At 39.6% G+C, this 129428-nt stretch overlaps 1 protein-coding gene across 1 annotated transcript; it reads left to right on the forward strand.

Moving 5' to 3' along the window:
- The first annotated feature begins 20454 nt into the window (after positions 1 to 20454).
- MICU2 (mitochondrial calcium uptake 2) lies at positions 20455 to 112674 on the forward strand. The gene is made up of 12 exons (XM_020802043.3): positions 20455 to 20709; positions 71688 to 71835; positions 74757 to 74788; positions 74900 to 74975; positions 76814 to 76861; positions 81103 to 81185; positions 84018 to 84080; positions 87811 to 87908; positions 104743 to 104914; positions 105157 to 105265; positions 107051 to 107208; positions 109855 to 112674. Exons 1-12 carry the CDS (start codon positions 20488 to 20490, stop codon positions 109957 to 109959), a joined length of 1314 nt encoding a protein of 437 aa, XP_020657702.3. The 5' UTR covers positions 20455 to 20487; the 3' UTR covers positions 109960 to 112674.
- The last annotated feature ends 16754 nt before the right edge of the window (positions 112675 to 129428 follow it).

Genomic DNA, 129428 nt, shown 5'->3' on the forward strand with positions numbered 1-129428 from the left:
TGTTGAAAATTAAGAAACTGAAATAGTTGGAGATTTGGTATATCTTTGTTCCATCATCAATCCAAATGGAGACTGTAGCAAGAAATCAGAAGAACATTGAGACTAGGAAGGGCAGCAATGAAGGAATTAGAAAAGATAATCAAGTGGAAGGATGTGCCACTGGAGACCAAAACCATCCACACTCTTGTATTTCTGATCGCTTTGCATGGGTGTGAAAGCTGGGTAGTTAAGAAAGCTGACAGGGGGAAAACAATTTGTTTGAAATGTGCTGGAGGAGAGCTTTGCTGATACCTTTGTTGTTTTGTCGTTAAGTCGTGTCCGACTCTTTGTTACCCCCATGGACCAGAGCACGCCAGGTTCTCCTGTCTTCCATTGCTTCCCGGAGTTGGGTTAAATTCATGTTGGTCACTTCGATGACACTGTCCAACCATCTCATCCTCTGCCATCCCCTTCTCCTCCTGCTGATACCTTGGACTTCCACAAATATGAGCAAGTGGGTCTTAGATCAAATCAAACCTTTTTTAACAGGAGTTTAAAAAAAACCCGGTGAAACTGAGGTTGTTCTACGTTAGGTGCATCATGAGAAGGCAGGATTCTCTGAAAAAGATGATAATACTAGGAAAAGTGGAAGATAGCAGGAAAAGAGGAAGACAAGATGGACTGACTCCCTAGAAAAAGCCACAGACTTAAATCTACAAGTGCTGAGCAGGACAGTTGACGACAAGATGTTTTGGAAATTGCTCATTCATGGAGTTGCCATCAGTCAGAGATGGCTTGCCATCACATAAGAACAACAGCAAGCATGGTAGCTTGGGGATTCTGGGAGTTGTAGTCTAAAATGGTAACTTTTCCAAATTCTGGTTCTGGGCCACAAGCATTCTCCCCTTGTGTAGATTCTGCCACATTTACCAATCCTGTAGTTTCATTAATTTACCCCATTAACTATCAGTAGACAGTACAGGAGCTGGCACAGCTTTTAGGGACTGGTCTGCTGAATTGTCACAGCAAAGGCATTCCACACTCACGTCACCCTAATGGGATACTGTGTGGTTACTCACATTGCAATGAATGTTGTGTGTGCTTAGAACTTTATGTAACAAAATTGCTATGAAGCACAGAATGCAGCAATTTGCACTCCTGTGTTTAAAAGTATAAAAGTTACTAGCCCTTCATGACTTTGAAGATATTAGTAAAATAGGTTGGGTACTTAATAGTATCAGATCAGATGTTAAGGCTCATTAAATATGCATATTTCAGAATTTGGGTGCCCCCCTATAGCTTTTTCCCTTTCCCAGATGACAAAAAATTATGAAGAATAAATGGCAGCTGTGGCGATGAAAATTTTGGTTTTCCTAATTCCATCCTGTGGAGATTTTGGTGGAACCTATCAGATCTTACTAAATGATACCTGTACAAAAACACTGAGCAGCACACCAAAACTCTTTGGGGAGTTTATAAATAACACTTTGTAATGTGCAAATGTGTAATGAAGAATAAATAAACCTGTACTCAATTTTTTCATTTGCATAATTGGTGCCCAGAATTTGGAAGTTTTTATTTCTGGATGACAGTGCCCAGCATCCCTCAGGAAGTACGGCTGGTGTTATTAATGCTCAGAGGGTCTCATTTATCTTGACATGCAATTTGCTCTAAATTGGTAGGGGCGTTATAAAATTTGGAATCTTGCCCTATTTTGTAACTTTATTCTTGTGTTTTATGATTTTGGAAGAAGATTTGAGTATACGCTCATATTTTCCAAGGCCAATTGGAATGTCATCCGCGCATGTGTGTGACTGCGCCACACTCACCCGTGCATGCAAGCCAACATGCCATGCCCACCCATGAGCGGGGTGTGCCCCACCCCCCCATGCACAGATCACACGCACCACCAACCAGTCCGCAGTTTGGAAATAATTGGGGTCCACTGCACTACACCACACCAGGCATTCCAGTTGATTTACAAAGTGCCCAATTTTATAAAGGAAACCTCATCTTACTTAAAGTTGTTCAACAAAGACATACTCCCCCTCCCCAATATTAATGTCTGTGTTCCTGCATATCTAACAACAGGGATATTTCAAAAAGATTAGAAACCTTCAGTTTAAATTTAGCAGAATTTATGGTTGAAGTGATTCCTTCTCAGACAAGGAATTCAGACCACAAAAGAACCTCCAAGCCATGCACCTTTTAAAAAAATCTACCCCAAGTAAATAGAACACATAATCACATTAGTTACCTTTCCAACTCCTGATGCAGAACATCTGAAATGAAACACAGGTTCTGTTAGTGCCAGCAGCAGATTTTCAGTACAGTGCTGTCCACAGTCACATACATAATCTTTATTAGTCCACTCCAGCTGATCCATGTTTAGGGGAAGAAAATCTTCTTGTGTTATTCGTTTTAGTGGCGTTTTTTCCTGTTTAGGAAATGGAGTTGTGCTTACTTGGTGTGGAAGTTAAGGTGCAAGAATGTCAGTGTGCCCTTGTTTTCAGTGAAGATGGAGGGGTTGGTCATAGTCTGGATTTCCTTGCTTTACAGGGTACAGCTTAAGCCATAACTTTTTGCTTTGAACTGAAGTTTTTAACTTTTAGGAAATATGCTTAATATGCACAGGGATTGCTGAAGTTGCTATGAATTAAAAGGGGAGGAATCTAAATTGAAACAGGGTACCTATTGTATCCAAATTTCCCAAGGTAGTCTCCCAGATAGATAGAAGGGATGGATAGGGAGAATTTTGTTGGGCAAAACTGTGATCCTACCGAATTTGCACTTTCTGAACCTGCACACATCTTGATTTTGCAATGCCGTTCCAAAATCACAAAATTCATATACTCATGCTTATGTTAACAGAAAGTGTACACAAAAATAAAGTGAGAGAGGGGGACAGTGAAAGAGATGATAGTACAGAAAATAGAAATTGTTTGCCTGCTTATAGCAGGCAAAACTGCTGTTAAAATGTTTGTATTAGAATAAGTGTGTAAAAAAGCTACTTATTTTTTTCCTGTTTGTTTTTATACCACAAATTGATGCAGAGGTGGTATAAAATTAAGAATGGAAAAATGAGAGGCCAAAATTGACCAACTCACCATTCTTTAGTTAGGATCAAGAAGAGTAATTTTTCCCAGGGCAACTGAACATGGAGGTTTATTGTTGAGAAAGGATTTGAAGGTAGGTCTCCCATCTTCAAAGCCAATATACTGTCCTCCAGTGCATTGTGTGATTGTGACTCGTGTGTTTCAGAAAGCTACACAAAACAGGAGGCACACTGTGGTGCAAGCAGAATGCCTGTATTTGGCATAAGAGTGTGAGAAGTTATTTAATTAATGGTTGTTGTTAATTCAGTAGTAAATAAGAACATTTGAAACAGAAACTTCTATTCCTCTCCTTCCTCAAAGGAAGAATTTTGACACCATTAACTTAGGACTTTGATGTTTTTATTACTCATGAGTTGCAAACTCAGAAAGGGATTGCAGGCAATCATCCACCATTAATCATCAATGAGTAGGTGGTGTTCCACTTAAATCTACTGCGAAATGTACGTTGCTGTCTTATATCAAATGTCCCTGCCCCCTCCTTTCTGGATTGTGCCATTTTTAATTATTCACAGAATAATTAAAAAATGAATTTTACCATAAAACCACAATCCCGTAGAGTTTTCTCTTCTTTCAGGGGCTCCCTTTGATCATGCCGTTCCTGCCTTTGCCTCCTATCTGAATAATTGTAATGTTTAAAAGCTGCATTTCTCACTATGGGTCATCAACACATAATTATCCTTCGCAGTCTATCTCAGACCAAGAGTGAGTCATCAGTTCAGTCTCCCAGCTGGGTCTAGTAGTTCTTTATAGCTGCACTGCACCATCCCATAAAGTTATTGAACTGATGATGATGCCTGTAACTCACGATTATGTAAATGAAATTTGCATAGCTGTAACGCAAATAGGATAAATGCAGTTGCACTGTAAAATACTACTGTACCTCTTGCTGATAGATAAAAATCCAATAAGAGGCCAGTGGGAAACAAAGGGAAGACATCCATGGCCACAGGTTTGCATAACGATTGAAAAGGTCACTGGCCATGCTGACTGGGGTATTATGGGAATTGTAGTCCTAAAAGGTAATTACTTCTATTTTTCCCAAAAGATGACATCCCTTTCCCACCTGCCCAGTTTAGACTCGGCATACCAGAACCATCAAATGTTGGGTGTGAGTTGGAAAAAAAGAGAAAGAAAAACCAAGGCAGATTGATGGGGAAAGTGAATAGATTTTCTAGCTGCAGTCCTATACAGGATCAACAATATTTTGTCACCAGTTGTCTGCTTCACAGAAATATATCTTTGCTTTGCAGATTCTGTACCATAGACTGTATTGTATTATATTCTGTGCACATAGTAGTCATTCCAATTGTTTGCATGTTTTTCTTATTTATACTCTGTAGCACAATCTAGTGAAAATCCAGCTTTTTCAAATTCTTTTAATTTCACAGGGAGAGGGTTAACTATGTGCTTCAGTCCACCCCCAGCCTCTGAAATGTACCCTGTGATTTCTTTTACTTCCCCCAAGTGTTGATTGCAAGTGTACAGTACAAATAATAATAATATCCGGGGAGCTGATGTTTCACCAGAAGATCTTAAAACACATGCTGTAAAGTTGTACTTGTAAGAGGAAGACAGCAAAACTAATTTTACCAGCTATGCCAAAATAGCTAGGGTTGGCCTGACAATAATAGCTGGTGTGTAAACATCGTAGTTCTATATTAAGATACTTGGGTCTCTCTGCCTGGCTGAAGGGGTATCAGAATTCTTGAGGTTCTTCCACAACACATAAAAAGATCCAAGCTGATACACAGTTCGCCAGCAGGCCTTATTTACTAGAAAAAAATAAACATTTGGTTTATTTTTTCTCTTCCTGTAGATATAGATAATCATTTTAGTCTCATATCAATAGTCAGCATGCTAGCAAGAACAAGCCAGAGCACTCATGATGGATAGGCAGAGTACAAGTATCTTCAGACTCTTGAAATAACCTCTGATTGAGAAAGAGGGGATTCACAGTGGTGACTAGGAATGCATAGATAAAAATGGAATAACACGCATCTGGAGGACTTAATTTTCATTTACTTTGAACACTCCTCAAGTTGGCAGAAGACAGATCTGTAAACACTGGTGGAGTTTAAAATTGAAATAACTCTGTTGGAGGTTATTTAGCCCAACCTTTACCAGATATACCATGTTGGGTGCAAACACAGCATTTCCTCAGAGATGGCAGTCCAGCCTCGGCTTAAATGTCTCATGAAGAAGATCCCACCATCTGCCTAGTCTGTCTTCAGAAAGCTGTTACCCTCACAAGGCTTCTCCTAAAGTTCAGCTAAGATGTGCTCCTCTGCACTTTGTGTCCATCAGTTTTATTCCTGCCTTTTAAGTGACAGAGAAGCTGGCTGTATAGCTTCTCTGGCTGTGGAACTAAGGGTTGCGATTTCAATTCCTAGCCTGTGTGGACATGGACAAGCAGCACAGCCCCAAGATGCCACCAGAAGAAAGGAATGCTAAACCACTTCTGAGTACTTTCTGCCTGGAAAACCCTGAAAATGATTTACTTGATGCCACATAGTTATTTTAGTATTATTATTATTAAGTGACAGAGAATTACCCTGAATGACATCCCTTCCAATATTTAAGGATACCTGCATTTCTTTTTTTGTTATTATTATTCTCTTCTTTAGGCTAAACCAGATCTTGGAAACATTATTTTTCTGGGCAACAAATGCCAGAATCCCCCAGCCAGCAATGCTAGCTGAGAGATTCTGGGAGTTGTAGTCCAAAAAGTAATAAGACTTCCAGTCCTGGAGCTCTAGCCTTGCCTTCTGCCTGTGCTGCTTTCGTATGAAAGAGGACAGTCTGAAGAGGAGACAGTTGGATATAAATTAAGTTTCTCATTGGGATGAGAAGCCCTCTCTGTAGCAGTCCAGCAAATGGAATTAGAATGGTCTTCCTCCTCATGCAAATTAGATTAACCCTTTTCTGAATACAGGACTAGGGGCTGGAGTCATGGTGATGCCTATCTGTGATTCCAACACTAAGTGGTAATTTAGACCTGGGTTTCTCTGTCTGACTTTTTTTTAGCATATTTCTAGATCATGACATAGATACATCTTAAGTGAGGAGAGGGCACTGACAGCTAAATACTCAGTTTCTTGATAAGGCATTTAATAGCTAGAGTTAAGGACATTTTCAGTTTTTCAGTCACTCACTATAAGTCTTTGCCTAGACTTTCCTGTTTCTTTCCTGACTTCCATTTTCCCATTAGTTCCCGTTTTCCTTCCCTATTGTGCTATTTTGCAATGAGGAAAATTAGTCAAGTAGCTGGTTGCGCAACATTTGTATTGTGTATGTAATTTGCATAATTTATTCCAGTTCACAAAAAATTGTTAAACTGAAGAATTGAACTTTGTTAATTAAAAACCATTGGGGAATTTGACTTTTACATAATTTTCCCTCCCAGACCTCATATCACATGTGATATAGGCATAAGGCTGTAATGAATACATGTGATTTGCATAATGTCCCCCAGATTTTTAAAGGTAGACTCAACATATTTGGCTTCTCTGCATTCAGAAATATAAATTGTGTGCTTTGTATTGAGCACCACACCATGATACATTACATAAAATACACAGTAGAAGGGCTTAGGTGTATAGTACATCCTAGAATCACACTGGATTGTATGTGGAAAACCTAAATCGCTCAGCTGATGTTCTTTGACCTGTTGATTGTTTGAGCAAATAAAATTTTGAACCCTGACAAGAATACAACATGTTGATGCCTTATAACAGTAGTTCCTCACTCCCAAACTCCCTGAAGCCTTCACCCTTAGCTGTGCTGGCCAGGATTTCTGGGAGTCGTAGTCCAAGAACATTTGGGGACCCAAGGTCTTATAGCATAAAAGCATCCACTGCACTTACTAGGAGATTAAATCTGGAGCCTGTTTGGGTGTAAAGTTCTATGCTCAATGGGACAAGAGATTGTGGAAATGCCAAATGCAAAAAGCAAACTTAGGTGCTAAGGCATTAGTTTCTAAATACAAAGTTCTTATCAGGGCCATATTGAAGAGAAACCATTTAAGAAGAGGAGGAGCTTGATGGAACGGCTGCTGTTGGGTGGCAACTAATGGAGGGAGGGATCCGATGGACTTGGCTTCTCTGAAACGTTGCTGTTGATAGTATTTCCATCCATTCTCTCTGCAGCATTAGGCTAAGATGCTCTCAACTCTGGAGATACTGCCTGACGGCAGACATTTTGAGGGCCCTTTCTGAGAGCAGCACATGATAAAAGTTGACAGTATATTGAAGCTGAAGAATTGTAATTCCTATTGATTTTCAGGTTTAGGAAATCAGCCTTAAAGAAAACTGGGGCAGCAACTATACATTTCAACCTGCAGAAAGTTTTTTTTTAAAAAAATGTGGATTATCTGAAAACAGGCATGAAATCACCTGTTTCACCTACTCTTAATGCAAATCCTCTCAAAGCAGGATATGACACAGTCTCCAGCCTGCAGGCTGACCAGTGGCAGGGCAGCCTCTCCCACTAGCTGTGGGGGGGGGGAGCTATGAGAGAAGCTGCCCCCAACTCAGCAAAAGCAACATTGCCAGCTGGCCAGCACCAAGAGGGGCCAGGAAACCTCCATGGCACTGGCTGGCCAGTGACATTGTTCTTGCCTGAGGGGCAGCTCCAGTGCTGAGCCTTGACTTGGTGTCAGTAGCTAGGCTGGAACGGAAGCCTTCGTGCAGTTCAAAAATGGCACCAGCATGTACTTCTAAAAACCATGGCAGGTCTTTCGTCACATAAAACAACTGAAGTCACTTTAAAGCAACTTCTTTCTGTGACTACAGTTGCAGCCTGGTACTTATATCCTGAAGACAGCACACAAGAGGAGGAAACATCCTGCTTACAACAGCTAAAGATTTCCCTCTGCTAGTCCTATACAGTGGTGCCTTGCTTGATGAGGATAATCCATTCCAGCAAAATTGCTGTAGGACGAAATCGTCGTCAAGCGAAAGTAAAAATCCCATTGAAATGCATTGAAAACTGGTTCAATGCGATCCAATGGGTGAAATACCTCAGCGTCCAGCAAAGATCCTCCATAGGGCGGCCATTTTCCGGTGCTTATAAAGCGAGGAATCCATCCTAAAACACAGCGGGGAGCCATTTTACACAGCGGGTGGCCATTTTGAAAGCCCAACGATCAGCTGTTTTGATCATCGTTAATCGAAAAGTCGGTTCCCGAAGCAGGGAACAGATAACCGTGAAGTGATTTTTCCCTATTGAAACATCGTTTTGTGATCGCAAAAGCAATCGTAAAAACTTCATCGTTAAGCGATTTCCTTGTCTAACGAGATAATCGTCAAGCTGGGCACCACTGTATTACCCGTAATGTATATTTTTGCCCTGAAGCCCACTTAGAATGGGATGGCTTCATAAACAGGGTAAACTCTACCATTAGCAAGAGTGAGGCAGTAGTGATCGTGGGAGGCACAGTTTTTCCTCAAAATAGTTTTCATTGCATTGTCTGAGGCCCATCACCAACACCGTTTAAGGTTTTCTTGTTTGTTCCTGAAATTTTTTGTACTTCTGCAAACCTCAGGGTGTCTCCATGCTTGTTAATACATCTCTCTGGGGCATAGATCAGGCTGTTTTGGCTATGTAAGGGCCCGAATTCTGAGAAACTGAGTTCATTGTTAGAATTTAAAACTCCCAAGTCAAACTTACCAGTTCTACTCTTATGTGACTGTGCAAAAGTTCCATGCTCTGCATGAATATCCTGTAACAGAATCATGTTTTATCACTTCCAGAAGCTCACATAAGCCTGTAGAAAAAGCTTTCTCATCCTTATGGTGAGAACAAGAGTTCTTTTAGTCTTTGGGAATGAAATGATTACATGATTTCAAGTGTCATGGCTTAAGTACAGGAGCAGTAATCCCATTATCAATCAGCTGGAGCTCCCTGCCTTGTTGTTAAATTCTGATGTGGTTTCACATAATTTATATCTGCAGGGTATATTCTAAGATATCAGATAAGAAGGAGCATATGTTGAACATGCCAAAAATGCCTGAGGTTGCTCCCACACATTTCTTGTCTATGATCAGGGCCCCTGCGTTAATTGGTAGTTCATATCTTGCATTAACCAGGGACAATTAATTATACTCTTGACGTGGTGTAGGTACTGAAAAATACACACTAAAACACATTATAATGGAAGTCTTGTACTCTTTATGACATGTGTTTTGTATATATGTATACCACCTTTATATTTACACTAAGAATCACTTAATATCCATTTGCTGTGACACCACATAGAATCCTGTTTTCCACATGCTGTGCTCTCTATTCATTTATTCTCCCATTGCTTCTGAAGGAAGGAGTTAATAAACCAACCGTGACGCTTTTCTTTTTAAGGCTTAGAAACGACTGATTGGATCTTCCGACTCTGCACTGATCTGTATATAGCAAGTGTGAATTTATAATACGTGTCCCTCAGATATGCTAATAGTCTCCACTATAGGAGAACATTTAGTGCTGTCATTGAAATTACTCCCTAGAGAGCCAGATTCCGTCTCTCTCCCTCCCTCTGTGTTCTCCTAAGGCCTCCAAAGAGAACAACCATGAATTTCCAGAAATTGTAAAATTAAGAAGAATGAATACTATAATCTGCTAAAATAACGTCCTGTGTTTGGAATATGACTTCCTTGGACAGATACTTCTTTAGAGGTTGGCGGTGGGGGGAGGAAAACCTAAAATCTGTAGACAAATTGGGGTTAAGGGAGGAATCCATAGACCCAAGGTTGTGTCACAGTGTGCAAATATTACAGTTTTGAGCTCCCAGATTCTGGGAGTTGTAATAAAAAATAAGTAATGTTTCCAGGGTCAGAGCTGTCGAACTGTAATTCTAGGAATTGGGAAAGCACCGTTTCTGATCAGTTACCCCCGTGTGTTCCACCCACGAAAACAACTATCAGTTGATGATTACATTTCTGACCAACATCACCAACAGCCAATTGAAGAGCATCAGATTAATTAATCAGAGGGTTGGAACATTTGTTAGTTACAGGCAATTAGAGGTAAGATTTTTCATGCTCGGGAGAGCTGAGCTGGATAGACGTACAGTACCAGAATTTCACATAGTGATATTGTGAATATATTTTATATTTTCACTGATTTGCAATAGAACACGAGTAACAGTTTCTGCAACAGAACAGTGTGTCCATCCCGCATCACTAAATTAGCCCCCCAACAAAAAAAAATATGAAAGGCTGCTGAAAGCAAGAACTCTTGGAAGAAAACCAGGAGGGGATTTTTACATAAAAGGTGTGGTCTCATTTCTAGTCTGAATAACACATTCCTTGGCTAACCATATGCTTAAAAGTACCCTGTTCCTTGATACGAAGAGAATTATTGCCATCCCCATCAGAGGTTGAGAAAGTTACTTTTTTGAATTAGTACTCCCAGAATACTGCGGAGAATATTGCCAATGGTCATGGAGACTGGGGACTCTGGGAGTTGTATTCCTAAAAAGTAACTTTTCCGAGTTTTAACCCCCACAGTCCCTTAACTTGGGCTAGACTTCAGTTGACTCAGCATTGGTTTCCAGTAAAAGAAAAAATAAATGTTGCAAGTGTGAAATCTGCCTCTTCCTCTCAGATGCCCTTGTATGACCATGCAGAATTGCACAGAGCACCACTTATTTTGGTACAAACTGTCAGCAGCTCCAGAACAATTTGTAATGTTGCCACTGAGTCTGAGACAACAGCGAGTCTGAAAGGATATACTGGGTGACTGAAAAGTTGATGGATTTTTAATTATTCTCTACAAAAAATTTTTGTGAATACCAAAATTATGTTGTTATTACTGATGCAGATGTTTATTTATTTAACTTGTATACGACACTGATTAGTGATAAATGCTGCTCTGGGAAGTTTACATCCAAAATGAAACATATAACATAACATAAAATAAAATAAATACTTTACTAAATACTAGCACCACATAAATAAGAACCTACAACTAATATAGCCTGCCTTCAAACTTGAAATGGGACAAGTTACCTGTGTGGCTAAAATCCCAGCATTCTTGAGCTAGCATGGCCATTAACATTTCTTATTTCTCTCTTGAACCTGAAGAAGCATTTATAGCAAGTAGGCATCCTTCAGTCTCGAAAGACTGTGGTAACATGCTCTGTGTGGAGGACTTGGAGCAGCGTCTAGTGTGGCTGAGAAGGCCAATTAGAGAGAATCCCTTCCACACTGAAGACAAATACAGACATTTTTAGCCCACAGTCTGTACCAGCCTTAAACCACATAGCCACCAGTGACAGTGTCAGTGAAGACCTCGACTCTGGAAAAGTATGCATTGAGCCTGCAGATGCCAGTGGGGTTCTACAGAATGCATACAACTTCAAGGTGAACCCCTAAGTAGGGCTACTATTGGAAACATTCGGTGGCAAAGTGGAAACCACACGCATGCACAGCTATTTGAAGATTTGGGTGATATGTGTTGTCTACAGTGTTACAACACTTTGCAAACTTCAGCAGCCCCAGCTTTTTGCAGGAGGGCACACTGGTTCCCTCCCTCTCCATCTGTTTTGGCTTTCTTAGAGATTGAAAAGTATATATTTTGGGGCCCAAACACCCCGAATTCATGAGTTCAGGAGACCTGTGTCCCCAAAAATTAATTTCAAACTCTGGCCATCTAGTATGTCTGCACACAAGCCACCTGCTTTATTAAAAGGGGGTTGTGCTGTTTCTGAGAATTAATGCTTTCCTCCGTCTAAATTGCATCTCCCAGATTCATCACATTATAATTACATATATTATGCACATTGTATTTTAAGGTTTCTGAGTCCCCAATAAATACTTTAGTTGTTTTTTAAGACATAAAATTAGCTTTACTAATCTTAACTTGTTTTATTCGTACCCTTAAGTAAAATTTATATCTCCTTTGTGTGTGGCATATGGAGAAAGACTTTTGCAAATAAAGATAGGGTCCATCCTCATAATGCTGTTCATTATCTGTTCCTTTAAGAAGGGCACTCGCAGTAGCCATTTAATCGATAGCATCAATAGGAACCATCTTGACAGAACTTGCGTATTAAATGGATAATTCTATATTAACTAATTTAGAACAGCATTATTAGCACAAATGTAAAATTCAATAACCTTGGCATATTCCAAGTCATTAAGTAACTACTGTACTGTATTTTTATCTGTTTTAAAATTTGTGAACCTGATTCCTCAGTTTAAGGAGGGATAAATATATAAAGAAATACAGGCTTGCAATCAAGCAACTATGAATAGATAGAAGTGTGTTACTGCCATTTCATAAACCATTGTAGACATCACATGATATGGATTGTCTTAGTAAAAGAAGACACAGCCTTAAGTTTGCAAGACTTCAGTGGGGCAGTTAATGAGAAAATATTCTGGAGCTCATTGCTTCATAGGGTTGTTGTGAGTCAGAAACTACTTGATGGCACATCACAACAACCAGCAAAAGATTTCTTACATTGCACTGTCACAATACTCCTTTTCAGGCTCTACATTGTAACACTGCAACAAAATAGGAAATAATCTTATGACACTTTAAAGACTAACAGCCGGAATCCTGTTGTGTATTTACACTGGCATAACTCCACTGATGTGATGTTTAGCAGCAAGCTGTCATAAGTTAAGAAGTCAGTGTAGGCACTTCCCATTGCACACCATCACACAACTGATATGCAATAAAGAAATGCCTGCACCAACTTCTTAACTTGCAGCAATTCACTGCTGAAAGCTACACCAGCAAAATTATGCCAGTGGGTTTAACTAACAGGATTCTGGCCAACTAATTTTATTTGATATAAACTTTCTTGCATTGCAGACTACTTCTTCAGATGCAGGGAGTATCAACATAGTAGGGACTGTGTGTATGAGAAGTGTAATAGAAATACAACAATTCTAGCATGGTGATGGCTATCAAACGTCATTTAAAAACTCTTGAAAATACAGTACAGATATAAATGGTGATAACCTTTGAACGGCAGAGCTGGAAAGGGACCCTATGGATCATGGAGTCCAGCCCTTCTCAAGGATGCACAGTGAGGAATTGAACTCCCAACCTCTGCTCTGCAGCCAGAGACCTAAACCACTGAGCTATCCAGCTGCTCATTAAGAGTCATCTGAATGTCATTGACTGGTGACAGCTACATCCAAACATAAATAGGGAAAGTTACATATTATTGTGGAGAAAAGTCTTTGTCTAGGTCCAGTACAATGGAAGACTTTGGCTCACTGATATACAGTGTTGGTGCAGAATTGCAGTCAGTGGGGACTTAGGCAGAGGAATCGAAAAAATTACAGCAAAGAAATTTGTCTGATCAGATGTCTTTAAAAATTATAGATAGGTGGTAGTAATAAAGATAAACTTGCATAGATGCACTGATTAATGTATGTAATGAGGTAACAAGCTCCTTACATACATTACAAACAGCTCGGAAAACCCACAACAATCATTGGATACCGGCCGTGAAAGCCTTTGAGAATACATTAACAAGCTTTTGTCCCTCTTCAAGCCAGGAGGGACAGATGACATCTTGATTTATGCTTGTTTCATACTGAAATTTGACTTTGGAATTGGCATTTCTCTTGTAAACAGGATTGTCAAATGACTTTCCAGGATCATTTTTACATCATCACCATGCTGGACCTTTTGCACACCTATATTACACATCCTTTGTTGTCTTCCTTACATGTGTGCAGATTTCTCTTTACTGAGGCTACAATTCACATGTCTGAAGAAATGGACTGCTGTTTACTACAGTTTGTGCTGAATAAAACTTGCTAGTCCTTACAACGTCGCAGGAGTTGGCAGAATGACATGAACTGCCTTCGGGACTCCAGCCCCGGATTTTGCAGTTGTATTGGCTCTTGCCTTTCCATTGGACCATTTCAACAACGTGGAGAGGGGGGATCTGCTGCTTGGGTAACAGCCTATCCTCCATATTACTTTGCCCAGGCTTCATGCTCTGGAAAGGACATTCCTCGATTCAGAGCATGTTACCATGTTCTCTTGAGACTGAAGGATGCCTATGCCAGTCCTTACAGCACAAGACTTCCTTGGTTTTGTTTCAACAAACGACAGCTATACCTATGGAGATCAGAGTGGAAGAACCTGCCTGATTTGAGAAGGGAAATAACTTCTCTTTTAAAACCCTCCTTCTCTTTCGCCTTGATCTGAAAAATGAGTGGGCAACTTTGTTGGGGGCCAAGGCTGGCAGTTGTTTTCCACATTTGGCCAGCAACTTGCGTGTTGTTCTTCCAAAAGGTATGATTAATTAAACATTTATTATCTCTTACTCACTATTAAAAAGAAACTACTAAATAATGAAATGTTTATTCATTGAATAGTGAAATAACGTATTTCTTTAAATAAAATTACAATCAAGAACTTTCCCCTCCAACCATAGGTAGAGTTCCTGGATTAGAACAAGATAAATACATTTTAATTTTCAAAATAGTGCTTCTTAACTCATAGAAGATTATTAATGCTCTGAAAATCAGTTTTACTCTTTCAACCAAATAGTGATTTAAAACAGGTTGATTAATTTTTAAATTTATTTCTGTATGTAGAAATCCTATTCAGAACAGTGGTAGTTAAACAAAGCAGCACCGAGCAGCAGCATGCTTCTCGGATGCCAAAACAGCCCCTAATTGTTGAGGCATGTAGTTAAAAAGAACAGTCTCTAATGAATAAGGAAACAAATCAGATTTCTAGAAGCACCATTAAAGTGAGTGAAGACTTCAAAGGATGATTGATACAATCAAGGAACAGGTTAAAAGCTGGAAAAGAGGCCCCTTATGCCTTTTAAGGGGCTGCCTGTGTTTTGAGGATCACACTTGGGGCTCCTGTGAGCTGCATATGGCCGTTTGGCTACATTATGCCCATCTGTGGTCTAGAGCAAGGGTGGACAACTTGTGATCCTCCTGAGGTTGTACTGTAAATCCTGTCAGCTCAAGCCAACATAGGCAGTTCTCTGGGATTATGAGAACTGCAGCCCAACAACATCAAAATGGTGACAGGTTTTCCTCCCGGGAGTGCTAGAATTGCAAAAGCAAGCAGGCTGAATTGTGATGTATTTCATTATTTTTTCAGATATACCTGCAATAATAGGTCTACCTGTAATCATAGGATAGTGAAGTTGGAAGGGGCCTATAAGGCCATCAAGTCCAACCCCCTGCTCAATGCAGGAATACAAAGGCTATCTGCTAGGTGGTTGACTTCAGCTTCTCTTGAATGCCTCCAATGCTGGACAACTCCCCACCTCGCAAGGTAGTTGGTTCCACTGTCTTGCTACTCTAACAGTTAGGAAATTTTTTGTGATATTAATCCGAAATCTAGCTTCCTGTAACTTGAGCCCTGTAATAATAGGAAATATTCCAATTTACACTCTTTATCCTAACTTCCTGGGTTGCTTGAAGGTGGTAATGGCACATTTCCACAATTCTTCTATCTGCACTAAGAGAACTAATACTGTAAAACCTATTTATTATTTATCTCCCAAGCTCTCTCTTTGAATTACAGGGATAAACTAGGGGCCATTCCAACCTCCTTGGATATTTCTTTACCATCTTGGAAGTTGCAGATACCATACGGCTGGACATAAATTTGGAAACTCTTCTTAGAACTGCATAGCAAAGTTTAAACTGGATGTGATTTAGCTACTAGCAACTTCGTCCTACTTGTATGATTGCATATGCATCTCAAAGAGCTATCCCTTACATGCTAGATCATTCATTAATGCTACATGTTTTAAAACATGCATTAAATCTCTAGGAGGATGGCAGTCCATAAAAAGCATATGTACTGTATATGTATGTGTGTGTGAAGTATCCAATTTGGCAAGTCAACTCTTCTGTAAGTTCCATTGATTCAAATAGGCCTATTCTAGTTGTGACTTACTATGCTAAAGCCATCTTACCACAGTTCTATTGTTAAAGAAAGATTGGCTTACCTTGAGTGACGGACACTTGACACACCATTCTTCAACTGCCCCTTCCCCTGTTCTGACCTCAGACATATTACTTTTTGGACTACAGCTACCAGATTCCACCATGATGGCTAGTGATTCCAGGTGTTGTCCAAAGCATAACTTTTCCAAGGTCTGTTCCTACCATGCATGTGTTGTGGGAGAGGTCTAAAGTTGAAATCTTGTTCTAAACATGGTGTGTTGAGGAACCTGATTACAGAAGCTCTGTAAACCACGGAGGGATGCCTGTTCATGGGCGTGGGGCCACAAGGGATGCAACTGCAAGGGTGCAGCCAACAGGCACATGCTCCCCCCTCCTTACATAATAAGGGACATCTGCTCCTAGAATCCCACAGTTGGCATGGCCATTGTTCATGGAATTCTGGGAGTCATATTAAAGAATAAACATTTCCCATCTCTCATCATTCCTTTGTCTCACTCAAATCACATGAGAACCTTTTTACTCTCAGTCCTGAGACATTACCATAAATAAGTTTTGTTCTGTGTTAAGAATTAAAAGAATATGAATTTAACACAGATTGAACTGGTTTTATTGCATTTATTTATTCCTTCTTTTCCTTCTTGTAGATCTCAGGCCAAAACCTCACCTTCCACATTTATATCATGTATCAAAGAGCTAATCATTCACATTATGGAACTAGATGACGTCTTTCCACATTTCAAAACTTAAATAGCCCTCATGTTGGTTTGCATGATGCCAAATGTTAATTTTAACCTTCTTTGATTATTTACAAGGTGATAATAACCCAAATCTGCTGTTGGTATTTATAGCTGGTGGCATAAAATGGTGGGGAGGTAGTTTTACTAGTACAGACCTGCACAATTTGTAACCCACCAACACACGAGAAGCCATCAGGGGCTGGATAAACCTTCTGTTTTTCTCTCTTCAGGACTGAAAGAATGAAAAATGGAATGAGGCCTTCTTGAGCACTTGGGAGACCATGTGACTGGTTGCTGCATTTAGCTTGGTGTGTCAGAAGATAAGCAGGCCAGTAATTAGCACAGTCCTTAAGGAGTGATGAAACTATTTCACATACATCATTTCAGCATGTAGTCAATACCACTGGGTCTCAATAGAACTATCACTGCAATCCTATGGAAAAGAGTGTCAAATCTTTTAGGTTCTAATTTAAGGATTTTGCTTGATCGTTTAGAGAAGCAGATTGCTTGGAGAAGGATGTGCTGTTGCGTGAGAAGAGGCCTGCTGACACAACGATAGATGGAACTCTACATTTTAAAATATATAATCATTCCTATTTATTTTTAATGGTTTCCCATTAAAAACCTCTGTGTTCTTTCATTATGTGCAATTTCATATTTTGTTATTTTAAATACATAATAGCTACATTTTGTATTTTTGATTTATGAATTCGTATTCTGAAAGTATGGTAAGATGGTACTCTGGGACTTAAAGTGCCATCACGTCATAGGAAAGTTGTGGAGTGAGTGGGAATCAGAGAATGCTGTTTTTTCCTCACTTCTAACTTTCCCTTCCATCCTGCTGGCATTTGAAAATGGTGGGCATTCTACCCTTGGAGTGCCCCAATGACAGCTGGATTGCTGCCTACATACAAGAGCAGAAACTGCAGCTGAAGCTAACTTTTACATAAAAGAGCAACTACTTACCAGCCTGATATAGTAAAAAATTATATTGATTGATTGATTTAATTTGATTTGTATCCCACCCATCTGGTCTGGTCAACCATACAGACAACATGTAGCACAACACACTGAGCTGTATATAGTGTGCTGCAATGTGTTCACTCAGTATTCTGGATTTCAGGAGTGGCTCATGGACTGAACAAGGGGACACTTCCCAAAATTTGGAGAAGTTGTCCTTCTCCTTCAGTTATGAGCCACCTATGTGGAACTCATTCACAAATTTTCTCTTTTGGTTCTTATTCCCAGTGAGAGTTTGAATCTCCACTGTATCCCCCCTCAGGAGAGCAGTCAGCCAAAACCAGGTGTATGAGGGTTACATACCCTGCCACTTGTGTAGGATTGGTAAATGCATAGTCCCAGAGTGCCACCAGAAGGAGAGGCTGGTAGACCATTTGAGTTCTTTATACTTAGAAAATCTTGGGAGAGCTGTCACAAATCAGAATTCACTTGACAACTTCATTTCAAAAAGATTGGATACTAAGAACAGGGCAGGATTGCCAATTTGTGTCTTTAAATATACTTGGTTAGGGAGAGAACAGTGGATTATCAGGCGAAAACAAAATAAAAATAAAAAAGGTAAGCATGTGGCATCTTAAAAACTAAGATGGGTAATAAATTTATTCAGTCAATAAAATCTCTCATATACAGAGGCTAGCTTTTGATTTTGCACAGGTTTTCAGCAGGCTGGGCATTACAGAGTAAAGGGTGGTACAGAAAGAACATGCAAGTTTCCAAATCCATGGCTAAATGTGTGGGCCAGATCCCTTGTTCAAAGCAAGTTCCAATGGAGGCTGCAGAATTCACTCAGAGAAGGTAGGTTTCAGATATCACCTCTGGCAATGTGGACTAGAATACAGCTGCCTTATTAATTAGCAGCAATTTAGTGCTGCTAATTATGTTATTTCTTATATATATATATATATATAATTCACCAATGGGATGCTGGCCATAATATGTTTAATTGCATTTCAACATTTTAATTTATGTACCCGTGTTTTGTTGTTTTTGTAGCTGCTGCCTCCCCCCATTTTGTAAGTCACATTGGATCTTTGAATTAGGAGAAAGGTGTAAATTACATTAATTAAATCAAATCCTGTGTAGTTAGTTACATGGAGGAAGGACAATGGCATAACATGTCATCATAGGCATCCTTCAGTCTCGAGAGACTATGGTAACATGCTCTGAATCGAGGAGTGTCCTCTCCAGAGCATGAAGCCCGGGTAAGGTAATATGGAGGATAGGCTGTTACCCAAGCAGCAGATCCCCCCTCTCCACATTGCTGAAATGGTCCAATGGAAAGGCAAGAGCCAATACGACTGGTTCCAGCAACGTCGCAGGAGTTGGCAGAACGACACGAGCTGCCTTCGGGACTCCAGCTCCGGATTTTGCCTCGAGGTTAACTCCTGAAGCCTTTTCCATTGGTGGATATAGCCACAAGGCAGTGGAGGTTTGAAATCGGAGTTTTCCTTCTCCTAGATGGGCTGCCTTCCATGGCTGACGAGCCCCACCTACCCGGCTCGTCACATAACATGTAGTAGCAAATTAATATCCACTGCTTGGATTCATGGGTGCGCACTACACACACAATGTAAGCAGTGACTATTTAGTTAGCAGCCAGTGTCACTTTGAGTGGCCACTGCCCTTTTTGGCAGCATCAACTCTGCAAGAGGATTTTGATCAATAAATAATTTGCATTTGTGGTCCCTAGGCTAGCCTAGATGTTCTCAGGTTACAGTGGAGTGCCACTTCACTTTGTCAATGTTTAAGAAAGATTCAGCTTCACCTACCACTCTAGACAGTTCCTGTATGTAGATTAACGTTCCCTGGTCTACCTAAAAATGCTTCACCTACCTGATTCCAAACCTGAAACAAATAACCGACAAGTGGTTTTTAAAGTTAATTTACAATCTCTTGATCAAAACTTAAAACCATGAAGATAAATTATGCACTTTAAACCAACAACTGGCAACCCTAATTTAGTTCATCATAATTCCAGTTTGGAAATACAAATTTAAATCAAAACTGACAGACTTTTGAAAAAAAAAGAAAGTTGAGTAGCCTCTGGGTCAAATTTAAAGGCCAAACATCAGGTGCTCTGAACAATAATTAATTTAATCCTAATTTATGTCGTCAGTGTGACTATCAGTGTCCCTCATACACCATTAAATCCCACCACCTACAGTTCCCCCACTGCCCAACCCACGGGTGAACTACTCTTTTTCCCTTCTCGCCCCTCCTGACAACGCCCATGAAGATTGCGCGTGCGGAGCAGGTGAGTGTGCAAATTGTGTTTTTCATGGAGGCATGAAAAGTGTAGAACGCCATGTAAATGCCCAGAGGTGGCGATTCCAGGTTCCTTTTGACGACCCCCCCCCCTCCTTCCAAGAGGGAGCTACCCTAAGGGGGGAAATGGATCTGAGGAGGAAGGGCCAATAGTCTGCCTTGTGTGTTTTGGAGGAAGGCCAGGGTGAACTTCAAAGAGACGTGCTACAAAAAGCATGAACCCTGCCGAGCAAGAGAAAAGTAGTTACTGTCCAGTCACAGCTGCTTCAAAATCTTCCCTTTCTCTCTTGGCTGTAGCCAACGTCTCACTATCGTCGGGGGATGGGGTTGGTTTGCCACGGAGGAGAAGAAGCGAGACAAATTTCGGCATCCCGAATGAACGTGGAAGCTAGTGCTGTGCGTAACTCTTCAGTTTAATAGTCTATCGTTCCTAGTCGTTGTTTCAGCTCTTCTCAGGCTTCCGGGAAAATGGCGGCGTCCTGGAGAGCGGTTTGGGGGTATCTTGCCTGCGGTTTTGGGAGGAGGTGGGCGTCTGGGCTGAGCCCGTTCAAGAACTCCAGGCGCGGGGAGGGCCGTTGGTTCGTAGCCGCTGCTCTGGTCGGAAGTGGGGCATTGGTGGCCTCCTCCAGAAGATGGAGCGGGCAGGAGGGAAGAAGCGGCGGCGGCGGCTTCATGACAGTCCTGGCTCAGGTAAGAAGCGACCCCGCTGCCTCCAGGCTTGACGTGGTTTGTCCTTTTCCTCTGTGATAAAGAGTTACGGTGGAGGCTTTGGGGCTGGGAAAAGTTCATGCCCTCCCTTGTTTCCCTCTCTTGGCGCCTTGGCTTCAGGGATTTGTTAGGTTCAGACAGGAAGGTTGTCGTATCGGGCAGCGTCCGGTTGTGACAGCTCATTTTTGTGGTGGTTGTGTATGTGTGAGCGTGTGTGCTCTGTGAGTTTCGAGAAAGCGTGTTCTTCCCTCAGCTACCCTTATTTTCCCGTTTAATTCCTTATGGAACACCTTCTGTGGGGTGGAGGTGAGGCTTTGCAAGAGCCTGTCAGTGTTTTCTGCTGTAGGTCGGACAGACTGACACATACAGGCTGCTTGTTGAACACAATTCAGGTTGTACTGATGAGAGCTAACCTAGATTTCGAATGGAAAACAGAGGGACACAGATGGCTGGCTCTCATGGTGTATTGTCTGACTAAATACTTTAGTAATACTTTTTGGTGTTTCAGCAGTGTCAGCTGCAGCTTGTTTGTCCAATATATGGAACTGATTTACGAATCCTTAGTGGGGGAATACATGGTTTTGTGTCAGTTAGAGGTTAGTGATCACTGAAGATGACTTGACAGAAATTTAAGAGGCTATAACCGGATATTATTTGGGAAGAATGCATAGAGAACAGGGTTGTATTTTGGCTGCTATGGTACAACTGGTCAAAAATTAGTAGGAGTGACAGTAATTCAGATCAGCAATATTGTGAAACTGCAGTTCAACTAAGGCTTCAGTCCTTTATGTACATCATCATAATAGCTGTATGCTGTCAAGTCAGTTCTGACTTATAGTGACCCTTTTCAGGCTTTTCTTGGTAGAGAATACACAGAAGTGGTTGACTATTAATGGAATTAAGCCTACTGAGCTCAGCAAGCTTACTTCTATGTAGATATGTATCACATTGTATTCAAGGACTCTTTATTGTTTGGCTAAATAAATAATATTTCATCAGTAGGTTTTAAGCAAACCACCAGATGTATATTTAAGGTTTACATGTATTTTACACAAATTCAGTTCAGCTTCTGCTTTTCTTTGTAATGTGTACTCTGTTGAATACTGTGTGTTTTCATTAGTGTTACATCAGGATGCAGATGAATGTAAACATTGCAAGCTTGTCTTATCTTTGTAATCTTGTCTGATCTGTAAATGTTGTATACACAATTTTTTATTGAATTGGCTGCTCTAAGAACAACTGTTTGTAGCAAGAAATGTAATCATTAATTTAGGAATAAAATATTTTAAAAGGGAGTTGCTTCTCTTTTTCTCTCAGCTGTTATTGCACATAAAGGTACTGTGGCTATTTTATAAACAAATAAGAATATTGCAATTTTTAAAAAAGTGATTGAAAAACAACCCTGCCAGCCCATTACTGTGGTTTAAAAGCCAGGTTGTTTTCGGATATGTACAATATTCCCCTTCCAAATGCCAATACCTTCTTTCCTTTAGGAAAAGTAAAATAAAAGAAGCCTTGCCTGTCTTGGTGAGAACAGAAAGTCCCTGGATCCAAACAGACTGTGTCTGTGATTTGCATTGTGATGATAGTGGTACAAGTAGGCAGCATAACAGTTAAGGCCAGACTAATGAGAAGTTTGAACTCTAAGCACCAAGTGGCCATAGGAATGAAACTATTTCTCAAAACTGTTGCCTACCTCTATTTAATGTAAAATGTGGGGAATATTTATTTAAGATTCTTGCAAATGGTCACGGAAATGATGCATGATAAGTTTTCTAAACATTTTAAATTAGATGATTTTTATAAATATTATTCCATTGTCAGCTGATGCTGCTCATTTCCTAAACCAAATTCCTAATGCAGTGCAGTAATTTTAATAAATTTCTGCCCTGAATTTGGAAAGACTTAATTTTTAGTTTCTCAAATGATGAGCAATTTCACCCACCCTCCACTTGTTTCCTGTACTCTTGATCACTCTTGCTTTAGAATTCAGGTTTGCGAGAGTTTAACAGACTTCTACAGTGCTTGAAACAGACACTTGTATTCTGTGTGGACACTATGTAACAATTAGCACAGTCATTTTCCCTATGTTGTTGAATACCAGATATAGTGATACTTCATACTTGTTTATCTTTAGCACTGTATTTCTAATATCAGATTCAGAGTTATATACTGCAGAAGACTTTGAGATGGGACACTTCTATCAAACAGCTGTTGCTAGCTTTGACATAATGTTTATTTTCAGACGGCTTGAAATCCTCTGCATTAACATGCCACTGTGTAACATGCTTCTCTCATTAACCAAGCTGGAATTGGAATGTCTTGATTTTATGGGTTTACTTTTATGATCCAGTGCCTTGAGCTCAGCTAGTTCTTCAGGAGTGTAATTTGTTTTTGTATTTAGTGGTGATTTTAAATGTTGTGTATGATCTCCAGCTTATTTTTTAATTTTTAATTATAATAACAAACAAAATCAGGAGGCGGAGCTTGACTGCAGTGAAGCCAGCAGCTCCTGGCTAACAGCTCCCGGGAAAAACTGGAACCGCCCAGCCCATCGTCCCTCTAGAAACAGGGGGACGGAAGGGGAGGCCAGGAGAGGTCACCCCCAAGCAGATGGTGAGCCCAGAAGGTAGAAGACTTAGCAGTAATCGGGTCTTTCTTCCCTCTGAAAATTCACCCAAGCACGGACTGGAGACGGGAGGCCATCTTATGGCAGAAATCTGTGGGAAAACTCCACCCCCAATCCCTGAAGAAGGGGAACAAAATACGGCTAAAAATATACAATAACAAAGCAAGTCTTTGATTTATGAATAACCTCATTAAGATATTAAGGAAACTAAAGTGAAAATACCTGACCAAAAGGAGAGAGGAAGCGGCGAGCCGGCACACCAGCCTGTGTTTTTTTTTTTCCTCAAAGCGAACTTTTAAACAACAAGTTTACAACTAGCAGACTGGCTCAAGGTCAATGAGATAAGACAGCGAGATGGAAAAAGTGTGTTTCTGGGGAAAAAATCCCAGTGGAAATATTACTCAACAATCTTTAAGGAATTGAAATCTTGTTAATGCTGTGCAGTTTGGACTCTTCTTACTAGTTTGAGTGGGACTTTGAAAATAAAAGCAGGAGGCGTAAGCTTGTGGGAAGGAAAAACAGGCGACGAATTATCAGCATGGCGATATAGATTGAAGAACTGGAAAAGCCCTCTAGGAGCAAGCAACAGTGAATCATCAGCTCGTGAGTGAGAGGAGTTTAACAAAATAGACTGAGGACTTAAAAAAAAAAATCAGGGCCGGAGTTACTGAAGGACTGTAACGATATATTTTTTTGAGAGAGACTGGTTCCCTGTGTCTGCTGTGTTTGGACTACAGTGGACCCTCTACTTAAGGAATTAATCCGTATTGGAATGGTGGCTGCAAGTCGAAAAGTCTGTAAGTCGAATCTCCATTGACCTACAATGCACTGAAAACCGATTAATCCCATAACCAGTGGTTTTTATTCTATTTTTATTCCATTTTGGTTTTTTTCTGGTCTGTAAGTCGATTCTCTGGCTGCAAGTCGAATCTAAATTTTGCAGCCAGAGAAGTCTGTAACTCGAAAAGTCTGTAAGTCGAGCCGTCTGTAAGTCGAGGGTCCACTGTATATACAGTAGTAGAACTGCAGAGCTGGAAGGGACTGTAGATCATCACATTCAGACCTTGTCAGGGATGCACAGTGAGGAATGAAACTCCCAACACCTGACTCCACAGCTGGATATCTAAGCTACTGAGCTATCCAGCAGTTCTTTTGTTTTCTAGTTCCTAGGTATAATCAATCTTGCCAATGTTAATAAGTTGGAAACCAATTATTTAGTTGTCAGATTAAATTCCTCCTTCTCAAATTTTGGTAAAACCACTATTTTAGTATTTAACTGCTCAACTTACCTCTCTTTTATTTCCTTAAAAACCGGTTGCCAAAATTTTGATGTAGTCTTGTGCTCCCACCACATATGAAAATAAGTAATAGCTTTTTGGTACCCTCTCAAGCACATCTTAGAATAATTGGCATTTATTTGATTTAATTTCACTGGAATTAAGTACCATCTCCAAACTAACTTATAAAATATTCTTTAATTCTTCCCAGAGAAAGCTGCTTCTCATTTTATATTCTTGATAAAAATTGTGGAGACTTCCAGTTTCTCTTTCATCATATTAAGCATCATATTAAGCCGCCTAGAGTGGTTGAAATGACTAGATAGGCGGGGTATAAATAAATAAATAAATAAATAAATAAATAAATAAATAAATAAATAAATAAATAAATAAATAAATAAATAAATTACACATTTTTAACTGCTCTGATAAGGCTCTTGGCTTTTTAAACTTCCATGGCTCTGGCCAGCATTAATTTTTTTCCTATTTTCAAAATATGCCTTTTTCACATATATTAAATTTCTCTGAACTTTTTCCATTTCTGTATTCTCTCATTGTTTCCTTTCAGGCAGTATCTCCAAAATAGTTTTTATCTTTATCATATATTTTCTTTTTAGTGATTGTATTTTGTCTTCAGCCTTTCTGATATTATTTTCTTATTATCTTTTAAGATTGTCTGATTCCATAATATCTATTCCACACATTGCCACCTTCATAATATCCCATATATTACTCTGATTGTAACCTTCCCTATCATTAATTTCCCATATTCCCATAGTTTCTTTTTCTATTTGATCTATTTTATTTTGTTGAAAAATACTAGTATCCAATCTCCATCTTTTAGCTTCTCTATAATCACATTTAATAGATTGTGATCTCTTAATTTTATAAGGTCAACCTCTGTTTTAATTGCTCTCGAAATCAGCCTACTAGATAAAGATATAAAATTTATTTCTGGATTAACTTTTATGAACAGACAAGTAGAACATAAATTTCTTTTTATCTCCTTTCATCGTTCTCCAAATACCTTTTAGATGAGTCCTCTATATAATTAATCCAGAATTGTAATACTATTATTTTTCTTAGTTTTATTAAGGTTTAATTTATCCTTCGCCTTATCCATTGCAGTATTAAAATCATCTGCCATTATTACAAACCCTTTCTTTATTTCTTCCAATTCATTGAACACTTCCTTTAAAAACTTTATGTTCGGAGAGTAAACATGGATTAGAGTATGCTCCTCTGTTCCCATTAGTCCTTGTAACATTTTGTATCTTCTCTTACTATGTTTTTTTTAATTTTGATGATTTTAAAGTAACTTTGTAGAGATAATGATTGCAACCTCTTTTGACCTTGAATTCTTACACCTTCTTTTACTTGATTAACTTCTTGTAAACATTCTGTAGCCTTATTTAATAATACCTATATCCTTTACCTCTTCATAATAGTTCCCAGGCCTTTTACATTTAAAGTTGATGTTCTTAAATTGTTAACCATAATTAACATGGGAATTATTCTGGACCCTGCTCTTTCTTGGGATTCTCAGATTGCAGCCATGTCTAGATCACCCTTTAACCAGCTGAGGCTTATTACCCAACTCCGCACCTACCTAGACAAGAGTTCCATCACAATGTTGGCACAGGCACTGGCTATATCCCGTGTCAACTACTGCAATGCTGTCTATGTGTGGCTTCCCTTGAGGCAGACCCAAAGACTACAGCAGATCCAGAACGCAGTGGCCAGACTTGTGGCTGGTGTGAACAAATTTGATCACATTAGTTTGGAGATATCTCCAGTGGTTACCCATTGTGTCCCTGACCAAGTTCTAAGTTTTTGATGCTTTGTATAAAGCCTTCCACGATTTAGATCATGTTATTTTTGAGAGCATCTCTCCTCAATGTTATCTGCCTGACTCACCAAATCCTCCCAGACTATGCTCCTTTGGATAGCCACCCCAAAGGAGGCCCGAAAGTCATCTATAAGAGGCAGGGCTTCTTCACAATGGCACTGACTTTGTGGAATCAGATTCTGGAGGAGCTACACCTTGCTCCCTCCATGTTAACATTTAGGAGACAACTTAAAATGCTTTTTGGGGAAGGCTTCCACATCAACACAGGCTGACTGTATGCCTCTTATCCTGCTGCTGTAGAGAAAATTGCCCCTGGTGCCATTTGTTTTATTCTGCAAATTGTTTTAATTTTTTTCTTTATTCATTGTTTATTAGTATATGTTCTATTTTGTTGTAAAGGCCATAATAGTTCATCACACTAATATGTGGTATATAAAAATAAATAAATGACAGACAGACAGACAGATAATTTGCATCCATCCATCCATCTCTATACTGCCCACCTAGTAGAAGTTGACTATTTTGGGTGGTTCACATTCAGATCACAAATCTCCCAATTCCTACCCTACAACAACAAAGAGTGATTAAAAGGCAAATACAATTATATGGCTACAGCTTGACAGAATTTCAAGTGTAGATACCATAGGCCAAAAATATCTACCACAGAAGAAAGATGTTCTTAAAGGCTTCTTTGAAGAGCCTTTGCATCCCCAGATGTTTTGGACTTCAGATCTTGTGTTCCCTAATTGACCATGATGCTTGGTACTGGGTGGGAATTGTAAGCCAAATCATCTGGAGATCCAAAGCTTCCCTAACTTTGTTCTGAGTCATTGAGCCTCTCAATTGGTTTGTTATTTTATGAACATATTTTCACTTTGAATTTAATTTTGATGCCTCTTGTTCTGCAACTGCAGATAAATGGCTATCATTCTATGCTTGAATTTGTATGCAGGACTTTATTCTTACTTGAGTCTCAAACTGAATGTGCACCCATTGAATTAGAGCACGTGGATTTCCAACTACTGTGATCTTTTAGAAACTTTGCATTTTAAAAAATGCCATTGGTAGTATTCAGTTCCTGAGCTATAGCATTCCCTGTTCAGGAAGAAAGTAAACTTTTATTATTGTCCTTTAGAACCATGAATAACTTACAGCTTTTCATAGATTTTTCTTACTAGTAGTTTATTCTGACTATAAGAAGCTGTGAAATACTAGTCATATGTGCAAGTTAATTAAGCATTTAGCACCTAATTATTAGTAGCAAGAATTGAGTTAAGCATCGAAAGCAGTTACTGCACTTACAAAAAAGAAATAGTGGTAAAAAGATGTTGAAGCAAAAAAAATTTAAAGATAAAATAGTTTGCATCTTTTGAGCATACCTCATCTTTGGAAAGAAGGTAAAGGTTTGGAAAGAGGTTAAAGCCTCAAGTTTCCTTTCAATTTAGTTTCATTACTTGATTCATTACTCGAGAATGTTTGTCCTAGGTATAATTCTATACAGGAATACTGTAAATAGAAAGACAACATCACAGTTTCCTTGTACTGTACATCTCTTTATCTGACTGAGTAATGGAATCTGCCAGATCATTTCACCCATTTTTCAGTCAGTGAATTACATAGACTATGGAACATCTTTTAAATTAATTTTATATTGCTTTGGGTCATTACTTAAGTAGGCTTTCATTGTCTTAGTACGTTAGACCAATGAGACAGAATTTTGTTGTGCCATTCAATTGTAGTGGTTCTGCTCTAGATAGGACTAATGCTTGATTTAGTCCATAGGTACTTATGCTGAAAAATGTATCATTAATTTGGAGCAAAATAATTTCTATAATGGTATCTAGGATGACCCGTTTATAGCCAAATGTTTTTAGTTATTATCATGCAATAGTCAATATAAGTAATTCCTGATAATTCAGCAGTATTTACTAATATATTTTTAAAAGAACCATTTTTTGGTCATAGTTAATACTCTGATACATAATAAAACTCTCCGTTATTTAGTAGCTATTCCTTTTTGTCTGAGAGAATATTTGACTCAATTTACGGCTGTTGTTCTTTAAACTTTTCCAATTTATGCATTTTTAAAGAAACTGATATTTGCTATGGAATCTCTCCCTGGAAAAATGGACATAAATTTTAAAAAAATTTATTCCCAGTTAGTGGACCTCATATGTCTGTGCAGCCCCCCCCCAAGTGTCTATGGTTCACAGATTTTCATACAGGAGAAATGGTTTTTCTTTTAGAAACTTTGCATTTTTAAAAATGCCATTGGTAGTATGTCTCTGTATGATGGATGTTATTCTGAACTTACTAAAATCCATAAATGTCAGAACAGTCACAGCTTCTCTGGAGCATGAAATGTAGTATTCTTTCAATGGCAAAGAAAGATCCCACTGACAAGCAGACTCAAACAAAATTACTGGAACAGCTCAAAATGAAGGTAGTATGGCTAATAAAATAATAGCAGTCTTGAGGCCTGTAATTCCTCCTTAGATTAGATACATGATATTTTGTTGGCACAAAGTTCAAACGCCTATTGCCATACTATTAGTAATTTGACTTCAGTCATGCACAGGCTTGTTGACAGCTATTTACTAGAAATCTCCTGTAAAGTTGGGAAAGTAGACTAGGCATCCTGCTGTGCAGCGACAAAGGTATTGGCATACCAGACACCAGGACTATATTTAGATCAAGCTATGGGTTTATGATGGCATTGTGCACTAGTAAGAAGTGTAGTAAAATTTCAGAGTGGTAGAAACCTGAAATATTGGAGCTTTATATATATTCCTCCCCACTGCCCCCCCCCCCGGTTAGGCAATAGGGTAATTCAGTGTAGTCAGTTGAGATGAGAATATTCAGAGAACAGAGCTGCCGAGGTTCTCTCTCTGTCCTCTAGAACCATTTTTCTTTCTTTCTGAGTACTCTTCCCCAAAAGATCAAAATGTAAACATAAAATAATAGTGGATGAATAATACATAATAAATATTGTACATGTGTTTCTCTTAACTTAATTTGCATGTGAGAACATGAAGCTTGCTTGTTTATTCTCAGACGTTGCTCCTGTAAAGAACTATTTTATCGTATTCAAAGCACATTGAGTTTTGCAGTATGGCCAGAGATGGACAGAGAAAATGGATACAGTTAATGAAACAATTGAAGCCGTCTTTAAATTTGACTCTCCTCCTTTCCCCCTCTTTTTTCTGCTTTTTGTCTTAAGAAATATGCAAATGCATATGCAGAGGGGTCTCTATAGTCCTTTACCTTCAGTGCTATTCTCCTGTGGTTTTAGTCTGTCACTGCAGAAACGTGAGCTGATTTCCCATAAAGCAGTGGCCCTTTGTGATTCCTCATCCCTTCTTTAAAAGTATGCATTTACTCTGGTTAGAGCATTGACTACAGCTTAGGTGGCCCAGTTTCATATCTCCAGTCAGCCATGAAACTCACTGATTGGTGCTGGATCAGTAACATTGGGCCTGGCCAGATTGGGGAATTTGGAGCTCTCTGGTTCACACTTAAAAGGTTGTTATCTTCAGTGTGATCTATTTTATCTCTCACTTGAGCGATCCTTCTGTTCACACTGGAGATCTGTGAGAAGTGTCCACATAGGTCTTGGATTGCTGGTTTACTCTCAAGTAAGGTTTACCTTGTTTAGTTGCAGTCAAGGTTTACCCATTTTGTAAGAGTCAGGGGGTGGTATAACAGCCAAGGACATTGGCAACTCAAGGGGAAAACATTGGGGGGAACGTTGGAGAGATGGAAAACAGATAAACTCTGCTTTTGCCTCCCTTTCTCATCAGCTGTGGCTCTGCTGGTGTTGTGCTTTGTGGGGGCAGACCCTATTGAGTCAACGTACCCCTTTCCCTGCCTTCTCTCATGACCATCATTCAACCCCAAGTGTGTTCAACCCCCCAACACATGGCAAAATTACCCCAACATACATTAGAGGGTACAAATGAACTCTTTCTTTTACATTAAATATATTTGCTGTGGGGGTCGAAGGCACAATATTTAATAAAGAAAATAAAAATAAACATGGATCTGGGGCCACGTGCCACCCCCCCCCCTGCATTCTATCTAGTATACATCCTGAATTTTGAGAAACACTCCATGTTACTGTGATAGTGGACTGGGCTACCTCATAGGCTACTCTGGATTCCCCCACATTGGAGGTGTTTAAACAGAGGTTGAGTGACCACCTGTCAGGGATGTTTTAGGTAGGGATTTCCTTTGATGATCCCTGCAGCCCTTTCCAGCTCTAGCCTTCTATGATTCTAAGAACATGAGCAAGGAATGTTGACAAAAGTCTACAAAACATCTAAAATTAAACTGTCTATTATATCCCTATTCAAATCTGAATTAATTACATACATAGTCATGTTTATGAAAATAGTATTAACAATAAGAATTTAATTTTAGAGTACTGGTTTAATATATTTTAATTCAGCAGTAAGTTAAATTATAGTGTACTTTAAGCCTTCTCTGCCAAGGGCAATAAACTTAACAACATGGTTATTAAAACCTTTGTGTGAAACATCATAAGAACAATGCAGACTAAACCATTCTTGCATCCGAAAAGCTGGAATGTAAAGAAGTTTTTATTCTTTACTGCCTCAAGTAAAAACTCTGTGGAAACAGATAAGTGATGACAAAGCTTTGATGTTAATAAACCCAAATGGAAGTAAAAAATCAAAGTGTGTAAATGGCTAGGTTATAAAAAGAGAGATGACAGAGTTATACCCTGTAATTAGGTGTAATTTGTGCTTTTGGCACAGCTATTTGTCCTGTATGAATGAGAGGCTGTCCTACATTTTCTTTGCTTGTATAATAGAATTACAGTACTGACACATCTACTTAAACATGTTCAGTTTTAAAAAGTATTTGACAACAGCACTCCCCCCCCCCCCCCGTTATGACGCCTGACTTGTAGGTACATAGCTTTAAAGGTAAAAAAAATCTAAGATGCAGCTTCACTTTCTGCAAATGTTTAATAGAAAAACTGGCAATAGAGATTGGGGGGGGGGATAGTGAAATAACAGGAAAACCACATTTTAGCTTTCTGGCATAAGTCAGAAACCACATATATGCTGTGAGTTGTCCAAGCAGACAAGAGAACAATTGAACAATCCAATTAAATAATTTTGTGACCTTTCATGTTTAAGAGCTGTATAAGTGCTGTCTGATCAAGATTTCAAAGCGGTTGTATGCACTGTAATTGTTTTCACAATACAGTATTACTTGGTCTGTGCTCTGATGTAGTTGCAACATAAGCCACTGCATTTTTGTTTTCTTTATTTTATTTTAATTTTTGGATTCTGCTTTGTTTTGTTTCTTGCCTGATATGCTTGCACAGACTAATGGGGCTGCTTCTTCTAAAACATACACAGTTATCAAATTCTTTAGCTTGCAGTTTGTAAAGGCAGTGAAGAGTGATGAGACAGTTTTTGCATCAGAGAAGCCAAAAACTTCATGTTGAGATCAGATTTTAAACTAATAGCACGAGTAAAAAGAAATATTTAAATTTTATAAAATGGTTCATTTTTATTGGCTGCTTCTTTATGATATTTATACAGATAATATTTATACAGACATCCTTAGGTCCTCTAATGATTTAATTGTGACTGTGATGAGCTCTGGGACAAATCTAAAAATATTAATTTTATTACAGAATCATTATTAATCATTAGTAAAATAACTTAATTTTTAAGCTTTGCATTGTTTATACTTTTGTTGCATGTCATATACAGTAAATCTGTAGGATCGGAAATTAAGTAAATTTACTTCCTTTTTATATTTCATGAATGGATTGTTTGTAACATTGGATACAAATTATTGTAACTATAATTTTGCTTAGGCAGTAGAAGTGTTTTCCTGTGGCACAGGCCATTAATGTTGCACATGTATTTGAATTTTAATTGAAAAAAAATTAAATGAAAGTATTCTTTACAGGGTGTTTTATAAAAATACGAAATTTTAATTCCAAACCACATATTCTTTAATGACCAAAAGATTCCAACGAATCATTGTCCTAGTAGTCACCTTCCCTACTTTTTGGGGAAGGAAAAATGCCTCTCCACAAGGCTGTTGTTGGATAACAGCTCTCATTGGATCTGATCATTTGCTGTGATGTCTAGGGCTTATGGGCATTGGAATCTAAGAGCCCACACTTTTTATTACAATATGTAGTATCAGCATTTTAAGAAATGTTTGATCATAGTGTGTTTGTCAAATGCCTACAAGAGAGAGAATGAAAGAGAGAGCAAGAAAAATGCACTGTTTCTTTTGAAAGGACTTTATTTAAAACACTGTTTTATTGTTGATAGGCAACATATGGGCTAGATAGTCATGACAAATTGCAAACATCACATTTGAAAGGAACTATTATTATGCCAACCTAAAAAAGAGAAGGCAGCTTTCAAGATCAGGCAGGATTTTATAAAAGAAATGTGCAAAAACTACACAATCTTTTAAACTTGCAACTAAGGATCATGTCAGCAGAACAGAATTTATAGTTCCTGTGGTGATGATATCATCTGAAAGTCTGATATTATTTGGTGATACTTTGCATTAGCTCCTAATTGCTTTTGCTACATCTTACCTTGGTAATAGAGCCACACCATTTCTTCTGATTTTGTCATTTCCAGAATATTATACATTGTAATTGTGTGATTTTAAAAATCGTTCTCCATTTTACCTTAGTTGGTGAATCCTATGATGAAGACCTGCAGCTTTTAGAAAGCAAAGTGAAAGCTGCTCTCAAAACACTTAGAAGAATTAAATAATCAGAAGTAGATGGTATATCAATAGAACTATTTAAAGTCATGGAGTTGGAATGTGTTAGAATCCTAACAAAGTATGCCAACAACTATGAAAAGTAAAAGAGTGATCTACAGGCTGGAAGCATCCAAGTGCATTCCATTCCATTTAGAAAGGAGATGCCAAAGAATGCACTAACTCTAGGACCACTGTATTACATTCCCGTGCAAATAAATTAACCAATAGTTAGACTATTAGAAACATCACATTCTCTTTGGCTTTCTTCATCTCGTAGTTTTCAGTCTGTAAAATAGGTACAATAATTATTTGTTATGTCCAGTGGAAGTCTTCTTGGAATAAAGTGTTCAGTATTGAAATAACATAGACTGTGGGTCCCGATGGCAATTTTTAGAGTATCTATTTTAATTGTATTTGAATCATTTTATCTTTTATTGTATTTTAATTGTTGTAAGCTGACCAGAGACCTTTGGGTAGAGTGGGCAGCAAATAAGTTAAATAAATAAATAAATAAATAAATAAATAAATAAATAAATAAATAAATAAATAAATAAATAAATAAATAAATAAATGATGATAATGATGATAATGATGAAATGATGATGATAATAATAATAATAATAATAATAATAATAATAATAATAATAATAATAATAATAATAATAATAATAATAATAATAATAATAATAATAATAATAATAATAATAATAATAATAATGGGAGATAGCTGCATCCCATTGCCTAGATACACGGAGACTTAACAGATGGATGCACATAGAAAGATCACCTGGGGGAGCCTTTGAATTTTACAGTTCTGTAGTTGAAATCCAAATTACAAAAGTATGCAAGTTTCTTACGTTCCCTGTTCCTTTTGTAAATTCCAAAGCCACTCCAGATCATTCTTCCATACATGGTCATCTCCCAGCACTTAATGTTTCCAATAAAGTCTGTGTGGATTATGTTGTCTAACACTGATCCAGTAATGGAACAAACATTTGTAATGGAAAGGTACATTTGAAGTACATGCTACTTTTTCAAAGGCTTTCGTGGGCGGGACCTAAATTTAGAGATGAAAAGGTTGAGTAGGATGGGGATTTGAATAGGTAAGTGAACATTCATTGCTGTATTAACATGCAGTGTTATGTATGTGTGCAATATGGTTGCATTAACTATACCACATTCACTTCACTTAAAACATTTTTATACTGTTCTTCATATTAGATTTTAATGTGGCTCACAAAGTCCTCTTAAAGTATGTAACCTAAAAGGACTAAAACCCAGTCTGGAATGAGACATGGAGTAAGTTTAAATGATTCAGAAATTAAGTTAACCTTCATTATATTACAATATATTTATCAGTATTTTTCATTGTTTCCTCAGTCCAAATTTGTTGGCATACGATACTCAGTATTGGAAATTTGTAGCTAAAAAGTAACACATGATCTTAAAAACATCTGGGCAATGAACCTTTAATATAATCATCATGTGCCATCAAGTCAATTCTGACTTATAGCAACCCTTTTCAGAAATGGTTTAGCATTCCCTTCTTCTGGGGCCATCTTGGAACTGACTATGCAGCTTGCCCATGACTATACAGGGTACATTTTCTGTAGGAAGTACTGTGGGGAATCGAACTTCCAACCTCTCGGTCCACAGCCAACTATCCAACAAGCTTGGTGAACCTTTGGTGCTCCAGATTTTTGGACTACAACTCCAATGTCCTTTATTGTTGGAAATACAGGCTGGGGAGTCTGGGAGTTGTAATCCAAAAATCTGGAGCTCCAAAGGTTTGCTTCCTCTTCCTTGCAACCTTTGGTTTGCAAATAGCAAGTGTAAAAAAAGAGGAAAAATGATCCAGTGATTCACTAATATTATAATTGAGGCAATATCAAAATATAACAGTTTCAGTAGTTTGATGATGACATTTCAGGTATTTTTGAACTATGTATTTTTGCAGTTAGTTTTTTTCTTTTTAACTATCAACCAATAGGGAAAATTAAATAAGTATCCAGCCATGATGCGAGAAAACATTCAAAATAACCTGGAAAGACTAAACTTGCAGCAATCTACTGCCCAAGAAGGTAGTTTAATTAGTCTTCTGTAACAAAAAAACAGTATGTATTGTGACACTTTCAAGATTAAAAAGGTTTTTTACTGGACATTTTCAGAAACCATAGCCCACTTGCATTTAAAGAAGTGGACTATAGTATAGTCCGTAGAACCTTGTACCAATAAAATATATTTCTTTTACATGCCACAATTTTCTTTATGTTCTTGTAGCAGCTGCTCTTAACTTTCACAGGACTGTGTTCAAAGAATTAACTCCTCAGTACCATCTTGTGAAAAGAATGGGGACAGATAGAGAGTTAGATCTAAAGTATTTCCATGAATAGAAAGCCCCCCTCGATGAGTGGAATGAAAACTGTAGGTAATTAAGTAATGATTGATAAGGAAAGTTGGTTTAATGGATCAGATAAAATCCTGGTTTTCAATCTGGATCCAACCAGAGTTGTTGTTTTTTCTAGTGCTGCCAGCTATATAGTGTTAGATATATATAGTCTCTTTGGGAATTAACTATGCATAATTTATCTTAAAAATTCCCGAATCATACTCTCAATTTCCATTGTGTACTGGGTTTGTTCCATTTTGTTACATAAAGTTTAAGAAATTTGAGTAGATCTTCTTAACTATAACTATAACTAAAATGAAATGGAGAATAAAATGAACAAGATTGGAAATACAGCATATTTCCTTCCCCCACCCCCAAACAGGTACAACCCTATTTATGCATAGGTTTGTGTGTACTGTATGTGGAAGGAATTCAGATTGTGCAGTACACCTACAGAACTGTTTAGCAAATAGCACTTCAGCCTTGATGCTGTTACAACCACAGTTTGCATAATGCTGAATTATACAAAGATAGCTACACAACAGGGTTTCATCCAGTGATTCATAATAGTGGTATACTTTTTCAGAAAAGCATGAAACATACACCTAATGTACACTCATACTGTTCTGTATACAGTTGAAATAACATTTCTATTTGAGTATAATAAACACAGGGAATTGCTTATGAAACAAGATGTGACCATTATTGATAAAGTAATTAATCACAATAATCATGTGCCATCATTTCATGGTTTTCCACATAGTAAATACTGAACTCGGAAGTGATTTACCATTCTCCGGGGGGGGGGGGCGCCTGGGACTGTGCAGCTTGTCCAAGGCCACATAGGCTGAATCTGCTTGCAAGAGGCACAGCGGGGAATTGAACTCCCAACCTGTGGTTCTGCAGCCAGATTCCTGAAGCAATGAGATATCCAGTCAGCTCAATAAAATAAAATAATTAGGTGCACCAAATTTTGATCACTCATACAGTGAGTTTTAGAAATATTATCCAAGTACAATATCACATAAATTCATATAAATCAGTTGTAAATCTATTTGAATGGTAAAGATTATTATTTTTAATTTAATTAATATCTGTTTTTTGAGATATTTTCAGATTATTGAACAGCTAGAATAATCTCATCCATAAGCACATAAATAGTACAAAGCAGTATTTTTGATATCCTTTCATATGCCCACGAGAGAGTTAAATAATTTTATGAACTACACCCATACTACCTTGTTTGATATACAATAGTGGTTTAATATAAAAATGTCCCTGTGTTATATGAGACTCATATCAGTTGCTGTGTGCATATGTGCAAGAGCAATTGCTGCCATCTCTAAAAAGGACTGCTATACTGTATATCAACCAACAAATGGTGTAGATTTGTTGCTTTTATGATCAAGTACATGATTGTTGTGCAAAAGGGGCAGAAAAAAAATTAAACCATTCCTCACTGTTTTTCCAGCAATCTGTTTTTTTCTCCAGGTACCCCAGTGCCCGTAATACCCATCCTAATGAGCAAGACTGAGAAAACCAAGTCCACCACTGGCTCCAAACCCCGGCACTGCCAACACCCATCCCAGGGAGGTGGTTATGCCAGGGGAACGCCGAGTGACAGAGTGTGTGACACAAACTGAGCCTAAACCAGCAAAACACAGGTATGGGGAAGCACCTCTAGAGGAGGTGAAGGAGAAGCAATATAAAAGACACCCTGCTGGCAGTCTAGGGGGAGTCAGGCAAGGGGTCAAGGAGTGAGGATGTCATAGTGGAAGAAGTAGGAGAGGACATGTAAGGAGCCTGAGAGGTTTCCCAGGTTGAATGGTGCAAGGCCTTCCAGAATGAGGAAGTAAGATTGGAACTACAGGGTCAAAGAAAATCTATGAATGGTGAAATTGGTGAGGCTCCAAGTTGCAAAAGGGAAAGGGGCGAAGCATATAAAAAAAGAACCAAGCCCCCAATGTGCCTGGACTATTGGGGCATAGGACAGACCTATAGAGATTCCCAGAGAGCAGCCAGCCCCAGCCCAGAGGAACTCACTCCTATGTTGCGGCAGTGCTGGGGGTGCCAATGCCAGAGACAGCAGTTACAATGGCTCAAGCGGGACCAACAACAGGCCTCAACTCTCACCTCACCAACTAGAGGAATGATAGTATGGGATGAGCCTTGCTGTCACTCTGCACATATTGGCCCTTGCTTTTGCAAGCCTTTGGAGAAACCTGCACCTGAGAAGACTGAATTGAGTAGAGAACTTGACCCCATCACCCATGAACTAGGGGAGTTTCCCAAAGCAGTGAGGAACTGGGACTGGTAGTATCAAGCATTCCTGTGAAAGACCTAATACCTAAATCACTTGTTGCTGTTGAACGTACCCAAATTCTAATAAAACCGGTTGCTTTTTCACAACTTGGTTCATTGATCTGGGAGTGGAGGAGGGGGGTCTCCTGCCAATTGGGACATGGTTATCAGGGCTCACAGTCTGCAACAATGCTAACAACCAAATCTTCTTACTAGAAAGAAAAGAAAAAAGTTGTAATTGATATATGATTTTAATGAGATTGCCCAGTATCTTACATTACTATTTATATGCAGTATTTCTTTATATCATTTCATATGTCTTCATTGTAGAAAAGTAATACTGGATGTAAAGTTAAAGTTAAGGGAGGAAACGGTTTACTTTATACTACCGTATTTGCCAGCATACAAGATGACTTTTTGGGCCCAAAAACATGCTTCCAAGTGGGGGGGTCGTCTTGTACGCCGGGTGCACTGAATGACGCGGGGCCGCGCTGGCCAGGGAGGAAGGCAGGTGGGCAGGCAGGCAGGCAAGCAGTCTGGATGGAGGGAGGGAAGCACAGTCTGCCATGCCTGAGCGGCCAGAGCCCACCGCCGGGCTGCCCACCGCCCTGCGCCACTGAGCCAGCCGCGCGCTCGCTTGCCCGCTGCCCGCCCATTTCCCCTCTTCCTCCTCCTCCTCCTGTTGGGGGGGGTCATCTTATATGGCCAGTCACCTTGTGCGCCGGCAAATACGGTAGATGTTTTGCTTAGAAAACTTACTTTGAGTATTACAAAGGGCAATGGAAATAGCACTCTTCAGTTGTTACCTTCTGGGTCTAATGACTTGTGTATTAGTGGATTGTACTAAATATACTCAGCACTGTCTTTGATGTCTGCAAAATCACTATAAAGATCCTTGTTTGAAAAACAAATCTCTTGCCATATGTGCTAGAACAATGAAGTGAGGGTCTCTTGAAAGCAGCTATGTTGCTGTAGGGTATTGAAACAAATGCTCCTCAGAAATCTGTGTGAATTGTAAGGAGAGCTCAAACAATTTATTCTTCATTGAAATTTCATCCTTGGTGAACCAGCTGTGTGGGCTTGCATAGTTTGCTTCTGTTCTTATGAATGACTTGCTAAAATAAAAGGAAATGAAGGAAACCACATTGAGGTCAAGAGGCTGAATGAAATACTTAAGGGACATTAAGGGTTTTATCTGATGTGTGCAGAGCATATATGGATGGGAAATGATCTCTTGTGTTCATATAAAAACAACCAACTGGTTATTTTCATGACCCAGGGGCTTAGCAATTGATTTTTTACAAAGAGGTAATGAAAATCAAATAGTTAATTAATTTTGATCAAATAGGTTGGATCCGGATTTAGGCCCATGCAACTTGCCTGGTTGGAACATCCCCTCCAGCTCCAGAAAATCCTACACAAACGATTGGAGGACTTTGCTGAACTGATAGGCTGCGGTGCATGACATGGGAGATAGCCAAAAGTCAGGCAGAAATGCCTTTTGCATTCAGACCTCTGCTATGGAGACCTTGCTTCCATCCAGATTTCTCCACAGAAGTCTGTATTATCTTACACATATTTGTCTACTCTACTGATGTATAGTTATTTTGAATGTTTTACTAAGCAAAGGGTTGAGTTATATTCTCAGAAGAAAAGATTCCTTGTTTATGTTTTTATCTTCATTCTTAAAATGACACAGCTGCTTCTGCTTAGTCATGAAACAAAACAAACAATGCTAGTCCATATAAAAATATTCATTTATGCTGATCCTTTATTTGGTCCAATCAAAATAGGGAAAGCTGTAGACAAACTTTTTAGATCTTGAGATCTTTTCATCAGGTTAGATGTTTCAGAGATCACATGTGGAGAAAGGTTGCAAAGGCAAAATAGGCTGATTTGATGCTGATGCTATAAAATCTGCAGAATCAGAATCTGAATTTGTCAAGATCAGGCTAGACTCCCCCTCCCCAAATAAGATGAGCCTACTCTTTAGTAGCCATCTGCTTTGTCATCTGTGTAGATACATTTAGCACCTATCTATGACAGGAGTGGAGAACTTCCAGAGGTCCAGGGGCCACACTTGCCACTGTGGAGCCTTCAGAGCTACACCCTCATGTAATTCTTTTAAAAGCCAGTCATATTCTCTGGTCATGTAGTCATCCTTCAATCTTGAAAGACTATGGTAACATGCTCCAAATAGTGGTCTTGGAACAGCATCTAGTGTGGCTGAGAAGGCCAGTTCAAGAGTGACAATCCCTTCCACACTGAAGACAAATACAGTCTGTCCCCTGTCCAGCTCCCTGATTTTGCTGGTTTTGGGTCTGCCTCTTTGCCTCAGCCTGCTGAATAATGGTCTCTAAAATAAGAGAGGCCGTGATGCACCGCCTGCCTCCAGGCTGAATGTTCAGATGTCAAGGTTTCCCATCTGTTGAGGTCCATTCCTACGGCCTTCAGAGACCCATCTTTTTCTCTAGATGGGTGATTAGTGTATCTTGTTGTGGGTGTATTTTTGTGTCACAACAATACACCCACAACAAGACACACTAATCACCCATCTACAGAAAAAGACAAAAGCCCATCTCACAGCCATAAATAATCCACTCCCAAGCCAACTACACCAGAGCACAGAGTGCTGTCCTCTGAAGATGCCAGCTACAGAGACTGGTGAAACATTAGGAAGAACAACCTTCAGAACACGGCCAAAGAACCCGAAAAACCCACAACAATCAAAAGATGTTCTTGTCATTATAGAGGATTGGAATGCTAAAGTAGGGAGTCAAGAGATAAAAGGAACAACAGGTAAGTTTGGCTTTGGAGCTCAAAACGAAGCTCAAGAGAACAAGCTGGTCATCACAAACACTCTTTTCCAACAACACAAAAGGCGACTCTACACATGGACATCACTAGATGGGCAGTACCGAAATCAGATTGATTATATTCTCTGCAGCCAAAGATGGAGAAGCTCTATACAGTCAGAAAAAAAAGAGAGACCAGGAACTGATTGTGGCTCTGATCATCAGCTTCTTATAGCAAAACTCAAGCTTAAACTGAAGAAAGTAGGAAAAACCACTGGGCTAGTCAGGTATAATCTAAACCAAATCCCTTATGAATACACAGTGGAAGTGAAGAACAGATTTAAGGAACTCGATTAGGTGGACAGAGTGCCTGAAGAACTATGGATGGAGGCTCGTAACATTGTACAGGAGGCAGCAACAAAAAACATCATGAAGAACAGAAAATGCAAGAAAGCAAAGTGGCTGTCCAACGAGGCCTTACAAATAGCAGAGAAGAGAAGGGAAATAAAATGCAAAGGAGATAGGGAAAGTTACAAAAAACTGAATGCAGACTTCCAAAGAATAGCAAGGAGAGACAAGAGGGCCTTAAGTGAACAGTGCAAATATATAGAGGAAAATAATAGAAAGGGAAAAACCAGAGATCTGTTCAAGAAAATTGGAGGTATTAAAGGAACATTTTGTGCAAAGATGGGCATGATAAAGGACAAAAATGGTAGGGACCTTACAGAAGCAGAAGACATCAAGAAGAGGTAGCAAGAATACATAGAAGAATTATACCAGAAAGATCTGGATGTCCCAGACAACCCAGATACTGTGGTTGCTCACCTTGAGCTAGACATCCTGAAGAGTGAAGTCAAGTGAGCCTTAGAAAGCCTGGCTAACAACAAGGCCAGTGGAGGTGATGTCATTCCAGTGGAATTATTTAAAATCTTAAAAGATTACACTGCTAAGGTGCTACACTCAATATGCCAGCAAGTTTGGAAAACTCAGCAGTGCCCAGAGGATTGGAAAAGATCAGTCTACATCCCAATCCCAAAGAAAGGCAGTGCCAAAGAATGCTCCAACTACCGTACAGTTGCACTCATTTCACACGCTAGCAAGGTTATGCTCAAAATCCTACAAGGTAGGCTTCAGCAGTATTTGGACCAAGAACTCCCAGAAGTACAAGCTGGATTTCGAATGGGCAGAGGAACTAAAGACCAAGTTGCTAACATGCGCTGCATTATGGAGAAAGCCAGAGAGTTCCAGAAAAACATCTACTTCTGCTTCATTGACTATGCAAAAGCCTTTGACTGTTTCGACCACAGCAAACTATGGCAAGTTCTTAAAGAAGTGGGTGTGCCTGACCACCTTATCTGTCTTCTGAGAAATCCTTATGTGGGACAGGAATCAACAGTTAGAACTGGATATGGAAAAACTGATTGGTTCAAAATTGGGAAAGGAGTACGACAAGGCTGCATATTGTCTCCATGCTTATTTAATTTATATGTGGAAGACATCATGCGAAAGACTGGACTGGATGAATCCCAAGCCAGAATTAAGATTGCCGGAAGAAATATCAACAACCTCAGCTATGCAGATGATACCATTCTGATGGCAGAAAGTGAGGAGGAATTAAAGAACTTCTTAATGAGGGTGAAAGAGGAGAGCAGCAAAAATGGTCTGAAGCTCAACATTAAAAAAAACTAAGATCATGGCCACTGCTCCCATCACTTCCTGGCAAATAGAAGGGGAAAATATGGAGGCAGTGACAGATTTTACTTTCTTGGCCTCCACAATCACTGCAGATGGTGACAGCAGCCATAAAATTAAAAGACGCCTGCTTTTTGGGAGGAAAGTGATGAGAAACCTAGACAGCATCTTCAAAAGCAGAGACATCACCTTGCCGACAAAAGTCCGCATAGTCAAAGCTATTATTTTTCCAGTACCGATGTATGGAAGTGAGAGCTGGACCATATGGAAGGCTGACCGCCGAAGAATTGGTGTTTTTGAATTGTGGTGCTTGAGGAGACTCTTGAGAGTCCCCTGGACTGCAAGGAGAATAAACCTATCCATTCTAAAGGAAATCAATCCTGAGTGCTCACTGGAAGGACAGATCCTGAAGCTGAGGCTCCAAAATTTTGGCCATGTCAGGAGGACTTTTTGGAAAAGACCCTGATGTTGGGAAAGTGTGAAAGCAAGAGAATAAGGGGACGACAGACGATGAGATGGATGGACAGTGTCATCCAAACTACCAACATGAATTTGACCATACTCCGGGAGGCAGTGGAAGACAGGAGGACCTGGTGTGCTCTCGTCCATGAGGTCACTAAGAGTCAGACACAGTGACTAAACAACAACAAATACTGCTCAGCTGCTCTGAATTCAGAGGGGCTTATTTCAGAGTAAATATATACTCCCTAGAAAATACCACTGATGGCAGAATGTGAGGAGGAATTAAAGAACCTTGTAATGAGGGTGAAAGAGGAGAGTGCAAAAAACGGTCTGAAACTCAACATCAAAAAAACTAAGATCATGGCTACTGGTCCCATCACCTCCTGGGAAATAGAAGGGGAAGATATGGAGGCAGTGACAGATTTTATTTTCCTGGACTCCATGATCACTGCAGATGGAGACAGCAGCCACGAAATTAAAAGACGCCTGCTTCTTGGGAGGAAAGCGATGACAAATCTTGACAGCATCTTAAAAAGCAGAGACATCACCTTGCCAACGAAAGTCCGAATAGTCAAAGCTATGGTTTTTCCTGTAGTGTTGTATGGAAGTGAGAGCTGGACCATAAAGAAAGCAGACCGCCGAAGAATTGATGCCTTTGAATTGTGGTGCTGGAGGAGACTCTTGAGAATCCCCTGGACTCCAAGGAGAACAAACCTATCAATTCTAAAGGAAATCAACCCTGAGTGCTCACTGGAAGGACAGATCCTGAAGCTGAGGCTCCAGTACTTTGGCCATCTAATGAGAAGAAAAGACTCCCTGGAAAAGACCCTGATGTTGGGAAAGTGTGATGGCAAGAGGAGAAGGGGATGACCGAGGATGAGATGGCTGGACAGTGTCTGCGAAGCAACCAACATGAATTTGACACAACTCCAGGAGGCAGTAGAAGATAGGAGGGCCTGGCGTGCTCTGGTCCATGGGGTCACGAAGAGTCGGACACGACTAAACAACTAAACGACGACGAGAAAATACCACAAAAATATCATAAAAGAAACTGATCAACACAGAAGGAGAAGATCATATAGAGATTTAGTGGCAAGGGCTGTAGAGAAAGGAGGAATTTTAAACTGTGTGCCAAAGGATATGGCTAAGTTGGTAAGGGGAGGTTGTGACTTGTTTGACCAGCTATAGGTGATAGCTTGGGCATTCTGCATAGAAAGGTTTGATGCTGCATAGGCTTTGGAGCCCACTGCTTGGGGTCAGTGCATATCTGCATGGTAGCTTGTTCTTGTGGGCTTAGCAAAGGCTTCATCTGTGGAGTGAGGCAGTGGGAGATTCCTTCCTGGTTTACAGGCAGCTTCTCCTAGGATATCTTGTTGCTCAGTGCTGTCCAGTGTCCATCTTCCATACACTTGGAGGAGGGAATGATCCAGAGCATCATGCAGTATGAATGCCTCCAGGGGCTTCTTGCCAATGAAGGCAGAACAACAGAGAGCCCAAAGAGTGGCAGAGGCTAATCTGACCCTGTAATATTTCAGATTGCTCACATAACCCTTAACAGTACTCTGTTAACCGTAGGGTGTTGTGGAGCCAGAATTTGAAAATTCTGGAGTGGGGATTTGAACTCACATCTTTCTGTTCTTGTGTTATACTCTGTTATGCTGTTCTGGCTCTCTGAGATCGACACTTGCTATATAAATATGCCAAGCATGAAACATAGAGGAGTTGAAATAAAATCAAACAATTAATTTATTTACATAATATGCATATTAGGATACATACTATTAGAAAACTAGAATATAGTTTAGTCCAGTCATGTCCGACTCTAGGGTACGGTGCTCATCCCTGTTTCCAAGCCCTAGAGCCAGCGTTTATCCGAAGACAGTTTACGTGGTCACGTGGCCAGCGCGACTAGACACAGAACACTGTTACCTTCCCACCGAGGTGGTACCTATTTATCTACTTGCATTTGCGTGCTTTTGAACTGCTAGGTTGGTAAGCGAATCCTCCGTTGTGTGGATTTGATCTTACAACTGCTCGTCTTCTGACCTTGCAGCACAGAGGCTTCTGTGGTTTAACCCATAGCGCCACCACATCCCTAGAATATGGTAGCCATTCTTTAAACAAAAGAATATGAGTAGAGAGCAACTCTTTGTTCAGTTTCATCAAGGGGATCATCACTGAATCCCTTAAGTTCAGTTAACCAGTCCTTCCTTATTATATAAAGATTAACAGTTTAATCCCTTTTGTAAACAATTTCCATAAGAACTATCCTAGTTCTACTAATTTTTGTCTCTATTACTGATGTGTCTATGCTATAAGAACAAGACTACTGGATTTCTAAGAGATACAGAGGAGTTTTCTGCTGACAGCAGTTGGAAGTTTTATAAGTGAGAATGATTGACTGATACCAAGAAATTCCGTGTAAACAAGTCTTGAGGGTTTAGCAAGGGAAGCATAGGTGGGGTATCCTGTATCAAATTTCAGTAGATCTGAACTGGAACTTGAACTCATATCGTTTTATTCAACTTTCCATTTGTTTGTACATGCAAAAAAAACCACTTTAGACTAGTAAGATGTGTACTAGGTAGTTTATGTGTAAAACACAATTTTAATTTTGTTTATGAAACTTTTTTATATATGTAGAAATAACCATAGTAACAGAGTACTTGACAAGTTACTAGATATTCTTAATGTTGTGATGCTTGCATTATTTTTAAACTTTGAAATGTATTGAGTGAATTGGCTTAGGGTTAACACACTGATTCTATTACTTTAACAAATCCTATTTGTGTTCAGTAATGGCCAATTCTCTCTCCAGAAACTATGTCATTATATTCTTCCTTTTGTACCTCCCACATCTTGGGGAAACTGCTCTCTCCAGAGATGCTGTTACTGCTTCACATTTGCCTGCCTTTCTGCCCCATGATTGCTGTTGATTCTTCAAACTAAAATATTTATATGGCGATGTGAATAATTTGATCTTTCAGACGGAAACAATCATCTGAAAGTGACGTGTAGAGATCTGCGCTTACACAATTTGTCACCATAATGATTTATGGCATGCCATAGGAAACTACCACTTTATACATCACAAACTGAAGTTTAGCTTACTTTTTCAGTGCAGTTTATGCTGAGAACGAGTAGCAGCCCTTCCTGATGTTAACAGCTGGCATTCAAATGAGTGCAGCAAAAGACCAGGAGAATCTGAATTTTGGCTTCTGTGCAGTCAAAACTCAAGTTCAGCAAGAAGAACTTGAAGAAAGGATAAGTCAAAGCTCAACCCAACAGATCTCCATTTGAAAGGGTTTAAGATAGCAGAGCTGAGAAAGACACCTGGGGAACCACTGGCTCTTGCAATAGACAGGGTTTAGCTAAATGGATCAGAGGTTTGATTTGTTGTTGAGTAGCTTCATATATTTTAAAATAGCATGCATTCCAATTGTTTTGTGCCTCCCACTTCTGTGCTTATACATCAAAGAAATGGCAGTCTACGGACTACGGCAGATACTCAATTGTAAAGGGTAAATAAACGATGGGTCATATCTCTTTCAATTTTTATGGTGTGCCTATTTTTGCCAGAAAAAAACATGTGCTGTGTATGTGACCTTAAAATGGTTAACTGAAATCCTTTAAGACAGAAGATCTCATACCACAGTATAAATAACTGTATAGGTGCCAACCACAAATGGCCAAAAAATAGCATGTCTGACCTTAAAGTCATGTGATTCGCTTGCATCACTTTTGAAAAATAGCTGGGGTAAAAGACTACATTAATAGTACATGCTAAAGTTTCTCTTGTAACATCTATCAATTTTTTTTGAAAATGTGAATGAAAGCTCAGCTTTTTAACAGCTGGAACATTAAGAAAATGCACCTGAGATCCTGAAGGTAGCAATAAAATCATAGTAACTTTAAAGTAGCCAAACCTTTAAAAAATAATTGTATTGAAAACCTGAAAATAGTTTAGGGAACAAAGCACAAAAATGCCTGGAATAGCCCCATTTTAATACAGTGCATTAATAATTTGTCCTGGCTCTGGATACTGTAGGAAATCACTATCTGAACACAGAAATTACACTGGGGAAAAATATTTGTGGTGCATGAGAATGTATTGGGTGGCAAAAAAAATATACTGAAATAGGCTTGAGTTTCAAAACCCCAGTATTGCTAGCTATGTCTGCTAAAATACTTTTCAAGGTTGTAAACTAGCAAAATAGCAGGTGCTTCAGCTTTTGTTCCCTTATGCTTATGGAAAATAATTATTCTGTTGGTGTGTTTTTGCATCCAAAAGACTGGAAGAATGATGAAAGTGTGATAGAAAACACAACTTACCACATCTTGTTACTTCTATTACATATATGTGAGCACCTTTCTTTCCATTTTATTTGAGCAAGATGTTGCTTTTTGATCATGTAACTTGTATAGTTCATCACAAGATTTAATTTAGAACCTGCATAATGCACACATCCCCAATTGTATAACGAAATCAGCTCTGAGCTGGAAACCTGTTCAACAGTGTTTTAAAACAATTCAAGCCATGAAGCCAACTTTTTAAAAAAGAAACATATTTAACAGGAGTCTGTATGTTATATACATTTTAGTTGTTTGTACTATAAACAATGCCCATATGCATTTTGTTGAGCTTAAGTTAAATTCTGTGTTAATAGGCTCACAGCAATCAAACTCATGAAACAAATATGGATACTATAAAATTATTTCAAAGTATTTTTCCTTTCCACTCTTTTGAAGTTGATTCAATTAAAATAAGTGCAAATGTGAAGGTCTTAACAGCTTTTTCAGGCTTTGAATCCCCAAGGGATAAATACGAGTACTTCTTGTAATGATTTTGAGAACATTACTGTTACAATTTTGATACCTAAAAAATATTCCCATTTGGTAGTTGAGATAAGATTAAAAGGAAGAACTAGATAAATAACTCCTTAACTCTGTAGGTTCATGTTCTACTATTAAACATACACTGGAGCTTATTATATCAGTCAAAAACAAAACAAAAATAAACAACCAAAGAAGACAAAAATGCTGTGGTGCCCCAAAGATTAACACCACATTTTCATGTGAACTTTTGTGGACAATTCCACTTCTTCCGAGTCTTCTCTGAAGAAAAATCCCAGTTTCATCAAGAAAATGGGATAACATCAGAGCAAAATGCCTAATTTGTTGATGTTGTCTAGATTAACATTGGTGGGTAAACTTTGTTGTCCATTATGTTTACCATAAAAGCTACTGTCCTATACAAATTATAGTGGTGTCTCGCAAGACGATTGCCTTGCTTGACGAAAAACCCACAAGACGATTGGTTTTTGCGATCGTTATGGTGCCTCACAAGACAGTTTCTTCTATGGCCATGCTTCGCAAGACGCCCCCCCCGAGACCAATGCCTCGCAAGACGAATAAATTTCATTCGTCTTGCGAGGTCCCACAGAGAACCTCACAAGACAATTTTTTTGCAAGACAGCGATTCTCACGGAACGAATTACATTCATCTTGCAGGGCACCACTGTACTTTGTTCAGAAGTAATAATGGAAACAGATTTGGCCAATTAGTTAGTTGCCTGGAGTTTGCCAGTTTTGTACCACATACCATATTTTTTTCCGTGTATAAGATGCTACTCTTTCCTGAAATAGTTAGACTGAAAATTGAGGGTTGTCTTATACACGGAAATAAGCCGAGGAGAAAACTGCGCAGTTGTGGAATTGCCCATGTCTCTGCAAATCGGTTTGCCTCTGGTCATGAACGAAACTCCCAACAGCTTGTCTCTCCAAACAGGCTTCCTCCAGTCACAAGCGTTGTGTAACTGACGTCGGCTGATGCGGAGGAAAGTGTGTAGGCAGTGCGTGGATGCGACAGTGACTGGTAATGTCAGAGCATTGTGAGCCCATGAAGATGTCAGAAAATAAAAAAATTAATATGCGAATGTCTTCATCTGCAAAATTCAAACTGAATATAATCAGTTATGCAAACAAGGCTGAATGAAATTATTTGCTCAGTTAAGTGTGATGTAGTGCTAGTGTGTAAATGTTGCCTAATTACTAAATAAAAATACTGTATGTTCATTTCAAATGTTTAAAATACTGATTTCTGAATTGGGGGGTCATCTTATACACGGAAAAATATTTATTTATTCATTCATTCATTCATTCATTCATACATTCATTTATCTGTTTGTTTGTTTGTTTATTTGTTTAACTTATACGCCGCCCATCTATTCCAATGGTCTACTCTGGGCGGCAATACAGTACCTCACTAATTAACCAAATCTTTTTACACAGTGCTGTTGCTCACATTATAATTTGCAAAAAATACCAGTCTCAGTTGTTTGTTTTTAAAGAAAAACTTTGGAGAAAAAGACATGAAACTTATGTGTGCTCATCACTGTTGCGCCAGTGTCATTTTGTTTATTCCTTCAAATTGGCTGTTTTAACTTGGCTTCTCCAACCCGGCAGTTTCCAGGTGCCTTGGATTACAAATCCTGCTTTTCCTCTGCCCTGTAGGGATTGTGGGGTTGGTAGTCCAACATATTTGGAAAATGCCAGGTTGCAGAATGCTGTTTTAAAACATGGCTCTAATGAATTGTTTAATTAAGATTTGCTACTGGCTGGCTTTTCTCTTCCTGTCTTCCTCTTCCTCTGCAACCTATATATTTTTCCTTTACTGTTTGAAACACTGTGGACTATTTGTCTAGTAGACCGAAAAATTCAGTAAACTTTATTCCAGTTAAGAGAACACTGATCCAGAGCAATAGTGAGGTGCAGCAACATCTGGCTACCAAAAACAATATGTAAATAAGTCAATTTGAAATTGTTAATCTCAAACAGGCAAAACATTTCCTTTGGTGCTGAAAAGCTGCATCTTGTGTTTCTCTATTCAGTTAGAGTTGGAAAGTGTAACTAAAACTGGAAGGCAAGGCAACAAAGATGGAGACTTTTACATGCCTTGCAGTAGCACAACACTGCTTGTAGATGTTGAATGATAATTTTTTAAATCACATACCCTGTTTTTTCTAAATTAAGCTGTTGGCTTTTTTCTACTTTCTCCTCTGTTTTGTCTCCCCTCACCCCACCCCAATCTTTGCACTCATTTCTCAGCCTGTTCTTTTTCTGGCTATTCTTGTGTGGCGGTGGTCATTTGATCTACAAGCAGGGAACTTAAAACAAAAGAGTTCCCCCTCTCCTTCTCCTTATTGTGGCTCAGATTCTTTCCTTGCCTCTCCTGATGGTTACAACCACTGGGAAAACAAATCACCTACAACTATTCAAGCTATTAAAGCTGTGAATAAATGTTAAAATAATTAGGACCCAATTTAAATCACCATGTTAATGAAGTTTGACTCTGTTGGGTTAAAATTTAATAAGTTAGTCTACTTAGGTAAAAACAATTAGTTTATTTCAAGTTTCAATAACATGATATGGTTGTTGGGGAGAAGGCTTTAATATAACAATGTATACACAGAGTATGTCTAACAAGGTCATATACTACTCTTGATGTGCTTTTAATAAATAAAAATTCAACACATTCAATAAGTTATTATTTTCATCAAAAATATTAAATGGAGTCATCACTCTGTGATGATAAGGTAATCTTGGTCTGTATCTTCTGGGGCTTTTTAAAAAGCTTTTGAATGTACATGATTATAGAACAGTGTGATTACTCTGTCTAAAGAGCATGGCAGGGTCAGCCCGGGAATAATTATTGATAAAGAAGGAAAACAATTTTTAATCGTGCTGCAAATACAGTGGTGCCCTGCTAGACAGTTACCTCGCCAAACGGTTTATTCACTAGACAATGAGTTTTTGTGATCGCTATGGCACTTCACAAAATGGTGTTTCCTATGGGCGATTTTCGCTGGACAATGTTTCGGTCCGTGCTTCACAAGATGGTTTTTTTGGGGGGACCGTTTTTCACAAGATGATGATTTTGACAGCTGAGTCTGCGCTTTGCAAAACGGGTGTTTTCAGGACCGTTTTTTGCAAGACAGCTATTTTGACAGCTGATCTGCGCTTCACAAAACAGTTTTCCTATGGGCGATTTTTGCAAAATGACGCCAATTTTTTCCCATTGGAATGCATTAAATGGATTTCAGTGCATTCCAGTGGGGAACCGCATTTTGCAAGATGATGTTTTCGCAAAACAGCAAGTTTCGCAGAATGAATTAACATAGTCTTGCAGGGCACCACTGTAGCTTGATCCTAGAAATAGATTTGATGATATTCAGTGTGATGTGATATTGTTCATAGTAATGTTTCAGCCAAAATATGAGCACTAATCATTTTGAAGACTAAAACATTCTCTTTTAATCTGAGTGTTCATGGATTACAATCCATGTCTTCTGACATATGAAGTGCACTATCTGAGATACAGGATTACAGTGGTGCCTTGACTTACGAACTTAATCAGTTCCATAAGATGTTCGTAAGTCAAATCAGCATTTCCCATAGGAATGCACTGAAACCCGATTAATCTGTTCCGGATGTTTTTTGTTCTTATGTCAAGGCACAGTTTGTAGGTCAAAGCATTAGTTCCCATAGGAACTAATGCAAAACCAGTTAATCCATCCTCTGCTACTAGGGGGAGAATTTTTCTTTTTTTAACCTAAAGTGAACTTAGGTTAAAAAGAGGGAGGGAGGGAACAATGGGGAAAAGAGGAAAGAAAGAAGGTCATCACTGGGGCACACAGACCCCTCAGACAAAGGTTTGGGCTTTTAAACACAAAAAGGGAGAAGACATAGAGAGAGAAGACAATGGGGGGGGAACTTGAGTCTAAACTCCAATTTAGAGCCCAACAGCCAGACATACCTTTGCAAACAATTTTCTCATTTTAAAACCAGAAGTCTAAAATGCATTTTAGAGACCAACAGCCAGACAGACCTTTGCAAACAGTTTTCTGATTTTAAAACCAATAGCCAGCACAGAAACATGACACCCCCACCTAGCCCAACCCCAAGCTGCAAAACCCCTGTACAGTAAATACAATGTACTCACCCAGAACAGGCAGTTTCTCTTTTTTTTAAAAAAGAAAGTAAAAAAATCTCCAAAAAAAGCCAAAAAAAAAAAATACAATCCATACAGTAGAGTAGCAGGTAGTACCAGGCAGTAGTTAGTCTGAAGCTTCTCTCCATATCCATACTCTGTAACCGCTGGGGCGAGCAAGGTAGCAGACAAGCAGCCTCTTCGCTGGCCAACGGTTAACTGAAAGTTCAGATTTCCCACCTTCCCTGCATTTTTTCATTTGTAAGTCAACGCTCCGTTCGCAAGTCAGTGCAAAATTTTGCGAACGGAACTGTTTGTAACTCAAGATGTTCGTAGGTTGGGACGTTCATAAGTCAAGGCACTACTGTATATACAGTGTATCTTATGTTAGGATAGAAATGGGACCAAGTGGAATGGGAAGAAGAAAATAGGAATTGCATATTAACTCCTGATTATGAACTTCTGAGATAACAATTCCATTTTAAAAAGGCAATTCAAGATGTTGAATTATTGAAATCTTGTTTTCAGTGGGAAGTAGATTGTGTTGAGCTCAGGGTTTTGCCAAAAATAATTGTTCGGTTATATATGTTGTAGAGGAAACCAGTTTATCAATAAGCTTAGTGTACTTTTAAAAACAACACAGAATCAGTTTCTTTTTAATCCTCCAAATGCGCACTGAAATTTATTAGTGTAACCCACTTCAGCTGTCTCCCTTTGCAATTTTATTTTGACAGTAAACATATAGAGATCAGTGAGGAGTGTCCTGGGTGGTTGAAATGTTCTGAAACTAGCTTCTCTATGTTGCAATTTCTAACCTCAGGCTTGTGTCCATTTATTCTTTTACACAAAAATTGTTTGGTCTGGCCGAAATAGAATGTAGAGAGATACTGATTACAGAGGATTGCATGCATTCTGTTAGAGAATAAACAAGCAAATGAGCTCCTAGTGTTGTGGTTGAAATTGTGTGGACCCGAAATGATGGTGCCAGCATAGATGCAGGGACACAATCGGCTGAGTTTGTAGCATGGTCTTCTCCCTGACTCTCTCCTCAGGTTGTGCTGCCAGCCAGGATGCAATCAGATAGGGAAATAAATCACATTTTGGACTGCTGCTAGCATGATCTGGTGCAAGTGATTTCTTGGTGATCATATTTATGTATGGGCAATAGTGCTTCGGCCTGATCCTGATCCATGTCCATGCTGAATCTTTTTGGCCCAGCAGCAGGGCTACTCTTTTGAGTGGAGGGCTGGGCTGAAGCAATTCCTGTGCGACTAAACAGTTGCTTTGAGGAAGATTGCTCCTGGCAAAGTGATTCGTTCTAATGTGATCCAACACAATTCTTTCTTGCCATCTGATTGCACCTTAAATTTCAGAGGTTTTTAAAGATGGAGGGTGTCTTTAAGTAAGCACAGACCTGTTACTCAAAGTTTGGCAGCAAGAAGTATTATTATCAGTACTGTTCCCTTAAAAGCTAATACCGTACATAATTTCAGTCACAGCTGATATTGACGAGCATATATGGGATTCTATCTCTACTGTCTGTTGTGAATTGCTAACTTGGTTGAAAATTACATTTTTTTAATGAATCAGGAAGTATTGCAGCATCCCATGTGTGTGGGAAGGGAAGGAAGATGCGGAGTAACCTGAATATGGTACATAGCTATTGCATATTTATTGCATGGTCTACAATCACTCATGAAGTCCCTAAGAGCCTGACTGCTTCTCAATCTCTGTTGCATTGAATTGGGAAAAGAAAGGAAATACTTCAGTCAGATAACTGACTTAACAGCTGCCAAATCAAGCTGATGTGGAAAAATATAAAACAGTTTGCTGAGACTAGAATCCAAAGGAAAATCCAGTATGTGCCTAAATGGAACAATCATTCAGCACCCAAAAAGGTTTTGAAGACTTTGCTGGAACAAAATAGTCGGGGCCAAGTAGCCAGTGCACAGCTGCAAGAACATTCTGTGCAGAGCTAGCAAAAGGGGAAAAACGTAAACCAACAGGTCATACAATTAGCAGAATTCTAACATCCACCTAAAGAGCTTTGAAGGTCACACAAAGGAAGTGGTATTCCCAGTGCGGACAATAAAATTGGCAGCTAAGAAATGGCAGAAATGCTAAAAACTGGGGTGGGTGGGTTTGGAATTATGGAAAAAGGATTTGGGACAGAAGAATATAATTTTGAAAAATGTATTTAAATATGTTCTAGATTCAGTAGTCTTCTTTGGGGGTTTGAATCCCCTCTCAGCCATGGAAACACCTTTGGGGAATCTCTTTTGGCTCTGCTTTGTCTGGGCAGCCTTGGCAGGCAGAATACCTTCTCTCCATCTCTTCCCCTTCTCTCCTCAGAAAAATTCTGAATAATGTAGCAGGATATTGCATACACACTCAAACCAGAAAATAGGCAGTCAGTGTAGCACAGGATCCAGCTCCAGGTGGAAAAGAGCCTAAGCAGAAAAAGTCTTGTTAAACTCCACCAGTTCTGCTTCCAGGGACACAACCTGGTTAAGTGTATCTATCTACCTGATACAAGTTTAGCTCTTGAGTGGACCTCCATATGTAATAATAGAAGTAGCGTTTTCTTATAAATTGGGGAAATGGCTCCAGCTTATAACAAATACATTGGCAGCAAATGGTTTGTGAGTGAAGTTCTGATAAACAAAAATGGGCTTAAATTGATGTCGCAGTTATCCATCTGATTTGTTTTATAACTGTCAGTCTTCATGTCTTTATAATTTGATGCCAGATGCTATTTAAACTAGAAAACAAGAGGTATACGAAATACTTGGCTCATGTAGTTGATGCAGTTTCAATATGGAGCATGGTGGCAAAAGAGGATAATAGCAGATTGTAGCCAGAAGTAGTCTGAGATGCTGAATGTCAAAGCAGAATGGTATCTACTGAGCAAATTATTATCAAAATGACATCAGTGCTATAGTATTTTAGTATGTTTATGACTAGTGTAGGGTTGTAAAATTTCAATTTTTTCCAGAAAAAAAATTGTGTTTTTTTCCCCCTGGAAAAGATGCACATTTTTGGAAATGTAACATCTCTATAATAGTGCATATTAAAAACAATATTTCACCTATAAACTTGTCTATTTCATTAGCCTTGTGTATTTCGCAACATTGAAGAGAACTCTGTTTAATTTAAGCCCTTTTTGTCTCTAGCTAAAAACCACTCAGAGATAAAGCGCAACATTCATTACAGTAATAGCTAAAAATACGACCACCATTTATAAATAAATACTTTGACAGCTTTGAAAAATGTAGGAGTACCTGAAATCTTGGGATGTTTGGATATATTTATTGAGCAGAAGGAGATGGCACCAATTTATGTGTAACTTGACTCAACCTGTTTCATGCATAGCTTTATCGTTCTCCAAATAAACATTATTATACAGAAACTATTTTTGAAAAAAAAAATACTGAGATGTGAATAGTGTTGAAAACCTTTAGCAGGAGGTGAAAAGGATTGCTTTGCTTTGAATTCTGGACCTCCCAAGGAAGTTTAATGGAGTACTATCAGTCTCCTTCCAAGAATACAGGAGCTTCTGATAAGAGCAACTTCAGTGGTAAGGCTGGAGGCCTGGGAAAGGGAAACCTGCACATTCTTTCTCTACAGCAGTCCATTATGATGGATCAAAACTTAACCCTTCAGTTATGCCCCAAAAGGGTATCAAAAGTATGTAAAGCATCTTCCTTGAACATATATTTTTTTCAGACTCCATGTATTCTGCAGGGTCTCTTATTTCATTATGTTTCTTTCATTTCAGTGTTTTGTAACGGGAAAGAGAGGAAAATTATAGCATACCCACAGCACTAGCATGCAGATGTGTAAATTATTCAGTTTTTGCCTCCCACTTTCTCATTGTAAATGGCAACAATAGCTTTAATTTTTTTAAAACATGTGTAACAGTAAATATTTGCAACATGAACACTCATAACATTGTGAAAGGTTGTCTATAACTTTGGTGCCTTCCCTAAAATCCCTTATCTCTGATGTACACTGAGAAGAAGCTTAGACTGAAATCAGAGCCTCTAATTTCGACTGGCAGGTTATAGTGCTTGACACTCTTTTAGCTAAGAAGAAAGGCAAGTGGGGGCAAGGGTGACAGAATTGTAGAACTGTATATAAGAATGGTGTGGAGAAAATGAATAACACCCATGTCATGACAGGGTCATCCCATGAAGCTGAATGGTTTCAGGACAAATTAAAGCAAATAGTTCATCAGAGTACATAGTTCATGTGTGCGTTCACAAGAGGGAGTTATGGTCATCAGCTGAGATGGCTTTAAGAGGGAATTAGGCAAATTAATGGAGGATAAGGTTATCAGTGACTAGTAGTCATGATGGCTGTATGTTACCTCTGGTATAAAGGACAATACAGTATAAGTCTTAATGCCAATCTTTAGGAAAGACGAAGGAGGGGGAGGCATATGCTGTTGTGTTCATGTCATCCTTGTGCGTTTCCCAAAATAATATGTTTGGCCACTGTTGGAACAGAATGCTGGACTAGATAGTCCTGCTGGATCAGACTAAAATTTCTATCAGATTTTCATAAGTGAAAAGGATGTGCATACGTAAGAGTCAAAGGATCTAAAAACTGTGTAGCACTTTATATTGTGCATTATAACAGATATTTTGTTAAAGAATAAGAATAAATAAATTGAAATTTAAATAGTATGTACTATGCCTTAGTTGTGTTGTTTTTTTAAAAATCTAGAACTGGATCTTTATGGCTGTCCATTAGCCTAAAGTTATTTTGTCAAACATATGAAGGGTAAGAGTATTCTTGCTTTTGTAGGGTGTTGCTGAGCTGATGGGCCAACCCTATTTAAAGCTGTAGTTTTAGAAAAGGTAGCTGTGTTAGTCAGTGCTAGCATATCTGGCAAAAAAATAAAGAAAGAAGACAAGAACTTTAAGGTATCACAATGCTTTTGTCTTCTTTTTTCTTTTGTTATGGCCCAATGTCTTTTACTATGTGTTTCCTTTCATGATTTCCACTCCCTCATCCCTTGTCTGCAGTACTTCCAAAACTTTTTAGCAGCAACTTGGATTGAGTATAGACTTAAATGCTCTGATAGATTATATATGTCCCATGCTTCTTTGTGTGTGTTGAAGTAACAATAAAGAAGAGAGGAAGAGAACATACAGTACTTTGTATCACAGGCCAAAGACTTGTAGCATTAGTTTTCTTTAAAAAGTAACTGTTAATTATTTTTAGAAACATAGTTACTTTTTAAAGTAGCAGCTGTAACAGTAACTTCCTTTGGCAAGTGACTGGGTTGAGGCTTGAAAATAGTTGCCATATTTTTTCGTGTATAAGACACTATGTGATTGGGTTCATTAAAGATCTGAAGCAGTTCCTGTTTTTTGGTGGGAAATGATGATTGAGTCTCTTTTTGAACATTAACAGATTTATTTAGTTTAAAATTAGGTGAGTGTACAATAACTTCTATCAGTTCTAAGCAACTAAGATCTGGTAAGTGTCCAAATTGTGAGGACAATAACTCTTTCTAGAAATTGACAAGATTCGTTGAGGGGCTAGCCCAAAACGTTTCCGATTGGTGGGCTTCCTCAGCGGAGCACTCCAGACCATGCATATTGTTCCACAACAAGGGTATCTGGCCCAATCTCCCTCCGGTGGTGGATGGTTGAAGGAAGTGTCTGGCCGAATCACCTTCCTTGAGTGACCTTGTCCCCACGAAAAGCCCGTGACCATCCATTCTAGAGCTTCTGCTGATGTCCCCTTTACTTTAGACTTGTCCGGGTCAGGTAGCAACTCTCCTACCTTCAAATTAGGGAAGTCCTTAAACAACATGCGTATTCTATCATATTCGTATTCTCCTCTCTCCCCCTCTTTTTCCTTCCCATCCTTTCTCTCTCTCTCTCCTAGGTATACTGAACTGTTTCCTCCCACTTTGTTCCCCTATATCCTCCTCCCACATGGGCAAAATTAATTCCTTCTCCCCTTCTCCCTCTCTCTCTTCCACTAGAAATATATTTTAATCTTCTCCTCTTTCCCTTTGATTCCCTTCTTTTTCCTTCCTCCACATTCAACTCCTCAGTTTCTATTGTCATTCCTACTTCTATATCTCTCTCCTGCTCAGACGTCTCTAGCTGACGGGATGGCTCACTCTGTTCTTTCTCCTTTGGGTCTACTGCTCCTTCATACACTACTTTTCCCTGGAATCAAAAAATTGAGAGGCTTCTTTTACCCAGAGGTAAGTTGAGATAGCTGAGGAGAGGACAAAACGGCACATACCTTGCCTCTGTAAACAGGCTTCCTTCTGTCATGAGGCTTAGCTTCCTACAGCCAGGAGACTTAGCTTCCTCCAGTCATGAGCCTTATGGAACTGACGTCAGCTGATCCTGAACAAACCAATTGGAACACACCTCGTTGGAGGTAGAGCCTATAGGCTCAGATTCAACAGGGACTCAAAATGTCCACCGTTCTGATCCCAGACGCTCAGTTTTCTTAATTTTGGGATTAGAAAAATGGGGGGAAGTTTTCTTATAAACAGGGGCATGTTATAAACGGAAAAATATGGTATATGAAAAATATATTTTACAAATTCTGACTGAATTGCATCTGTGTGAGATGGAAAAGAAAGAGAAGATCAAAACACAGAGATGACCTCATTTCAGGGTTTCTTTTAAAACTAGTGCATATATTTTACCGATGGAGAAATAAGTGCTAAACAAGTAAGACAATAGGTTTCATGGAAAGAACTTCCTTTGGCAGAGGCTTAACAAGGTTTTCAGAACTACTGTTTACTAAAACATTTCTAGACTTCTAAAGTGAAAAGTTGAATAACATCCCTGAACCCACTTTATTGATTTAAATTATCTATACCTCCAGGGCTGAAACCATGTTGCTTAGTGTAGGTTAACTGAATCAGTGGGGATTTGATGAGTCAGCTCCTCTGTAAGATCCGTTGATTCAAATGAGCTTAATCTAGTTGCTATCTGCTTTAGCATAGTGAATGAAAACTAGAGTAAGCCCATTTGAATCAATGGACTGTACAGAGGAGTTGACCCACCAAATCCCCACAGAGTCAGTGGGCCTGCCCTAATTGCAATTTATTATGCTAAGCAACAGAATTTCAGCCAACGTGTGTGTGGATGCCCCCCCAAAATGGGATGAGTACTAGTGCTTTCTTTCATGGATGTGTACGTTCGTTCGTTTAGTTGTTTAGTCGTGTCCGACTCTTCGTGACCCCATGGACCAGAGCACGCCAGGCATGGTGGATGTGTACACCTGTGAATAAATGTAAGCATGCCTTTGAAAACACTTGAGTACACAAACCAAAATTTGGGGGGGGGGACACATTTTGGTGTGTAAAATTAATGTTTCCTCCATGCCAGTACTTAGATTTTATTCTGAAACGCTTGCATCTCAATAGTACAAAGCAAACATGATTTAGAATAAAATAAAACCCTAGCTGGACGGAAACTGAAATAAACATCTAGACTAACTTCTCAGCCCAAGGCATTTTGTATCTTCATTTTCAGTTGTGTTTTGAGTGCTAGTCTGTTTTAATTACTGGTATGGAAATCAAAGGCTGTTTCTAGTTAACACGTTTTGTGAAAGGTTCCACATATTTAGTCACTGTTTAAAACATTTTATGTGTGTGAACATTAGCATACTTTCAGATAAGCCCTCAGAGGCAACCATGGTATGATTAAAGTGTTATAACTATTTTTAAACATGTAAAATTATATATTGAGCTCCTTTTCAGAAGAAAAGAGTTCATTTTTATTTTGTAAGCCACTTTCGTTAGAGAAAATCAAGTTGTGAATGTGGAAATTAGTATTTTTTTTCTTGAGGATCACTCTGTTGCATGTTGAGATTTCATTATAAGGGGACACTGTCTGACCAAAGTACATCTCCCAGTCTTGCATAAAACTGAATTATGCAGAAGAGTGCTCGAGAGAGATGTGGAAATATTGGTATTGTCTATAGAGTTCCAAATGTGTGTTTGCATCAGCTGACACTTTTCTGCAGTGTCTGGATTTTTTAAAAACCATTTTATTCATATCTAAACATACAAACTTAACAATCTAACAGATAATTAACAAAAAAAAACACCCACAGCTAAACATCCATCCTTCCCCTATGGATCAGAGATTTCACCGTTGTCTGGTTATCGGAACATCTTCGAGGGGATTCCGGGGAGCGCTGGTTCGCTATAGATTAATTTTCTCTGTAAGTTCCTGTCTTTTTCTGGGTCTAATTATATATCATCTTCCAGCTTTGCTTTACAAAGTCCCTTGGTTGATCCCATAGTGCTTCTGAAAGTATGTCTAGTTCTGCAATATCCAATAGCGTCTTCAATAACTCATCCATCGTTGGTGTCTCTACATTCTTCCATTTTTGGGCCGAGAGTAATCTAGCTACTGTGAATATATACAGTACACTATATTTTATTTTCTTGTCAATAATTTCTGGCATTATATTCAATAATAACATTTCAGGTTTAAAACTTAGTTTTTGTTGAACAATCTCTTTTACCATTTCCCAAACCTGTATCCAAATTTATTTGCTTTTTCACATGACCACCACATATGATAATAAGTCTCTGGATTTTTTTTACACTTCCAACAAACATTACTCTTACCTTCTGACATTTTTGCCAATCTTACAGGAGTAAAATGCCATCTATGAAACATTTTAAGGATGTTTTCTCTATGATTCACTGGCTTAACTATTTTATGATTCTCTTTCCACATCTTTGTCCATTTGTCAATATCAATAATGTACCCAAAATTTTGTGCCCATTTTACCATCGCCTGCTTCACCCTGTCATCCTCTAAGTTGCATTCTAATAAGCATGTATATGTTTTTAAAATTATTTTGTCATTAGTGTAAATTCATAATTCATCCATCTGGACTTTCCTCTCAAAAAAGCCCATAATTTTCTCCTTTTTATAGCTCAATTCTAATTTCAGCATTGACCACCAATCTGTAGCTAGGCCCAGTTTCTCTAGAACTTGTTTATCTTTTATACAGTGGTGCCCCGCATAGCGATGATAATCCGTTCCGAAAAAATTATTGCTATGTGGATTCGTCGCTATGCGGGGCAAAAAAGCCCATAGGAACGCATTAAAACACGTTTAATGTGTTACTATGGGCAAGAAACTCACTGTTCTGCGGAAATCCTCCATGCGGCCGCCATTTTCGCTGCCTGGTAAGCGAGGAAAGGGGGCGAAACAGCGGGCGGCCATTTTCTTTACCCGGTGGCCATTTTGGAACTGGCGATCAGCTGTTAAAAAAACATCGCTATGCGAAAATCGGTAAGCAAAATGCTTACCAATCATCGCAGAGCGATTTTTTTCCCATTAGAAACATCGCAATGCGATCGCTTTTGCGATCGCAAAAAACACATCGCTATGCAGATTCGTCATTAAATGAATCACTCGTTATGCGGGGCACCACTGTATTATGATCTTTAGTTAATAAGTCTTTATACATGAGTAACGCTCCCTTCTGTTGGAATTTTCTTCTAGGTTTGTATTTGAAATTTTTCCCATACTAAGCAGAGCGCCTTCCTCAGAATATGTTCTGCAAAATGTGATTGTTCTTTGTATTTCCCATACCACACATATGCATGCCAACCCATTTTTAGATCATAACCCTCCATTTTCAATAACAGTGTCTGGATTTTTTAACCACTGAGAAAATTCTTCATCATCTTCATGTGCTTTTTGGATTTTCAGACACTGCCATTCCTTTTGGTATGTGTGGTGCCAGTAGTGAGTTAACAAGTAGGCCTGGCAATTACACCTGAACTGTTCAAAACAGATCTCAATTTTCTGCTGCTCTTCTTTCTTTTTATATAGTTTCATATAGTTTCTTTTTCATATGTTTTAGCTTCCAATGTGTTGCATCAGCTGGGGGCTGGACTAACTAAACAATGTGTCACCCTTTCAAATTTTATGTGATTCTGTGAATTCTTTTCCCTCCTTTCTCTCTTTGTTTACCATTTCTGCTATGTTTCTGAGACTGGCCGCTACCCAGGCTTGTCAGTTCTAAAAATCACCTTTTAAAATCCTTGACTCCAGCCATTAACTGTATCAGACCCAAGTGGTTAAAGAATGAAACGTGGTAATCTTTTATTACAAAATAACAATTTCTAGGGAAACAGATTACAACATCAGCTTTTCTTTAGTTACAGCCCAGTTGCCCCAAAACAGCTTCCTCCTTCAGTTACATTTTTCTTTTGCTTCCATTTCAGCTCTCCAAGCCCCTCTTCCTTCAGGCTTTTCCGGATAGGCCCACCACCTGCAACCTCCCAGCCAATCTGATTACTATGCAGATTGGTCAAGGTTCTGGCACAGTTCTTTTTCACATCTCCATAGATTTTGTTGTTTAGTCATTAAGTTCTGTCCGACTCTTCCTGACCCCCATGGACCAGAGCATGCCAGGCCCTCCTGTCTTCCACTGCCTCCCGGAGTTTGGTCAAATTCTTCATAGATAACAAATGACTAAAACAACAAAGTAGTTGTTTTCTTTACATCCTGTGTCACTTCCCATGCACTTGTAAACTTATTCAGCTTTGTTCTTTGTTCTCTTCCTTTTCTTATTGAGTCACTCCTAATTGTCCAGTAGCCTTCTTGAGAAACAGAGCTTAACATACAGAGAAGAAGCTTGTCCCTGATACAAAAATATACATTTTTATAAGGCATAACATGAAAGAGGGGCCAAGGGGGTTGGGAAGAGGTGGAGAAATGGGAGGAGTTTCTATAATTGGTACACATTCCTGCATGAACCCTGCTTTGAGCAGTAATTAATTTCTCTGTGTCTAACACCCCTCTTCTCAAGGACAGACTTTTCGTTAGGCCAGTTACTTACAAGCAACGGAATGCAGGCGGCCTCCCTTCTTTATCTATTCTTGTCTTAGTAAGCAAAAACCTGATCATGCAGCAAAGGTGTTACTGAAAGCAAGATGGCTACGGTTAACCTCTGAGAGAGAGAGAGAGAGAGAGAGAGATCTTCTCTGTCTTCTTTCAGTGCTGAGGCTTAGTTCCTAATATTAAAACATAGCACAAAAAAGAGAGCACTCTGACTATAAGCAGTGTATTCTTCTTGTAAGTGTTTGCAATATGCAGTTATCTAATGGAGATACTCCAGAAGGACCATCATGTAGGAACTGAGTTGTTGAGGGGTGACCATAATAATCATACAAATAGCAAACATGTACACATGCAAACTTAATCGCTTTATTGTGTCAGATGTTTTGTTGGATTAGAGCTTCATCAGATAGGTATGACACTCATTTGGCACATGGCATGCTCTGGTCCATGGGGTCATGAAGAGTCGGAAACGACTAAACGATGATGACGTGCGTACAAGTAAATAGGTAGGAATGTGAATGTACAGATAGGAAGGGAGAATAAGTTATTAATAATCAAATCAAAAAGCTATTAAAGAGTGGTAATGGTGACATTTCTACAGAGAGGTCAAATGTATACAAATTCAGAACTGTAACCTTGTGTAACACCAGTTATAGAGGATAATTGCTGTCATGAACCTCACAGTGTGTAACTTGCATATATTTTGACAGGTGGTGTCTCTTACTTTTGATGGCTTTACTTTATTTTACTTTATTTAGACTTATATCCCGGCCCTCCAGACAAAGTCTACTCAGGGCGGCTTACATGACTGATAAAATATAATAGAATAACATACATAATAATACATAATAATAAAAACCTGCTAACTGATGCTTTTTGGCTACCAAGTATAATTTTTTCATCTATTGGTTTCTGTGTGTATGTATATATGTGTCCATATATACTTCATAAGGCAAACAGAGTGGGCTGTAGGTCATGAAAGCATGGAAATACTTGTCTTTTCAGGTGCCACAGGACTCCGTTATTGTTACTAGGGAAAGCACCTGGAGGCTATGATTTCCAGGTAGGCTTGAGACCTGGCAGCTCTCCAACAGGAACTGCCTGCAAGTTGAGAGAAGAACGCAATCCCACCTCTCATTGGAACATGTAGACTACTCTCTACAAGCTGGTTGATAACTAAAATGCAAACAAAACAGTTGTATCCCTGGGTGTATGTATCTTAAATAAGCAGTGATTACTGTACTGTTGTTTTGAAGTAGTTCAGTGTGATAGCTTGCAGGTTGGAGTGTTAATATATGGCTTGTTAAATAAACAAGCTTCTGTCTTGTTAGAACTTGTGGGCCTTCCCTGCCTTTGTGTTCTCCTCAGATTTCTTCAGCACCCCACCCCTCCAGTTTGTATTTGAAAAAAAAAATCTGAACCAAGCTGGAGCTTGCTGGATTAAAAACAACAACAATAACAGTCCTCCCACCAACTATGTGAAGCCTTTTTAGCAGCAAGAATGTAATACTAGTGACATACATATTCATTCATAAGGTAATAGTTCTCGGAATACATACTAAGCATTGAAATACAGTTGTAACAGGAAACGTCAGTCTAAAAGACATATGTGCTTGCTTTTCATGGTGGTTACCATGACTCTAATATCTTTTATCAACACTGGGTGGTGGGGGAAGGAGTTCATTGGTTGCATTCTGTGGTGTTTCAACATTAAATTGCAAATGTCTGCGTAGAAATAAGACTGCAATCTGCCTGTAAATTATTGTGCTTTATGATTATACAAGTGTATTTTTTCCTGCTTGAACATGTGGGTTGAGTGCTAGTTGTTTTGTATATAACTTCTGTGATGACCCAATGAGGTAGGTAAAAGTATTAATATAAAATGACCAAATGCAGATTTCTGTTTTGTCTCCGTGGAAGATGTCTCTAGGGCAGTTTTTTTCCTAACATGGTTCCTGCTGGATGTATTGAATTACAACACTAGCATCCTTTTGTTGTTGTTTAGTCATTAAGTCGTGTCTGACTCTTCGTGACCCCACGGACCAGAGCACACCGGGCCCTCCTATCTTCCACTGCCTCCTGGAGTTTGGTCAAATTCATGTTGGTAGTTTCGATGACATTGTCCAACCATCTAGTCCTTTGTCATCCCCTTCTCCTCTTGCCTTCACACTTTCCCAACATCAGGGTCTTATCCAGGGAGTCTTCTCTTTGCATGAGATGGCCAAAGTATTGGAGCCTCAGCTTCAGGATCTGTCCTTTCAGTGAGCACTCAGGGTTGATTTCCTGCAAAATAGATAGGTTTATTCTCCTTGCAGTCCAGGGGACTCTCAAGAGTCTCTTTCAGCACCACAATTCAGAAGCATCAATTCTTCAGCAGTCAGCCTTCTTTATGGTCCAGCTCTCACTTCCATACATCACTACTAGAAAAACCATAGCTTTGACTATGCAGACCTTTGTCAGCAAGGTGATGTCTCTGCTTTTTAAGATTCTGTCTAGGTTTGTCATCGCTTTCCTCCCAAGTATGGCTGCTGTCTCCATCTGCAGTGATCATGGAGCCCAAGAAAGTAAAATCTGTCACTGCCTCCATATCTTCCCCTTCTGTTTGCTAGGAGGTGATGGGACCATTGGCCATGAACTTAGTTTTTTTGATGTTGAGCTTCAGACCATTTTGGCGCTGTCCTTTTTTACCCTCATGAAGAGGTTCTTTAATTCCTCCTCACTTTCTGCTATCAGAGTGGTATCATCTGCATATCGGAGGTTGTTGATATTTCTTCCGGCAATCTTAATTCCAGTTTGGGATTCGTCCAGTCCTGCCTTTCTCATGATGTATTCTGCATATAAGTTAAATAAGCAGGGAGACAATATACAGTCTTGTTGTACTCCTTTCCTAATTTTGAACCAATCAGTTGTTCCATATCCAGTTCTGTTGCTTCCTGTCCCACATATAGATTTCTCAGGAGATAGGTAAGGTGATCAGGCACTCCCATTTCTTTAACGACTTGCCATATTTTGCTGTGGTCCACCTCCTTAACCCCCCACAAGCAATTGAGTTTCCATTACCAACCAGAGATTTGAACCCAGGCTTCCTGAGTCCATCACTCTACCTCTTATACCACTGGTTCTTAACCTTGCATTACTCAGGAGTTTTGGACTGCAACTCCCAGAAGCCTTCACCACCAACTGTGCTGGCTGGGGTTTCTGGGAGTTGCAGTTCAAAAACATCCGAGTAACAAAGGTTAAGAACCACTGTCTTATACTGTGCTGGATGAATACTGCTCAATCTCATGAGCCTGACAGGAACTCACTGGTTTCTTGTTCAAGACGCATTATTATTCCCAAATTTGCTGGGAATGATGGGTGTTTTAGCCTGACATATCAAAACAGTACTACAGTACATTGAGAAAAGTTGCTAGAAGAGAAAACTCCTGATAGCTTAGTTTGATTTTTCTCCTGCTTCGCTTTGTCCCACTAGCTCAGTTTTGACATTAGAAAGAAGACAGAGGGAAGGTATAATAAGGTTAAATCTTACAATGACTATTTCCGTTATATTAGATTACTTCACATAGAAACAGGATATAAGCTGAACTTCTGCTAATAGACTAAGCACTTTTTTTAAGAAAGGGGAGCTTTTGTTCATTGTTTTAAATCTCCAGTACATAAAGTAGAAGTGTACAGATTTTTGTTTTTGGATTACAACTCCTGAAATCCTCTAGGCAGCAGTTTCGGATGTTGTAGTCCAAAAGTACAATGATGTATAATCTACAAAGTGGAGTACTGGGTTTGCTGTGCCTTGAGAAAGAGACCAGAGAGTGCATGCCACCCTCATGACATTGAGCAGTATTCATCAGTATGGTATAACAGGTAGAGTGATGGACTATGCCTCAGGAAGCCTGGATTCAAATTCCATGCCCATCAGACTAGAAATGGAAAATTTGTAGACAGACGTTGAAGGTGGGTAATAGGAACTTTGGTGCTGAAGCTATACCTGGGAACGTCAGGCACTACACCTCATGATCAGAAAACAGGAAAACCATGCTAGTCATGTTTGCTTCTTGTTCTCTTGTGAAAAGAGGAAATGGGATGAATTGGTTTAGGAATACAGACACAGTCACTACAGTAATAAAAGAGCTAGAGCAGTGATGGTGAACCTTTTTGAGCCTGAGTGCCCAAACGGCAACATAAAATCAAATTATTTATTTCAAAGTGCCAACACTGCAATTAAACCTGAATACTGAGGTTTTAGTTTAGAAAAAAAACTCATACAGTTGTCTGAATTAATCAACACCTTTTTTTCTTCAAAGAAAAAAAAACAATAACAGAACTTTTAATGATACAAACACTTTTTTATTGAAAAATAACCATTAACTCTAGTAAATGGAAAAATATTAAAAGAATACATTGAACACATAGTCTGAAGCCAGGTAATTTATACAAACGTTTAAAATAATTATATGCATGTAATTTTTATAAGGGATACTCAACTTGGCATGCTTTTGCACAATTAATGTGATTTTTGATGTTGTATGCATGCTAATAATTTGTCAAACCTTGGCTCATATGCAGTTAGTCTGAGAGCAACACATGCAGCACTCATGTCATCTGTCAGTCTGTTTCTGGTATCAGATTTGATATAATTCAAAGCTGAAAACAGCTGCTCACAGTGTAAGATGATCCAAAGAAAGTAAGAAGAGCAATCCCAAGTGCTTTCATTGACTTAAAATTATTTGGCAGAGAATTCCAAACTTTAAGGATTTCATTTTCAGAACGACCAGCTGTGCTGTCCTTTGTCATCCCTTCACACTCTATTTTCTCCAGTGTTGCACGCAGGTCATAGAATTTATTTTTCCAGATACAGTTTTCTTGAAATTCTAATAGCTCAATTTCCAGATTTCCAAAATCTAACCACTGTAAGCAGGAAAGATCAAGTTCTTCAAATTTGGCTTCATGGAGAAGTAAGAAAACACAGGGTTGTCTCCCTCTTACGGTAATGTAAAAATCCGTTCCTAAAATTCCCCTTTGCAGCTGCTTCAATGCTAGGAAATTCCTTGTAGATTTCCTGATGGCTTGTAGGAGTGTCCATAAATGTAGAATTTTTCAAATACATTTTTAGATTTGGAAAATATTTCAGCTGCCCACTTTCCAGGTCTCTCTCAAAAACCTGCAGTTTTCTCTCAAATTTTCTGATGTCACAAAACATCCTTTCTGCTGTTTTCCCTAAACCTTAGTTTTTCATTCAGTACATTGAAGTGTGCTGTAAAATCCGTAAAAAAAAACATGAGGTTGGTAAGCCAGGCCATATCAGTGAGCTGTGGATATTCTTGTTCTTTTTCAGTCATAAACAGCCTAATTTCATCAAAGCAGGCTACAGATTTCTCCAGGATTCATCCTCTGTTAAGCCACAGGACATTATTGTACATAAAGTATTATACTGTGCCTGAACCTCATCGAGAAGTGCTTGGAATTGCCGGAAATTAAGAGCACTAGCCATGATGCAATTCACCATTTTTGTGACAGCTCTGAGAATATCGTCTAATTTTTTGCTGCTTTCCCTGACACAAAGAACTTCTTGATGTATAATACTGTACAATGAAACTGAATGACTGGATGTTTTGCTTCTTTAACAAAGTACTGTATGAAACCAGATGTTACCCCCACCATGCAAGGTGCCCCGTCTCTAATAACTGAAACTACTTTTTCTGTTCTTATGTTTTGTGACAAAAAAAGCTTCCATTACAACATTGTAGATATCTCTCCCTTGTGTTCTTCCAGGGAAAGACAACAGTTTACCAGCTCTTCTCTCATGATGTCACCAACAGCATAACGCAAAATTGCCGCTAGCTTTGCATAATTATTAATACCTATGCTTTCATCCAAGCACATGGAATAACAGGCTGCCTGTTGTAAGTCAGTTGTGAGCTGTTGACTAACATCACTTGCCACATTGAAATCCTGGACTTGTTTCCTCCAAAGTAAGCCAAGCCTCAGAAAAGCAGCTATATACAGGAGTGCAAACGTTTAAAGTGTATACCTACATTTTATACACTACATAAAGTATATACACACATTTAACTTATTTGAAATTTAGTGTTGGAAATGAGTTTTAAAGATACCATGACTTGTCAGAGAGATAAGTAAAGCAAATTATGTGTGGACTTTCATTAGAAGCTAAAATAACCAAATAAAGGGTACTTGTCTCAGTTCCTTTTTTCATGATGTTGAGTCAGTCTCTCTCTCTCTCTCATACACACATACCTATACGTCCTCCCCCAATTTTCTACATACATTTAAACAAGCTGATGAATCCACCCGTCCCTCTCTTGCACCTTCCTTCCCACCTTAATTGGAGCTTTCCACCTCCGGTGGAAGTAGTCATTCACAAGCCGGGTTGACTGCCCGGGGCTGTTCTACAGCCGTAAACAATAAAGCAGCCTTATCTACGATCTCTAAACTGATTTACAAGTGCTGTAGTGCTGTAACCAAGGAAGGTAGCAGGGAGAGGTGGCTGATGATCGTGCAGTTTGAGATTCGGCTGCAGGGGGTCGGGGTAGCGCTCCTCTTGCGTGCCGAGGGAGAGGTCTCTGTGTGCCAGCTGTGACACGTGTGCCATAGGTTCGCCATCACTGGGCTAGAGAATGTGTGGTCCTTCTGATGATGCAGTTTCCCCAGCATCATACACACACACTGGCTAAGTTGGCTAGGCTGATGACTGTTGCAGTCTAACATCTGGAAAGCCATTGCCTCCTCTTTCATTTATACTGTGTTGGAGAAAGAAAAAGGAAATGACATTGCATTGGGAGGGGAAAGGTGGTCAACAAGATACAATGGTACAAAGAGCAGGAAAATAGTAGGAAGAAACAAAATGAAAGGAATAATAATCATAATCTTAGAACTGCAGAGCTGGACGGAACCCTAAGGGACCCTGTGTCTCCTTGAGAGCCCCTGTCAAGGAGACACAGTGGGGAATTGAAGTAAACGTTAAGTATTTATATATATTGGTTAAATACAATGTGTAAATGTGCGTATGAAACCTCTTCCCTGAAAACGTTTACAGTATCCCATTGTTAATAACTAACAATGAGGTATGTTAACATTTATGGTAAGTGCTGAGATTTGAGGAAACAAAAGTGGAGAGCTTTTTAAATTAGGTTGCTTTGGTACAACTAAATGGTCTATGATTAAAATCCATTGTTCTCCCCTAAGATAAATTAAAGAGGCTTAACAGGGGTTGGGGAGAAACATTATGAGTGTGCCCTTATAGCTGCCTCAGGCCAGATTTTTTACGTACACCTGAAAATGGGAGAAAACCATTGTGTGTGTTTTCAAATGAACCTGAGAAGATTTATAGCTGAAATTAAAAATTAGCTTACAAAAAAAAAAAAAACCCTGCTGCCTTGAAGCATGTCTCTTCACAAGCTGAATTGTAGCTGGAGTCAAACAATGCTGAGACATAAATTGCTTCCTAGCAGCTGATCAGTTGCCACGTCAATGGAAGGGGAAGACACTTGCGTCACTGGAGTCTTCTTTGAAGTCATTCAAGTCAAATTCACTATTAACTATCAGAGAATCTCCCATTAACAGTCCTGGTTAACACTGGAGATCTGACTAAAAACCACAAAAGCAGTTAGGTTTAAGTTGAAATTTCATCCTTCACTCACTTTGTGCCTTGCTGCTGAAGAACATACGATATGTGAGAACACCCTTGCTCCATCTACACACAATTGAAGAACTGAACTCTTTATCTGAAATGTTACACATCATCTTAACTAAATGTGTTTCATTGTGGTTATTTTTTCTTTTGTATTCATAATGATAAAATACAAGTATTGTTATGTCTTCTGCCTCATAGAAGTGTTTTTAAAAGAAATTTGTTGCTGCCAATCTTTTGTTAAGGTTACCTTTATAGTAAATGGAAAGACTTTTATAAATTAATATGCAATGTCAGCTATGTATTTGTTCTACGTAGCTTTCAGGTTCTTTAGTAAACCTAATGCAAAAAACATATACAGTGGTGCCTTGACTTATGAACGTCCTGACATACGACCATTTCGAGTTGCGACCAGCTCCGGACGCAAAATTTTGCTTCTACTTGCGGCCGGAGCTGCCAGTTACGAACAGAAAAAGGCAGGGGAAAAGGTGGGGAATTCAAATTGCTAACTGTTGGTAGGCGAAGAGGCTGTAGCTCTTTCGCCCCAATGGTTAGAGTGAGTGTGATCAGAGGAGGCTTTGGACTGCCTGGTAAGGTAAAGTGCTGTTTTCGGCTTTATAAAAACTGTTTTGGGTGGGTTCTGCAGCATAGTTTTGGGCTGGGTGGTGGGATTATGTTTCTATGGTGTGATGGGTCTTGCGGGGTTTATTTGGTTTTTGGTTCCCCCCCATTTCCGATGAGTCTTGTGGGGTTTGTTTGCTTTTTGGATTTTCCCCCATTTCGTATGGGTCATGCGGGGTTTGTTTGCTTTTTGCTTCGCTTTTTTTTGCATTTCCAATGGGTCTTGCACAGTTTGTTCGCTTTTCTTTTCTTTTTTTACTTTCAGCCGGAAAGGATTAATTGCATTTCATTGCATTCCTATGGGAAATGGTGCTTCGATTTATGACCATTTCGAGTTACAACCGGAGTTCCGGAACCAATTAAGTTCATAACTCAAAGCATCACTGTACCCTGTTTCCCCAAAAATAAGACCTAACCTGAAAATAAGCCCTAGTGTGATTTATCAGGATGCTTGTAATATAATATAAGCCCTACCCCAAAAATGAGCCCCAGTTAAGTGAAAACCCACCCTCCACCATTGTGCAGCATTGTGCAGCAACCAGAAGATGACATGACTGTATTTGAATAAATGTAGATTGTTGTACATGATAATTAGCTCTATTGGTTCAACCTTGGCTTATGGGTGGCATTGTCTACAATTTTAACTATGTCAATTTATCACCCTTTTATTTGTAGAAAGAAGAGGATATAGATGAAGACATGGCGGAAAAGCTTTCCATACGAAAGAAACGTTTCCTGCAGTTTGCTTCTTTGGAATATGAAGGAGAATATTACATGACCCCAAGGGACTTTCTGTTTTCAGTGATGTTTGACAAATCAGAACGTAAGTGATATTTTCTGTTTCAAGTTTAAACTGTCCTACTGAACAGATGTTCACCTTTTATAAAGCCAGCCTGCAACTATATATGTATCTTTACTTATGAGGCCAAAAAATGCCCGTCTGTCTGTAACACAATGTATCTATGCCTAGTTAGTGCTTCATGGATCCGCTATATATTGTTTAAGAGCCAAATATTTGGATATTCAAAAAAGTGGAGATGGCGTGAAAAACATTCCATTTATTTCATGAGCCAAAATTCCATCATAGGCTTGGACGCTATCAGTCTTGAAGCACTTTCCATTCTTTCATGTTTATAACAATAAAAAAATATTTTAAAGCACTGAATGTTAGCTTTCATTGCCGTCAGTATATTTCTTCATATTTGCCTTCACTTTGCATGAGTTAAAGTACATGGAGTGAAAATGATAAAACAGCAATAAAATTGAGTATTCCCAGAAGCATTCAAAGACTGTAGGTTGCCTCCCAGTAACTGTGTGATGGAATGCCATAATAAAGAGGCAAGCCAGATAGCTTTGAGAGGTCCACTGCATTGAGGAGGTGAGGGTCTTGTGGATGAGCCATTCAGTCCTCATTTCCCCATTCCAGATTAATATCTTCACATTATATACTTTATATTAATCTCTTTGAATTACTGGTACCAATTCATTAAATCACTGGATGAAATGGCTTTGACATTTTTATAACTGTGTATTGGGTTTTCATGTTGCAAGATTTTTATTTTTAATTTTTTGTTCTGACGTACCTCATATCATTTTGATCCCCTGAACCTTCTAGAACAGTGGTCCCCAACCTTTTCCCAACTGTGGACCGGTTGGGGGGGTGGCGCTCCCACAGAGGGGTGGAGCTCGCTCTCATGCATACGCATGTCAGGCTTGCAGGGGTTACATGTTGCCCACCCTGGTACAGGTGTATTGCTTTTGTTTGTTCTTGTGGGGTGGGGTAGTGGAGTGAAAACACTTCATTTTGGAGTATTAGGAATAAGCTAATCTACTTTGACTGGAACATTGTAAGTAAAGTGACCTTCCTCAGCTTTCCTTCTGAACATATTTTATAAATTTATGGAGAACAGGGCAATGTTTCTGAAAGCCTCCTCCTCAAAGCTAACCAAAAGAACCACGTTTAGGAACAGGGAATAGTTTTCCTTACTGTGGAAGGGGGAAAGCCCTCTTCCTTAATCTTATCAGGTCTTAAAGGCTACGTTGAGTTTAGAGACACAAAGGTGGGTCCATGTTTTGAAAAGCAGGTTTGTGCCACATCCTGTTTAGCTTGTAGAGTAATGTCTTCCATTACCCTTTCCTTTCTTTCTGCCTGCCATCAGGAAGAAAAAGATACATTATTTGAAGCAAATGTGATGCCTCTGTAGAGGTACTTGTTTGCCATCAAGCCATGCCCCTCATAGCGTTTTCAAGGTATGCAAGATATTTAAAAAGTGGTTTTCCCATTTCTATGACCAAACAGAAATATGGACCCAAGTTAGTCTTTTGCTTTGACTATCATACTACACTGGCTCCACCCTTTCTTTACTTTTCCTGCTTGCCGTTGCACTATTGTATTAAATTATGTAGAATCATATGGTAGGAGACTTGTATGGGATTAAGTCAAAGTAGTAAATTTCATGAAAAAGTTTGAAGGCAAACCTGAAATTAGATAAAATACATTGGGCGGTGATTAAAGAGTCATGCTGAATTTAATATGTGCAGGGTCATGCCATACAACCTCACTCTTGTGTGGATCTCCTCCAACATAATGGTGGTCTTCTACTACAATATGTTTTGAACATTTTAGTAGTGTTCAGCTTGCTGTATGACTACTTTTCTCTGTTATTTGTCTTAAGGTAATATAACTTGAGCTGGTTGGATAGCTCAGTGAGTTAAGTATCTGGCTGGAGAGATAGAGTTTGGGAATTCAATTCTATACTGTGCCTCCAGGGAGAAGATCAAGTCTGTGTGGTCTTGTGCAAAGTGCACAGTTCCAGGATGCTTCCTAACAGAAGGAAACAGTAAACCATTTTTGAGTACTCTCCACCCAGAAAATCCCGGAAAGCGTTCTCATAAGTCAGAATTGACTTAACTGCACATTGTTACTATCATTCAAAAGTACCAAACATAGTCAGTCAAAATTATAAAACTATTGACTGGTATTGCATAAGTTTTGCCCGGAACTTAAGTATCTGTTAAATATTAGCGCACATGTATACTGTTTCTACTATTGCCATTTTTTGTAACTCTGATTGTTATTTCTGAAATCTGCAACTGCTTATAGTACTGTGTGAAATTTCTTGATATTGTTCCCAAAGCCCCGATGACAATGCGGACCACTTGAAGTGTGTTTCATTCACAAGCAGGATATTTTAATTGCTATGTCTCTGTATTTTGTTAGTTTTTCCAATTCTTTGTCTTCAACTCTGGCATCCCCTAGAATTACAATGTCTATTATCCAGACATTTCTGAGTTCTATTACTGCTATGTCTGGTGTGTTAGGACTAAGATGTCTATCAGTTTGGATCCAAAAATCCCACAGGATTTTGACTTCATTGTTTTTTGACACTTTTTCTGCCTGATGTTCCCATGAGTTTTTGGAGGCAGGTTATATTTGTTTGCATAATCACCATTTTGCATTATCACTACTACTACCTCTGGAAATGTATGTTAATAAAAGCTTAAGAATATCTAGTTAATTGTACTATCATTGTTCTATATTGAAGGAACATCTGAACAGACAATTCCTATTAGGTTTGAGCTGTGTTTTCCTGAGCATTGTGTGAATTTTGAAGTAGGCAGTTTTTTTTCTGTTTCATATTACTTATATTTTTCCTATTTAAGCCTGAAGAAAAACTGCAGAATTTGATCAAAGTTTTGACTTACAGATGATTGAGTGGGTTTTTCTCTCTCCTTCCTTTACAGGTAAAACTTTGGCCAAGAAACTGACAAAAAAGGTAAGCAAAGTGTTCCTGCTATGTTTCAAGAGAACTCTTGTTCTTTATGCTACTTGTTTTAATGGATTCCTCTTCCAGGACTAACTTGGTATTTATTTTGTTTTTTCAAAGGAAGTAGATTCTGCACTAGCAAATGTATCAAAGGCTAAACCAGGGCCAACCTTTTTTAGAGACCTTGGCGATAAAGGTAATGGTCTGTGTCATTAGTAGAATTTATTTTGACAGAAAACTCTATTCATCCTTAAATATAAGGTTTCAGTATATGGAACTCTTGCTTCATTTCCAGCCTGCAAGGAATTGAATATTTGCACGGAATTGTTTTTGTTCTTTATAAGACCAGGACACTGATCCTTAAAAAAGGGAGAACTGTTTACAAAGTCATAGAATTTCCCAAACAATTCTGCTTAGGAGGCAGGAAGGCTTAGAAAGTTATGATTCACCTTTTTTAGGGAATGTGTAGAACACTGGAGGGGAACTTCTAATATCATTCTGGAAGTATAAACCAAAGGATCAGTTAGGTTCCTTAAGCTAATTGTAGCTTGGAATCCCAACATTAATTTCTGCTCCTTACACTGAGCAATAGGATTTCAGCCACTGTCTGTTTGCTCCTCTTTTTCTGTATTTTTTCTTGTTGTTCCTGTTCAGAGCTACTATTTTCAAAAGGAAGCCTCCTTCATAAAGTGCCTATGAAGTTATGCACCTTGAAATGCTTCACAAGCACTTTGAAGAGAGAGCACAATGAAACTTGCTTTTCATGTTGCTAGCAGAAAGGGTAATGTGCACTGTAACTTTACATAGATATAGCCATTTTGTTCCTGCCACTTCGGACAGATAAGAAGTCTGGGGCAGACCAAATATGTGATACAGCATGCCACACAGTGAGTTGTTAAAGCTAAGAGAAAAGCCTCCAATATGTAGCTAGCAATCTAAACTGATTTTCGTGGAATAAACCGTGTGCATCCTGCAGCTGACATAAGAAATAATTCTTCAAATTTTAGATTTTTTTCCCGTTCCACTGTGAAATACTGCTAGCAAAGCAGAGTCAGGAGGGGACTCTTTGCCTATCTCTAAATGTAAATCACAGAAATAATTTCCCTGTGGATAGTGGAATTCAAACATGTGCTTTCAACAGTTTCTTCCATTACGCAGGATGGTTTTAGTTCACATGTTAAAAGTAGCTTGGTGTTCTTTCTCTCCCCCCCCCCCTTTTTGGTCACTTAGAAAAGGCATCTCAAAAAAAAGGTCTTATAGGAAAGATGCTTCGGATTCTTTTCTTTAAACCATACTCTTTATATACTTCTCCATCTTTAGCTGGCATGTTACTATTGTGGCACTGTCGCATCTCAGTGTTTGTTCATGCTCTTCATTTAAGTCAGCCTTTCAAAGGGAAATGCTGGAATTTTCCTTCAGAAAGAAAGGGGAAAAACACTTTCACCTTGTAGAAAGGACGTGTTCAGATTTTTAAAAAATGAAGCCTCTTCTTGGCTCCTGGCCCAGCGGTCCTATCAGTGGAATCTTACAGCCTTGCAGCTTTGTGTTGCCATATTCCCCTTGAGACTTAGAGAAAATCTGGTCTTCGCTTTTCTAAGACTGCCAAAGGATAAAATATTTTGATCTTTCTGAGTAACTTAAGAGTAGCTCTCCTCCCAGGTACTAAATATGACAAAGCACACTTAATTTATTCATCCTTTGTATAAACATTGAATATTTTCTGCAGAAGTCCAAAGATTTAGTGTAGACCTTTTATTAAAGCCAAATAAACCCAGGTCTCTAATGAGACATCAGCATGAAGAGGACAATAGAATGAGTTTAACATCGTAGCAGTAGAAATGGGAACAGAAAAAAAATCTGATTTGACTGATAGATAATACAGTAGTTACTATTTCCTTTAGTTGATCAATATATAAAATTAAAACGCTTTGTATAATGATACAAGCTGTGCTATAAATAGAGCACATCAGTGTGTTGATTCTGAATGTAACTTTTTTCTTCTTTCCTTTCCTCACCCCCCACCCCCGGCTTCAGGATTGATCTCCTACACAGAATACCTGTTTTTGCTGACAATACTTACAAGTAAGTATTTTATTTTTTTTACATTGAATGTATTTTGGAAAATGACAAACCTAGCTTCCCCATCACTTTGATTTTTAAAAAAATAATGAGATTGTCAAATAGTGTAATGTCAGAGTTCAGTTAATAAAGGAGAGAACCTCTTTAAGTAGAGATTGATTCCATACATACACATGACAGTTCTGAAATCAGGTTCTGCTGAACCAAATTCACTATAGGGTTTTCAAGGTAAGAAATACCTGTGGTTTTACAGATATCATGAATGACAAGGATGTCAAATAGGTGGGCTCAAGATCAAATCAAGCATCACTTCTTCCTAGAAGCATCCTGAGAAGATGAGAATCACTGGAAAAGACAACAATGCTGGGAAATATTGATGGAAGCAGGAAAAGAGGAAGCCAAATAAGAAATGGATTAGTTCAATAAAGGAAGACATAGCCTTAAGTTCATGAGAGCTGAATAGGGCTGTGGACAATAAGACTTTTTGGAGGTCAGTCATTCGTTGGGTCACCATGGGTCAGAAATGACTTCATGGCATGTAACAACAACTCAAATGATTCCCACTGAAGTTAGAAGAAAGCCCAGGCTATTCCAAGCCAATGTTGAGGATGCAACAGGATCAGATTTAGCTCAGAAGCTTGATGAGGTCTAGTATTGCTGCAGACGTGGTAATATCAATAGGGAGGGAAAGGTTGCAGGATTTCCCCCCCTACCGGTCTCCCTTCTAGTGCATTGCACTGCTACAGTAGCATGCCAGAACCATTAGAAAATGGAAGGAGAGGGGTTTGATGTAAACAGATAAGTGGAAGCTAACTGTAGGGCTCTAGAGACAAGTGAGAAAGAGTTCTTAATTTGACAGAACTTGATGGGTAGAAGGGTCATAATGCACACCTTTTATATGAGCTGTGCATTATGAGCTACCAGTGTTCAAAATCCAAGCCTGAGGCAGCATTCAGCTGCAGCTCTGGTTACAAAGAAAATTCAAAGTAAATGGATATTGCATCATTTGACAGAAGTTTGGTTTTAGCATGTCAGTAGATAATGATGTGGTTTAAAAGTTCCGAAGTGCTGTGGAACAAAGGGAGTCATAACTTGGATGGGTGTTGCTATGCAGTTGAAGCTAATTGGATATTTGTGGCAAATAGTTTCATCTTGTCTAGAGGTGCCTTACGGCTTTTGCAGCAGAGTTGGGCGACAAGGGTTCAAGTCAGTTGCTCCTGAAAACAATATTTGAAACATGTTACACCTAATTAGTATATTTGTGTATGTGTGGACGTTTTGTCCACTTTTGGAGAAGGCGGAATGAGGTGGCAAAAACTAATGTTTTCAACATAAAATCTGTGTGATGCAGATCCTCTTTTGTTTGACATGCAAATAGTGCAGTGAAGGATAGTACCAAAGGTAGACATTCAAAGCATTAGCATTTAGTGGCTGAAATCCTCTTGCTTAGCATAGTAAATCACACTGGAGTTGAATCAGTGGGGATTTATTCAAGTACTCCCTAAGTTCCATTGACTCAAATAGCCCTACTCCAGTTGCTAAAATACTGTATGTTACAACTAGAGTAGGCCTATTTGAAGCAATGGAACATATTCAGTGGGTGTGGTTGCTCTCCATGCACGCAAGAGGATGCCAAAGCACTCACCAGGATGAAAGAGTGGTAGTAAATGGGAGGCAATGGAAGTCCAAAAAAAAAAAAAGCCACCTAGTGTGTACAGAACACTACCCTGTTTCCCCTAACCTGAAAATAAGCCCTAGTATGATTTTTCAGGATGCTCGTAATATAACCCCTACCTCCAAAATAAGCCACAGGTAAGTGAAACCCTGTCCTCCACCATTGTGCATATATATCCCATAGAAAGAATGTGAATGCAGATATTTAATGCATATGTTAACAAGCTGAAATGTGAAAACCGTACAACAGTATTTGGTGGCTGAAGAGACCATTTTACTACACACAGATACTTAAAGGATAACTTTGATTCTGATAGTTGTCTTACAAAGGCTTCTTCAAACAAGAAAGATTTTAACGTCTGGTTAAGTGTTTATGTAAAGTACTTCTGTAAGATCTTTGAAGGTGTAACCTCTCTAAGGCAATTTACAGAATCAATAACATAGAAGAGTTACTTTAAACTGTTTAAAACAGCCACTGCAATACAAATCCCTTCATAAAATAGATTCAAATAGCAAATCATCCAGAACTGATAGAAGGAGGCCCTAGTAACCAACACCATGTGCATCTTTATAGATAGCTCCAAGTCCAGGTGGAACCATCAAGCTATGTAATGTACTTGGTTCTTCAGAGGTTCTTTAACACCTCCACCAGATTAACACGTTTCCCTACACACAATATTTATTTAGATTCAGGGCATGGCTACACTGGCTCTTTTGAAGGAGACTGGTGCAGCTTAAATAGGGTGGCTTGAGCTCAGGTGAAGATGTGTTATGCCATTTGGTGCAGTCCATGCATCCAAATGGCATATCGAAGCTCAAGCAACCCTGTTTGATCCAGCTCCTTCCAGTACAATGAAGTGGCTTAATAAGCAAGTCATGATATCAGCAAATTGAACTCTTCCTCTGTTCCTTGATTGGGGTGGCAGGGGAATTATTATTTTATAACTCTGGTAGACTATTACTGAGATGCTGCATCACTTCTAAAAAAAGAAAGGAAAAATAATATTTTCTGCTGCTTGTCTAGAGCAGTGGTTCTTAACCTTGGGTTACTCAAGTGTTTTTGGACTGCAACTCCCAGAAGCCTTCACCACCAGTTATGCTGGCTAGGGCTTCTGGGAGTTGTAGTTCAAAAACACCTGAGTAACGCAAGGTTTAGAACCACTGGTCTAGAGGGTCAGTTGAGAAACTGTGGGCAGTTTCTTGATCAGTTCTTTAAGAGGAACCAAAGAAAATATATTCCCAAAAGAACTGGAATTAAGTGGGAGGTTTCATGTCACTCCCTCCTTTAACATCCTTACTTAATCTCCCATTCAGAGAATGACTGAAGCACTCCCTACCCTGAAGGATATACATAGTCCCTGTACCTTTGAGAAAAGGTGAATTTTTCCCTATATTGCTGACTTGAGCTGTATTGCAAATACACAATAGTGAGGGATTAGTATTTTGAGGAAGTTTAGTGTTCTTTTTACGGACAGCGCCAAAATGTGACTTCTACTAAAAACCAATGTGAATATTTAAAACATTGCATTTTAGAGTTAATTACAAGTGTATTGAGCTTTTCTTTGAACCTTACTTGTTTTATAAATACATGCCATTAGAGTTGCATCATATCAGATAAGAATGTCATCTTGTGAGCTGCATGAAGAGCTTAAAGTCCTATGTATTATGTGGGGCTACCTTCTTATCAGCATATTGCAACAGATGGTATGCATCACATAAGAACAAATCATTCTGCTTTTACCTCCAGTCATATTTACAGGCTCTATACATAGTATTGCTGACTGAAAGAATATTTAGTAAAATGCTTAGAATGTAACATTCAACTGGAATAGATATGCTACTGCCCTCCATTAGTATGAGTTTCTTCTCTGGGGTTATTAGCACACATTAATCATATTGCGTATGAAATATTTGTTATCAATCATGAGTGTTATTAATCTGCTCAAAATTTCAGGGATCTGAAAGTCATGTTGTCAGATCTGTGAAATAGGTGAAAAACCATTTACTGTATGAACAAATCAGTAAACTTTGTAGAGTTTTGGGTTGTATCTGTGGTACATAATATTAACACAGAAAACTGTATAAACTCTATGGTACCTGATACAAGAAGTAATGGAAAAGGCTTACATATACAGTATGTCTTACTTTCCCTAGTATTCTTTTTTACTGCCTTTTATAATCAGTTATTCATTTCTGTGCTGTGGTTGTAATAATGGATATCTTTTGACTTTCTCATTGCTATTGCTGGGCCATTCTGTTGTGACATTCTATACCTGACCTCCAAGACATGACTCAAAGATCTGTTTTTTATTTAGCATAATTTAGGCCATCCTTCCTGTTTTTTAATGAGTTTTCACAGTAATAGAGACCAACTTCATAATTTCTTTCAGTTAGGTAGTTTAAAAATGATTTCAGAACATTTTACCACATGCTTGTATAGTTACTTATGGACCTTCTGCTTTTCTGTGAACACGAGAGCATATTTTTGTATATGTAGAATTTGAGAATCGGGCAGTTATCTGACATATAGAGTATTTTTGCACAATTCTGTTTGTTATGATTCATTGTAGAGCCACAGACTGGATTTCACATTGCTTTTAAAATGCTGGATGCAGATGGGAATGAACAAGTAGAGAAAAAGGAATTCTTTAAGGTATGATGTGGATATTTTGAAATGTTTTCATATGTTATGCATGGAAATGCCATACAACTACCAAATGTGCAGCAGATTGAAATATGTTCCTTCCTCATCTCCTCTGTACACAGAGATCATGTCCTTGCTAGAATAACTGAGGAAATTAAAACCTTTTGCAACCTTTTTTACTTAAACTTTGAGTTAGGTATTAGCAAACTTTCTCTTAACTATAGACCGGATAGCATATTTTTACATTTGGGTATAGGTGACAATGAACATATGACAAATGTGCCCTTCCTTTTCCTGTATTAACATACTTGGTCAAGCACAATGCTTTAGTATTACAAGCAAGGGCAATAAGTACCGGTAGATTTAATTTAAAAGTTCTCAGATTTCCTATCTTTAGTGTGTATGTGGAATTTTTATATATATTTTGCATACACATGTGGAACAGCTAAAACTTTTTGCTATATAAGTTTACATTGCAGAAATGGAAAGAGAGGGTATATTTAACTTTTTAATATGATACTGTAACATACAGACTTGACTTAAGTTCATACTAAAATGCCTTCAAATTAACAGAATAATGCTATAGGGTATTTGTTGCTATAATGGGAGAGATCATGCAGCTTCAATTTCAGTGTTAAAAAAAAACAGATATGATAGGTGGGCCCCTTAGCTAATATATCCAGATCTAACAAACTCACTTCCTGAAAGGAAACTAAAATTATGTTCTCCAAGTTCAAATAAAGGCAGGACACAACTATGAATGCCTTGGAAAGGCAGTCCCTACAAGCAGTGTCTCCTTGCTCTGCTGTAAGGTGACATTATGACATGTTGTTTTTGCCCAAACTATAAGGACTGACAGCTTGACTGTAGGCACAGTCTTTTCATGAGTCCATATGTGTCTTATGTATATCTCAGCAGGCACTAGTTTGAGAAGAAGAGGAAACAATGTATTTCTCTAGTTTCCCTTGGTTAAGTAAACAGATCAGTGTTTAGCGTGTGCTCTGCTACAAAAAGGGTGTCCATGCTGAGTGTTGGGTTTTTCTGTATACCGTTCTTTTGGAAGCACACTGGACAGGGTTGGGTGCAGCCTGTATAAGGGGAATATTGCCACTTCAGTCCTCACCTGCCAAAAGTATTATTTCATGTTAACACAAAGAATTGGAAATGAGGGTTAAGATTAATAAAGAACGCTTTGAGAGCATGGTTCCATTTCATTATTCAGAAAGCAAAGTCATGTGCTGTTTGTCTCACAGTGATAAAAATTTTAAAACACCTCACCTAGGCAACTCTAAATCCTTGACTTTCTATCTCTGTCATCACAAATAATAAATCCCTTGTTCTTCTATTTTTGCTGTCTATTTGAGGAGTGGTGGTAATACCTCTGAAAGGTAAGTAAATTCCGCAGTGTGCTATGCTAAACACAAAGAAATATGTGAGTAATTATAGATGTTTCACAAAGAGGTTACTGCTCGGTGTATGCTGAACAATTTGCTAGAAATTTATCATAAGCTGTAAATGGACCTATTTGCTGGAGACCATGGTCTGGATCTTAACTGATTAAAGAATCCTATGATACAAAATTACACAGTCATGTTATAGTAATTTTAAATCAAAACACAGAATAGCTTGGTTTTATAGCACTCTTGTCCATTCAAAGTGCTTCCCACGCACTGTCTCAATCCCTACAGTACTTTATAAAACTGACTTATATAGTGGGGCATTGTTTCAGCTTAGAAGTGCCTTCTTTGACCAGCAGCTGCTGACCAATCTCAGGACAGTCTCTTCACATGTTGCTGCCTGATAACTTCTAACTAGAGATGCCAGAGACTGAATTTGATACATGGGCAAAGCCTGTGACCTGCTGCCAGTGAGCTTTGCAGGTCAAGTTGATAGTATCATCCTGCATTTCAGATGGTAATGACAACATTGGAAAGTTGGTTGGGAAGGATGATGAGAAAGCAGATTGCTTGAAGCCGTTTCATGAGCTCATGTCTGAAGCAAGATTAGACCCAGAGACCTCTCACCTTATATTTTAAGCCACTGCATAGTTGTAGTTTATATTAAGCACTGAAGGAGAACCTCTTTTTAAAAATAGTTTATAAAATCAGTTCCCTGTTTTTAGCATTATTTTGTGCACACTCTTCTGAGCTCTGGGTCCAAAGTTAGATTAGCCAAGATGACATCCCACCTTTGGTATGAGAACAACAGTAACAAGAAGAGCAGCATATTTCTGAAAATCTAAAAGACTTGTAATAATAAACAGAAGGCTGCTTGTGCAAGCCATCCCTCCCTGTCTGTACAGTTATTTGGAAAGCTTCTCCGGTGGGGTGGGTGAACACCTGAACAGCATAGGCTATGGATTTGAAGGGCAACAGGAAAATAGCCCAAAATTGGGTGAAGGGGGAGGAAAGAGTACAGTAGTTGCATGAACCAACTTCTACTTGTGCAGAGTTCAGCTCCAGCCTCTGCTTATTCAGTGAGAAGACTCTAGTTGAATACAGCCTACTCAAAAGTGATGAAAATTCTAAACATCATATTAACTTCCGAAGTTTTAAGCTGATTTCCATCACCCATGTGACATACCATGTCTCCAAACATGGAATGTACTAGATTAATATGAAACCTTCATAACTTTTTATGTGATTATATATGTGACTTTTCATGTAGTGAGGAGTTTAAGGTTTGTACATATAAACCGTGTAGGGCTGTTTCATGTTAGAATTTCATATTTGTTCTCGTTGAAATCGCTTTGAGAGAAGATGCTGTTTCAAACTATGTGAACACATTCTAGTATGAAAAATAATAGGATAGTGAATGAAAAGAACATAATTTTTTTTTCAGCTTCAAAAAATAATTGGAAAGCAAGATGAATTTAAAACAGCTTCAGAAGAGGCACTATCTTTGGTAAGTCTTTGGAGAAGAAGTTATTTTCCTTCTAACAGGTTATGGCATTAAAGCACTGTTTTCTTTTGTACATTATTCTTCACACGGTTTGTAGCCGATTGTGGCCCTATCTGCTACTTGATTAAATGAAAGTGGCTGATCTTTTGACATTGCTTTTGGATTTTCATTATAAAAATAATTTGTACTGGCATTTGTTTATTGTTTTGATTTTTGAAAGAAGCACATTGAGTTAATTTACTTAATACATTGTCACATCATTGTAGTATACACAAGTCTTCCATAAAGGGAATTTTTAATATAATGTTTAACTGTTTTCATGAAAAGTAATATATGTACTACTCAGTCACCTTAGATCTTTGATAGGTACATTCCTATATAGTATGTTCTCCTACTCCCTGGGTTAAAATTGAGTCATCAAATCCTTGCTGAAAAACAAAGAAACTACTGGCTCTGAGTCAAAAGTATATTTCACCCCTCCTCCATTGCAGATATTCAGAGATACAGTACATAGATAAGCTACACTGTTAGGAGTTTGTTTTGTACAGTATAGTGTTTTTCAGTTTATTTTTACAAACCATTTTTATTATTAGAATTTTCTTTCACCATGTAATATAAATGCACTAGTAGCACAGTTCTGTACATATTTATTCAGAAGCAAGTCCCATTATTTTCAGTTGTTCCAACTCTTGCATCACTCTGCAAGTGTTCTCATGTTTTCAAGAATGACTTTTGTGTAAATCATGCTGTCTTACATGGCTTTTTAGAAATTAGAAATTTTGGGTGGAATGCTTGTTTCTTTGGGATCAATCAGCCAGTCCTGTGGTTGCTATTTGAGTGTATCGTGCTTCATAAAGGGAAAATATAGTCGTTTAGTGCAGACTCATTTTCTGTCAATTACAGAAGCTTGTTTTCACTTTCTTGTGGTAAAGGCAAGAAATTGCAAAGGGCTAGCAAACTCTTGAGAAGAATGAGTAATTCATAGACATTTCTTAACACCCTACTCAGTGTTGGCAAGGCTGGCTGTAGAAAATTGGAGTCTAAAAACTTCTGGTGATCAATAGTTTCCCGCGTCTTCTGTACATTACAATACTTCTGACTCCCAGCAGGCACATTTTAAACAGCAAGCTAGGTCATGAAGCCTTCCAGGTGAGCTACATTTAGGGGTCTGTAAATGTAAGTATCTGGTGGGATACCCAGAATGGAGAATTCTGGGAGCTGAAGTCCAGAATATCCAAATAGCAAATCTCTAATGAGAATGCTTTTCTTGGTAATAACTATTGTCAGGATCATTTAAGTCACACATACCCAGAATTATATCCATTTTTTCTCTGTATCCAGTAGGTTGAGCACCTCCTGAAGAAAAATGGCTTGCTGAGACTTCAGGCAGTATATTGAGCTCAATGCCATTTTTTGAATATAGACCAAAGTTCACAACCACTTTTGTAGACATTTTTAATATTTATTTATATATTTATTTATTTATTTAATTTATATGCCGCCCACTCTACCCAAAGGTCTCTGGGCAGCTTACAACAATTAAAATTCAATACAATAAAATATAAAATGATTAATATACAATTAAAATACAATTAAAATACAATTAAAATTGCCATCATCAAGACCCACAGTTGATGTTATTTCAATTAAAAGCCTTCTGGAACAGGAAGGTTTTGACCTGGCACCGAAATATCATCAGTGTCGGCACCAGACTAATTTCAGTCAGGAGGGCGTTCCATAGTCTGGGGGCAGCTGCCGAGAAGGCCCTTTGTCTACAAGCCATCCCTTTTACCTCCTTGAGGGATGGCTCTTTCAAAAGGGCCCCCTGGCTAGATCTTAACGGCTGGGTAGGCTCATATGGAAGGAGGCGGTCCTTCAAGTATCCAGGGCCCAAGCCATTTAGGGCTTTATATGTCAAAACAAGCACTTTGAATTGGGCCCGGGCAGCAACTGGTAACCAATGTAAATTAAACAGAATCGGCTTGATGTGGTCTCTAGCGGCCCCACCACTCACCAGCCGCACAGCTCGATTCTGGACCAGTTGCAGTTGCCGGACCATCTTCAAAGGCAGCCCCATGTAGAGCACATTGCAATAATCTATACGAGATGTTACCAGTGCGTGTGTAACTGTCATGAGACTCCGCTCGTCCAGGTAGGGCCGTAGCTGGTATAATTTCCGCAGCTGAAGGAAGGCACCCTGGCCACCGAGTCCACCTGGGCTTCCAAAGTTAGACTGGGGTCCAGGAGCACCCCCAGGCTACAGACCCTGTCCCTTAGGGGGAGTATAACCCCATTCAGGGCAGGGAAATGGCCCTCCAACCTGTCCGGCGAAGCACCCACTAACAGCACTTCCATCTTGTCTGGATTGAGTTTCAATTTATTAACCCTCATCCAGTCCATTATCAGGTCCAGATATGAGTTCAGCACAGAAACCGCCTCACCTGGATTGATGGAAAAAGAGAGGTAGAGCTGAGTGTCGTCAGCATATTGCTGACTCCTCAGCCCAAACCTCCTGATGACCTCTCCCAGCGGTTTCATGTAGATGTTATCATGCTTGTCTGCTGAAGCAGCAATAGAGTCCTGTGACATTTTTATTATACCATGAGCTTTTTGCAGAATATAGCCTACTTCATTAGATGCATATTTCCAGTGTGTCAGGAACAATATCCTGCTGTTTTCATTTGTTTTGTTTTAGAAGAGGTAGCCATTGTAGTCTGTGCTAGCATATCGGGCAAAAACAGAAGAAAAAAAGTAAATGTATTTATTATTTATTTCTTATATTTTAATGTGAGCTTTTGTGGACAAGCCCACTTCCTCAGACAAAAAGGAGACATTAAAATAGTCTTTAAAGTGCTACAACATTTTGTCTTCTTTAGTTTTTATGTTTCTTTTTTGCCTCATTTGTTTAGAAAGATGGTATCTGTATTTAGTGAGCATTATGAGATTAATGGATTTCCACTCCATCAGTTTACATGTGCTGAAGCAGGCAGAATCCACAAAATCTCATGGTACAATAGATATATTAGGGACCTCCAGTGTGGTTTAATAGAGGAATTGACTAGGACTCAGGAGGCCTGGGTTCAAATCCCTGTTCAGCCATGGAATCTCATTGGGGATGTGCAACGGGTAAAACTACTCCTTAAACATATCACTAATAACTTGAAAGCCCTATTAGAGTCTATACAAGTCACTTCCAACTTGATGACATGTAACAACATAATAGTCATGTGGAAAACAAAGTACACCTTTTAATTCTATGGCTTCTCAATTTTGGCTTTATTTTTGTTAAATAAATCATAATGTGGTGTTGTTGTTCATTTGTGGTTGTATTTACGTAATTTTCAGAGCTGCTAAGGACCAGATGATTTTTATTATGTCCTGATAAGTACAACCATAGAATTCAAAGAGGTTGTACTTTCTTTTTCACATAACTGTATTAGTCTTCAAGGTGTCACAGGATTATTTCTTATTTCAGATCAGGAAATAATATTTTCCCCATGCCATCTGCAGCAAATATCATATTTCCAGATTTAATTCAGCTTCTTAAATACCACAATTACTTTGTTTGACTTCTTGATTGCTGGCCTCATTCTTCATGCAAAATTCAAATTTCATAGCTTGGTTCAAGTAAGCACTTACATCTTTGCTGTGGAATTTTCACTATTAGCTAAAAGAATAACCACATTTTATATAATTCTTTGACAAAAGATTGGTACTGATCTGTGTTTTTCAGGAGCCAGAATTGGAAGATTCTGATATTAATACCATGTTGCTGGTCCACTTCTTTGGAAGAAGAGGGAAAGAAAAGCTTCAATATTGTGAATTCCACAGGTAGTGTTGTAAAAGTAGTTAATTAACGCCTAGTTGTCTACCCAATTTGCTCTGTGTCATCCAATCACAAGTCAGCTATTGCAAATCAATATGTTGTCTTACGTGGGTATGACATCCAAAGATATGTAAATATATATACACCCACCTGCTTACATATATATATGTGTTTGTGTTCACACACATGAACAGATAGAGAATTATTTTTGTCAAATGGATCCCAAATACCTTTACATACTTGCTGTAGTATCAACACAGCATTCTGACTAATATATCTCCACAGGACAATTTCCAACTTTGGATACATCCACAGTAATTTTTGTATGTATTCACAATATCTGAGTGCAGAAGGCTCAAATCACTCATGTACCATATAATAATTCCATATTTTGATATCCATTAGAAGAGGTAGAACCTAAAGTCACAAGTGTACAGAACTCCAGTAGCACAGGTCCATATAGTATTGGTTGTTCTTTGGTACTTTGCTAGCTAGTCAAATGTGTATTATATATTTATATTCATTATGAGTAGACATAAATGTTGCAAAACATAATGAGGGGAATTTGGCTGTCTACAATGTAGATCCTATACAACTGACTGTTATGGTATTCAGTGACAATATTTCACAACATCAAGAAAGAAAGCTGTTCAATATGTAACATAAGGACCACAGTCTGACAGTAGCCAACCAGTCTTCATATCAATACCTCTACCTGCAAAGATGTGTCCTACATATGTTTTCCATAGAGAGGACGGTGGAATAAGTAATATGAAAATCTTCTCCTGGACCACAAATACTGTGCCATAAGTTTACTTAAATTTGCATTCCTCAAAAGTGTTTCAGGCCTAGTTTTAAAACACAGTTTTGTACATGCATATCTCTATTAAGCAGGATACAGGTTTGTAAGGATTGAATTTTTTTAATGGTCTGGTTTGAACCCACAAAACAGAAACAAAATCCAGAACTGATAGGCAAGCAGTACCTTTGTTAAGACCAACCAAAATTCCATGGGGCTGTGCAAACTTAGTTCCTATAGCTGCCTTTCCAAATCTCAAGTCTTCTTTGGATTTCTTGAACAATTTTTATGTCTTCATTGTTAATACTACAGTTATGTAATTCTTCCATAAACATGATTTTATCTTCCTATTACTACAGCACTGCTTTTGCACTTTGTTCTTTTACCCTTACTAGTTGTTTCACATTGTTGCCTCTTTCTGTTGGTAATACGTTGTCATCTGCATATTTTAGATTATTGATATTCCTTCCACTACTACTTCATCTGACTCTAATCCAGCTTTTCGTATAATATGTTCTGCATGAAGATTGAACAGATAGGGAAATATATTGCACATGTTATGACACCTTTGCTTATGGGGAACTATTGATTTTTTCCGTACTCTGTTCTCGCACAGCTTCTTGTCCAGAGTGTAGGTTTCATATCAGAGCAATCAAATGTTGAGGCACAACATTTCATTTAGAGAAATCCATGAATTGCACAGAGCAATTTCTTCTGAAATTCTTTGATATTCTCCAGTAGACAACTTACATTAGTGAAATGATTTCATACATGGTAAATGTCTTTGAATTAAAACATTGAGCATTACTTTGCTGGCATGAGAGATTAATGTAGTCATGTAGTTATTGCACTTAGCTTCCTGTGTACAGTAGTGCAGACTAGTCATGGAGTCTAGCCTCCTGTAAGCGTTGCTCTCAATATTTCTGACACACTCAAACACCTCACCATGTTAAGGTGTGCATCCAGGCGGAGGGTGCTCTTTGCAATGTAGCAGTATAGCAACGTCGCTATCCGGAAACGTCGCTAAACGGAACGCATTAAATGTCACTAAACGGAACAAAAAACCCGGCTCTCCCCCAGCCACCCCCTCACCCCCCCGTCTCTGAAGCCCCCGCCGGTCAGCTGGGGGAAGGGATGGCTTCCCCCCATCCTCCCGAAGCCGACATTTTCACCCAGCTCGAGAGGATGTGGGGGAATCCCTTCTCCCCCCATCCTCCAGAGACGGCATTTTCGCCCAGCTCGGGAGGAGGGGGGGGACTCCCTTCCCCCCCATCCTCCCAAAGCCGGCACTTTCGCCAAGCTCGAGAGGATGGGGAGGGGAAGCCCTTCCCCCTCATCCTCCCGTAGCCGGCATTTTCGCCCAGCTCGGGAGGATGGGGGGGAATCCCTTCTCCCCCCCATCTTCCTGAAGCCCGCATTTTTGCGCAGCTTATCAGCGGGGCTTCGGGAGGAGGGGGGAGAGCGCTTCCCCACGATCATCCGGAAGCCCCGCCGATCAGCTGTGCGAAAATGGGGCGTACGGGGAAAAATTGCAAAGCTATTTTTCCCCATTGAAAACATTGTGATGCAATCGCTTTTGCGATCACAAAATTTTCATCGGTATGCGGATTAGTCGTTAAACGGGGCACCCGTTAAGCGAGGCACCACTGTACTTTATGCCATAAATTTTCTACTGCAGCTATAGATATAAATACAGTACAGTATCTTTAACTGGTATTGTTGAAGGGAAATCCAATGTCGGGAATACAGTGGTGCCTCGCTTAAGGAGCGCACCGCTTAACAATGAATCCGCATAGCAATGCATTTTTTGCGATTGCTAATGCGATCACATTGCGATGTTTTAGATAGGGAAAACATAGCATTGCGATGATCGGTAAGCGTTTCGCTTACCGATCTTCACATTGCAATGTTTTACAAACAGCTGATCGCGGGTCCCAAAATGGCCACCGGGTCAACAAACTGGCTGCCGCAGCGTTTTCGCGCCCTGCCCTTGCTTACCGGGCGGCGAAAATGGCGGCCGGATGGAGGATTCCCCGCATAGCGGTGAGTTTTCCCCCAATAGGAATGCATTAAACGGAGTTTAATGCGTTCCTGTGGGTTCCCCCCCCCCACATAGCGACGAATCCGGATAGTGACGTTAATCCTGAAACGGATTAACGTCGCTATGCGGGGCACCACTGTATTTTAAGAGTGCATCAGTAACCTAACAAGCAGTGCATCAGTGTAATGTGTAGCAAAATCTGTAACTCTTAGTATATACTGTATTTTTCTTCTTGGCTTCCTGTGGGAATGGAACAACAGTATTTATACCTGCTCTATAAAAAGTTTCTCTTTGGTAAGTTTAAAGCAATGCCTTGGTTTTATGTCTTGGTTCTCTGTGGTCTGACATGTTTTGCATGAGTGACAGTATTTATATACCTCCTGGGCAATCCCCAACCAGTAATAATTCAACATTAATATTCTATTAGTTTTTTCAGTTCCCAGAGCAAGATAGTTTATGGACAATCTTTATCAGGAAACTTTTATATTTCTTAGGGCCAACCAGTTATTTGACTGGTTTGAATTCCCAAATATCCATAGTTCTAAACAGTAAATGTCTTTCCAAACAAAATTACCTTCTTGATCTGAAAAACCTGAATTATTGGATCTGGGAACTTTTCTAAGAAATTCTGGAGTCGTATCTGTCTAAATGTCTTGTTCAAATTCTTCAGATTTTGTAAACTATCCGAAGCCAGACTGTGAGCTCTCACTGTTTTTCTCTTTCTATTGCGCATTTTCCACACAGAAAGCTGACACAGCGTTAGTTTCCATAGCAACTAGGTCTGCTGTTTTTGAGCTCTCCAGTGCTTGACTGCTAGGGCCTGTTTTGGGACCTACACCATTCTTCTTTCTGATTTTTATCTGAATTATCAATGTTTTCTTTTGTTTCCTCAGAGGAATCTGAATTAATCAGTATCCTAGCAGTTGGACCTATTACATCCTCATCCCATTCCATCACTACTGGATCAGATTGTTCAGAGTTTAAAGCCACTGTATAATCTCCTTTTCTAGTCCTCAGTTTTGTATTCGCTTGAGCCATACACGTTCCCAAAATCCCTTTGACGAGACAGGTCTTTCCCTTGAATTACATCTCCTAAGCTCACTAAATCTTCCTTCATTAAAGAAATTCCTGATTCTATGTCCAAAATTCCAATATATTTCTGACCTCTGACTTCTGCCAATTCTGACAGTTCATTGTTTAACTGAGGAGCATTTGGGACTTGTATCCCACATAAAATTACTTTTTTGTGTGTTTTCCAACACTTCATCTGTTTTTTTCATGTTTGTGTGAGTCATTATCAAGCTTTTTCTCCTCAAACCTTTCTGAAAATGTCTTCTGAATTTCTTTAACTGTTTCACTGAATGCCTTGGTAAAGTTGGTCCTCCTTGAGGATTAGCGCATTGAATCATCAAATGTCCTTGTTTCTCACAATTATAAAACACTCTTTACTTAATAGTTTGACTTGGACTCTTAAATATTCCCTCAGGTTGACCTTGCTAAAATGTCCATTTTGTCCAAATGGGATTTCTCTTTTATTCTCTTCTCTCTAAGGAATGGGCCTGAATGGAGGTTTAAATTCAGTTTTCCTCAAACACCTTTTATTCCAACCACATTTGTTTAGGGACTGTTGATCAGCAAATTCTGTTGCTTCCTGTACAGTTTGTAGGATTTTATCTTTTACAAGGAGTTTTGTTTTCTGACCACCGGATGAATCACCCAGTACCTTAGGTATCTGACTGTGGAGTCAGAGGCTGGTAATTCAGTGCCCCATTGTGCCTTCCGGGGAAAGAGCCAGCCTGTGTAGTCGTGGGCAAGCTGCGCAGTCCCAGGATGTCCCAGAAGAAGGGAATGGTAAACCACTTCTGAGCACTCTCTACCTAGAAAACCCTGAAAAGGGTCACCATAAGTCAGAACTGACTTGATGGCACACAACTATCATTATTGTTGTTTGTTTACTTGGGCAATTGGAAAAGCAGTTATTAAATCCTTTAATTTCTTTATCCTGTTCCCTTCAGCTCTGGAAGTCTACTGCTCCAATAAATCACTCAGTTTAGAACCAAATTCAGTAAAGGGCATTTCAAGGACAAACTTGCAGTGTCTCAGACATTTTTTCCTAAAGAATTCAGGCCTCAATTTAAGACTGGTAAACAGAGAGGTTTTAACTCCTCATAAGAAACTTTGCTCATGAGAAGAATATATGCTAATTCACTTTTGATAAACTGGCAATACATTTCATATATTTAGACTGATCCCAGTTGTACGCAGTTTCTCAAAAATATACAAGAATGTCTATGGATTTTCTCCTGAAACACATACAATAAAATCTTTAAGTGGTAATTTAGCCCCTTCCTTCTCCTTAAACTTTGTTAACTCTATTCCATGTTCCCTCTTTTTTTCTCCCTCTGTATACTGCTATGGTATTATCATAACTTCAAATTCAGTTTCTTTCTCCCTGCGTTGCATTTCTCTTGAATTCTTTTCTGTCGGGTTTTTTTTTTCTTTTCTTCCTGATACTTTTCAAACTGAAGCAACTGGATTTCTCAGCCTTCTATTTTTCTGTTGTCTATGACTGGCTTTTTCCCTTGGCTGTAATTCCAGTCTTTTAATGTGTAATTGCATCATCTGTGCTTGTGCGGAATTGCCAGCTATACACAAATTTAAATTTTATCATCTTCTTCAACCTCCTCTCCTTCTGAAGCCTGTAAATGTACATTTTCTTAAACTTCCTGACTCATAAACTTCCTCAGCTCCTTCTGTATGCACTACACAATTCTTTTTAACTCTTTTGTATGACATTTTTACTTTAGAGTGAGAATTATATAAATGAATCTATCAGTTTGTTGTTGTGGGTTTTTCAGGCTCTTTAGCCGTGTTCTGAAGGTTGGTCTTCCTAATGTTTCAGAGCTACAATCTGTCAGATTTTTTTTCTTCAGAGAACCAAAAACACGTTTTTCGCTTCTTTTCTCTTTTACAGATTAAGCATATACTGTATTGTTCTTTATACGTGTCTGTATGGATGCTTGTTTTTATGCAAGTTCCAACAAGAAGGTACACAAGCAGATGCCTCAGCTCTGCTTAACAGCACAGCTCTTAACAAGATACAGCTTTCTCTCTTAGACACATTACAACTGCTTTTACAGACTAAATTCTTGCTAAAATTACTGCTATCTCTCACATACATCCCATATATATAAAATGGCCAGGCAGTATGCTAGCCACCAACTGTTTTAACTGAGAACCACATGAGTTCTCAGACACTTTCCAAAGACAGACTAACATAGAATGCATTACAGTAATCTAATGTTAATCAATACATGTGTCACCACAGCCAGATCATACATTTCCAGGAACAGGCACAGATGGCAAATGCACTCCTGGCCACCATTAAGAACTGGGCATATGTGCTCAGGGACAAATTCACCTCAGCTGCGAACCTGTATTTTCAGGGGAAGTGTAACCCCATCCAGTCCAGGCTGAAAGCCTGTTTCCTGACTTGCCTTTCAACTTGCCTAGAGTCATTCACATGCATATCAGTATAAATGTACCGTATATACAGATCCATAAAGTGGAATTGCCACAGATGTGCAAGTATTATATTAGACCTAACACTGCCTACTGAGATGTGCACCTATTTTATTTCTCAAATGACAACCTTTTGGTTTGACTATCTGATATTTGTTAGGCCTGTTATCTAATAGGATAATGGAATTCCTGCAAATGTAACTCCAGAATTAGACACAGCAAGAGATAGATCTTCTTTAAAGTGCGGTGGGGGGGGCGGCTCACTAGTAATGAATGACAAAGAAACATAGTTTGAATGAATACAAAATAGAGTGAACGACACATCTATATCTGCTTTAAAACATAACTATATTTATTATTATTTATTTGGTTTTTATACTGCCCATCTAGACGAATCTACTCTAACTATAATTAGCAACCATTATGTTTACATCAGTTGCAACACTACGATAAACCCAAACTAACATTAATGACATGGGACGAAGTGCCAATAGAACACGATGTTTCAAATTGCCAAAGTATAGATTGGACAATCCAGTGTGACATTTGAACCAGATCTCTATGTGACTGATACAAATATGGTACCTTGTTCTATAGTTTACTTATTTAGTATCTCATCTTTCTTCTAACAGAGACCTGAGGTGACTTACAAAGGAATTTTAAAAATAAATATTAAAACAGCTTAAAATTCAGTAAATCAAAATAATCAAAATTAATTATGTTAAAATTAAAACTACTGAATAAACAATTTAAGAGCTCGTGCAAAAAGATTAAAAAATAAAACTTCCTCATTAAAACTCCTTCTTAGCAGCCAGTTACTCACTAAATGCCTGCCTGAAAAGAAAGATCTTTGCCTGCTGGCAGAAGAGCAGTAAGAAAATAGCTACCCTGATCTCTCATAGAAGTAAGATCCATAGAGAAAAAATATTTAAAAGGCCCCAACCTGGACCAAGCTGTGGGACAAATGCTCATCTGATCACTCCCTAATTTATTACTGGAGAAACATCAATGAGAAAGCCCCAAGTTAAATTACTCATTTTTTAAAGTCAATCATAAGACTCAAGGTAGTATAATCACAAAATGACCTAACTGTAGGCATGATATTGTAACGAAATGTTTGCTTGATATTAATTAATGAGAATTGTTTGGTTCCTGCATGATTTTCCTTGTTCCTTTTCTTCATGGCAACTTTTCCAGCCCCCTGACAATGCTGCACAAAGTTGGTAGCAGAACCAGTTGAATGGTCATCTGTGGTCAGAAAGGGGCAAATGGAAGTTTTGTGAGTTACTGTCAATGAGGGGGATAATATCTTTTGTCTGTGGGAGCCATTCTACCCAATAAGAACACATTTTCAAGTACAGTACAAATAGAACAATACCCCCTTTGTTGCTGAGGACCACTGCAGTACAATTGTTCCAGAGCAAGAGGTAAAATCAAAAGCTCCAGTTCAGTTGGAAGTATCTATAATATGCTGTTCTGCTCTATAGGATGTAAAATACTGTGTGAGAATCACATATGTTGTAAAATCCCCCCAGGTGACTTCAGGAAAATTTCAGTGTGCCCAGAACCACCTTTCCCTCTTCCCTAGTTTATTTCCTCTTAAAGGTGTGGGAAACTTGTGTGCGTGTGTGCTGTTTTATTTGGTCCTAATAATGGTGTTGCCCTGTAGATATTTCTGGACTTCTTTCACAACTTGTCTACCAAAAATTTATCTGTACTCTACCAAAACAAGGATCTGGGGTTACACTATAGAAACAGTTTTGTTCCACTGATTTAGGTACACACCAGCCTTGAAGGAAAGAACTCTTTGAAGTTCCTAACAGAACTCTAAATAAATTTAACACTCCCTTTGCTCCTTTTTCCTTGGATACAGTAGGGCCTCTTAACAAGACAAAGGCCAGAGTGCAGCCATAAAATGTTGTTTGCATTTATAGTGTGAACTGGAATCTCTCAGGTAATTAGATAAAATCCTGCATTGACCCAATGAGGCATAGCACTGATAATGTTGTGTACCTACTACATTCAGTAAATGTAGGTTAAAGACCTTTTGCCTACCGCACAGACTGAAGCCTGCAATCAAAATGGGACTCCCACGTCTCTCTCTTAGAGCTGTTGGGATAAGTGTAGGATTTAATACAGGTAATTTTTCAACAATGGCATTTACTTTTCATGCACTTGGAATGTACCTCCTTATCGCTACCCGTATATACCCATTCCATCTGCATTGTGACATGACATTAAAGTTTGTTTTAATGCACAGAAAGGTGAATGAAAAGATCAGTGTCTCTCTTTTTAAAAAAAGCTCTGGAGATATCAATTTTCACATTATTTTATTTTCAAGTAACTCAAGCACATCATTTTTGAGTTTCTATTGTTCAGAGAAAATGTGATTTCTATCTGATGGCTTTTCACAACATTTTTACCTCACATGGGAAGCCATTGTTGGCTTTTTGATCAAAGTGCCACTGTGTTTTTACAAGAGATGACTGATGAGCTGTACAGACATAGATCATTGTCAAGGCAAGGGGGGAAATGATGGCAAATGCTTTTATCATTTTCCAAGTTCTTGTTAAAAAGGCTTTCCATTGATCAGTGGAGTAGCTAGAGAAAGCAGGAGTGATTACATTTGATTAGGCTGCTTTAAAACCTGTCAAACAAGCTTTAGATATAGTTACCTGTGTAATTTATGTTCTTTAAAATGGAGGGTGGAAGGAGAAATTCATTCATAAGACTTAATAGTGTTTATGCATGGTTAATAGATTTTCTTTTTTTCCAAAATGAAACCTTGCTTTATTATTTAGTCTTCCATTTCTCAGGCTGATTTGTTTTTTTGCAACATATAGCTTAAGTCTGATGCATGATTTTTTTTCCTACCTTGCAAAAGCCACTTTGAAGTACTGTATTTTTCTATGTATAAGACTATACTTTTGTCTAAAATCTTTAGGCTAAAAATTGAGGGTCGTCTTATACACGGAAGTAAGCTGAGCAGAGAACAAAAACAAGTGGAGGGGAAACAGGGATCAAAGCGATCCTGCAGCACTTTGATCTCTTTCCCCCTACACTTGCTAAACCCCACTTAGATTTCTTAATTTTGGATTAGAAAAGGGGGGCATCTTATACATGAGGGTTTCTTATACACAGAAAAATACAGTATGTTACAGTGGTGGCAGGTGCCCATTGGAATTGGTGGGATGAGAGCGGGGTAATAATAAGTAGAGCCAGTGGCTAAATTAGACTTTGTCTTCTTTCATTTGCAGAGACTTTACAAATTACATTTAAAAATAAAAACAAAAAATTTAAGGTGAAGTCCATTTCCTTGCAGAATGCAAGACACCTGAGATAGTTACTTCAAAGAGTATTTGGATCTAATCTCTACAATGCATATAAGCAGTGCTTGAAGCGTTCTTTTGAATTCACACTGTTATATAGCAGCAACCCATTCCATAGAAAGGGAAAACTGAGGTTTGTAAGAAGATGGCTGACCCATTCGAAAACAGCGCAGGGGGTCCTCTGAACTCATCCTTCTCTGCTACATCAGCAACCCCTAATGAACATAGAAGGCAAACTTAAGCAAATAATTTCAGGATTAACTGCATGAGAGAGGCATAAACACAGCAACGTTACAGCACTTTTTGTACCCATGTTTGTCTATGCAGCCCAGTTGCATAACAGGGAAATGCAGGCAAGTACCTTTAAAAACTGGATGCAGGGGAGAGAGATTCACACAGCAACACGAAAGCATTCTTTTGGGCTCACAGTGAACTGTTCCACTGTACAGAAAAGACAAACTATAAGGGTTGGAAGATTAGAGGGGAAATGATATATGTACACTTGATTTCTTATTGTTTTTCTACTGTTGGTGGTTATTGCTCACAAGTAAAGGAGGCCAACCCAGAATTTGACTCAACTAGGGCTGAGGGGCCTAACGCCGAGAGAGGCCCGGAAGGAGAAGACCAGAAATCGGGCCTTCTCGGCGGTGGCTCCTCGTCTCTGGAACAACTTACCTCATGAGATTCTTGCGGCTCCCTCGCTGGACATTTTTAAGAAACAACTAAAAACATTGATGTATAGGCAGGCTTTCCCAACAGAAAACTCCTGACGATTTTTCCTTTCTTATATCTTTCTTTGATTTCTATCTTAGTCTAGGTGCAATGTTTTAAAATTATATTGTTTCTTTTATTGTAAGCCGCCTAGAGTGGGCTAATATGTCCAGATAGGCGGGATAGAAATAAAATAAATAAATAAAATAAATAAATAAACTCCGGGAGGCAGTGGAAGACTGGAAGGCCGGGCGTGCTCTGGTCCATGGGGTCAAGAAGAGTTGGACACAACTTAAGGACTAAACAACAGCAAAGGAGGCCAAGACGTTAACCCACCACAGCATTTCTCTGTACTGTATGCTTAGGAGGAGTTTACCTGCAAGAGGAGTTTACCTGAGCAAGTGCTGTGTTTTCTTTTTAAGTGCCATTGGTTCTGGGTATCTTACACAGATCCCCATTTTCTCCGGTGAAAAGCTGCAGTCTTTTTCACCCTTTGCTTTGTCTATAGCCCCATCTCCAGAGATTGATGGTGAAGGCCATTGTATCTACAGTTTTGTATGGAACCTTGGAGGTTCTGTTCCTCGGGTTCTGAGTTCAGTGAAATTGTAATTAGTACTGTTGACTACGAGGAATCTTCTTGCTATTCAGCTGCTCTTCACTTGTCACCAGCACAGGTAATGAGACCATAATTTAACCAAGGCCCTTTTGATATTAGGAATCCTTCCTTGCTATTATGGGAACAGGCAACAGGTTATCCTATACAGTGGGGTCTTGAGTTATGAACGGCCTGAGGTACGAACTTTTTGAGTTACGTACTTCTCCGTCCGCAAAAATCCATTTTGACTTGCGGACGGAGAATTGAGGTACGAACCCAAAAGTTTTTTTAAAAAAGTGGGAAAGCACCTGGAGCCGGGTGGCTGCTCCTGCTCCGGGATTGGGGCACCTTGGGGCTTTCCGGCCGCCAGAATTCCAGCCCGGCCGGGGCCTCTGCCTGTCCTGGGTGGGCCCCGCTGAGCTGAGCTCCGGCGGCGGTGGCAAAAGGCAGCGGCGAGGACGGCAGAGGAGCCTCCGAGTGCCCCGGTGAGCCCGAGCAGGAGGGCGGGAGCGAGTTGCGGAGTGGCACTGTCGCTGGGAGGGCTCTGCGCCGGGGAACTAGGCAGGCGCGGGCAGCGGGTGATGGAAACGGGAGGAGAGCGAGGAGGGCGAATGCGGCACGGTTGGGTGGGCGATGGCAGCCTGAATGAAGGGAAGCTGGCTAGGGCTGTAAACGGAGGCCGGGCGGGGAGGGAGGGAGCGCCGCAGGGGCCGGCTGCCTGTTCGAACTTCCTGGGCTGGGGCTGTAAACGGAGGCTGGGTGGGGAGGGAGGGAGCGCCACGGGGGCCGGCTGCCTGTTTTACCTGCCTGGGCTGGGGCTGTAAACGGAGGCTGGGTGGGGAGGGAGCGCCGCAGGGAGCCTTGATGGCCGGGCACCATGTGCTACTGCTGCTCCCATCTCCACCCGGCCCATTCCCCCGTAGCTGGGAGGAAATGGCTGGGCTGCCTGTTTCGCCTTCCTGGGATTACCTAAGGAAAAAAAAAGAAACAAAATATCTCCCTCTAGTGGCAGAAGGCGGAACAGCAGCTTCCCATTACTTTCTATGGACGGTACAGAGCAGATACAGATTACAATGGTTTTCAATGCATTCCTATGGGAATGCAGATTTTGACCTGCGAACTTTTTGACTTGCGAACCACCTTCCAATACGGATTAAGTTCGCAAGTCAAGACCCCACTGTACATTCTTTGACTAAGATTCTTCTAGGCAAGTTCTGTCTGTGCAAGACATCCTTTTTCAATTTCTGGATATATGCAACCTTGTATCTAAGCTTGTGAACCACGCTCACCCTGAAATCGAAAACAAAGTCTTTAATCAGTAGCAATCTGATTAACAGGAATGACGTCTTTCGTTTTCCCTGCAGGCAAAGTTATACAACAAGATTTCAGCCTCTGAGAAATATTAGTATTAAGAATCAGATGTGATTGACAAGAAATATGCTGTCTGCCCTTCTGCAGCAGGATAGGGCAAAGTGTGAGCCATTAGAGACCAAAGTGTAGCACCCCATAAGAATTTTTTTCCATGTAGCTGTCTATCCAGCACAGTATGCAATTTTGTCATGTTCTCTCTCCCCAGCTCAGTTAGACTGGAGGTGGGGCTGTTTAAAGCAACTTATAATAGCTAAGAAATAGCCAAAAATATGACAGAAGTGTTCCCTGAAGTCACTTGGTAATGCTAGATCTTTTTAGTTAAAACAAAATGAGGGGAAAAAAATTGAGGAAGACAGTAATGGGTACAACTTTTCATGGCCCAGGGGGGTGGTGTATGTGCATCCAGGCTTCTGAAACTTACCAATATATGTTCTAGAGTTGTTATTAAACATCATTTTCTATACATCATTTCATTCTGATCCTACCCCATAACCATGACTATTTGCATAAAATCCTGTGGTTTGAATACTGTACTCTGTGCATCCCAAGAATTGCAGTTATATGTTAGTTTTACAGAGGCCGTAAGTTTTGTTTCTTTTCTTTTTTGTTATACATCTTCAGTCTTTACTCAGATTCTTGTAGACTTTGCTAATGCTACTAACATTCTCTTCCAAAGTCTCTGCATACTTATTTTTAAATATTGCATTTCTGTGCAGATGTTATCTTCTTTGTTAGTTTTACTGACACAGATGTAAAAACCTTCTTTATAAAGTAGCTGTTTCCTCCAGTTTATTCTTTAACAGGTTCCATAACAGAGGCTTGGTGGAAAAATAATTAGAACCTTTTAATTTATTTTTGTAAGTTACCTCCCCATACATCAAGACAGCTTACAGTAATTCAATAAGAATGTTTGTTTCATTTCTGTGCTGCCTTTCTCCCGGTGTAGATATCTAAGGTGTCTCACAGTTTATGAAAAATGGATACAAGTAAAATCCAAATATAATATTTTTTAAAAAATTAAACATACAATAGCATTTAAAAGGCCACCACTTTAAAAGCAGTTACACACTTTAAAAGCACACTAAGAAAGGGGAGAATTTATAAATATCAGGAAAAACTTCCAGACTGTTAGAGCAGTAAGACAGTGGAACACAATTACTGTACCTTGAGAGGTCGTGATTGCTCCATCACTGAAGGCATTCAAGAGAAATTTAGACAACCACCTGGCAGATATTCTTTGATTTGTATTCCTGCATCGAACATGGGGTTGGACTTGATGGCCTTATAGGCCCCTTCCAACTTCACTATTCTATTATTCTGTGAGGCTATTGAATTTAATAATCTTTTAAAACATTTTTTAAATTCATTGCACACTGGATCAAAGCCTACCAAAATTAAAACTCACAATTTGATAGCCAAAGCAAAAAATAAAAATAAAAAATAAAAATGTAAACCAATTACATCTGAGGAATTACATAAATCAATTCAAAATTTGAAATCACACAAAGCATCAGATTTGGATGACTTTGGTGGATGTTTTTACAAAATTTTGAAGCTCTGTCACTGCCATTATAGCTTCATATAACAGAGACACATCTCTGATCCAATCAGAAGACTGCTCAACATGATATATAATAATCCATAGTTAAAAAAATTAAAACAGTACATTTGACATTGCATCATTGATGCTACAAAAGCTTTTGATAGCTTGGAATGGTGTTTCATTTCGAAAATATGTTATGGAAATTGGGCCGTTTCTTAACAATATTGCATACATTGTATGAAAAACACCAAGCCATAGTAAGAAGTAATAATGTGGACTGAGATCCTATAAATATTACTAGGGATACTAAACAAGGTTGCTACTTTCTCCTATACTTTTTGTATTTGCAGTTTGAGATATTAGCCAATATCATCAGGACAGATCCAAACATTCTGTTTGCAGATTTCCATTACACCATCTAAACCAGAAAGTTCTCTCTCACGTGTTTGAAAAATTCTTGAAGAATTTGGTCTAGCCTCAGAGTCGAAGATTACCTGTGTTGTTTTGTTGTTGTTGCTGCTGCTGTTGTTTCCACATTCTTTCAAAGAAGCTTCGAAAAAGCACACTGAAGCAGTAAAAAAGTACTGAATCCTGAATTAAAATTTATTTACCTGCTGTCCAGTTCAGTTAGGGAAAGTCTGCTTGAAAAGAAAAGTTTCCCCCTGCTGATGAAAAGGTAGCCGGATAGCATCTCCCATGGGAGGGCATTCCACAACCTGGAAAAGTCACTGAAAAGTCCCTCTCCCACGTCCTCATCGAACATGCCTGTGAGAGTGGCAAGACTGAAAGAGGGGTCTACCCAAGAAACCTAAAAGCCAGGGAGGCTATTTATTTATTGAATGCAAAAACTTAATAGGCTGCTCACACAAAAATGGGGGTTGGAATAGGAAATAAAGGTAAAGGTTCCCCTTGACAATTTTTGTCCAATCGTGTTCGACTCTAGGGGGCAGTTATCATCCTGTTTTCAAGCCATAGAGCCAGCGCTTGTCTGAAGACCGTTTCCATTGTCACGTGGCCAGCATGACTAGGGAGCGCCGTTTTACCTTCCAACCAAGGTGGTACCTATTTATCTACTCGCATTTACATACTTTCGAACTGCTAGGTTGGCAAGGAGCTGGGACAAAGCGACGGGAGCTCACTCCGTCGTGTGGATTCGATCTTACGACTGCTGGTCTTCTGACCCTGCAGCACAGGCTTCTGCAGTTTAGCCCACAGCGCCACCACGTCCCTGGAATAGGAAACAGATTAATATAAAATGCACCAGAGGGGCAGCATAGATCTAAAGAAAATTATAAATAAAACCTTTAGCAGAATTCTATACAAAATATGTATTAGAAGGCAAATTCATATTAACTTTGCATAGACTTGAAACGATTTACAAATGTATGCAGTTAAACAAAATTAGTAGTCAAACAAAATTAAGACTGGAAAGTTGAGAAACTGGAAGAAACTCTGACAGAGTTGCCCATCCTCATCCCTAACCCCAGTTAGTAATAGTGTATAAAGAAGAATACATGAAATTAATTTGCTCAAATTGATGTGATTTCAAAAGTTATTTCTTTTGTAACATTCCTGAGCGACACAATTTTTATACCTCTTGAGTGTTTCCATAGGAAAATGTCATATGAGAATATGTCAACATAAAGTGCAGCATAAAAGTAATTTTTTTAAACCCGGTAACAATTTTACAGACTTTTAGCAGAAGTATGTTTTCTGCCCATACCTTGTACTACACTTCTGAAGGTGATGGATTTAGAGAGCACCCTAGTGGTAGACTTCCTAAAAGACAGCGTTAGGGAATATCTATTTCAAACTTAAAATAAGACTTAATAAATTTAATAAACACCAAGATCCTAGGTGTATACTCAGTGGGATACATCCTCCCAGATGAGAATATATGTGATTACAATAGAAAATAATGATAATTTCATTTAGTGTTTTATTGCTTGGTTTCTTTATTTGTATTAATGCAATATGTTGTAAAGTTTAGGTAGGAATGTCAGATAATTTTTACCCAGCAAAAAGCAATATCAAGGGCCTTTGGGGCAGCTGGCCCCAGACTTTCTATAGCACATGTTGAGGGGCATAAAGTATGCTGATATAAGTGTTACATTGTCTGTTCTTCTCTGCACTCACAGAGAGTTGTGTTGGTGTGAAAACCCCATTATCTTAGCTTCAATTTGGTTCTGCCCACTCCAGTACATCCTGTTCAGGAGCTTGACTTTTCAAGGTTTCTATCCCGTCTAAGTGTGTAGTTCTTTCTTTCCACGTTATACTCCTGGCATTCTCAAGGTACATGGATTATCTTTTTTTTAAAAACGAACCCACTTTTCCTTGATTTTAATCTGAGAAGTTTGAGATGGTAACCGAAGAGTGAATGTGCATTTGATATAGCTGCTTTCAATCTTTCTTATTAGCATCTACTTCTCTCTGTATCGCATCTCCAATTTGTAGCGTATTATAAGTGACTTCCAAGTAACATAGTTCTCTGTGTGACCAGGGGTTAGACTTTTAAAAAGTGGTAGTTTTTCTCTCTCTACATTATAGCCCTAGCATTCGTTGCTGTTTCTTCAAGATTCATAGATAAACCATTTAAAAGACACAGATTTTCCTTGGTTTTTGTCTTGGAGCCAAAGAGTAGATGTGCTTGTGGCAGATGCTTTGAATCTTTCACTATTAGCTGCTACCTGTCTGTGTATGTCACTGTAACTTTTCAAAATTCCTATCTTATGGAAGTTGCTTCTGTTGATACATAACAATGAAGTACTTGTTTCTTCATTTTGGAATGAAAACAATAACTGATGTTGTTACTTATTTACATTTTTATATCAGTATACATGTTCAGTACCTGACTATGTTATATGTCCTTACTGTGAAACAGTAGATATTCTTCATTTATATACTGAGTTTTACTGTCCTTATTGTTAGATTTATGCAAAATTTACAAACAGAGGTGCAAGAAATGGAATTCATCCAGTTTTCCAAAGGTCTGTCCTGCATGAGAAAAGAGGATTTTGTAGCATGGCTTCTATATTTCACCGAGGAGGAAAACAATGACATTTACTGGCAAAATGTGAAAGAGAGAATCCAAGCAGGAGAGGTTGGTGTACAGTGTCTAAACATGAATAACTTTTCTGAATTTTAACTGAAAAATGTACTTACGAAATGTTAAATTATAGTAAAACTGTTTATTTTTATACTTTTCCTGTAATCTTTACAATATGAACTAATTTTATATCATATTTATAATACTCTGATAAATCTCTGAATAAAATTCATGGGTATTTTTGAATGCCACCACCACCACCCAGATCTTAACTATGTCTTTTTCCTGTATTTCAGTGTATAAATTTGGAGGAATTCAAGACTTTCTGTGAGTTTACAAACCGCCTAGAAGATTTTTCAATTGCCTTGAAAATGTTTACTGTAGCCAACCGTCCTGTCAAACGGGGTAAGGACTGCATAATTTCATAGCTCTGAACCTCCAGAGGGAAAAACTATGGTATGCATTACATCTGATGTATGTCAAAGGATTTTGTGTCAATGCATTTCAATGTGTCACTGTTTTTATCAACCAAAATGCTGTAGATCACCAGTGTCCTGGCAAGCATAAGCAGAAAGGTTTGTTGGTATCCTTAGTTCTTGTTATATTGGCAGGCAGCTACCACAGCAGATTCTAGGTACCACAACTGCCCGTTCTAGCAAGTTAAATATAGCAACCTGCTGCTTTTTTCTAGTCCTCAAGACAAGAAGTAAATAGATTTCATTCATTAAATGTGAACAGCGAGAAGCTGTTGAATATATTGGCCCTAAAAGGGGGTGCAAAAGATTTGAGCTCCAGCAGATGTTTTGATTTTTATTGCTTATTGCATTTTTCATAAAGAGAACAAATGTATGCTCCTACCCTATGGAGAGAGAGAGGTTCTCTTAATTAGGGGGAAATTCACATTTTCTTTTGAATATACATATACCGTTTCCCTGAAAATAAGCCCTAATCTGAAAATAAGCCCTAGTACGATTTTTCAGGATGCTCGTAATATAAGCCGTACCCCAAAAATAAGCCCTAGTTAAGTGAAAGCCCGCCCTCCACCCTTGTGCAGCATTATGCAGCAACCAGAAGATGACATGAGTGTAAAATAAAACATCCCCTGAAAATAAGTCCTAATGCATTTTTGGAGCAAAAATTAATATAAGACCCTGTCTTATTTTGGGGGGAACACAGTAGTAAAGAAAAGTTAGAATGTATAAAGGTATTTTACACTGCTAGAATGTGTGCAACAATCCTTAGAAGTTGTCTGCATCGCAAATGCCATATAGAAGAGAAGTTTGTGTGTGCTTTTCTTGACCCCTGGAAGAAAGACACTAGAATTGAAAGACTAAGAACCAACCTCATAACTTTTTTCTCTCCTTTGTTACTTCTTGACTCTCTGTAACCACAGTACTGCTGTTCTGCCATACATATATATTTTTCTAATCATACACACAAAAACCTAATGTGTTTGGACTATAAAGCTATAATTACATTGTACCATAAATGTAACTTTTGTCATTACTTTTTTCCCACTTGTTGTGATCTGTTAATAATGAAAAAATCATTTTTTCATGAAACTGGTATGGAGTCATATCTTTTATTATAAAATCTGTGTTTAGAAGTGAAGTCTCTGCAGATGAACAGGAGGGGAAATGAGGCTTTACATCATTTGCATAAATCTTTTTGAATGCAAATACACTCAAGAAGTAACAGCCAGATATTTTAAGAGCAGCATAAACAAGAGAGTTCCAGATGAAGCATTGCTTGGGAGAATTGCTATACTGGGCTACATTCCCAGAATCAATTAGCCAGTAGGGACAGTGGTCACAATACCTCAGAGACTACAGTATATGTTTTTTAAAAAGTAACTTTTTTGAGATCTGGATGAAATAGTACATTGTAAAATTATGGTGCAACAGGTTCTTATAATCCAAATACATATTTAAAAGTAATCCTTTTATTGTTCTTCCATACAAAGCAACAATAGCTCTTCCAAATATTCATATACTGCTATATCTTCAGTAAATGCTATTGATTTAGCTCACACAACTCATAAGATGCCTGTGTTATTTATTTCTAATTTATTTCTTAAATTTATTATAAAATTATTTCTTGCCATAAATTAATCCATATTTTAATGCTTTAAATTTACCCACTTGTTTTGGGTTATAGTATAATAATATGTGGTACGTTGTGCTTTGTTAGCTGAGTTCAAGAGAGCTGTGAAAGTGGTTACAGGAGAGGAACTTTCAGAAAATGTTATGGACACCATCTTCAAGATCTTTGATTTAGATGGAGACAACTGCCTCAGCCATGCAGAGTTCCTTGGAGTTCTCAAGAACAGGATGCATCGAGGCTTAAGGGTAACATAAGCTTGTTCTCTAAATGTTCAATACTAATATTCATTATGTAACTGCTCTCACTGATTAACGTAACACCTTAGGAGGGTTTGATCATATGGAAGTAGGTAATCATGGAAATTTTATAGGGAATTATGAATTTGAAGATGAAGGAATTATGAATGAAAAAATACAGTATTTTCAATTCAAAATTTAAATGAACATTTTGTATTATAGTTCACTAACTTCAGCAACTTGGCTAGCATTATATGTTCATCTACTGGCTAGATAGTTCAGTCAGTTGGTTACTTGGTGGTGCAGTCAGATGTCAAGGGTTCACTTTCCCACTGTGCTTCCCAGAAGAAAACTTACCCTGTATAGCCTTTGGCAAACTACACAGTCCAAGAGTATCCACAAAAAGAAGGGACTAGAGCATCATTTGTACCTACCTACAAATTATGGTGACCTGAGAAGGGTCACCATAATTTGAAATCAACAACAGCACATTATTATTACATTTCATTAGCCAGCACTGAACATGCAGCTTGATGGAGTGAGGGATGCACCACGTACAGTATTATCTACAGCAGTCTGCTTGTGTTGAGATTTTTAGTTGGGAGTGGGGACTGAATTACCCAATCCTTATGCTGCTACAGGATTATCTGTATAAAACTTGTTTATCAGATGAGTATGCATTATTCGGATGAAATCCAACAGTCTTGCCTAGAATGGACTCATTAAAATTACTAGCTGGAATCCTGTTCATGCCTTGCCCACCCTGCTCCAAGGCTCCTTAGGGATCCCCTTCAACAGGAGCCTCGGGACAGGGGGTGGGTGGGGAGGCTTTAATGATCAGAAATCACAAGCCCTAGTCCCAGTGGCAGTGATGTTTGGACATTAAATGCTCTCTCTTATCCCAGGGCTCCCAAAATCCTTCTGCAGGTTTGGAGTGCAGTTCCCAGAATTTCCCCCAAATCCTCTCAGAGGAAATTCTGGGAGATGCAGCCAAAACAGAGGTTAAAAGAACAGTGCCATTATCTACACATAGGGCTCAATTTGTATTATTTACCTTTCAAAATGAAGAAAATTGCATCCGTGTTTTCTGAGAGTGACAAGGTTCCATGGAAACTGCAAGGATTCATGGGATGGGATAGTCTTACTGCCCATTAATGTCTATAAAAGGTCTCTCTCAAAGAATTACCTATTCTATTAATCTTTATAAGACTGGCTCCTAGTAGTACATTCCAGGAAATTCCTGCACCTGCACATAACGGTCACCCTTTACATTTTTTGGAGTCTCGGATTCTAAGTAAATAATTATAAATCACAACTCCAGCCTTCTTGCACTATGTAGTGTATCACAGCTCAGTTGGACTGTACTGTGGCAAAGGCTTTTCTCCCAATAGACATAAAAACTTGCTGAACTAGCTTATGTTACAGCCTTTATTTATTTATTTATTTATTTATTTATTTATTTATTTATTTATTTATTTACTTACTTACTTACTTACTTACTTACTTACTTACTTACTTACTTACTTACTTACTTACTTACTTACTTACTTACTTATTTATTTATACCCCGCCCATCTGGCATATAAGACCACTCTAGGCGGCTATTAAGGCCATCTTAACCATACAATACCTCCTTGGCTTCCTGGCCTTGATAGCAGCTATGACACTGTGCATCTCCACCTGTTTCCTGCGACATAGGCTTCTCTGAATTTTCAACATGAGAATGGACCACAAGGCCTAGCAGTTGTTGTCTGCCGCACAAGAGTTCATTAAGCTCTTCAGTCATGGATATGCCTCATGCATTAGGACAATCAAGTGCTAATGCACACCCATTTATTTCAGAACAACCCATAGTTTCTCATCCACACAGTCAAAAATTTTGCTGTAGTCTATAAAGCATAGACTGGTTTTCTGAAATTTCTGTGCATTCCAGTAGCCAGCAGCTATTTGCACCATGATCTTGAGTGTCTCTTCCTGTTCTTCTGTAGAAAGAAATCTCTGTGGGAATAAAACACAAAATAGAGGGATGAATGATGTTGAAAACATAAAATAGAAGAATGAAGGGTTAACTCTAGGTACAAACTCTAGCTCACAAAGAAAAGCTCCCACTATTGTGATAATCAAAGCACAACTGATAGGTTGCCTTGTCATCAAATTTTTGCATTGGGGAAAAATGTCAAGGAGTCTGACCCCACAAGAGTGATGCATGGAAATTACTACAAAAAATCTCTGGTAGCTTTCAGGTTTTCTCCCTTTATTCAGTGAAATTAAAAGTAAAAATTCTGGTGGCTGTGAAATACCAAGGATAATAGGAAGCACCTAATATACGTAATCTAATAATTATCAGTTTACTTGCTACATATATATATACTACTTATCTGGTGATGTATTCAAGGTATCTTGCATTTTGAAAATAATTGTGTCCACTAAATATATATACTATCAAAGAAAAAAATGGGGAGTGAAAACAAAAATAAGCAACTTCAGACAAACTCTTACAATTACTATGTGGAAAGGCCATCGCAGAGATAACTGGGTAAGGATTGCTAGTTTCAGACAAGCAGATAGAGAGGTATTCAGTGTATTTTTTTCATATAATATAGCCAGCTGGATAACACCAATTTAAATGCAGATAATTGCTACTTATTTTAACAGGTTCCTCAACAGCAAGGAGTCCAAGGTTACTGGAAATGTGTGAAAAGAGAGACCATTAAAGGAGCAAAAGAAGTCTGGAAACAAACAGGGAAAAGTCCTTTCTAAACATATCCATAAGAACTTAACTGTACTATAATTCTGAGTTGCTTCTTTTTGTGTGCATTTTTGTTGATCTACTGGCTATATTACATACAGAGCAATCACTTTATATGATTAATTGTACAGATACATTTTTTCATTGTAATTTGATGGAATTCATCAGTATAATAAGATTTGCAGATTTGCTTGGGAACTATTTCAATTTGTAGCTTTTATAAGAAGTGTTCAAATTCCAGGGGGTACTGAAGTTCTCTGAAACTATTAAAATATTCTAGAAATTGCTAGTTCAAGTACATTCTATAAAGAAGGCAAGTGTCATTAACTTTACTGGAAGACCTAAAATGCCTTTTGTGCTTAAGAATAAAAATGCATGAAGTTTATAACTCCAAAAGGAATTATGGAAGTCCAAACTCACTTGAAAACAGTATAAATAGAATCCTCGTATCATTGAACAGTGTTCTCATGAATTATATTAGCTCTGATTTCAGGATTTCAGCATTTATACATTGAATGCATATTGTGAACAAAAAGGTAATCTTCTGCTTTTAGAATACAATACTTTGTTGGTATTAGAAATCTCTCTTCCTAGGAAAGAATATCTTTAAATCATTTGTATATTCCTGTAATATGTATGAATTTTTTTGGCTGTTTTGTTCACAGCTGGGTTTACATCTTTCACACCAAGCCGAAAATGCAAATACAACTGTTGACATAAGCCAAAAATTGTAAATTGTGCGAATATGTATCAATTAGATGCTCATTTAAGAAATTAAAGAAAGGAGGTCCCAGCTGTGACTATAAATGCCATGGCTTTTGGCCTTGCTTATTACTAAACTTCTACCAGGATATAATGTATAAACTTCTATCTTCTCTTTTTGTATTCCAAGTTTAATAGTAGTTTTACCTTTGTACAATATGGGAGTTTGGTTATTTCAGGAAAGGGGCCTGGGAGATTAGATGTTCTCAAAATAGTATAAATAGAAATATATGATCTGGGGTGGGGTGGGGAGTGTTACTTCAATACAAATATGGTATAAATCTGGATTTTAGAGATCAACAGTAGAAGTCCCAGAGTCAAATCTGGTCTGATGTGGATATCTCACAGCCCAGAAGATTATGTATACGAACTTAATTGGTTCCAAAATTCCGGTCATAACTCGAAATGGTCGTAAGTCAAAGCACCGTTTCCCATAGGAATGCATTGAAATGCAATTAATCTATTCCGTCCGAAGAAAAAAATCACCACCACCACCACCCCAAAAAAAACATTGCAAGACCTATCAGAAACACGATTAATCTGTTCTGGCTGAAGGGGGGGAGAGAAAAGCAAACAAACCATGCAAGACCCTTCGGAAATGCAAAAAAAAGCAAAGCAGAAAGCAGACAAACTGCAAGACCCTTCAGAAGTGCAAAAAAAACCAAACAAAGTAGAAAGCAAACGGTGCAAGACCCATCGGAAATGCAAAAAAAGAAAAGTAGAAAGCAAACAAACTGTGCAAGACCCTTCAGAAGTGCAAAAAAAGCAAAGCAAAAAGCAAATAAACCCCGTAAGACCCATCGGAAACGGGGGGGAAACCCTGCAAGACCCATCACAGTATAGATACCACCACCCAGCCTAAAACCACGCTGCAAAACCCACGCAGAGGAGGTTTTTAAAAGTAGAAAGCAGCACCTTACCTTACCAGACAGTCCGAAGCCTCCTCCGATCACACACTAATCGTTGGGGTGAAAGAGCTACAAAGAAGCAGCTTCTTTGCCACCAATGGTTAGCAATTTGAATTCCCCACCTTTTTTCCCTGCCTTTTTCTGGATGTAACTGGAAGCTCCAGCCGTAAGTCAAAGCAAACTTTTGTGACTGGAGCTGGTCGTAACTCAAAATGGTCGTATGTCGGGACTTTCGTAAGTCAAGGCACCACTGTATGTTGTAATGGAATGCTGGCAGTGACTTTAGGAGACTGAAGGGTTCTAGCTTCCCATTCCCTTTAAAGTGATCCTCATGTAAAACTAGAACCATAAGCCCAACATGGAACTCCTGGACCATAGAAAAGATTGGCAGATACAAGTGAGATGGTAATTGCATAACATTCATATGCTTAACTTTATTTTAGAAAATGTTTATTGCTTGCCTGTGGCTGACTGGGCATGAGCATAATAACCATATGTGTAAAATATTATAAATTATATAACACAAGTGCTTTTGCTGAGGAACAAAATCTGTTCAAAATGAAATGCATTGTGCTATTTCTGGAAGGTATTCAGAGAATAGCTACTGCTGTTGCCTCACAACACTTAAAACTAGGTCGTGATGCCTTCGTTTAGTATAATGCAAGGTCAGTTTTGGAGGAGGCAGTTTTGAGAATTGACTGCAGAAGAGGTAGCTTAATATTTTCCCATTCCTCATTGTTTCTTAACTTCAAATTACTTCCAATACACGTCTTACCATCACTGTTCAATTCAAAATGTCTTTGGAAAGCTCATCAGAGGGAGTCAGAGCTTCTGGGTATCCAGTTTATAGTATCAAAATCCAGGAGTCCCAACATTGTTACTGTTCACTGTCCTACCTTCAGTGCATAATTTCTTCGTATGTCTGAGTATACAGAAATCTGATTTGCAGGTCACTTCTGGTGAAGTAATTTCCACAGACCAACTTTTATTAAGTTCAAATATGTGGTATTGTAAAACTCTTGAAAACTAGCAAAAAATAAAATCAAAGGAATCAATGTATGAGGTTGTAATAGAGGTTTTCCTTTCTTTCCTTCTCTGCCCCTCCCCTGCACCTGGTCTATTGGATTCTCTAGCCCACTGAACCAATTTTGAGGGTGTGCAGGGACTACATGGGGGCACAATCATCTCTTTTAAGATCCACTGACAGTTCTATCAGGAGAAAATGCATTGGATTTCACTCCTTCTTATTAAAACAATTATTTCCATAGTGCTTAATTTTTGTATTTTACTACATGTGGGGAAGAAAAGGAGTCTGGAAAGACTGCATGCTGCAATAGCTTTGTTTTATTAACTATCATGTACTTTATATTCGCGAAGGCTTTCACGGCCGGGATCTAATGGTTGCTGTGGGTTTTTCGGGGTCTTTGGCCCGAAGGTTGTTCTTCCTAACGTTTTGCCAGTCTCTGAGTGCTACACCAGCACTCTGTGCTCTGGTGTAGTTGGCTTTGGGAGTGCAGTATTTATGGCTGTGAGATAGGCTTTTGTCTTTTTCTGTAGATGGGTGATTAGTGTGTATTGTTGTGGGTGTATTGTTGTGCTAAGGAGAAGAGATTATCTGGGAGCCAAGTTTTGTTGAGCAATCATTACGTCAGACTGCACAGGGAAGCCATTGAAATCCACAAGCACCAGCAAAACGTGAACAAAAAAGGGGAAAGTTTTGAAGCTCAACAAAACTTGGCTCCCAGCACTCAAAAATACAGCGTGCAAAAGGTCAAAGAACTCTACCCAGCCACAAGGACAGGGGATCACTACACACAAAAGACCAGCTAATGACACCCATCAACCACAGGAACAGATATCTTCTCCTTAGCACAACAATACACCCACAACAATACACACTAATCACCCATCTACAGAAAAAGACAAAAGCCTATCTCACAGCCATAAATACCGCACTCCCAAAGCCAACTACACTAGAGCACAGAGTGCTGTCCTCTGAAGATGCCGGGCACAGAGATTGGCAAAACGTTAGGAAGAACAACCTTCAGAACATGGCCAAAGAGCCCGAAAACCCACAACAACCATTATCATGTACTTACTATAGGAAACGAGTTTGTTGAAGTGATATGGCTAGTTATCTGTGTTTTCAAAATAAAAATACATTATTTTTCTTTTGATCATTTTCCTGTACATATTACCTTGAGAAATATGTTGAACTCCTTCCAGGATGTAACTCTGCAACTCCTTAGTTGACTTGCAGACTGTATCAAGTGGTACTTAAATGAATGGTGGTGCTTAAATATCACGATGGTTTTTGGATGGATCATAAATGCCTTGATAGAAATCATCACCTGAGAATAACACATTCTATAAGGGGCAGTGCTTTAATACCTATGGAGGATAGAAACATTCTGTGGGATCCTTTTATGTTCTATAAAACAAGTTTTCTAACTGATCCACCTTTATCCTGGAAATTACGCTGCTCTTCCTGAAGGCAAGACACTGCATGAACATACAGAAAATGTGGTTTACAGTCGACATTTGCATGCAGAAACCATCTTCAAAAGAATAAGTAGAGAGGTCATGGACCTGGAGAACTGGGAGAACAATCCAAAGGAAGTCATGGTAGGATAGGAATTCTAATTCTGATTTCAGTGGATCTGTTCTAAATAGTAATAACATTGTATTCATCCTATTATCCCTGTAGGTCTTAACTCCCTACTCGAAACAATATGCAATAACCTACCCCCCAAAATCTTATAAAACGATGAAGACTGTAGTTCTTCATGTCACCCAGTGAACTTCTTATAATAGCAACACCCTCAGCTTTAATATGATCGTAAAAGCTTCATCTGGAATTTGAAGAAGACATTCGGTTAGGTAACCAGGCTGTATAGGGTTTAAAGGCCAGAACTGGGACACTGGTGAAGTTAGGCATTAGTTAGGAACTAATGCCCAACTTTACCTTAAAAATAAATGCCAAAAAAAGGCTTTCAATAGGCTATCCAAACTCCCACAACAGAATTCAAAGCTTGGGAGAGGCAACAGAGAAGATCCTCTCCTGTATTCTCGCCAAAAGAGTCTCTAAAAGTGGTGGGACTAAGAGAAGGGCATCTTGCAGATCAAAAGGCCCAGGCAGGTTTTTATGGAAAAATGTACTCTTTTTTTAGACAGCATGGACCCAAGTTTTATTTTTTTCTTGCTGGTGTGTGGAAGATACCCTGAATAGCTGACAAGGACACCATCTACAACCAAACATGAACATTTAACATTGCCAAAACAGGACTGCAAACTGAAGAAAGCATCTTCCTCAACTAGGTAATACCTAGGTTATATCAATTTGGCTATAATTGGCTCACCCTGTATGTAGACTAAATTTTATCCCAGCTTCTCTGATAAGGGGTTTGCCACATTTCTGTGTACCTCCAATTCCAGGCAAAAGGAACTATGTGTTTCAAGATAAGGTGCAGGAAAAGGAGGGATATTGAATGGCTAACAGCTTTCTGTTCTAAGAGGATTGGGAGAGACATTCCAATTCACACTACCAGAAGTGGAATCTGAAATTGATACCTCTGACTGAAGACGGCAAGTGCTTTAAGCGGAGAAGTATGGCCTGCACATGGCCATGATTTTTGGAACTTGTATGGATTTTTTCTGTACCACACACATATGGCTCTGGTGCCTAGCCGGATGAAGACCTGTAAAGGTCAAAAGCTAGCTTCTGTGTATGAATGTTTAGTGGTCTAAAAAAGGTATCACCCACATTTGCCTTGGGCAGGGTTTTCTTTTTCTTATCTGTAGAAAGGGAGTTATACGTTCCTGACCCCACCCTGGCTGCAGTGTCTGAATTTTGTAACAGAATCCCTCATTCCTTCTTTCTCTGAAAACCACATCAAGCAATATGTAACATTCCTGGTTTCAGTTGTTTCCTCTTGTCCATGTTCTGTATGTCCATCATGCATGTGTACAATAGATGGCTATACATGATGGCTAGACATGTCAACCAATTGCTTCACTATCAGTTATTACTATTAGGAGATTTGCATCCTGCTCTTCCTCACAAGAGTCCACAACAGCAGTCATATAGTTTCACTGGTATATGTGGCCACAGTGTAACATGCAGTGTGACGCTATTCTGATAGACTTACAATCTGAACTTTGACAGTGAGACTGACAGCAAAGGAAGAAAAAGAGAACTACAAGGGAGGTCAGGATAGCAAAGAACACCAACTGACAAATACGTCTACATACATTTAGGCACTGCTTTGCTGGTGAGCCCAGGCTAAGAGCAATAGCTGTGTATTTTAAATAATAGAGCATCATCCTCCTTTTGAAATAGAGCTCCACCTGTTCTGCTGAACAGAATATGAGACTCCAATAGAAAGCATTCCCTGTTTCAAAGACTGTTCAGTCTGGTTTAAAAATAAAGAACTATAAGGTAGAAAGGCATGGGTCCTGATTTTGCCCATCAACAGAATACAGTGGACCCTCTACTTACAGAATTAATCCGTATTGGAACAGTGGCTGCAGGTTGAAAAGTCTGGAGGTCGAGTCTCCATTGACCTACAATGCTTTGAAAACCAATTAATCTGTAACTGGCCGTTTTTGTTCCGTTTTTGTTCCATTTTGGTTTTTTTCTGGTCTGTAGGTCGATTCTCCGGCTGCAAGTCGAACCTAAATTTTGCGGCCAGAGAAGTCTGTAACTCGAAAAGTCTGTAAGTCGAGCCGTCTGTAAGTCGAGGATCCACTGTAGAGACAGCAATATGAGTAGACAAAAAAATTGCTTTCTTTCCTACTGTTGGATATTATTATACCGTAACACAGTATGTGCATTTTTGTTAGGGAAATTATTTCTAAATTGGCATTATATGTTTAAACTAGCATAACCAATTTTTATCCAAATCCTGTATTCTCTCTTGCTTTTGTGTATATTTTAAAAATACTTAAGTGGCCTTAATAATCCTCAAGATCACAGTGCCCTGCATAAACGTGTGCTAAAATAGATAAATTACTACTGGGATAAATTAATTTCAAGTAGTTGTTCTGGTCAACACAGCCTGCCCAAATACATCTGAGGTTTATGCAATTTCTCCCTGGATTGTGTGGACACAAGGAACAGGATAATGTTCATGATAATATCAAGGCTTTGGGAGTACTTTCTCAAAGAGCAAAAGATGATAGTTTATTCCAAAAAGCTTGGGCAAACATGTTTTTTGCTTACCTAAAAATTCTGAGGTTTAAAAATATACTTTTTTAAGGTTTCAAGGGGTAGCCATATTAGCCTGTTGCAGCAAAAAGAATAAAGAATCTTGGACATCATAAAGACTAGCGAGTTTTATCTGGCATAAACTTCCATGGAAGAAAGCTAATGTTGAACAAAAAATATCAGACAAAAAAACAAAACAAAAAAAACAACGTTGTGGCACCTGAAAGACTGCTATATTTTAATGTGAACTTCATGGATCAACTCCACTACCTCAGACATGAAACTGAGAATAGTCTCTCAATCTGACTGTCATATCTATACATGGCCCCATGACTCGGTGGGGACACAGACAATGGTTTGTTAGTACCATCCTTTTGTTAATGAGCCATTGTGATTTTGTCATTACAGTACCTGTATTGTGATCTGGTTGTGGGGTTATGTATAAATATGACAATCATATAGTCTCACTCTGTTTTTTGTTTCTTGTTTTTTTATGTCCTAGAGTGGTCTTATAGACCAGATGGGCGGGGTACAAATCAAATCAAATAAATAAATAAATAATGTGTTATTGTTTTTTGGTCCAATATACTGGCACAGACAAACACAGCTACTTCTTCAAAAACTACAACTTTGAATAGAAATGTTAGTCTTTAAGGCACCACAACTCTAATATTTTATGACTGTTGTTAGATTGATATACTTACTTCTTTGTAATTTAAATAACTGCAATTATTTGTGTTGTTTTTGTATGAAATTTAATTCCTTTCATATTGTTAGATATTCAGTCTGTTAGGTTAAAATAGATTAGGCTAAATTAGGTTAGACTACCTGTCAGAAAGTCTTATTTCAAGTTCTGCTGCTGGTCTTACTCCATCCTCTCAAGGCTCACACCTGTAGGTGTTAATAACAAGAGAAGCCTGCAAGACATCAACAAGCAAGAGGGCTTTCTTGATAGTGGCACCCTCCCTTTAGAATGCTGCCCCACAGGAAGTGCACCAGACACCCTTCCCTTCAGACTTTTAAGAAGCAGTTAATGGGAGAGGGGAGGAAAGAAGAAAAAGAATAATAATCATAAATAACACCTTATTGTCAATTTGTCGCTGCCTGTTCTGCTGCGTAATATAGTTATTTATAGCATTTGTTTGTAGTTGGTTGATTTTATAATATACTTGTCTAGTTATACTGTTGCAAACCACCCAGGTTAGCTGGTTTGCTAGATGGGCGGTACGGAAATTTAATAAACCAACACTGTTTTAAATCGAAAAAAATAATTTTAAGGGAATCATTGGTGACATTGAGATTTATTACTAATCTGGCGGGTTGAGGGTGTGCTGCTTACAGGCAGCAGCCTCATTTTCTATGAGGGCTATCACAAAGGTGTACAACTCGTTAAGAAAAAACACTGTGGAGAGTAAAGCACATCTTTTTAGGGTTACACCTTGAAGAAAAAATACTGCTAGTTTCCACAAGGTGGAGTTCTAGGTTTTCTATTGGTTTTCCTATTGAGTCATGTATTTAGGCTGTCTGAACAGCTAGCTCAGTGAGAGATCAGGAGTTTTCATTCCCCACTGAGCCTTCCAGGAATAGAGCCAATCTCTGTAGCCTTAAACAAGTTGCATGGTCCCAGAACCACCACCCTCCACCGAAATGGCAATGGAAAATCATTTCTGAATACTCAGTACTAGAAAAATGTGAATGGGTCACTGTAACTCGGAATTGACTTGATAGCATGTACAGTATTTAGAAGCTAGTGTGGCAACTTCTAAAATGGGAAAGAAAATAAGAAACAATTATACAATGTATTGTAGTCAACATTACTCAGATGTTTTTTGACTGTAACTCCCAGAAGCCTTCACCATCAGCTCTGCTGGCTGGGGTTTCTGGGAGTTGCAGTTCAAAAACACCTGAGTAACAAAGGTTAAGAACCACTGCTCTAGCCCAGTGATGGGGAACCTAAGGCATGTGTGCCACAGCTGGCACGCAGAGATCTTTCTGGGGGCACGCGAGCCATAAGTTGCCGGATCACTACTCCACCCCCCACCCCCCGCACAGCCAAACCTGATAAGGCGGCTGCAGCCACAGTGCTGACCCTTGAACAGGCAGATCCGGAGCAGCTGGCACTGGCGGCAGATCCAGAGTGGGGTCTTAAGGCACATCTGTTCCCAGGATTCCCCCTTCCACTGCCACTTCTGGTTCTGCCACCACCGCGGCACACTGCCCACTGGTTTGTTTGTTTCCAGTTTGGGCACGTGAGCCCAAAACGGTTCGCCACCACTGCTCTAGCCCATGGGTGCAGTTCAGAGAAAGTTGGCACTTATTTTATGTATGCACTTGAAGTACTAATGTGCCATTGGTTTCAATGGAACAGGCTACAATTCTATACTATTAACTTACTTACTTCTTGGATTTTTATACTGCCCATCTAGTGGTATGCCCACCCATCACATAGTCCGAGCAACCCAAAAGAACCCTTCGCATCAGGGTGGATAAAAATCTATTATTTAAAAAAAAATCAAATTTATATAAATCACGATTTTAATTAAAATCATGTTTTAAATTTAAATCAACAAATCCAATTTTTAAAATCTACTCTGCTAGGTAGTGGTAGTGGATAAAAACAGAATTAAAAATATAACATAGTACAGCTGGACCAAATAGCTGTAGCTACCATCATCTGCAATGTTCCCTCTAATTTTCATTCCTGCTGTGCAGGAGCCTCACTCCATTGTGTATGGAAGAGTGGGATTTCATCTGAAACAGGAAGTAAGCTATCATGAGGGAAGGATATGCTGAAAGGCTTCTCTGAAAAGCAGTGTTTTTATTAACTTTTGGAATGCTGGGAGGGAAGAGACCTAGAACACCTCCACTGGTAAGAGTATTCCATAGTATAGTGGCCACCACCAAGAAGGCCCAGTTCCTGATCATAGGTTTCCAGATCAAAGCTTAGGAAGAGGAGGTGACATGGGTTGATGAGCCTGCATGTATACATTGCATGTTGCAGATGAGGCCCAGAAGCACTGCAGATAACATTACTTCTAAGTTGCATGCACAGAGCTCCATTGGGGCTGTGCACCAGCAGACGGCAGCCGATTTGTTTACTTCCCATTCTGGATGAAGCCCCACTCCTCTTGTACATGCACACTGGAAAAGGCAGGAATGAAAACCAGAGGGAACACTGATTGCAGATTATGGTGGCTGCAGTTATTTGGTCCAGCTGTTCTTTTCACAATGTCTCAGCCTCAGAATGTTATTAAGGATGCTCTCCATGAGTGACTATAGGAAATTATTCAAGAAGGGTAATGAAAGTAAAGTCACACAGTGGTGTGGGAGTATAATTTGTGTGTACTACTACAACACACTTGTGCATTTTCCTTGTTTATGTAGACAGATGTTATCCTTAGTTACACATTCTATGACACTTAGAAGCATATACATAATGGGAGGAATTCTCCAAAACTTGGAATTTGGCAGGATTAGTCCAGAGTATAAGTATCATGAACTTCCAGACCCCAAACAAAGAGGAAGGGAATCAGATGGATCAACATAGTACAGTTGGTTGTTGTAGGTTTTTCGGGCTGTCCGGCCATGTTCTTGTGGTTTTTCTTCCTAACATTTTGCCAGTCGCCGTGGCTGGCATCTTCAGAGGACAGGAGTCAGAACTCTGTCTGTGCTCTGGTGCAGTTTTGTGGGATAGTTCAGTATTTATAGCTGCGGGATCAGGTTTTGTCCTTTTAATCTAAAAGATAACATGATTAATCAGAGCAGACAACTTTCCATTACTATATGGTCTAGTTCTGATGCTCATATCCCCACTGTAGTGGGGTGTACAAGGGTCATCATGGGCTCTGATCAGTTTGCAGCTATGCAGTCCCATATGCAGCAAACTGCAATGCACTATGTGTTATGACACCTTTCTATCATGGCCAGCATTCAGCTTTTCAGCAACCTGAGCTACCGTAACTCTTCTGTGTGATGAGACCAGACAGGCTAGACTTCACTCTCCCCGTGTGCATCAATGAGCCTCGGGTGCCTGCAACTCTGACACCAGTTCACTGGTTGTTCTTTCTTGCACCACTTTTGATAGTTACTATCCACTGCATATCTGGAGAACCCCACAAGACTTACTGTACCATAGATGCCCTGACCCAGTCATCTAGCCACCAGTATTTGGCCCTTGTCAAAGTCACTCAGATCTTTTCTCATGCCAATATTTCCTGCTTCCAACACATTTATTTATTTATTTAATTTATTTAATTTATATGCCGCCCACTCTACCCAAAGGTCTCTGGGCGGCTTACAACAGTTAAAATTCAATGCAATAAAATAAAATGATTAAAATACAGTTAAAATACAGTTAAAATACAATTAAAATACAATTTAAAAAATACAATTAAAATTACCATCATTAAGACCCACAGTTAATGTTATTTCAATTAAAAGCCTTCTGGAACAGGAAGGTTTTGACCTGGCGCCGAAATATCATCAGTGTCGGCGCCAGGCGAATTTCAGTTGGGAGGGCGTTCCATAGTCTGGGGGCAGCTGCCGAGAAGGCCCTTTGTCTACAAGCCATCCCTCTTACCTCCTTGAGGGATGGCTCTTTCAAAAGGGCCCCCTGGCTAGATCTTAACAGCCTGGTAGGCTCATATGGAAGGAGGCGGTCCTTCAAGTATCCAGGGCCCAAGCCGTTTAGGGCTTTATATGTCAAAACAAGCACTTTGAATTGGGCCCGGACAGCAACTGGTAACCAGTGTAAATTATACAGAATCAGCTTGATGTGCTCTCTGGCGGCCCCACCACTCACCAGCCGCGCAGCTCGATTCTGGACCAGTTGCAGTCGCCGGACCGTCTTCAAAGGCAGCCCCACGTAGAGCGCATTGCAATAGTCAATACGAGATGTTACCAGTGCATGTGTAACTGTCATGAGACTCCGCTCGTCCAGGTAGGGCCGTAGCTGGTATAGTTTCCGCAGCTGGAGGAAGGCGCCCCTGGCCACCGAGTCCACCTGGGCTTCCAGTGTTAGACTGGGGTCCAGGAGCACCCCCAAGCTGCGGACCCTGTCCCTTAGGGGGAGTGTAACCCCATTCAGGACAGGGAAGTGGCCCTCCAACCTGTCCGGCGAAGCACCCACTAACAGCACTTCCGTCTTGTCTGGATTGAGTTTCAATTTATTAACCCTCATCCAGTCCATTATCAGGTCCAGACACGAGTTCAGCACAGAAACCGCCTCACCTGGATTGGTGGAAAAAGAGAGGTAGAGCTGAGTGTCGTCAGCATATTGCTGACTCCTCAGCCCAAACCTCCTGATGACCTCTCCCAGCGGTTTCATGTAGATGTTAAACAGCATGGGGGACAGTATCGAGCCCTGAGGAACCCCATGACATAAATGCCATGGGGCAGAGCAACTGTCCCCCAGCACCACCCTCTGGATACGGTCAGCTAGGAAGGAGCGGAACCACCGTAAAACAGTGCCCCCAACTCCTAACCCAGCCAACCTATCCAGAAGGACACCATGGTCGATGGTGTCGAAAGCCGCTGAGAGGTCCAGGAGTATCAACAGGGTCACACTCCCCCTGTCTCTCTCCCGGCAAAGGTCATCATACAGGGCGACCAAGGCTGTCTCTGTACCAAAACCCGGCCTGAAACCCGATTGAAATGGATCCAGAAAATCCGTTTCATCCAGCAGCGCCTGGAGTTGCCCAGCCACAACCCGCTCCAACACCTTGCCCAAATAAGGGAGGTTCGCCACTGGTCGGTAGTTGACCACCAGCCTTGGGTCCAGGTTAGGCTTTTTAAGGAGTGGTCGAATTACCGCCTCTTTCAAGGCGGTAGGGACCACTCCCTCTCTCAGAGAGGCGTTCACGGCCTCCTGGACCCAAGTGCGAACCCCCCTGGCAGATCTTCCAATTAGCCAAGATGGGCAAGGGTCGAGCGGCGTGGTGGTAGAACGGACAGATCCAAGCACCCTGTCCACATCCTCGGGTCTCAACAATTGAAACTCATCCATTAAAGTTTGACCTAAGCACGGCACACTGGACACATCTTCCGATTTTGCAGTAACAGTGGAGTCCAGCCCACTGCGAATCTGAGCGATTTTTTCCTCAAAATGAATAGCAAACTCATCACAGCGAGCTGATGAGCAGTCCGGGACCTCCACCGGGTTTCCCGGTTGAAGAAGATCCCGGACCACCCGAACCAGCTCTGCTGGACGACATTCTGAGGAAGCAATACGGCTGGAGAAATATTGCCGTTTCGCCAGCCGTATTGCCACGAAATAGGCCCGATAATGGGCTCTAAGTCGTGTTCGATCGGATTCCCAGCGGGACTTCCTCCACCTGCGCTCTAGCCGTCTCCCCTCTTGCTTCATCGCCCGCAGTTCAGAAGTATACCAGGGAGCCGTCTGGGCTCGGCGAGCAGGGAGAGGGCGCTTAGGCGCAATCGTGTCAACCGCCCGGGTCATCTCCCTATTCCATAGGGTGACCTGAGCTTCGACAGGAGCGCCAACCATATCAGACGGATACTCCCCCAGAGCATTCAGGAAACCATCCGGATCCATTAGTCTCCGGGGGCGGATCATCTTAATCGATCCCCCACCCTTGCAGAGGGAAGAAGAAGCTAATAGACTGAATTTGACCAGGAAGTGGTCTGACCATGACAATGGGGTCACGACCAGCCCCTCCACATCCAAACCACCACCTTCCAGTCCCGTTGTGAAAACCAGGTCCAAGGTGTGGCCCTTCTCATGTGTCGGGCCGATGACACATTGAGACAGCCCCATGGTTGTCATGGCGGCCATGAAGTCCTGAGCTGCCCCAGTCAAGGCAGCCTCAGCATGGATGTTGAGGTCCCCCAGCACCAGCAGCCTGGGAGTCCTCAACACCAGGTCCGAGACTGCCTCCGTCAGCTCAGGTAGGGAGACTGTTGGTACGCAGCAGGGTGGGCGGTACACCAACAGAATCCCTAATCTGTCTCGTGAGCCCAACACACAATACAGGCCCTCAAGACCTCCTCTCAAAGGGATAGGAAGCCTGGTCAAGGAGATAGAACTCCTATAGACTATAGCAACTCCCCCTCCCCGACCCTCTGAGCGACACTGGTGCTGGACTGAGTACCCAGGAGGACACAGCTGGGAGAGGGGGACACCACCTTCCTCTCCCACCCAGGTCTCAGTAATGCACGCCAGGTCAGCCCCCTCATCCAGAATTACATCATGGATGAGGGCAGTTTTGTTTTGTACTGACCTGGCGTTCATCAACAGCACCGTGTGGCTCGAGGGTTTGCTGATATGGTCGCCTGATACCATTTGGTTGGAGGTAGGACTAGAAGAGGGGATAGATGTAAGATATCTAACCTCTCTTCTCCTACGGGGGCATGTTCTACCCCCACCACCATTCCTTCCCCTACCCAGCACCACCTCAATGGCTGCCCCCTCCAACGCCCTCCCCCCTTCCTGTTCCATCAGGTCCACTGTGGGTCTCTATGCAACCTGATGGCAATTAGTAATACTAACAGTTAAAACAAACAAACAAGAACAAACCCACACACCCTTCTAATGCCCCTTCTCCCCTCCCAGCCAGGTGGCTGGTGTTGAGAAAGGGGTGGGGTTGCCCAAAGCAGCAGCAGCAGCAGCAGGGTCCCGGTCCTGAAGGGCAGGGGAGTGCAGGCCAGAAATACTCCCAGGCACTGTCTCTCACCCAGTGCCTGGGGACGGCAGATGTTACCAGCGACTCCCCCGACGACAGGAACGTTGCTCTCAGAGGGCCCTGGCACCGGCTTCTTGCTTTTATAGCTTCCCTCCCCTCCCAGCCAGGTGGCTGGTGTTGAGGAAGGGGTGGGGTTGCCCAAAGCAGCAGCAGCAGCAGCAGCAGGGTCCCGGTCCTGAAGGGCAGGGGAGTGCAGGCCAGAAATACTCCCAGGCACTGTCTCTCACCCAGTGCCTGGGGACGGCAGATGTTACCAGCGACTCCCCCGACGACAGGAACGTTGCTCTCAGAGGGCCCTGGCACCGGCTTCTTGCTTTTATAGCTTCCCTCCCCTCCCAGCCAGGTGGCTGGTGTTGAGGAAGGGGTGGGGTTGCCCAAAGCAGCAGCAGCAGCAGCAGCAGCAGGGTCCCAGTCCTGAAGGGTAGGGGAGTGCAGGCCAGAAATACTCCCAGGCACTGTCTCTCACCCAGTGCCTGGGGACGGCAGATGTTACCAGCGACTCCCCCGACGACAGGAACGCTGCTCTCAGAGGGCCCTGGCACCGGCTTCTTGCTTTTATAGCTTCCCTCCCCTCCCAGCCAGGTGGCTGGTGTTGAGGAAGGGGTGGGGTTGCCCAAAGCAGCAGCAGCAGCAGCAGCAGCAGGGTCCCAGTCCTGAAGGGTAGGGGAGTGCAGGCCAGAAATACTCCCAGGCACTGTCTCTCACCCAGTGCCTGGGGACGGCAGATGTTACCAGCGACTCCCCCGACGACAGGAACGCTGCTCTCAGAGGGCCCTGGCACCGGCTTCTTGCTTTTATAGCTTCCCTCCCCTCCCAGCCAGGTGGCTGGTGTTGAGGAAGGGGTGGGGTTGCCCAAAGCAGCAGCAGCAGCAGCAGCAGGGTCCCGGTCCTGAAGGGCAGGGGAGTGCAGGCCAGAAATACTCCCAGGCACTGTCTCTCACCCAGTGTCTGGGGACGGCAGATGTTACCAGCGACTCCCCCGACGACAGGAACGCTGCTCTCCACATGGAATTCAAGAACTGATTGTTTGCTTGCTGTCTAATATATCCCACCTCTTGACAGATACAAATTTTACTATATAATCAATGCTATTCACTTCACCTGTCTGGTTTTAAATCTGTGGCTGATTAGTGTACATACCACCCTATTGGTATAAATACTACCCTGGGTTGTTTACATAAAGTTAAAACTTGCAAAGCTATCATATACCATAATAACAAAAACACAATCCCCTCTCTCTCTCTCTCTCTCTCTCTCTCTCTCTCTCTCTCTCTCTGTGTGTGTGTGTGTGTGTGTTTGTGTGTAACAGGCAAGCTGGGTACTCATTTTACCCACCTCGGAAGGATAGAAGGCTGAGTCAACCTTGAGCCGGGTACCTGGGATTGAACCCCAGGTCGTGAGCACAGTTTTGGCTGCAGTACAGCGGTTTAACCACTGCATTACGAGGCTCTTGTGCCACTGTATGTATACACACACACACACACACACACACACACACACACACACACACACACACACACACATGCATGCATATGTACACACACACACACACACACACACACATATATACTGTATATATAAATAAATTATACCATAGATTTGAATTACCCTGCAAACAAATCTAAAATTGATCAAAAAACATTTAAATAGGCAGCTTTAAGTACGTAATTCAGTCTCTACCATCTTTCTGAACACTAGGAGAGAAAAGGGCTGAAATATTATTTTCAGGAAACTGCTCCCTGGTGTTCTAGAATTATTTCCTTTATTGTGAAAACATTGCTAACATGTAAGGAGGAGCAGTGAAGTCTACCAGAAATATATTTGGTAGGGAGACAAGCAACAATTACATGAGCAAGGTTTGGGCATGGCTGTTTGTTTTATTGTGAACACACTTCTTATATGAGTCAAACATAAAAGGAGGTTTCCATTATTTGAATTTTAAACAGCATAAATGTTCTTTCCAAGTGTGCATTTTATCTCTGGGGAAAAAACCTGATAGTCTCAGAGGACAGATCTGGTAGTCTAGACATTACTAAGAAAAGAAGATCTGATATTTGAGAAAATATATTAGTTGTTGTGCATTTTTCGGGCTCTTTGGCTGTGTTCTGAAGGTTGTTCTTCCTAACGTTTCACCAGTCTCTGTGGTCGGCATCTTCAGAGCACAGCACTCTGTAGCCTTGAGCAAATATATTAGGTTAATTCCATTATTCCTTCTCGGTTGATAGACCTGTTATTCAACTAACAGGCAGAATCTGTTGGAGTTTTATTTGCAACCTTGCATGCTATCTGCAGTTTGTGTAATTGTGAGGGATTTTTCTGTGTGATTATTTATACAGCACTAACTAATTGTTCCTTCCGGCCTTTGAATTCAAACAGAACCCCATTTCTCTAGTGAGTGCTCCTTCCCTCTTTTCAACTGGTGGCAGTTGTTTGTTTGCTGTTCAGTTTGTTGTCAGTATGGGTGCAGTAAATAAAGCAGCATACACAAGTCTATAATTTCAGGCAATTAAAGAAATGTTTTTTGTTCTTTCTCCAACAAATGTATCAGAGTGAGATATTGAAACTTTAAGTGCCAGTTAATGAGAAAGGGGAGGACCTAATGGAATTTGAAGCTATTCTCCTTTGTGGATCTCTGTACTTCTACTGTGTAACAAAATGGAATTTCATGAAAAATTCAAAATTTTGCAATAAAATCATTATTGTTCATCACAACTTCTATAAGGACTGGAGATTTTTAAATGTTTACTTGTTTTGCATGAATGAATGAATGAATGAATGAATGAATGAATGAATGAAGGAAGGAAGGAAGGAAGGAAGGAAGGAAGGAAGGAAGGAAGGAAGGAAGGAAGGGAGGGAGGGAGGGAGGGAGGGAGGGAGGGAATTTGGGGGTCTTTGATTTATCTAGTAGATGAAGGTTCCCACGATATTAAATGATACTAAATGTGGAAGAATTAGATCTTTCAAGTCTTTCTGGAAAATGCATTATGTACACAATAGTAATTTATAGAATAGAAGGGAAAGGAAAATGTCTCATATGTAGCATTTACTCATTTACAAATGAGTAAATGTTACATATTTGAAGTATCGGCTGTCTGGATAGGTCAATTGAGTTAGGTATCTGGCTGGAGAGGTTGGGAATTTAATTCCCCATTGCACCTTCCAAGAGAAAAGGCAGCCTGTGTAGCCTTGAGCAAGCATCACAGTCCTAGGGTGCCCCCAGAAGAAGCAAATGGTAAACCACATCTGAGTATTTGCTACCTAGGAAAAACTGGAAATGCTTACCACACGTCGGAATCTTGATGGCACACAATTATTAAGCTGGTCATCTGGAAACCCCTATAAGCCTAACAGTACACAGGTACTACAGCAGAATTTACTTCCCACATCTTCTTCAGTGCTGCCTCAAAACTACATCCCAAGAGTTTCCAACCCACCAGAACAAGGTTTTCAGAGTGCATGCCCCAATCTTTGATTTAAGAGATGGAAGCAAGCCTGTCAGCAGATGACCTCTCTTTGATTTAGGCCACAGAATGCAATTCTTACTAAGAAAGCTTATGTTGATTCCAGTCAACAGCAGCGGATTTAAGCATGAAATCTAGGCACAGAGAGTAAGTGAAGTGAATAGAGTATACCGCTTGAGAATGGAAGATGTTATTTCAGTTTTCTAGCCACACATATATTTGAGCAATTCATGGTTTTTCTGCCTAAATTCAATGCATTGTATTCTGCTAGTACAAATCTTTGCAGAACACATTGAACCTACTATATGCCTGAGCTGGGCTTTCTTGCTGATCAAGAGCATCTGAGCATATTTGCCCATATTACTGAATCAGACAATATTTCAAGTCAGCTGACCGCTCTATTGGAGTCTATAAAGCAAGCATAATTCCAACAGTATGGCCACTTAACATTGGCCAATAAAGACCAACAGAGCTGGAAGTCATCACGGCATCCTATTCGAAAACTCCGGATAACTTTTTTTCCAGTGCTGGTCCGTGGCCTGAGTTGGACCAGGCCACCGAGACAGACCTCCCACCCTCCACATGCACTCACCCCCACACAGCCCGTTTGCGCACGCCTGTGGGCTCCAACATGCCTGTGCGAGTGCTGCCATTTGCACATGCGCACGAGGGCACGGGGTGCCCTGCTAAAAAAGGTTGGGGACCGCTTTATTAAATTCTATAGAGCAGCAGTCCCCAACCTTTTTCAGACTGCGGACTGGTTGGGGGGGTACGGGCTCCATGAGTGGGGGGGCCGGGGAACCCCACACTTGCAGGTGGGCATGTCACTTTCACACAAGCGTGATAGCCCACCTGTGAGCATGATATGCCGACCATGTTCATGTGCGGGGGGGGTGTGGATATCCGTCTCCGCGACCCAGTTCCAGGAAGCCCACGGACCAGGTTGGGAACCCCTGCTCTAGGGGACAGGGCCCAAGTGTTGTGGGACACACTGGAGCAGCGTGGGGTCCTCTTTCAAACCTAGGGCCTATTTCAGAGAACTTAGTTGCTGACATGTTGACAAGGAAATTGGTGCAATAGCGTTCTCAAAGTGGCAGCTGTTACTAAGTGCTTTTTGAAACCTTCAACGGGACTTTTTTCCCTCTGAGCCTTCAGTGTTCACTAATAAACCTGGTGTATTATATACTAAGATTAATAACTATGTAGGAATAATCAACCGTGAGTGCTCACTGGAAGGACAGATTCTGAAGCTGAAGCTCCAATACTTTGGCCATCTCATGATAAGAGAAGACTCCCTGGAAAAGACCCTGATGTTGGGAAAATGTGAAGGCAAGAGGAGAAGGGAACGACAGAAGACGAGATGGATGGACAGTGTCACCGAAGCTACCATCATGAATTTGACCCAACTCCGGGAGGCAGTGGAAGGCAGGAGGGCCTGGCGTG

This window comes from Pogona vitticeps, chromosome 3 (genome assembly GCF_051106095.1).
Source record: "Pogona vitticeps strain Pit_001003342236 chromosome 3, PviZW2.1, whole genome shotgun sequence".
NCBI classification, from domain to species: Eukaryota; Metazoa; Chordata; class Lepidosauria; order Squamata; family Agamidae; genus Pogona; species Pogona vitticeps.

What these genes read in the sequence shown, in the direction of transcription:
- MICU2 (XM_020802043.3), top strand. Translation starts at nt 20,488, where the DNA reads ATGGCGGCGTCCTGGAGAGCGGTTTGGGGGTATCTTGCCTGCGGTTTT. An exon ending in AGAGAATCCAAGCAGGAGAG is followed by an intron (nt 104,915 to 105,156) that starts GTTGGTGTACAG and finishes CCTGTATTTCAG; the next exon opens with TGTATAAATTTGGAGGAATT. An exon ending in GGATGCATCGAGGCTTAAGG is followed by an intron (nt 107,209 to 109,854) that starts GTAACATAAGCT and finishes TTATTTTAACAG; the next exon opens with GTTCCTCAACAGCAAGGAGT.